This window comes from Salmo salar, chromosome ssa08 (genome assembly GCF_905237065.1).
Source record: "Salmo salar chromosome ssa08, Ssal_v3.1, whole genome shotgun sequence".
In the NCBI taxonomy this organism is placed as follows: domain Eukaryota; kingdom Metazoa; phylum Chordata; class Actinopteri; order Salmoniformes; family Salmonidae; genus Salmo; species Salmo salar.
In genome coordinates, this window is record NC_059449.1 from 10,061,171 (window position 1) to 10,196,583 (window position 135,413).

A 135,413-nucleotide genomic window follows, 5' to 3' on the forward strand; every position below is an offset into this window, starting at 1 on the left:
GAGGCCCTTCAAGTGCAAACTATGTTACAAGAGCTTCTCCTTCCTGAGTAGCTTTATCAGACATAGGAGTGTCCACAATGGGGATAAATCTTAGCAGTGTGGTTTGAGATGTACGCAGGGGATATCTGGGAGCCATTCTTTATCTGACATATTATGGTTATGTGAAGTGTCTTGGAGTAAGAGTTTAATTAAGAGGGTAATTAACCACAGACCCCTCATTAACCCTTTGTTAACTTGCCATTTAAAACAGTCTTGTGTAAATACCTGTTTTTAGAGAGACAGAAAATCTAGGCTAGAACAAATACAGTTTAATATTTACCTTACTGAGGTGATGTTGATGGAATAAAGTCATTCATTATTTTCTACTTTATTCTTGGCAACAATGTTCTTTAAAAATAAAGTATTCTCAGCTTGAAATATACTGATCATAGGAGATTCAGACCTGACGCTATGGTAAATCTTAGTGCTGGCGGTAAGATTGTGTATCAAAAATGTTGCTATTTTCACAACTGTAATTATGGGGGCAGTAGCTGGTGGTGGCGTGAAAGGGCTGGGTTTTGATTAATAAAGTTGTAAGTGTGTCGAGGCTTGACCCCGGTTGTCAATAGTTACCACATCCACAAAGTCCAAATTGGCCATATCGTAAACATTCATGAATCTTTTGTTTTAATTTTTGGTCTTAATTTAAGGTTAGGCATAAGGTTATCAGTGTGGTTAATGTTAGATTTTAAGAAGATAAATTGTAGAAGTGTGCAACTGCAGCCCGCAATTCGGGTCATTTCTACATGTGCTGTTTTTGATTGGCCAGGACCTGAAAAGACAGTGAATAATTCTAATCAAATTTTTATAAAACGAAACAAGAACTTGTTTTAAATACGCTGTCTAAATAGTTACAGGCACCATAATTGCTCCCCTTGGGCATATATTATTAAGATAACAAAGACTATGGAGGATGTTATGCACATGCAAACTTTCACAGGAGCTGGAAAAAGATCCCGTATAAACTTACATTTCCCTCACTAACTTTAAACATCAGCTATCTGAGCAGCTAACCGATCACTGCAGCTGTACATAGTCCATCTGTAAATAGCCCACCCAATCTACCTACCTCATCCCCATATTGTTTTTATTTACTTTGCTACTCTTTTGCACACCAGTATCACTACTTACACACCATGATCTGCTCATCTATCACTCCAGTGTTAATCTGCTAAATTGTAATTACTTTGCTACTATGGCCTATTTATTGCCATACCTCCTCATGCCATTTGTACACACTGTATATAGACTTTCTTTTTTTCCCTATTGTGTTATTGACTATACGCTTGTTTATTCTATGTAACTCTGTTGTTGTTTCTGTCGCACTGCTTTGCTTTATCTTGGCCAGGTCGCAGTTGTAAATGAGAACTTGTTCTGAAGTAGCTTACCTGGTTAAATAAAGGTGAAATAAAAAATAAATCAATAAAAAAGAGAAAGGGGGAATGTCAACTCCCCTTTATACTGCTCCCATATATATATATATATATCCTACCATTGCTGTTGATATGGACAGTAGTGACTTGCCACGTTAAAGGTAAATAAATAAACATGCTAATATAGCCTACAAGCGGATTCAGAACCACAGACAGCGATCAAAATTCCTGCGATTTAACAGTTTGGTCCAACAGGGGGAAGTGGACGATGTTTTTTTTTTGTACAAAATGATAAACAAAAAACAAGCAGTCATTTTAAATAACTTGATGTTCCTAAACAGGCTTCCTACAACCACTGACACCTTTCATGCAATGGGCATCGCACGTGTCCAAACTTTTCACAGAAGCTGGACAAAAATAATGTCCAAAATATTTAAAAGCCTTAGACTAGACGTAACATAGTAAACATAAATCCGGGACACTGAAATTATACTGAACAAAAATGTAAATGCAACAATCAACAATTTCAATGATGAGTTACAGTTCATATCAAAAAATCTGTCAATTGAAATAAATTCATTAGGACCTTTAGGACCAACTTTTTCACCCCGGAGGTTTTATCTGGACATGGTTCGTCAGGACTTCAAACAGCCGAAGCTAAGTAACATTAACATGATGCCTTCTAATTGCAGTCGTTGTACTTATAATATACAGGAGAACGATCGCCTTACGGCAAGGATAGCTGTGCTGCAAGCCCAGCTTCAGACGCAATCGTTAGGCAAGGGTAATTTCAGTGTAGGAAAGGATGAAACAGCGTCTGTGCCACCAGTAAGTACAGATAGTAACGTTAGTATAAACCCCCTTGCACGGTCCCCGCAGCCGGACAACTTTATCATGGCTTCTGGAGGGAAACGCTGTAGGAATGCTCAACCGGTGTCGCTTATTCAGCCGACAGAAACTTTCAACCGGTTCTCCCCATTAAGCGAGTCGGAGTCGGAGGCCGAGACTTCTCTGGTCTCTACTCCTCCCGTTGTGGGGTCTGAGACGCCGACGGCTCCCACCATTAGCTATGACAAATTGAAAACTCTAGTCATTGGCGACTCCATTACCCGCAGTATTAGACTTAAAACTAATCATCCAGCGATCATACACTGTTTACCAGGGGACAGGGCTACCGACGTTAAGGCTAATCTAAAGACGGTGCTGGCTAAAGCTAAAACTGGCGAGTATAGAGATATTGTTATCCACGTCGGCACCAACGATGTTAGGATGAAACAGTCAGAGGTCACCAAGCGCAACATAGCTTCAGCGTGTAAATCAGCTAGAAAGATGTGTCGGCATCGATTAATTGTCTCTGGCCCCCTCCCAGTTAGGGGGAGTGATGAGCTCTACAGCAGAGTCTCACAACTCAATCGCTGGTTGAAAACTGTTTTCTGCCCCTCCCAAAAGATAGAATTTGTAGATAACTGGCCCTCTTTCTGGGACTCACCCACAAACAGGACCAAGCCTGGCCTGTTGAGGAGTGACGGACTCCATCCTAGCTGGAGGGGTGCTCTCATATTATCTACGAACATAGACAGGGCTCTAACTCCTCTAGCTCCACAATGAAATAGGGTGCAGGCCAGGCAGCAGGCTGTTAGCCAGCCTGCCAGCTTAGTGGAGTCTGCCACTAGCACAGTCAGCGTAGTCAGCTCAGCTTTCCCCATTGAGACCGTGTCTGTGCCTCGATCTAGGTTGGGCAAAATAAAAAATGGCGGTGTTCGCTTTAGCAATCTCACTAGTATAAAGACCTCCTCCATTCCTGCCATTATTGAAAGAGATTGTGATACCTCACATCTCAAAATTGGGTTACTTAATGTTAGATCCCTCACTTCCAAGGCAGTTATAGTCAATGAACTAATCACTGATAATAATCTTGATGTGATTGGCCTGACTGAAACATGGCTTAAGCCTGATGAATTTTCTGTGTTAAATGAGGCCTCACCCCCTGGTTACACTAGTGACCATACCCCCCGTGCATCCGGCAAAGGCGGAGGTGTTGCTAACATTTACGATAGCAAATTTCAATTAAAAAAAAAAAAAAATGACGTTTTCGTCTTTTGAGCTTCTAGTCATGAAATCTATGCAGCCTACTCAGTCACTTTTTATAGCTACTGTTTACAGGCCTCCTGGGCCATATGCAGTGTTCCTCACTGAGTTCCCTGAATTCCTATCGGATCTTGTAGTCATAGCAGATAATATTCAAATTTTTGGTGACTTTAACATTCACATGGAAAAGTCCACAGACCCACTCCAAAAGGCTTTCGGAGCCATCATCGACTCAGTGGGTTTTGTCCAACATGTCTCTGGACCTACTCACTGCCACAGTCATACTCTGGACCTAGTTTTGTCCCATGGAATAAATGTTGTAGATCTTAATGTTTTTCCTCATAATCCTGGACTATCGGACCACCATTTTATTACGTTTGCAATTGCAACAAATAATCTGCTCAGACCCCAACCAAGGAGCATTAAAAGTCGTGCTATACATTCTCAGACAACCCAAAGATTCCTTGATGCCCTTCCAGACTGCCTCTGCCTACCCAAGGACGTCAGAGGACAAAAATCAGTTAACCACCTAACCGAGGAACTCAATTTAACCTTGCGCAATACCCTAGATGCAGTTTTTGAATTTTTTTTTGAAAAAGCTGTTGCACAGCAACTCACTGCCTTCCTGAAGACAAACAATGTATACGAAACGCTTCAGTCTGGTTTTAGACCCCATCATAGCACTGAGACTGCACTTGTGAAGGTGGTAAATGACCTTTTAATGACGTCAGACCGAGGCTCTGCATCTGTCCTCGTGCTCCTAGATCTTAGTGCCGCTTTTGATACCATCGATCACCACATTCTTTTGGAGAGATTGGAAACCCAAATTGGTCTACATGGACAAGTTCTGGCCTGGTTTAGATCTTATCTGTCGGAAAGATATCAGTTTGTCTCTGTGAATGGTTTGTCCTCTGACAAATCAATTGTAAATTTCGGTGTTCCTCAAGGTTCCGTTTTAGGACCACTATTGTTTTCACTATATATTTTACCTCTTGGGGATGTCATTCGAAAACATAATGTTAAATTTCACTGCTATGCGGACGACACACAGCTGTACATTTCAATGAAACATGGTGAAGCCCCAAAATTGCCCTCGCTAGAAGCCTGTGTTTCAGACATAAAGAAGTGGAGGGCTGCAAACTTTCTACTTTTAAACTCGGACAAAACAGAGATGCTTGTTCTAGGTCCCAAGAAACAAAGAGATCTTCTGTTGAATCTGACAATTAATCTGGGTGGTTGTACAGTCGTCTCAAATAAAACTGTGAAGGACCTCGGCGTTACTCTGGACCCTGATCTCTCTTTTGAAGAACATATCAAGACTGTTTCAAGGACAGCTTTTTTCCATCTACGTAACATTGCAAAAATCAGAAACTTTCTGTCCAAAAATGACGCAGAAAAATTAATCCATGCTTTTGTTACTTCTAGGCTGGACTACTGCAATGCTCTACTTTCCGGCTACCCGGATAAAGCACTAAATAAACTTCAGTTAGTGCTAAATACGGCTGCTAGAATCCTGACTAGAACCCCAAAATTTGATCATATTACTCCAGTGTTAGCCTCCCTACACTGGCTTCCTGTTAAGGCAAGGGCTGATTTCAAGGTTTTACTGCTAACCTACAAAGCATTACATGGGCTTGCTCCTACCTATCTTTCCGATTTGGTCCTGCCGTACATACCTACACGTACGCTACGGTCACAAGACGCAGGCCTCCTAATTGTCCCTAGAATTTCTAAGCAAACGGCTGGAGGTAGGGCTTTCTCCTATAGAGCTCAATTTTTATGGAATGGTCTGCCTACCAATGTGAGAGACGCAGACTCAGTCTCAACCTTTAAGTCTTTACTGAAGACTTATCTCTTCAGTAGGTCCTATGATTAAGTATAGTCTGGCCCAGGAGTGTGAAGGTGAACGGAAAGGCTGGAGCAACGAACCGCCCTTGCTGTCTCTGCCGGTTCCCCTCTTTCCACTGGGATTCTCTGCCTCTAACCCTTTTACAGGGGCTGAGTCACTGGCTTACTGGTGTTCTTCCATGCCGTCCATGGGAGGGGTGCGTCACTTGAGTGGGTTGAGTCACTGACGTGGTCTTCCTGTCTGGGTTGGCGCCCCCACTTGGGTTGTGCCATGGCGGAGATCGTTGTGGGCTATACTCGGCCTTGTCTTAGGACGGTAAGTTGGTGGTTGGAGACATCCCTCTAGTGGTGTGGGGGCTGTGCTTTGGCAAAGTGGGTGGGGTTATATCCTGCCTGTTTGGCCCTGTCCGGGGGTATCATCGGATGGGGCCACAGTGTCTTCTGATCCCTCCTGTCTCAGCCTCCAGTATTTATGCTGCAGTAGTTTATGTGTCGGGGGCTAGGGTCAGTCTGTTACATCTGGAGTATTTCTCTTGTCTTATCCGGTGTCCTGTGTGAATTTAAATATGCTCTCTCTAATTCTCTCTTTCTCTCGGAGGACCTGAGCCCTAGGACCATGCCTCAGGACTATCTGGTATGATGACTCCTTGCTGTCCCCAGTCCACCTGGCCGTGCTGCTGCTCCAGTTTCAACTGTTCTGCCTGCGGCTATGGAACCCTGACCTGTTCACCGGACGTGCTTGTTGCACCCTCGACAACTACTATGATTATTATTATTTGACCATGCTAGTCATTTATGAACATTTTAACATCTTGACCATGTTCTGTTATAATATCCACCCTGCACAGCCAGAAGAGGACTGGCCACCCCTCATAGCCTGGTTCCTCTCTAGGTTTCTTCCTAGGTTTTTGGCCTTTCTAGGGAGTTTTTCCTAGGGAGTTTTTCCTAGCCACCGTGCTTCTTTCACATGCTTTGCTTGCTGTTTGGGGTTTTAGGCTGGGTTTCTGTACAGCACTTTGAGATATCAGCTGATGTACGAAGGGCTATATAAAAATAAATTTGATTTGATTTGACCTAATCTATGGATTTCACATGACTGGGCAGGGGCACAGCCATGGGTGGGCCTAGGACAGCATAGGCCCACCCACTTGGGAGACTGGCCCACCCACTGGGGCGCAAGGCCCAGCCAATCAGAATGTGTTATCCCCACAAAAGGGCTTTATTAAAGACAGAAATACTCCTCAGTTTCATCAGGTGTCCAGGTGGTTGAACTCAAACGACACATAGGTGAATATGCCGATGTGGAGGTCCTGGGCTGGCGTGGTTGCATGTGGTCTGCAGTTGTTTGGCCAGTTGGACGTAGTGCCAAATGCTCTAAAACAACATTGGAGGAGGCTTATCGTACAGAAATGAACATTAAATTCTCTGGCAAAAGCTCTGGTGGACATTCCTGCAGTCAGCATGCCAATTGCACATTCCCTCAAAACTTGAGACATCTGTGGCATTATGTTTTGTGACAAAACTGTACATTTTAGAGTAGCCTTTTTATTGTCCCCAGAACAAGGTGCACCTGTGTAATGATCATGCTGTTTAATCAGCTTCTTGATATGCCACACCTGTTAGGTGGATGGATTATCTTGGCAAAGGAGAAATGCTCATTAACAGGGATGTAAACAAATTTGTACACAACATTTTAGAGAAAAAAGCTTTTTGTGCATATAGAACATTTCAGGGATCTTTTCTTTCAGCTCATGAAACCAACACTTCACATGTTGCGTTCATATTTTTAGTTCAATATAGTATGATATGTTAATTTGGTATGTTACATAAGACAGAAGGTTGCTTATGGCTAAAAACTAAAGATGGGTGGGAGTATAAAACAAACATTAGCAACCCAAAGGTTGGGTGTTAGAATCTCATCACGGACAACTACATACTAATTTTGAGCTACTTTGCAACTACTTAGCTAATCCTTCACCCTTTAACCCAACTCCTGACCCCTAGCCTAGCTAACATTAGCGACAACAAATTGGAATTCGCAACATATACGTTTTGCAAATTCATTACATGTACAAATAGCAATTCGTGCCGAGTTTGGGAAACCCTATGTTAACTCATACCCAAATAATGTTGTTGACTCAACCTATAGTCGTTAGAGATGGGGGTTTGAAATAATTTCACTATTCGAATAGTATGACGAATTTTGGACGGATATCCAGAAATTTTTTACTTGTGTTTTAACCCGAGTACTGCTGCATGAGGAAGAGGCGCTGGCGCTCTATTGCAGCTGCGGAGGGGCCGGTGAGATGGTAGCGAGCAGATGGAGGGAGAGAGAGATGATCAAAATCCAGAAAAGAACCATTAAATTCTACAACCACCTAAAAGGAAGTGATTCACAAACTTTGCATAACAAAGCCATCACCAACAGAGAGATGAACCTGGAGAAGAGTCCCCTAAGCAAGCTGATCCTGGGGCTCTGTTCACAAACACAAACAGACCCCACAGAGCCCCAGGATAGCAACACAATTAAACCCAACCAAATCATGAGAAAACTAAAATATACCTAAAATATACTTACTTGATACATCAGAATTATTATTTTAAAAAATTAAACAGAGCAAACTAGAATGCTATTTGGCCTTAAACAGAGAGAGTACACAGTTCCAGAATACCTGACCACTGTGACTGACCCAAACTTAAGGAAAGCTTTGACTATGTACAGACTCAGTGAGCATAGCCTTGCTATTGAGAAGGGTCGCTGTAGGCAGGCCTGGCTCTCAAGAGAAGACAGACTATGTGCACACTGCCCACAAAATGAGGTGGAAACTGAGCGGCACTTCCTAAACTCCTGCCAAATGTATGACCATATTAGAGACACATATTTCCCTCTGATTACACAGATCCACATAGAATTCAAAAACAAACCCAATTTTGATAAACTCCCATATCTTTTGGGTGAAATACCACAGTTTGCCATCACAGGAGCAAGATTTGTGACCTGTTGCCACAAAATAAGGGCAACCAGTGAAGAACAAACACCACCCATATTTGCCTGTCTTCACTGGAGTATCCTAGACAGCTTGGCATGGTAGGTTAATTGAGGCGCTCTCTACAACCCCATTCTGTAAACAACAGCCTACCTGTTGGTTGTAGCCAAGTCCTAATCGTTTCAAAAACGTTTAATTACGTAATTGTATTCCATTGTAGTGGTGAACTGTCACGTACTTGCGACACATTGAGCCTATTTGCCACTTTGATTGGCCAACATAAAACAAGCTACACGTGAAGTCTACCGGTTGGCTACTAGTCTTTACGGGGCGCAGTCATAACTACATTGAAAAGTTTGTTTTATTAAATGAATAATTTAAAATGATTGTCAGAGGGTGGGTATAATCTGTTCCAAAAACTTCGTAAACAAGGTTGCCAACAAACAACGCATACAAAGTTGTATAGCGGCTGAATACGATACCGGGTAGGGAGTGGGCTATTTAATTTTTCACTCACCATGTTTATTCCGAAAAATGTCTGTCCTATGGACAAACATTAAGAATAAGCTACGTGGTGAATTGATGCCTATTCGGCAGCTAGGTGGCGACGTGAATTGCTAATTCTACACTGTATGCGTTGTTTTTTGGCAACCTTGTACATTACGAAGTTTTTGGAACACATTCCTGTTGAAACGTTCCACAAATTATGCCCACCCATTGTCAGACGGATGTTTTAATTAATGTATTTATACTCACAACTATTCGCATACTATGGATACTCGAATAACCGTGCACATCCCTAATAATCGTATTTGTGACCAAAGCATACATTTGAGAAAACACTTAAAACCCCCACCTTAAACTTTATTCAAAGGTTTAAAAAAAGCTTGCTATTTCCTTAGAGGATGAGCTACTCGCGTAAATGTTAACGACCGGTATATGTTCACACCATTCCAACACACAAAATATGATTTTCAACATAATACTATTTTAAGCAGTACCGTATTTCAAAGAACAATACGCATATTTTTATTTATTTAACCACACCCTTTGAGCTATGACGCCACCCAATAAGATCCTTTCTCTTCAGTGTAAACGGAAGCGAACTGTAACCAAGAGCAATTTCAACGTTAGCGGTTTTATTTAGACGTTTATTAACACCCTAGAACTCAGAATATGACTAATGTAACTGCACACCATCACATACGTACCCCATGTACTGTTTAATTCGCGTTCGACTTGGTTGATATATGTTTAGGTAACGCTAGCTAGTAGCTGCTAATAATGGCTAACTGTATGGTTTTTCACACTCAAATAGCCTCCATCATGGAGGTTCTAGCGAATTCAGCCGTGGCAGAGATCTGTAAACTCGTAGACGACGACTATGCAGTGTTTCGTTTGGAAATAACTCAAAGCCAAAAAGAAAACAGGGCATTGCGGAGGAAACTACAGCTAGTGGAACTGAAGGTGGCACGAGAGCGCGTCCTCGCAAGTCGTCCCAATAGTGTCAAGATCCTCGAACGATACAAAGGAATGGCGAGAGGTACATTTTCATTTTGCAGAAGTCGGGGGCTGTTGCCATGTTGTCCTCACCACGTGTTCAGATGCGTTACCCAGAATTGGGTCTTGGTCAGTTTCTGGTCACTCCCCCTGATTACTTGGCTATCTTGCACATTTTTATTTATTTTACCAGGCAGGTCAATTAAGAACAATTTTTTTCTTGCACAAAGACACAATATAATATTCTAACAAGATTCTTGATTCACTGAATTTCCTATTGTCATACTCAAAAGAATGTGATGCATGGAACATAGTAAGTCAATCAATAAATAGTGTATTAAGAAGTTATGAGGTGTTTCCTTATATCTTTGCCAATTGTAGACTGTGTACAATATAGCGTTGAGCATTGACAGTACCTAACTTAACCACCCCTTTTTCCCCAATCACTCTCTCAGGTGAAGGACATCTCACTGGAGGCCACAGGAGCTTTGTGAAGCCAGCGTGGAGAGATGACCAACCCTTAGCTATAGATGAGGGGAGTGGAACCTCAAACCAGCATGTTATTGTGATAGAGGTTAGTATCATAGTGTGACATAAAAAATTACAGTACATTAAATGTGGCCCGTTTATTTCAGAAAGGCTTCCCTTAGCCATGGGCGCTTGACTTTTTCTGAAAGTGGCGGTGCAAAAGCATTGGCGTCTGGGGGATCACTCCCAGAAATTCATAGTATTTTTTTACACCATTTTCCTGCCATTCTACTCTGTTTCTTAACAGGTGGAATCAATATATATGAACAGAACATAACTATTTTTATTTGGTTTTCCCACAATAAATTATATTGAAAAAGTGTTTTAATTACTAGAGTACTCATCTTCTCCCTTCCCTAAAAATCCCACCACCAATAATTCATCGACAGATCTGAAACCTTAACAAGCCTGTGACTTACAAATATTATGCTCCTCCCCTGACAATCCCACCCACAGTGATCAATTGAGAGGCCAAACTGTCAAGGATAAGGAATGATAATGAAATCAAAAATGGGAGGAATGATATTGTTTTACTCAATAAGGATTTAAATGTTGTACTTGGTAGGTTAATAAAAAACATTGTCAAATTGCACATCAAGTTGTCATCTTTTTGTCACAAATAATGCAATCACAATAATGTAGTACAATTACAAATGTGAACTTTTAACAATTTTCGTCCTCAATATGGCAGTGTTATCTGGTAGGGCATTGAACAAGAACTGTCAACTTGAAAATGCAAACTAGAGTTTTGCGTTTACATTTGGTCATTAAAATGATTTTAACATAAAAAAAAAGAAAATTCCAAATGTATTCATTTATAATTATTAAATGCGATATTTTTTGTTGATCCATAAATTATAATAATATATCCATAAATTGCGGCTCTGAATCTGCAGTAGAAAGGATAAAATGTAGCTCCGGTAATATGGGTCATTTCAACAGTTTGACCTCGAGCAAGGGTCTCCAACCTTTTTCTTTCATAAACACTACTTCATACAAAAAGAAATGTACTCATATACAGCCTGTCTACTAGTAGCCTCCTACTCTAGCAACGATACAACAGCACAACAAACTAGATAAACAATTTTCTTTTGCAGATGCCTTTTCATGTTAAACACCAGTGGTGAAACTAGTGCTTTCTAACTGCACTGAACCAAAACAGTGGCACGCGGAAACGAAGCAAAACTTTACTGGTCAAAACCATTGATCTTGAGGCGATGGGTGGAGGGGGTGCAAAATGACATCTGTTAGCTATTATATCCTATATATAACATGGACATAAACTACATGGCCAAAGGTATGTGGACATTTGCTTGTCGAACATCTCATTCCAAAATCATGGGCATTAATATGGAGTTGGTCCCCCCCCCCCCTTGCTGCTTTAAAAGCCTCCACTCTTCTGGGAAGGTGTTGGAACATTGGGAAGATGTTTGAACATTGCTACAGGGACTTGCTTCCATTCAGCCATGAGCATTAGTGAGGTTGGACACTGATGTTGGGCGATTAGGCCTTGCTCGCAGTCGATGTAATTCATCCTAAATGTGTTAGATGGGGTTGAGGTCAGGGCTCTCTGCAGGCCAGTCCTACAAACCATTTCTGTATGGACCTCGCTTTGTGCATGGGGGCGTTGTCATGCTGAAACAGGAAAGGGTCTTCCCCAAACTGTTGCCACAAGGCTGGAAGCAAAGAATCATCTAGAATGTCATTGTATGCTGTAGCATTAAGATTTCCCTTCACTGGAACTAAGTGGCCTAGCCCGAACCATGAAAAACAGCCCCACACTATTATTCCTCCTCCACCAAACTTTACAGTTGGCACTATGCATTGGGGCATGTAGTGTTCTCCTGGCATCCGCCAAGCACAGATTCATCCGTCGGACTGCCAGATGGTGAAGCATGATTCATCACTCCAGAGAACGAGTTTCCACTGCTCCAGAGTCCAATGGCGGCGAGCTTTACACCACTCCAGCCGACGCTTGGCATTGTGCATGGTGATCTTAGGCTTGTGTGCGACTGCTTGGCCATGGAAACCCATTTCATTAAGCTCCGACAAACAGTTCTTATTCGGACGTTGCTTCCAGAGGCAGTTTGGAACTCGGTAGTGAGTGTTGCAACCGAGGACAGACAATTATTTTGCTCTTCAGCACTCGATGGTCCCGTTCTGTAAGCTTGTGTGGCCTACCACTTTGCAGCTGAGCCGTTGTTGCTCCTAGACATTTCCATTTCACAATAACAGGACTTACAGTTGACTGGGGCAGCAGGGCAGAAATTTGACAAACTGACTTGTTGGAAAGGTGGCATCCTATGACGGTGCCACGTTGAAAGTCACTGAGCTCTTCAGTAAGGCCATTCTACTGCCAATGTTTGTGTATGGAGATTGCATGGCGATGTGCTCGATTTGTCAGCTACGGGTGTGGCTGAACTGTCCGAATCCACTAATTTGAAGGGGTGTCCACATACTTTTGTATATATCATATAACTATTTTAATACAGACTAGCTCAAAACGTTACTAATCACTGAAAACATCAAATACATTTTCTGGTATAAAAGTGGGTGTGCAAAAACATCGGTTTGCACCCCTATTTTGAAAGTGGGGGTGCAGCTGCTCCATTGCTCAGGCGCCTATGCCGACAGCTATTAATTTGCTTACAAGCACATCCTTATTTATCTGCCATAGGGGAGCATGTGAGTAGGGCTATGGCGGTCACGAAATTTCGTCAGCCAGTGATTGTCAAGCAAATAACTGTCGGCCTCACGGTAATTGACGTTAATGAACATAAACACGTTCAGCATCTCCTGGCTTCCACACATAGCATACAAGCCACTGATGCAGACCTTTGGAACATCTACATTTTTAAAAAAGTCTAATAAATCCATGTAATATAGCCTACACCTTCACAATAAATCTATTTATTTTAGACAGGTCTAAAGAAGCATGATATGAAAAAAATGTAGTCTATTTCAGAAGAACAGAATAGCGTACTCTGAGGTGTCCTTATGTTAGGTCCTGATCTGGCTATGCCAAATGGCTGTGGGCTACACTAGTTCATTTAGCAGACAAGATTTGGTTAGAATTCCGTGGCATCATTTTATAGTATGAAGAATACAATTGAACATAGCTGAATAAAATAGAAAGGATATGCACATGCGGCTATTCTGTGTTGAGTGGTTAACAAATAAATAAGTACTCCTATATTCTTAATTTAGAGTTATTAATGTATCTTTAGTTGTTCTACAAACGTTGGGCTATATGTTTTGATTTGTAATACATTGTAAGGCTGCATGATGCGACTCTAGTGATGATTTTTTTTAAGTCGCTTGAAAGGCATGAGCTCTGTTTATTTTTTGCGCAGTACACACTTCATCAGTCTCTCATTCACAGTTTGACAAGCACTTGATAATGCCTCGAATTTCACGGCGGCATCCCCTTTGTGTGGCCATAATGCACCCTAAAAAAAATCCATGCCTTTTGAGGCCAGTGGCCGTTGTGCCCTTGGCCCGGAGTGCTGCGTTGTGCCCTTCGCCTTGAGAGCTGCGCGATCTGAAGCACCTCTCACTCACATGGCTCTCCATCACGTGATTGGGTCTTTGTCATAGACTACAATTGAAGACAGACACATCGGGGATGCAACTGCGTGCATTCTTATCCAATTCCAAGGTGCATATTAAAGATTTTGGAAGAACTGTCCACATTTACTTTGTCAGCCAACAAGATAAATAGCTCTAACGAACAGCAAAAGCACTAGCCTATGTCAATCTACTATCACCAATAGTGCAAAAGTTGACCTATTCTGTGCGAGAAATAAATATTCCAAACATAGTCTGGGACAGTTGTGGGATGCGATAGATCCCAAATGAATACAACCACTAGCATCAAAAAAACTTTTTCACACAATGTGGCTGACGCAACAGCTTTATATGTTCATACACTATTAGGCTATTTCTTCACATAAGCGCAGCAATGCGCACACTGCAGCAGGCTATAAGCGCGAATGTTCCATTAGCGGGAAAACACCATTATCAAAAGTAACCGCAAATTCAATAATGCTTATATTATAAAGGTGCATTTTTATGGTGAAAATGATCTTCCCCAAACTTGAAACTCACACGCTGCTTATGTATGCCAGTTAGTCTCTATACCCCTTGTAAAGCAGATTAATGAGCTTAATTTTAAGACGTTATTTGGCCACTTTAGTTGTGATACAAACCTTATAAAAACATATAGGCCTAGGGCCTCCCGAGTGGCGCAGTGGTCTAAGGCACTGCATCGCAGTGCCACTAGAGATCCTGGGTTCGAGTCCAGGCTCTGTCGCAGCCGGCCGCGACCGGGAGACCCATGGGGCAGCGCACAATTGGCCCAGCGTCGTCCGGTTTAGGGGAGGGTTTGGGATATCCTTGTCTCATCGCGCACTAGCGACTCCTGTGGCGGGCCGGGCGCAGTGCACGCTGACACGGTCGCCAGGTGTACGGTGTTTCCTCCAACACATTGGTGCGGCTGGCTTCTGGGTTGGATGGGGATTGTGTCAAGAAGCAGTGTGGCTTGGCTTGGCTTGGTTGGGTTGTGTTTCGGAGGACGCATGGCTCTTGACCTTCGCCTCTCCCGAGTCCGTACGGGAGTTGCAGTGATGAGACAAGACTGTAACTACTACCAATTGGATACCATGAAAAAGGGGTGAAAAAAACCAACAACAAAAAACAAACATGAGTTGTGCGACTATGATTAGAAAAAGTAGCGCAAGAAAAACATTGTTTCTTGCCTTATGCTGGGCATCATTCACAAGTGATATAAAATCAATACAAAATCCTCAGCAATCTACACACAATACCCCATAGTGACGAAGCGAAAACAGGTTTTTAGAATTTTTTTTGCCAATGTATTCAAAATAAAATAGGGATACCTAATTTACATAAGTATTCAGATCCTTTGCTATGAGACTCGAAATTGAGCTCCGCCTATCGAAAGCTGATGGGATTCTCTTTTTAATAGATGCCATCTCTCTGGGGTTTTTTCGCAATTGCATAGCCTATAGAAATGTTGCGCAACATGAGCTCATGGGCTCTCATGAAGTGTTTGATTAGATTTCCGATTACATTTGCATTAATGTCCGAGTGTTTAGAGGGACAATAGAGTGCTGAGTACCATGCAGTTAGCAAGTTTGGTATTCTACTAATGATCATCAGCAGCATCGGAGCTTGGAGAAGCCTATTTGACTGCCTTTGGGACTCGTGACCACCAGTGTGGCGGTAATACGCTCACAGCAACAGCCCTACATGTGAGACTTCCCTACTTCCCTGTTATCCAATTCAATAACCTCCTCTTTTTGTGTCAGTCTACAGATGCAGAGGCTGCAGGTCCTGGGGTGAAGCTGGAGAGGTCTGAAGGAGAGGAGGACCCACGGCACAGCAGAGACATCCAGACTGGATCGGCTGGAGCGCCCCCTATAGCCACGGAGGATACCGCAACTGCTGCCGCGCCCAATGCCAAGACTCGACGCAGCATCACGGAGGTCAGTGGAGCGCCGAACGCCGTCATCAAGTCAGAGACAGACACAGAGACTTTAACTGTAAAACACAGGCTCTTACATACAGGATCTGACTACAGATCAGACCCAGAGAGACTGATGCTGGGAAGAATGGTCTGTCCTCCTGCTCCTGGCTTGGAATACTTACCGGTATTTCACCAGAGCCAGAGGACGGTTCATTCCCGTGGGGATGGTGATGGTGACACGTTAGACACTGGCAGTGATGATCCATCTTGTTCTTACACTACAGAGATGGACCCTGGCAACATATCCTTGGGTTTAGAGACACAGACTGATCTATCTAGAGGGGACTGGAACCAGTACAGTAGTAGTGTATACTCTGAAGGGTCCCTAGATAAGAAAGGGGAGGTTATAGTGGTAGATGAGGTGACTGTGAAAGTAGAGGGTGACGCTCCTCCCACATGGAATGCAGATTGTCACCAAGGAGAAGGACACTCACAGGGCAGAGATTGCTTAGATTACAGGGGAAGCTTAGAGACAAATACAAATGTTGTGACCCACTCCCCTGTACACAGGTTCTGGGATCGCGACCCAGTGTCAACGTCGATGGCATCTTCTGATTCTCAAGGCCGTGTACTTTTTGATCAAGTATTGAATTCAAACGACAGGGCTAGAGCCCAGGCTCAGGGAGGGGGAGCCACACCAGGCAATAGTAAAGAGAAACGGTTCCTCTGCATGTTCTGTAACAAAGGCTTCAGCTGCCCCCAGAAGGTTGAGGTCCACCAGAGGGTCCACACAGGTGTGAAACCCTTCAGCTGTACCCAATGTCATATGCGCTTCGCCCAGGCTGGCAACCTGAAGAGGCACCAGAGGGTCCACACAGGGGAGAAACCCTACAGCTGCCCCCAGTGTGAGAAGAGGTTCTCCCGCCAACACCAGCTGAAGATGCACCTGAAGGTCCACACGGGAGAGAGGCTGTTTGCCTGTACTCACTGCGGGAAGAGGTTCTCAGAGAGGAGCTACCTCAGGATACACCAGCAGAAAAACCATTCCACTCCATAAAATAGAAAGTAACCATTCCACTCAATAGACGTTTAGATCAAACCCTGCATTAAAGACAAATGAATTGTCATTGTTGTCAGCAGAAAATATCCACAGATGCATTTGGAATAACGAGAGTAACAGATTTGACTTTAGAATATTCCTGGGAAGAGTATTGCATCCAGACATTGTGTGATATAAGGCATATATACTGAACAAAAATATAAACGCAACATGTAAGGTGTTGGGCCATGTTTCATGAGCTGAAATAAAAGATTCCAGAAAAGTTCCTTATGCACAAAAACATTCCTCCTTTGCCAAGATATTCCATCCACTTGGCAGGTATGGCAAGTGGTTAGAGCGTTGGGCCAGTAACCGAAAGGTTGCTGAATCGAATCCCTGAGCTGACAAGGTAAAAAAGTTGTTGTTCTGCTTCTGAACAAGGCAGTTAACCCACTGTTCCCCGGTAGGCCGTCACTACTGTTAATAAGAATTTGTTCTTAACTGACTTGCCTAATTAAATAAAGGTTAAATAAAAAAAAATCAAGAAGCTGATTAAACGGCATGATCATTACAAATGTGCACCTTGTGCTGGGGACTCTAAAATGTGCAGTTTTGTCACACAACACAATGCCACAAATGTCTCAAGTTGAGGTAGTGTGCATTTGGCATGCTGACTGCAGGAATGTCCACCAGAACTGTTGGCAGAAAATTGAATGTTAATTTCTCTACCATAAGCTGTCTCGAACGTCGTTTTAGAGAATTTGGCAGTACAACTGGCCTCACAACCACAGACCATGTGTAACCACGCCAGCCCAGGACCTCCACATCCAGCTAATTCATCTGCGGGATCGTCTGAGACCAGCCATCCGGAAAGCTGATGAAACTGAGTATTTCTGTCTGTAATAAAGCCCTTTATTTGTGAAAAACTCATTCTGACTGTCTGGGCCTGGCTCCCCTGGTGCTCCATTCATTTGAAATCCATAGATTAGGGCGTAATGCATTTATTTCAATAGGCTGATTTCCTTATGTGAACTGTAACTCAGTGAAATTGTTGAAATAGTTGCAAGGTGTGTTTTTTTTTATTTTTTTTTGTTCAGTTTATAACCATAAAACGTGTGTTACACATTGTGTTTGTACTGTGTAGCCTATAAGATGTTCACAATGCCTGTTTCATTACTACCTTTCAACTACTTAATGTTTTTTTCTTCCCCAAGACACTTTTAATTAGAAAATGTATGCAGTTTATCAAGTTCATGCAGATTTTTTTGTTGAGATGTGTATGTGTGATTTTCATATGGATGTTTAATAAACACAAAATGGGACTTTTCATTCTAAGACTTTCATTGAGACTCTTCAGTATACATCACATCTAATCTCACCCTATTCTGCATACACCCGACAGCTCAACGTCAACAGTGAAGCGGCGACTCCGGGATGCTGGCCTTCTAGGCAGAGTTGCAAAGAAAAAGCCATCTCAGACTGGCCAATAAAAATAAAAGATTAAGATGGGCAAAAGAACACAGTCACTGGACAGAGGAACTCTGCTTAGAAGGCCAGCATCCCGGAGTCGCCTCTTCACTGTTGACATTGAGACTGCTGTTTTGCGGGTACTATTTAATGAAGCTGCCAGTTGAGGACTTGTGAGGCGTCTGTTTCTCAAACTATACACTCTAATGTACTTGTCCTCTTGCTCGGTTGTTTACCGGGGCCTCCCACTTCTCTTTCTATTCTGGTTAGAGACAGTTTGCGCTGTTCTGTGTCGGGAGTAGTACACAGCGCTGTATGAGATCTTCAGTTTCTTGGCAATTATTCGCATGGAATAGCCTTCATTTGTCAGAACAAGAATAGACTGACGAGTTTCAGAAGAAAGTACTTTGTTTCTGGCCATTTTGAGCCTGTAATCGAACCCACAAATGCTGATGCTCCAGATACTCAACTAGTCTAAAGAAGGCCAGTTTTATTGCTTCTTTAATCAGAACAGTTTTCAGCTGTGCTAACATACTTGCAAAAGGGTTTTCTAATGATCAATTAGCCTTTTAAAATTATAAAATTGGATTAGCTAACACAACGTGCCATTGGAACACAGGAGTGATGGTTGCTGATAATGGGCATCTGTACACCTATGTAGATATTCCATAAAAAATCTGCCGTTTCCAGCTACAATAGTAATACTACATTAACAATGTCTACACTGTTTTTCTAATAAATGTGATGCTATTTTAATGGACAAAAAATGTGCTTTATTTTCAAAAACAAGGACATTTCTAAGTGACCCCAAACTTTTGAACGGTAGTGTATTTATGTCCACCATGATGAGTTTAACAACAATGAAGTCATTCTGTAACTACAGTATAGGACTCAAACGTAGTGGGGATGGGTAAACACTCCATGTTGAAAGTGTGTTTATTATCTGTGTGTGTGTGTGTGTGTGTGTGTGTACGTACCTGAGGGAGTCTGTGTAATCTGTGTCACCTCTCTTTTCCATGAGTAGGAGTGTCCAGAGGTGCTGCTGGTAAAGGAGGAGGGTCTGAGGAACCCTGAGGGGACCATGGTCATGGAGGACAACCAGACTACACCTCCTCCTGAACCCACAGAGGAACCAGCTGAGCAGCACAGGACCACACACAGTCTCACTGAGGTGAGCCCACTGAACTACTGTCTGAATGGTATTAGTTCAGAACCCGTATCCACAAAGCCTCTCAGAGTAGGAGTGCTGATCTAGGATCAGTTTAGCCTTTTAGATCATAATGAATAAGACTATATAGAAAGATATTCGATCGGCACGTTTGCATAGTATAAAATGTACTAACATGTTTGCATGGTACTCATAGCAGTCCCTCATTGGCCAATCAGAAGATGCTCCATAGCAGGGTGCTCATATCAGATTTCTTGATCCAACATCCTCTCACTCTGTATCTCTTACAGTCAGTAGACATGGAGGATGGGAAGCCTGATCTGCTGCTGGTCAAAGAGGAGACAATAGAAGATGAACCAGAGAGCATTGATCTGCTGAGTGGACTAAAGATGGGGGAGCAAAGTAAGGGAGAAATACATATAGCCTACATACAGTAATAGATCTTCAATGGGAATAGTAATACATATAGCCTACATACAGTAATAGATCTTCAATGGGAATAGTAATACATATAGCCTACATACAGTAATAGATCTTCAATGGGAATAGTAATACATATAGCCTACATACAGTAATAGATCTTCAATGTGAATAGTAATACATATAGCCTACATACAGTAATAGATCTTCAATGTGAATAGTAATACATATAGCCTACATACAGTAATAGATCTTCAATGGGAATAGTAATACATATAGCCTACATACAGTAATAGATCTTCAATGGGAATAGTAATACATATAGCCTACATACAGTAATAGATCTTCAATGGGAATAGTAATACATATAGCCTACATACAGTAATAGATCTTCAATGGGAATAGTAATACATATAGCCTACATACAGTAATAGATCTTCAATGGGAATAGTAATACATATAGCCTACATACAGTAATAGATCTTCAATGTGATTAGTAATACATATAGCCTACATACAGTAATAGATCTTCAATGGGAATAGTAATACATATAGCCTACATACAGTAATAGATCTTCAATGGGAATAGTAATACATATAGCCTACATACAGTAATAGATCTTCAATGTGAATAGTAATACATATAGCCTACATACAGTAATAGATCTTCAATGGGAATAGTAATACATATAGCCTACATACAGTAATAGATCTTCAATGGGAATAGTAATACATATAGCCTACATACAGTAATAGATCTTCAATGGGAATAGTAATACATATAGCCTACATACAGTAATAGATCTTCAATGGGAATAGTAATACATATAGCCTACATACAGTAATAGATCTTCAATGGGAATAGTAATACATATAGCCTACATACAGTAATAGATCTTCAATGGGAATAGTGATGCACCTGGCTATTATTATTTCTTAGTTCATAAAATGAAATAAAAACAGTTTGTTTACATACAAAAACATATATTATAATGTATGAACTTGACCAGGTAATTGACCCCCCAAAATAGTTTTCTCTGCCATGTTTGTAAAGTCTATTTTGTTTCCTCTTCCTGCAGGTGGTTGGCTGGAGGCTAACAGAGGAGACTGGGCGGCCATCTTGCATTCCCATACCCAGACTGGTGCAGCCAAGGGCCCAGGGGACAACATTACTGAGCAAGACAGGACCAGAGATGACATAGTGGAGGTCAGTGGATGGGACAGCGTCCTCAACTCTGGGCTGGGGAACAATACTGTTAACCAGAAACAGACAGTGGAACACAAAACAACAACCGAACTTAGTCTCCATGACAACAGACTGGCTGAGACCAGGGCGAGGCGTAGATTTGATCTGCATGGACGGGGTGGTGTTGGTATGAGGCGGGAGAGAACAGACACAGACTCGGCTAGCGATGCTCCGTCCTGCTCCTATAGTTGTGATTCAGAGAGACTGATGGAGCCTCAGGTTAACCCCCTGACAGGTGCTGCCTTCAGCCTGCCTTCTATAGGATCTATCAACTGGAACATGGACCCTGTGACAACACAGACACTCCCTGGCCTTCATCCTCCTCACACCCTCCTAATGTTAAACCAGACCTCAGACAATGCCAGTGCCTCAACACTAAATGGCTACACAAGCACATTGAGACATGATAGTTGTAGTAACCCTATCAGTAGATCCGGTGGTAAAGAAAAGCGCTTCCCGTGTTCATTCTGTGGGAAAGCCTTCAATTTCCCCAAACAGATGGAGATCCACCAGAGGATGCACACAGGGGAGAAACCTTTTGGCTGCCACCTGTGTGAGAAGAGGTTCTCCCACCAGCACCACCTGAAGAGGCACAAGAGGGTCCACACAGGGGAGAAACCCTACAGCTGCCCCCAGTGTGAGAAGAGGTTCTCACGCCAGGACCAGCTGAAGATGCACCTGAAGGTCCACATGGGAGAGCACCTGTAACCACTTGCAAGAAGATGTTCTCAGAGAGGACTACCTCAGGATGCACCAGCAGAAAATGCACGTGTATAGTGACATATAATGTAGTACTAGTTAGTTTGTAATTCATTCTGCTGGTTTTGGTTGTAGTAGGGAAGTGGATGAGGTGAACTGAGGAAAGAATGAGTATGGTGAGACAGTAGATGATATGCTGATGGTGTCTGTAAAAATGCTTCACTGATGAAAAGTGACAACTATGTCTTGTAGTTTGATGCTGGTGTTTTATAATGAGGAAATGATAGTGCCTTAATTCATGTTTACTTGACAGGAAGATGTGTGTAATGTTGAACCTTTTCCAAAGTATTGTAAAATACATTTTATCAAAGCGAGGGTACCAAATTTACAGAAAGGGTGTTACCATAGTGAGAAAAGTTATTGTACTTGTCACGTATAATTTTGTGCAATAAACGTACTGTACTTCACGTTATGTGAGTGTTTGTCCGTTTTATTGAAATTAAATACAAAATTGACTGTGCTGACCCCCTTGTTATTTTTGTGTCATTGCGTGGACTTCCCTTATCGCAGTCGAACCAAAATGTATTTAATTCTGGAATCAACACATATGGAAATGTTTTTATAATACTCTCCAATCGCTCTATATTGTTAGGTACTTTAATCACGTTGTTAGAGATGGGCTTGACTGTGGTTAAAACATTTTTTTTTATGTTTCTGTGTGTACAGCAAAGAGTCTTATATAAACCTTCATGCTTTTCTGTTCAATTTGTGTTTACAGTCTGCAGTCCATGAGGACCTGCTGATATCCGGTGTTGCTGGAGGGAGAGACTGGACCTCTAAATCGGCTGGTCAGAAACCCTGGTCACGGATCAGTACCCTGGATCAGGAGCCGTCGCTCTTCCTTCCCGAGTCAGAACCAGGACCAAACCACGAGGGACAGAGACACCACCACCACACAGAACACAACCAGTGGACAGGTGGACTGAACCACCTCAGCCCTGGTGGTCATCAGAGAGACAGAAGTTCCAGTCTGCAGCCCAGGCCCTTCTCTTCACAGCCTCAGTGCAGGGATGTAGAAGGTCCTGAGGCTGATAGAGATAGACCCTCCTGTTCCTATGATACAAACACCACAGTATCCATGATGAACAGAGCAGGTCACCCTGGGCTTCAGCCTTCACATAGAGTGGTGGGAGACTCACCCGGTGGTAGTCTATCAGCAAGTCTGTCTTCTCCTTCAGGGTCTCGTCTAATGCCTGGTGACTGGGTTCATAGAAGGCCTGGACCTGGGTCTAGCCTTCCTCAGTTACCTCATGGTTACCCCACCAATACAGACAGGGTCAGGATGGGCGTTCACCACGAGAGGTACCTAGCCTATAACACAGCACACAATCCCAACAACACCCAAACAATGGCTAGAGGTCAAGGAGGGAGCTCAAAGACTAACCACCTGAGGGTGGTGGATCCTGCTTCTACCTCCTCTGGTGTCATTGGGTCACAACGTGGGAGGCCGAGCATTAGGACGGATGCCAACAAGCCGTACGCCTGCCCCACCTGTGGAAAGCGCTTCGCTGAGGCAAACTATGTGAAGAGGCACCAGACCGTTCACACCAATGAGAGGCCCTTCAAGTGCAAACTATGTTACAAGAGCTTCTCCTTCCTGACTAACCTTAGCAGACATCGGAGTGTCCACAACGGGAAGAAATCGTAGCGGTGTGGCTTGAGATGTACACATGGGGTTATCTGGGAACCATTTTTTAGCTGACATACTGAATTATAATTATCATGTGAAGTGTCTTGGAATAAGAGTTTTTTAGTTTTATTACTAAGTCCCTCAGTTGAGCATCTGGGTATGCTAACATTCTCAGATGATACAGACGTGTTGTTTGGTGTGCTGGCATAGCCATTTTATTGAAGTGTAACTATATCTCCCCTCTGAATTTGTTTTTTCCTATGTTCTATACCCTCTTTTTTATAATATATTTATAACACCCCCTAATGTTATTGGGCATAATCAGGTACCTGTTCCTTTAAGTACTAAAACAACGTGATCAAGTCTGTTAATAAATTAGGAGGCATGTTGTCCTTTTGATACACTACATCACCAAAAGTATGTGGACACCTCCTCGTCCAACATCTCATTCCAAAATCATGGGCATTAATAGGGAGTTGGTTCCCCCTTTGCTGCTATAACAGCCTCCACTCTTCTGGGAAGGCTTTCCACTAGACGTTGGAACATTGCTGCGGGGACTTGCTTCCATTCAGCCACAAGAGCATTCATGAGGTCGAGCACTGATGTTGGGCGATTAGGGCTGGCTCGCAGTCGGCATTCCAATTCATCCCGAAGGTGTTTGATGAGGTTGAAATCAGGTTCTCTGTGCAGGCCAGTCAAGTTCTTCCACACCGATCTCAACAAACTGTGTTTGTACACAGGGGCATTGACATGCTGAAACAGGAAAGGGCCTTCCCCAAACTGTTGCCACAAAGTTGGAAGCACAAAATCATCTAGAATGTCATTGTATGCTGTAGCGTTAAGATTTCCCTTCACTGAAACTAAGGGGCCTACGCCAAACCATGAAAAACAGCCCTAGAAAATTATTCCTCCTCCACCAAACTTGACAGTTGGCACTATGCATTCGGGCAGGTAGCGTTCTCCTGGAATCCACCAAACCCAGATTCGTCCGTCGGACTGCCAGATGTTGAAGCGTGATTCATTACTCCAAGGAACGAGTTTCCACTGCTCTAGAGTCCTATGGCGGCGAGCCTTTTACCATTCCAGCTTGGCATTGTGCATGGTAATCTTAGGCTTCTGTGCGGCTGCTCGGTCATGGAAACTCATTTCATGAAGAAGCGGAGAAACCGGTCTTGTGCTGACGTTGCTTCCAGAGGCAGTTTGGAACTCGGTAGTGAGTGTTGCAACTGAGGACAGACAATTTTTACGCGCTTCAGCACTTAATGGTCCCTTTCTGTGAGCTTGTGTGGCCTACCACTTCGTGGCTGAGCCGCTGTTGCTCATAGACATCTCCACTTCACAATAACTTGCACTTAGAGTTGACAAACTGACATGTTGGAATGGTGGCATCCTATGACGGTGCCACGTTGAAGGTCACTGAGCTCTTCAGTAAGGCCATTCTACTGCCAATGTTTGTCTATGGCTGTGTGCTCGATTTTGTAGACCTGTCAGCAACAGGTATGGCTGAAATAGACGATAATTTGAAGGTGTGTCCACATACTTTTGTGTATATATAGTGTATTTTGACTTTTTACTTACCTGTTTGTTATATATATATAAACTGGATGGTTTGTTATATATATATATATAAACTGGATGGTTTGTTATATATATAAACTGGATGGTTCGAGCCCTGAATGCTGATTGACTGACAGCCGTGGTATATTAGATCATATACCACGGTTATTACTGCTCTAATTACGTTGGTAACCAGTTTATAATAGCAATAAGGCACCTTGGAGGTTTGTGGTATATGGCCAATATACCACGGCTAAGGACTGTATCCAGGCACTCCGCATTGTGTCGTGCACCCTTGCCTTCAGAATAGTCCCAATTTGTCAGGGCATGGAATCTACAAGGTGTAAAAAGTGTTCCACAGGGATGCTGGCCTATGTTGACTCCAACATAGGCCACCCTTTGGGTGGTGCGCTATTCTTGATATACATGGTAAACTAGCACCTACTACCGTACCCCGTTCAAAGGTACTTACATATTTTGTCTTGCCCATTCACCCTCTGAATGGCACACATACACAATCCATGTCTCAATTATCTCAAGGCTTAAAAAACCTTCTTTACCCTGTCTCCTCCCTTTCATTCATCTACACTGATTGAAGTGGATTTAAGAAGTGACATCCGCAAGGGATCATATCTTTCACCTGTATTCACCTGGTCAGTCTATGTCATATACACTCAGTCATGTCATGTACACTCAGTGTATATATGGTGCTATTTAATGGAGGACTCAGCAACACTTTCTACTCCACCCACTCCAAAGCCCCCAATACAATACACTGTAGGCCTATAAATTACATTAGTATGCCCAACGCCACTTTTACATTGGCACATAGAATCGTTTTTTTCTCTATATGTAACGACTGTCGTCGCAATGAGACCAAGGTGCAGCGGAGGATGTGTATTCATATTCAAGATTTTAATAAACCGAAAATAGAACACTATACAAATAACCAAAAAAACGACAGCCGACAGTTCTGTCAGGTGCTCACAACGAAACAGAAAGCAATCACCCACAAACCCCAAAGGAAAAACAGGTTGCCTATGTATGGCTCCCAATCAGCAACAACGAACTACAGCTGTTCCTGATTGAGAGCCACACACGGCCAAACCAAAGAAACAAACCAACATAGAAAAATCAACATAGAACGCCCACCCATGTAACACCCTGGCCTAACCAAAATAGAGAACTAAAAACCCCTCTCTATGGCCAGGGCGTTACACTATAAGCCAATATGTAATTTACAGTGTATTGCATTGGGGCTATGGAGTGGGTGGAGTAGAAAGTGTTGCTGAGTATTTAGACCAGAGTCCCCCATTAAATAACACCATATATAGATTCTACAGACCCTGCTGAGTAATCCCAACCCCACTTTTATGTCGGCACCTAGAATAGTTCTCTCTATAAGCCAATATGTATTTTACAATGTATTGTATCGGGGGAATTTATTTGACCGTGGAACATATTTTGAAACCCACATTTAATGCAAATGTCACTTAAATATGGAAAAATATAAATCATTCATGTTTAGACAATCCTGTTTCATATATCATGAATAAATAAAGGGTAATTACACACCTACTATTACGTGGGGGACTTTTATTTGACAATTTTCCGAATTTCCGTGACCCGGAAGTACTTATTTAATTATAGACGAGACACTGCTGAGCATCAAGGCAGCAACTGCAGCTTTGCATAGTGCATAACATTTTTTTATTACATGGGGGAAAATCTTAACAAAAGATATTTACTACTTTAAATAAGATAAAGATTCTTATAAGGTCAAGCACATTGAAAAATGGTTGGAGCTTAAGTAAATGAATGTGAAGAACATAATAGCCTACTGGTAAAAAATGTAAATGACAATATAGAAAAATAAATCATTCTTTTGATGGTATGATTCTTGTTAATTTACTGGTGCGATTGTTCAAGGATGCAATTTTGAAATGTAATGTTTAAAAAAAGTCTTACTGTACAAATTGCGCTGTACAAGAAAAACGATGTCCATAAAACCAGGGTCCAATCTATTCACTAGATCCTTTAACCTCTGTGACAACCGTTGATGGGCTATAGGCATAATTGGGGTTATACTAACCTATAGCAGCATCAGCTTACTAGGGTACTGCCTCAATTTTTTATTTTTATAAATGTGTTGTCTAGCCAAAACGCTTGACCTTATGCATGTTTTGACACATAAGGCTGGCCTTGGGCTGATTTAAATGTAAAGTCTGCAGCCTGGTCATCATCAATAGGATATTGTAGGTAATTTACAGGTATGCCAGTCAGTTAACACCCCATCTACTGGTCACATTGTTTCCATTGTTTATTTGAAGCAGTTAGCTTCTTACCCAATCACCTGCTTACACTAGTAGGAATTCTGCACCTAAATTATAGTGCAAGTCTGGTATGGAATGGTGTTTTATTTCACACTGGTATCAAACAAAGACTAAGCTAAATGAGTTAATTTATTGTTTTGTTATTTTGACATAGTCCTGAATTAGTCAGTCAGCAGTGTGCCAGTAGAAATGTGCAGATCTATGATTTAGACTCAACCAACATGCGTTCACTGATCTCATAGCCTATTTTGAATGTAATTTTGGCATTAATAACAGTCACATATCAGTTTGCAAACAATGTAAAAAAATATATATATAATTGAGTTAATAATCCCGCATACAAACAAGGACTCCCTTTTTTTGTTTTCTTGAGTAAGGGAACTCCAAAATGCAGGTGTTTCAGCCTAGCTCAGTGCTTTCTGTGGTGGGGCAAGCCAGCAAAAAATACGGAGCGTTGCGCCGTGATTGGCTCAGTGTTCTGTCACTCATGGGGACACTACGTCACCGCCAAGTCTAAGAGTAGAGCTCGAAAATTCAAGCCTTTTGGATGCTGCCATAGACTTACATTAGAAGTACCCATCCAAGAAGGCTCAAGGTCATTAGCCACAGATAAAATGTCAAATCACATATCTACAGTAGCTTTGATTTGACTGATCATGTCAACATCATACTTTCAAACTCTTAGCTAGCAGTCATCATCATGAATCAAGTTGATAATCTACCGGCAAATTCTTTTTAATCCTTGTTATATGAAGAGAAATTATAGATATAACATATCAGTGCTCATCGGCCATTGGACATAAACATTACACAACAAGCTGGAAATCGCAAATTCAACAATGAGTGGTTTGGAAGGAATCAGTGGCAAACTGCACGCATTGCAAAGCAATCATTAGCCTGCTTTTCAGTGGAGTGTCTGTGTGGCCCCAAGTCTAATATTAAGTGTCTTTTTTCCTAGTTTAAAATGATAAACATTCAACATTGGTCATGCTGACAATGAAGCATGATTTGTGCCGCGCTCAAAACAACTTAACTCAGAACTGCAAAATCTGACTTTAGTGAATTCAAGACAACAGGGAACAAAACGAGCTACGACTGGGAAAATAAGTTTTGAACTTTCATCCAACTCAGAATTCTAAATCGGGAACTCTGGCCTCTTTCTAGAGCTACGACCTGAAGATCACTGACGTCATCATGATTCAACCTTTTTATCGCCCCAAGTTCCCAGTTGTCTTGAAAGCACCATAAATTCAGAGAATGACAACATTTGCCCACGAAGGACTGCCACGCCAGTTTCCTGTTCAAGGTCCCGTGTGGCTCAGTTGGTAGAGCATGGTGTTTACAATGCCAGGGTTGTGGGTTCGATTCCCATGGGGGACCAGTATGGGAAAAAAAAAAAAATGTATGAAATGTATGCATTCACTACTGTAAGTTGCTCTGGATAAGAGCGTCTGCTAAATGACTAAAATGTAAATGTAAGTAAGCACAGCACCACAAGGTGAGTCCAAAAATGTATTGTATGCTGCTGCATAAATGATCTCATATGCTAGGGAGATACATTATGTAGACTGTAGCTAACAAAGTAATACTAAGTGTATGCTGTGTAGTAATTGGACCCCTCTGCTACTCGGAACCCTACTAATCCATCACGACTGGTCTATCGACGTCACCGCACGAGGAGGCTAAAACAGACTTTCCTCCGTTGCGACATCCCTCTAAGGCCCTTCTGCTAGCTTGCTAGCCCCGGCTTGCTAGCTGTCTGAATCGCCGTGTCTCCAGCCAGCCCAACCACTCACCCCTATGATCACTCGGCTACGCGTGCCTCTCCCTAATATCAATATGCCTTGTCCATTACTGTCCTGGTTAGTGATTATTGTCTTTTTTCACTGTAGAGCCTCTAGCCCTGCTCAATATGCCTTAACCAACCATTTAGTTCCACCTCCCACACGTGGTGACATCACCTAGTTTAAACGTCTCTAGAGACAATATCTCTCATCATTACTCAATGCCTAGCTTTACCTCCAATGTACTCACATCCTACCATACCTTTGTCTGTACATTATGCCTTGAATCTATTATATTGCGCCTGCTCCTTTTACTCTCTGTTCCGAACGTACTAGACGACCAGTTCTTATAGCCTTTAGCCGTACCCTTATCCTACTCCTCCTCTGTTCCTTTGGTGATGTAGAGGTTAATCCAGGCCCTGCAGTGCCTAGCTCCACTCCTATTCCCCAGGTGCTCTCATTTGTTGACTTCTGTAACCGTAAAAGCCTTGGTTTCATGCATGTTAACATTAGAAGCCTCCTCCCTAAGTTTGTTTTATTCACTGCTTTAGCACACTCTGCCAACCCTGATGTCCTAGCCGTGTCTGAATCCTGGCTTAGGAAGACCACCAAAACCCCTGAAATTTCAATCTAAGCTTGATTCCCTCAATCTCACACAAATTATCAATGAACCCACCAGGTACAACCCCAAAACCATAAACACGGGCACCCTCATAGATATCATCCTAACCAACTTGCCCTCCAAATACACATCTGCTGTTTTCAACCAAGATCTCAGTGATCACTGCCTCATTGCCTGCATCCGTAATGGGTCTGCGGTCAAACGACCACCCCTCATCACTGTCAAACGCTCCCTAAAACACTTCGGCGAGCAGGCCTTTCTAATCGACCTGGCCCGGGTATCCTGGAAGGATATTGACCTCATCCCGTCAGTAGAGGATGCCTGGTTATTCTTTAAAAGTGCCTTCCTCACCATCTTAAATAAGCATGCCCCATTCAAAAAATGTAGAACCAGGAACAGATATAGCCCTTGGTTCTCTCCAGACCTGACTGCCCTTGACCAGCACAAAAACATCCTGTGGTGTTCTGCATTAGAATCGAATAGCCCCCGTGATATGCAACCTTTCAGGGAAGTTAGGAACCAATATACACATGCAGTTAGGAAAGCTAAGGCTAGCTTTTTCAAGCAGAAATGTGCATCCTGTAGCACTAACTCAAAAAAGTTCTGGTACACTGTAAAGTCCATGGAGAATAAGAGTACCTCCTCCCAGCTGCCCACTGCACTGAGGCTAGGAAACACTGTCACCACCGATAAATCCACTATAATTGAGAATTTCAATTAGCATTTTGCTACGGCTGGCCATGCTTTCCACCTGGCTACCCCTACCCGGTCAACAGCCTTGCACCCCCCACAGCTACTCGCCCAAGCCTCCCCCATTTCTCCTTCACCCAAATCCAGATAGCTGACATTCTGAAAGAGCTGCAAAATCTGGGCCCCTACAAATCAGCCGGGCTAGACAATCTGGACCCTCTCTTTCTAAAATTATCTGCCGAAATTGTTGCAAGCCCTATTACTCGCCTGTTCAACCTCTCTTTCGTATCATCTGAGATCCCCAAAGATTGGAAAGCTGCCGCGGTCATCCCCCTCTTAAAACGGGGAGACACTCTAGACCCAAACTGCTACAGACCTATATCTATCCTACCCTGCCTTTCTAAGGTCTTCGAAAGCCAAGTTAACAAACAGATTACCGACCATTTTGAATCCCACCGTACCTTCTCCGCTATGCAATTTGGTTTCAGAGCTGGTCATGGGTGCACCTCAGCCACGATCAAGGTCCTAAACGACATCATAACCGCCATCGATAAGAGACATTACTGTGCAGCCGTATTCATCGACCTGGCCAAGGCTTTCGACTCTGTCAATCACCACATTCTTATTGGCAGACTCCACAGCCTTGGTTTCTCAAATGATTGCCTCGCCTGGTTCACCAACTACTTCTCTGATAGAGTTCAGTGTGTCAAATTGGAGGGCCTGTTGTCCGGACCTCTGGCAGTCTCTATGGTGGTGCCATAGGGTTCAATTCTCGGGCCGACTCTCTTCTCTGTATACATCGATGTTGCTCTTGCTGCTGGTGATTCTCTGATCCACCTCTACGTAGACGACACCATTCTGTATACCTCTGGCCCTTCTTTGGACACTGTGTTAACTAACCTCCAGACGAGCTTCAATGCCATACAACTCTCCTTCCGTGGCCTCCAACTGCTCTTAAATGCAAGTAAAACTAAATCCATGCTCTTCAACCGATCGTTGCCAACACCTGCCCGCCCGTCCAGCATCACTACTCTGGACGGTTCTGACTTTGAATATGTGGACAACCTCAAATACCTGGTTAGACTGTAAATTCACATTAAGCATCTCCAATCCAAAATGAAATCTTGAATCAGTTCCCTATTTCGCAACAATGCTGCCAAATATACCCTCGTAAAACTGACCATCCTACCGATCCTTGACTTCGGCGATGTCATTTACAAAATAGCCTCCAACACTCTACTCAACAAAATGTGATGCAGTCTATCACAGTGCCATCCGTTTTGTCACCAAAGCCCCATATACTCTACCCACCACTGCGACCTGTACGCTCTCGTTGGCTGGCCCTCGCTTCATACTCGTTGCCAAACCCGCTGGCTCCAGATCATCTACAAGTCTCTGCTAGGTAAAGCCCCGCCTTATCTCAGCTCACTGATCACCATAGCAGCACCCACCCGTAGCACGCGCTCCAGCAGGTATATCTCACTGGTCATCCCCCAAAGCCAATTCTTCCTTTGGCCGCCTTTCCTTCCAGTTCTCTGCTGCCAATGACTGGAACGAACTGCAAAAATCACTGAAGCTGGAGACTCATATCTCCCTCACTAGCTTTAAGCACCAGCTGTCAGAGCAGCTCTCAGATCACTGCACCTGTACATAGCCCATCTGTAAATAGCCCATCCAACTACCTCATCCCCATACTGTATTTATTTATCTTGCTCCTTTGCACCCCAGTATCTCTACTTGCATATTCATCTTCTGCACATCTACCATTCCAGTGTTTAATTGCTATATGGTAATTACTTCGCCACCATGGCCTAGTTATTGCCTTACCTCCCTTATCCTACCTCATTTGCACACACTGTATATAGACCTTTTCTACTGTATTATTGACTGTATGTTTGTTTATTCCATGTGTAACTCTGTGTTGGTGTATGTCAAATTTCAAATCAAATTTATTTATAAAGCCCTTCTTACATCAGCTGATATCTCAAAGTGCTGTACAGAAACCCAGGCTAAAACCCCAAACAGCAAGCAATGCAGGTGTAGAAGCACGGTGGCTAGATAAAACTCCCTAGAAAGGCCAGAACCTAGGAAGAAACCTAGAGAGGAACCAGGCTATGAGGGGTGGCCAGTCCTCTTCTGGCTGTGCCGGGTGGAGATTATAACAGAACATGGCCAAGATGTTCAAATGTTCATAGATGACCAGCAGGGTCAAATAATAATAATCAGAGTGGATGTTGAGGGTGCAACAGGAGTAAATGACAGTTGGCTTTTCATAGCCGATCATTCAGAGTATCTCTACTGCTCCTGCTGTCTCTAGAGAGTTGAAAACAGCAGGTCTGGGACAGGTAGCAAGTCCGGTGAACAGGTCAGGGTTCCATAGCCTCAGGCAGAACAGTTGAAACTGGAGCAGCAGCACAGCCAGGTGGACTGGGGACAGCAAGGAGTCATCAGGCCAGGTAGTCCTGAGGCATGGTCCTAGTGCTCAGGTCCTCCGGGAGAGAGAGAGAAAGAAAGAAAGAAAGAAAGAAAGAAAGAGAGAATTAGCGAGAGCATACTTAAATTCCCACAAGACACCAGATAAGACAGGAGAAATACTGACCATAGCCCCCCAACACATAAACTACTGCAGCATAAATACTGGAGGCTGAGAGAGGAAGGGTCGGGAGATACTGTTGCCTCATCCGACGATACCCCCGGACAGGGCCAAACAGGCAGGATATAACCCCACCCACTTTGCCAAAGCACAGCCCCCACACCACTAGAGGGATATCTTCAACCACCAACTTACCATCCTGAAACAAGGCTGAGTATAGCCCACAAAGATCTCCGCCACGGCACAACCCAAGGGGGTGCGCCAACCCAGACAGGAAGATCACGTCAGTGACTCAACCCACTCAAATGACGCACCCCTCCTAGGGACGGCATGGAAGAGCACCAGTAAGCCAGTGACTCAGCCCCTGTAATAGGGTTATAGGCAGAGAATCCCAGTGGAAAGAGGGGAACCGGCCAGGCAGAGACAGCAAGGGCGGTTCGTTGCTCCAGTGCCTTTCCGTTCACCTTCACACTCCTGGTCCAGACTACACTCAATCATAGGACCTACTGAAGAGATGAGTCTTCAACAAAGACTTAAAGGTTGAGACCGAGTTTGCGTCTCTCACATGGGTAGGCACACCATTCCATAAAAATTGAGCTCTATAGGAGAAAGCCTTGCCTCCAGCTGTTTGCTATGTGTCGAACTGCTTTGCTTTATCTTGGCCAGGTCGCAGTTGTAAATGAGAACTTGTTCTCAATTAGCGTACCTGGTTAAATAAAGGTGAAATATATATATATTTTTAAGTAAGCTGTTAGTAACCCATGTGCCTCACCATAATAATTTGGTCCATTTTCACCTCTTAATTTCGCCTGCTGTTCTGACTGGGTGGTGCATATGTAGCCTATAACCTGTTTTTGAGAAATGTAATCATCGAATATTGTAAGAGCTTTCATTGTCTGCTTATATGCCCCCTTTCATTTATCCTACGGTTCGTACTTGGTGTACAGGGAGAACACTGTAAGAACGGCCCATGTTCTGAATTCTGTCACTGTACATTTCAAAAGTGCTGAACAAATAGTTATATTGAGTACATCCGTCCTAGCTCGCTCATTAATGTCTTAATTGATATTACGGATTAGCCTCTTATCCGCTTGTCGTCCCCTTATGCCATAGTTTGTACATCTCAATTGTCATTAGAAACCACATTTGTTTACGCAAGTCAGCCATATCAGCTTTGTTTTTTTAAAAGGCAGTAAATGAGGCTGAATGAACTGTTTCGCTGCCAGACAAGGCTCAGTTGATAGACAGGTGTAGCAGTGGTAAGGTGTCGGGACGGCAGTTAGGACAGCTTTATGTAGTCCCTAACGGTTTGTGGGCACCGTTTGTCACCGTTATAGTGCAATTAATGTATTGTTTAGTTTTGTGTTGTGTAGTGACTTTGCTGGTATGCATCCCACATTTTTTTTTTTGCCTCACCAAGATTTACATGCTAAAATCGCCACTGGCTGTTACCAAGCCTTGCTCATCTGGCCTTGGTGGACCTCATCTGTTTACTTGAAGGAAGAGGCTTGAAGAGAGGATTGGCTATTTTGTATTCTAGAGACTCTAGTGAATAGACTGGAGCCCGGTTTTATGGGCACACTATAGATTGTTCTGCCTATACAGTGCAATATTTGATTTGATTTGATATTTGTATCGTATAGTGTCGAATGGCTCCATTTAAAGTAAATTGAAGTTATTTGTCAGGCAGGCCATATGCATTTTTTTTTGGCACAGGTCAAGGCTGGCCTTGGACTGATTTACATGTTTAAAAGGCACAAATGGCTCATGATCATTAGGTTAAACTATATAGGTCGTTTACAGCAGGATTTCCCAAACCTGGTCCCAAACTGGGTGCACGTTTTGTTTTTGCCCTAACACTTCACAGCTGATTCAAATAACCAACTCATTAGTAGTGTAGTGCTAGGGCAAAAATCTAAAATGTGCACCCAGGGTGGCTCCAGGATCGAGTTTGGGAAACTGGAAAACCCTGCCTTACAGGTATGCCAGTCCATAATTGTTTACATTGTCTCTCAAACTAATCTCACCTATTGGCCTACAGTGTATTGCACTGCAGTGAATGGAGTGGGTGGAGTAGAAAGTGTTGCTGGGTATTTACACCTCAGTCCCCATAAAATAACACCATATATAGATTCTGCAGACCATGGAGAGTTAACCCAACCCCACTTTTACTTTGGCACATAAAATAGTTATCTCTATTAGCCAATATGTAATTTATGGGCCTATAGTGTATTGCATTGGGACCAATGGAGTAGAAAGTGTTGCTGGGCATATTGAAATTACACCATATTCTACAGACAGTGGTGAGTAAACCCGACCCCACTTTTATGTCGGCACCTAGAATAGTTCTCTCTATAAACCAATATGTATTTTACAATATATTGTATCGGGGGAATTTATTTGACCATGGAACATCTTTTAAAACCCACATTTAATGCAAATGTCCCTAAATATGAAAAAATATGAATCATTATTAATGTTTAGACAATTATGTTTCATATATTGTGAATAAATACAGGTTAATTACACTTTTCTACTATTACGTGGGGAACTTTTATTTTGAAAATTTCCGTGACCCGGAAATCTTTTTATTGTTGCTGACGAAAGGCTGGTAGCACAGAAGAAGAAACTGGAGCTACAGAGCTAGCAAACTACTGATTTTAGTCCACTATTTATGTTTAATCACTTCGTCGTTGTCGATATTTGAAGTGAGCGTGATTCAATATATCAAATATACATCGTATGAGACTGTATTTATCGACTTTTAGTGCTCGCGAGCCAGTCGTCCAAAAATGTCGAGTCGCCTTGCGTTCCAGACACAGCTAGCTTCCATTATGGAGGTATTGGCCAATGCAGCCGTGGCAGAAATCTGCAAACTGGTAGACGACGATTATGCGGTTGTAAGTTTGCAAATGTCACAATGCCAAAGGGAGAACAAAGGTTTGAAGCGAAAGCTGAATCTTCTCGAGCTGAAGATGGCCCGTGGTTACGCCGAACGAAGGCTACGGGAAAGCGCAATGAACAGCCGTCCCAACAGCAGAGTTCATATCAACACCAATGAGAAATTCAGAGGGTCGTCTTCATCAACTGGTAAGAAGACTGTAGTAGCATACCATGTCTGATACTAGTTTAGTTGATTACCCTGCTCATAAAAAGAAATAAACACCACTGGAAAATGGGTCTGGGTGACATGGCAAAATATCAATATAGTATTTTATTTTTTTATTTTTGACGGTATGACGATATTTGACGGTTCTGAATAATACAAGTTCTTAATATGCTTTCTGGGTAGTGCATAAAAAGTGTTTTTAATGGACTGAGTCCATTCTGATTTCTTTATACTGTTCTTTCAAACTTCATCCCAAAATAATAGGACTACTTACAGTAAAGTAGTCATTTTTGTAGAACATGACATAGGAATCAAAATCCTATTTTGTAGCCTCACTCTGGTACTCGACCAACTGGTACCACTTGCTTAGTTATTTGTTAATTTCCAGCATTTTAATAAATTTCATGCACTAATTTATAATTGTATAGTTACATTTCGTAAAACAGAGGCATTTGTTGGCCGATTTTCGTGGGTCTATTGAAGATAAGTACTATGAATTATTTTTGCAATTTAGCTAACCCTAACCGAGGGATCTCAAACAGGTAGATGATAGATCGTAAGCTACCAATAGTAGCTCTCATCCCACCTAGAAGTAGCTCGCTAAGCAATTCTGAAAGTACATTCATATTTTTTTCATGTTTCATCGCAAACTGCCAAACATAAAACTCCTCCCTACTACTATCTAATCAAAGCTACGTTGACATTCTCACCCGTTTAGCCACTATTGGCATAAAAATCCAAACCTAACACACTATCTACCAATTAATTTCCAGAAATATTGCCCGTCTGTCTGTTTGGTGCACGCTTTTGTCTATCACTCTGTATGTAGCCAGTTAGTGATGCTAGTAATGATAACCATCTTGTGGGTAGACAGACTTTCCCCAAAAACCTTCTCGTTTAATGTTAACTGTAAAGTAGGCTTACCTGACAGAAATATATCATGGTTATTTGTATCAATCTGATGGCCGTTTTTTGCAAACTCTGCCATGACGTGCTGCTGCAGTAGGCATCTCTAGACCCACACGTTCCTCTTTGTGTAGATGTGCAATTAAAAGGGTATTGCACTCAAATTAAACGTGTTCGGGTTTTTTTCCAGACCTAGAAATTGGTCTTATGATGGGACATGGACTCAGAACATACATTTTTGTTGTTTCTCTATGAATAATTGTAATATTGAGAGTATAACCAAAACGAGAGAAAAAATAACAGAACTCAGGAAAATACAAAACATAATTTTATGGGGCCTCTTAGGCCTTATTGCTTAAATAAACAACTGACAGTCTGTGGTATATGGCCAATATACCACAGATGAGGGCTGTGCTTAAGCACGGCACGACACAACGCAATGTGCCTGGACACAGCCCTTAGCCGTGGCATATTGGTCATATTCCACAAACCCCCGAGGTGCCTTATTGGTATTATAAACTGGTTACCAACGTAATTAGAAGAGTAAAAATAAATATTTTGTCATACCCGTGGAATACGGTCTGATATACCGCAGCTTACAGCCAATCAGCATTCATGGCTTGAACCGCCCAGTTTATAATAACCATTATTTTACAAGGTATATTGACAGAACACATCTCTTGTACACCAAGGATCTGGGGTTGCAGGGTAGAGAAGTGAACAATGTGCCAATAAGTAAGCTATCAAAAAAAAATTAAGTAGCTCATGCTAAAAAAGGTTGGAGACCCCTGCCCTAACCGTTTTCCTAACCTTAACCTAATTCTCCTAACCTGCTATGTTAATTCTCCTAACCTGCTGGGTAAGTTCTCCTAAAATATGTTGACAAGCTGTATCCTTTCTAAACAAAACCCTTGACCACCCGTAGTTGTTGACTTGTGCTAGAAAGTTAGTTAGCTAGCCGTTTTCAGCTGTTATCCATTTTTATGTTAGAAAACTGCTCATTGCCATAATTTTTTTGTCATTACTGAATAATGTAATGTAACAAATCAAACATTATAAAAGTTATTCAACATTTTTACATTTTACGCCCAGCCCTACTGGAAAACCATCAACTTGTGTAATATTGACAGTTTTTTCCCCATTGGGGCCACATATACAGTCATTGGGGCCACCTACACTGAGCGTACAAAACAAGAACACCTTCCTGCAGTAAGCTGAATTCACTGTCATGTTTGTGGAACCATTCCTGGACAATCCTAGCCTTGTGGCTGGGGCATTATCCTGCTGGGAAAAAATCTATTCACAGATGGATATACTGCTGACATGAAGGGATGCACCTGATTGGCGACGATGTTCAGATATCCTGTGGCATTCAAACGTTGCTCCGCTTTTATCAAGTGCCTAAATGTGTGGCATGAAAACACACCATCACACCACCACCAGTCTGCAATGTTGACACGCGGCATGATGGATGCATGTACTCGTGGTTTTCTCCATACCCTAGTCCTCCCATCAGTGTGAAACAGCAGGAACCAGGGATTCATCAGACCAGGCAATGTTTTTCACATTCTCCAGTGTCCAGTGTTTTTGTTCCTTAGCCCACTGCAACCACAGTTTCTTTTATTTTGCTGAGAGAAGTGGAACTCTGTAAGGTCGTCAGCTGCCATACCCCATTCGTGTCACGGACCAACGAGTTGTGCGTTCTTTTATGGGTCTTTGGGCACCAATTTTGTAGTGAACTGTCAGTTGACTAACTATAGCCCGTCTATTTCTCTGCACACTTCGTGTCAGCCTCTTTTGTCCTCTTTCATCAATGACCCGTTTTTGACCACTGGCATGCTGTTGGCTGGATGTCCTTTTGGTGGTGGACCTTTCTTCATACACACAGGAAACTGTTGAGTGTGAAAAACCCAGCAGCGTTGCAGTTCTTGACACACTCAAACTGTTGCGCCTGGCACCTACTACCATACCCCGTTCAAAGGCACTTCAATATTTTGTCTTGCCATCAATCCTCTGAATGGCACAATCCATGTCTCAATTGTCTGAAGGCTTACAAAAAAATCCTCCTTTAACCTGTCTCCTTACATTCATCTACACAGATTGAAGTGGGTTTAACCTCCCTGGGCAAGGTGGGATGTTTGCGTCCCACCTAGTCAACAGCCAGTGGAATCGTGTGGCGCGAAATACAAATACCTCATAAATGCTATAACTTCAATTTCTCAAACGTATGACTATTTTACACCATTTTAAAGACAAGACTCTCGTTAATCTAACCACACTGTCCGATTTCAAAAAGGCTTTACAACGAAAGCAAAACATTAGATTATGTCAGGAGAGTACCCTGCCAAAAATAATCACACAGCCATTTTCAAAGCATGCATATATGTCACAAAAACCAAAACCACAGCTAAATGCAGCACTAACCTTTGATGATCTTCATCAGATGACACTCCTAGGACATTATGTTATACAATATATGCATGTTTTGTTCAATCAAGTTCATATTTATATCAAAAACCAGCTTTTTACATTAGCATGTGATGTTCAGAACTAGCATATCCACCGCAAACTTCCGGTGAATTTACTAAATTACTCACAATTAACGTTCACAAAATGCATAACAATTATTTTAAGAATTATAGATACAGAACTCCTTTATGCAATCGCGGTGTCAGATTTTAAAATAGCTTTTCGGCAAAAGCACATTTTGCAATATTCTGAGTAGATATCACGGCTAGCTAATTTGACACCCACCAAGTTTGGCCCTCACCAAACTCAGATTTACTATTAGAAAAATTGGATTACCTTTGCTGTTCTTTGTCAGAATGCACTCCCAGAACTTCTACTTCAACAACAAATGTTTTGGTTTGAAATAATCCAATAGTTATATTGAAATAGCTCCGTTTTGTTCGTGCGTTGAGGTCAGTATCCGAAAGGTGCCGAAATATTCCATTACCGTACTTCGAAGCATGTCAAACGCTGTTTAAAATAAATTTTTATGCGATTTTTCTCGTAAAATAGCGATAATATTCCAACCAGGCGACGTTGTATTCGTTCAAAGAGAGAGAGAAAAAAATGGAGTCCTCTCGTGCACGCGCGCTCCAGTGTCAGCGTTCCCTGCCTGACCACTCACAAACACTCCTGCTGTTTTTCGCCCAGAGACTGCAGAGCTCTCATTCCACTTTCTGGTGCCTTCTTAGAGCCAATGGAAGCCTTAAATGTCACGTTACAGCAGAGATGCTGTATTTTTGATAGAGATGCCATAGAAGGACAGCAAATTGTCAAACAGGGCACTTCCTGCATGGAATCTTCTCAGGTTTTGGCCTGCCATATGAGTTCTGTTATACTCACAGACACCATTCAAACAGTTTTAGAAACTTTTTAGAGTGTTTTCTATCCAAATCTACTAATTATATGCATATTCTCGTTTCTGGGTAAGAGTAGTAACCAGTTTAAATCGGGTACGTTTTTTATCCGGCCGTGAAAATACTGCCCCCTAGCCCCAACAGGTTAACAGGTGACATCAATAAGGGAACATAGCTTTCACCTGGTCAGCCTCATGGAAAGAGCATGTTCCTAATGTTTTGTACACTCACTGTATACAGTCATTGGGACCCACCTTTGTTTTGGTCATTCAAATCTGACAAAGCTCATCTAGGCCAATGTGACCTTGAGTCAACCTGCAATTTCTTTTACAAGTAAGTTTAAAAAAAAATGTTTTTATCGTAGGTGGTGTCTACGACATACAACTAGATCACCTGGGGATGTGGTCAGGAGGCCCTGGAGCCAGTAATGATCACAACAGTTCCCAGATGCATCCCAACCCCATCCGAGACAAGGTAAGTTCAACAAACCAAAACTGTAATACTGGTTGTCAAGGTCTCACACACTTCAAGAAAACAAATCTACTTGGTGGCTCACCGTTATATTCCATTATAGCATAGTCCTACAGTACACAATGACCCGTTTGAACCATTTTGAGCACTTGGCAGCATCAGTCACCAGTAGGTCATTATCAACCATGTTGTGGTGTATATTTATGCGGTTAATTCCCGACTTTTCTATCTTCCAGTCGCCAGATCTGCAGCTTGTGGAACCTGAGTCTCTGTTGGTCAAAGAGGAGAGGATGGAGGATCCCCTTGAAGACGCGGATGCAGACGACGTACCACTGATCGGAGAGGACGGTGAGTGTGTTAGTCCATCTCAACTTTGGTTGCTGTGATGCAGATACTGCAATTACTCACCCCATGCATTTAATCAACATCAAGACTCCATTCTCACACTACTCAACCTGGCCATACCTTTGACTTGAGTTAACCATTAACCTGCTCTCATTCCCTTCCTCTCTCCTCCAGGAGTGGTGGAGTGTGGACCTCGTGGAGGCAGCGATAGAACCGGCCCTGGGGACTCCACATCCCATCCACCCACTTCAGCCCATGGCCCAGAGCAGCTCAGCCAGCCGCAGCACCCCGAGCAGCAGCAGGGCCCCAGGAACAGGCACCGTGTGGAGGTCAGTGGCTCGGCACCTCTCCTTAAGTCTGACAGTGAACCCCAACACGCAGGACTGCTGCACCAACCCCACCCTGCTGCGTTTGATATGTACAGTGGTGATGACGACAGAGGGGACGGTCTGGGGCCGCTGGGCTCGTTCTTTAATGAGAGCAACCAGGCAGAGACGGCTGGGGCTGGGCAGCCATCTTGTTCGTACAGCACAATCGCAGAGGCCGCCGCATCGTTTCAGTCCGGGCACCGCCGTCCACTTCCTGCTTCGGTCACCGTCCACCGCCATCTCCCGGGGAACCGAGAGGAGGTTCTGAACGTCGACTCTGAGGAGGAAGGAAAGGCTCCTCTGGAGAAGTGGGGTCGCGACAGTGGAATGTCTGCAATGTTTGGGGGAGGAGGCAGGTTCCAGGGTGACCATGGCAACATGGCCACCCCATCACAATCTCGCTCCATCAATGACATTGCGATGCCGTCGACTTCCGACGCGAACGGGTGGGCACACGGCGGCGGGGGCAGAAACACTGGCGGCGGCAACACTGGCTTCCCCCTGACGAGGGACGGCAAGGTCCCCCACAGGACCAGTGCCCGGGAGAAACTGTTCATCTGCAACTTCTGCGGCAAGGCGTTCAACCGGCCCAAGAAAGTGGAGATCCACCTGAGGACCCACACAGGGGAGAGGCCGTTCAGATGCAACACCTGTGGGAAGATGTTCTCCGAGGCTGGCAACCTGAAGAAGCACCAGAGGGTCCATACAGGGGAGAAACCCTTCCACTGTGAGCTCTGTGGGAAAGGATTCGCCTGGATACGCAACCTCAAGACCCACCACGAGAGGAACCATCCAGACGTATATCCCCCGGACATGAGCCCTAGTTTTATCCCACCTGCACTACTGCCCACTCATATGGTCAAGTGCCACAAAGACGAACACAGGCAGATTACAGTTGTCCCAGAAGCGAGCACTACAGCTGGCCCTTAAATGTACGCTGAGCGCTAATATCAATAACATGCATGTCAATCTCTCCTGGCTCAATGTAGAGGAGAGGTTGACTGCATCACTACTTGTCTTTTATGATCGCTATTGACATGTTGAAAGCACCAAACTGTCCGTTCAGACAGCTGACTACATGGAACTCTCTTACACATTTGTTGTTGTATTAGATAAATCAACACAGCGCGGACTGTGAAGACACGAGCGCATATGCTAACACGCACTCTACTCACACATACATTGTAATATTGTAGTGGTGTAATAATGTGTTGTGTGATGTGTTGTTTTTTTTATATTTTGTGTTTTTAATTGTTTTAATCCTGTTTTGCCCCCCCACCCCCCCACCCCCGGGCAGCAGCTAGTGGAGATCCTAATAAATACGAATACAAATTAGCATCACCTAGGGCAGGGGCCCTAACTTACTCATTTAGTTTTCCTTACTCATTAAGCTAATCAAGTTTCCCCTGTGTTTTAGAAACTGTTTCTAGCCAGGAGGTCTCAACCTTATGCTTAAAAATGAATCAGGGGTGACCTACCATCTGGCAAACTAACAGACAAACTAAACAATGCTCTAGGGTCAGTCATCATGAATCACAACTCACTGGAGCCCCGATAGACGGCTACGCGTGGAAATGTTTTAGGGTATGGTGGGGGGTTTTGATTATGTACATAAGACATTTCATATCAGTGGACTAAGGAAGGGTGAATTTGGTCCAAAATAAGCTACCGATTTAAGGTATTCATGGTAAATGTCAACCTTAAAGTGTAAATCTGGAGAGGATGATGATGGTTCTTTGTGTACATATTTAAAGTTGTTCTGTATATCTAATGTTAAGGGGCTATTTGACATTGGACAGATTCACTAATAAGTACAATAAGTTATTTTGATGCCAGTTTATAAATGAGTGGCAGTTTGTTATAGTAAATGATCTTTCCCCTAAATAATCATGTATTACAATGCCTCTTTTGTTTTTTGACATATGGAACTATTATGAATAAAATACATTCCTTACACTGAGGTCTCTGTCATTATTGAAATGAATAGGCAATAGGGGTTTATATGGCAGACAAAGGAAAGCTGAAGGGATTCAAACAATTCGCCAATAAGAAAAGCTGTACTGGGGCTGCTTACAAGTCTGTCACACACAAATATTTCCCACCACCTGCAAGAACACTCATAAATAGTTAATATTTGTTTAATCATTATTCAGCAAGACGCACGTTTATTCATCTTCCACTAAATTCTTAGTCACTTAATCTTTGTTAAGTAATATTAAATCACTCAAACCATAAGGTCACTATAACCACTATATTTAATTGGAGAGGTCCTGTATTAAGAGGTTCTGAGTAACAGACATCCATTCACCAGTCAAATGATGCAACAAGATGCATATAACATATCAGTAAACATCTATAGCTACATAAAATACTTGTTGCATGTAAGATGAACACAATTTGTAATCGTTGGTCCATATATTTATTTCGGTCACAGTTCTAGTGTGCGATTTAGAAATGAATACGATTCATTGCATAATAGTAATTGTGATATCTAATTCCTGGTCCGTCCCTGTGTTTCCAGTCTGCAGCGGTGGAGGACAGAGACCCTGACATCCTGCTGATCAAGGTGGAGGATCTGGACCCACGGGGTGGAGGACTCAGCATCCAGGAGGGTGAGTGGAGACTACAGGGGGTGGAGGGCTGTGTGTGTGGGTTAAAGTGGGTAGTGGCGCTAACAGCAGGGCTTGATAATCAAGGGGTTAGACCTATGACACAAGGTTAGTTAGATCCCATGTAAAGACTACACTGTTGCATCCATCCCTGCCTGTTCCAGAGCATAAAGCTTTGAAAACATGTTCTAATGACATTGACCTTCCCCAAGTTTAGCTCCATGGTGAGATCTCCCATTGATTTCAACAACGGCCAGTGGTGTGATTGTGACGCTGTGTTCTCTTCTCAAGGGCCGGAGGAGTCCAGCAGAGACGACTACAGAGGAGGAGCATTACCCCTGGAGGCCACCCACCACACCTCACCCCCAGACCACACCCACCACCACCCCGGGCCGACCAGGCACCACACCACGGAGGTCAGCTATGGCCGTGTGCCGTACGAGAGCCACCCCCTTCCGCTGTGGACCAATGGGGGCAGTGGTGGTTGTGGTGACGCTAGCGTCCCAGGGCCGTCCTCCCTCAACCTGTCCTACCCAGCAGGCCCAGGCATGCTGATCATGGGAGGGAGGATGGGGCCTGCTGGCTCTGAGATGGGTCAGCACAGGGGTTTCACTGTAGAAGGCTCCGGAAGCTTCTCAGGTTCTATGGGTTCTAGAGAGGGGTCAGAGATGGCTGGTTATGATGTCGGAATGGGGGGGTCTGATGAGGCACAGGGGGGTCAGGAGACGTACAAATGCGGGAGGAAGAAAGTGGTAAGGAAGAAAGCATATCTCTGCAAGTTCTGCGGTAAAGGATTCTCCTCCCCGGCGAATCTAGAACCGCACCTTAGAACCCACACGGGCGAGCGGCCGTTTGGGTGCACGGTGTGCGGGAAGCACTTCTCTCAGTACTGGAACCTTAAGATCCACAAGAACGTTCACACGGGGGAGAGGCCGTACGCCTGCCCGCTCTGTGGGGAACGCTTTGCCGACCCTAGCAACCTAAAGAAACACCAGAAACGACATCATCCTCAGCCGTAGTACTACGACATCATCCTCAGCCGTAGTACTACGACATCATCCTCAGCCGTAGTACTACGACATCATCCTCAGCCGTAGTACTACGACATCATCCTCAGCCGTAGTACTACGACATCATCCTCAGCCGTAGTACTACGACATCATCCTCAGCCGTAGTACTACGACATCATCCTCAGCAGTAGTACTACGACATCATCCTCAGCAGTAGTACTACGACATCATCCTCAGCAGTAGTACTACGACATCATCCTCAGCAGTAGTAGTACGACATCATCCTCAGCAGTAGTAGTACGACATCATCCTCAGCAGTAGTACTACGACATCATCCTCAGCAGTAGTAGTACTAGATTGGACCAGGATATTATATCAACCATCTATTTCAATATGAGAAGGGACAGTTTTTTTTTCTCCTGAAAACAGATGGTTATAGAATTTAACTAGGGCCAGGAGTTGTCCCTAATCACATGACCTGACCAGAAACAACTGATAGTTATAGGATAAAAATAGGACCCAGAGTTTTTCCTCTGGTCAGGTCACATGATCAGGAATTACTCTTGGTCTTTAATATAGACACTATATCGATATTAGTAAAGGGGTTTAGGGAAGGGTTGTTAGTGAAATCTCTCGCGGACAGATGCACAAGCAATATTTTAATTCTGAGTGTCCGAGATTAGTGTAGTCTGGGTAATTTTGTCTTTGTCTTTTCTTATCTGATCAAGACAGTCCTTTTAGTAACTCGATTTTGTTCCAGGAGTCCTAAAGCTGGTGATGGTAAAAGCATATTTATTTGTTTTCTACTCATAAAGCTGTATGAAAATTCTAATATGTAGTGAGAATAGTGCATGTTTGATTCCCCTTGTAACACCAAGGTATAGAGGTTCAACATACACCAAAAACCAGTAAATGGGTTGAAGTAACCATATTTGTTAGCAGTAAAGGTGTAAATATCTTGTTAGGTGATGGTACTATTTTTTATTTTGAGTCCAAAATGCTCTACGTTTATAGGGATAAGTCTATTGTGTCACAATTCTGTGAAACTTTGAACGATGTCCTTATCTTGTAATGTTAAAAGAAGATTAAAATGTTTCTTTGCAAAAACGATGAATGAATTAATGTGGTTATTAACATTACATTACTCCATCACAGGACATTCAATTTCCTCAACTGTGACACAATATCAATATCTTAAAGAGCATTCATCACATTCACAATATATGCCTAAAGTGGAAGTCGAATAATTATCACTTAAAATATATTTTCTGGTACCTTTGTATACTTTTTAGCCAGTAGTTCTGAAAGTAGCACCCACGAGCCAAAAGTGGTCCCGGAAAATTGCTTTCTACATCACAAATGTGCAGATGTGTGCACCACGTCATTGCTCTCTCTCGCTTTACTTTGTGTGTGTCTTGCTAGCTGTCACTCAAATGGCGAGGGGCTGAAGCTTATTGGTTGAAACTCGAATTGCTAGGGGGCTGGCCCGCGTGGGGGTAAATGTAGGGAAAATGGCGCCACACAGCTTCCAGAAAACTAAGGATTTTGTGGATATTTGAGGTAAGAAAGTAATTCTGCTCATAGATTATGCGTGTATGAACTACACATTGACACATCCAGCCCAAAGCGGAAGGTTTAAAAATGACTTACTATATACTCGCCAGTACCGGAACATGTCTTTAACAAATGTACTCATTTTAATGAATTATTATTTAGACTTTTGGATTTACAGTACACTGAGTATACAATCAGGCGCATCCCTTCATGGCAACAATGTATCAATCTGCAAATGGCCACAAGACTAGGATTGTCCAGGAATGGTTCCACAAACATGACAGGGAATTCAGCTTACTGCAGTGGCCTGCCCAGTCACCAGATCACAATCCAAGTGAAGATCTGTGGGATGAGATGGAACGAGCTATTCAGAGTAGAGATCAACTTCCAGCCAACTTGACACAACTGTGGGAAGCATTGGAGTCAACATGGGCCAGCATCCTTGTGGAATGCTTTCCACACCTTGTAGAGTCCATGCCCCGATGAATTGAGGCTGTTCTGAGGGCAAAAGGGGGTGCAACAGAATATTACAGTAACACCTCTAAATGAAATCAAATTTTATTGGTCGCGTACACATATTTAGCAGATGTTATCGCGGATGTAGCGACATGCTTATGTTTCTAGCTCCAACGGTACAGTAATACCTAACAATACAAAGAAAAACATGTACAATTCCCCAAAAGAAAAAGAAAGGGATTAAGAAATATAGAAATATTAGAACGCGCAATGTCAGAGTCCGGAATATAAATATCTATGTATATGATGGTGTGTATAGACATTATGAATAGCAAAGGTCTGTACAGCAATAATTATATAGGATGAGCCTTGACTAGAATACAGTATATACATATGAAGTGAGTAAAACAGTATGTAAACATTATTAAAGAGACCAGTGTTCAATGACTATGTACATAGGGCAGCAGTCTCTAAGGTACAGGGTAGAGTACCGGGTGGTAGCCGGCTAGTAACAGTGACTAAGGTTCAGGGCAGGGTAGAGTACCGGGTGGTAGCCAGCTAGTAACAGTGACTAAGGTTCAGGGCAGGGTACTGGGCGAAGGCTGGTTAGTGGGGACCGTTTAACAGTCTGATGGCCTGGAGATAGAAGCTGTTTTTCAGTCTCTCAGTCCCAGCTTTGATGCACATGTACTGTCTCCGCCTTCTAGATGGTAGCGGGATGAACAGGCCGTGGCTCGGGTGGCTGAGGTCCTTGATGATCTTCTAGATGGTAGCGGGATGAACAGGCCGTGGCTCGGGTGGCTGAGGTCCTTGATGATCTTCTAGATGGTAGCGGGATGAACAGGCCGTGGCTCGGGTGGCTGAGGTCCTTGATGATCTTCTTGGCCTTCCTGTGACACCGTGTGCTGTAGATGTCCTGGAGGGCAGGCAGCGATGCGTTTTGCTGATCGCTATCTATCTAGTGTTTAGTTTATCTCATAGGCTATTTCTCCTCTCTTCTTCCTAGCCTGCAGCTCCTGAATCAACTCCATCAACACTAAGTCTGGGACAGAACCTGGGAAGTATCACAGCAACAGGAGGACCTGACCTGACAGCAGAGTGTAAGTGGAGAATGAAAATAAACCAGGAATGCATGACAACCGTGTCGGCGCCCACCAGACAGTGTCACTGACCTCCTCACTTATAATAGTTTACTAAAAGCTATTTTCTTAATGAGGGAAACGAGGCCAGTTCAGCCCCCCTTTAAGTTGAATTATTATGACTATTTGAATCAGTGCTAGGGCAAAAACCAAAACGTGCACCCAGGGGGACCCCAGGACCGAGTTTGGGAAACCATTACTAAAGTGTACATGTAAAAGCCCTCTCTAGCTTATCATCCTTTACCATGTCTTTTAACTCAGAATGAGCATCTCAACTAGTATTTACAATAAACATGCACCTTTTCTATGATCTTTATCCAGGTACTGGGGAGTCCTCCTCACAAAAAGGTATTGGAACCACCAGTCCCACAGCGAGCCTAGGTAATAAAGCCAATATGCCCAAGGGAGCGCCAGACAACACAACTCCAACCCAGACCACACAGCAGCTCAGCAAGCAGAGAGCAGCCAACACGCTAGGCTCTGAGTACTCACTGTTTGAGCTGGAGACCTTCTTCACGCGCTGGGCCCCAGACACATCGGCATCAACATCGCCCTCCGGTGGTCCCTCGTGCTCCTACACCGACGACACTACGGACACTGACCCAGACTGCCTCATAGTCGACCCAGAGCCTCAGCCTCAGCTCCCCTCAGCGACTATCAGGCCCACAGGGGAGGGTGTGCCTTTCTCTGGGCATCAGGGAGTACAAACAGCCACTCTGGGTGTGGGTGGGGGCATCCAGGGGCATCCCACATGGAGCAGGGCAGCCATTTTGAGAGCGTCTCAACAAGCACATCAGCGGCAGCTTCAACGACGCCTCAGAGCACAGCAGCTACAACAGACTCACCCAGAAAACCCAACTACCTCCACCACCAACACTACTAGTACCGGTATGTCTTCCCAATCCCTTCACTCCCTGGTAGGGCTACCACCAGGAAGAGGGGCCACGGCCAAAGGCTTTGCCCACATCGAGGTGACCCTGGCTGGGCAGCAGGCAGCCCAGCTGGCCCAGCAGCACTGCGATGCGGCCGGGAGGAGAAAGAGCTACGTGTGCCGAGCCTGCGGTAAGGCCTTCACCGGTCAGTCCAACCTGGAGGCTCACCAGAGGGTACACACAGGGGAGAAGCCGTTCAGGTGTGCCACCTGTGGGAAGATGTTCTCAGAGGCTGGCAACCTGAAGAAGCACCAGAGGGTCCATACAGGGGAGAAACCCTTTGCCTGTAGCCACTGTGGAAAGCGCTTCGCCTGGATATGCAACCTCAAGACACACCAGCAGTCAGTCTGTGGAGATGGGGGAGAAGGGGTGTGAGGCATAAAATTAGAATCAGTAGACTGGATGGACATGGTTCTAAAATCTACGATAGAATATTGCTGACACAGACATCAACGGGAATTCATTCTAATCGTAATGATGTGAGACCAACAACCCCCCAAACCTCCAAAACAAACACTACAATATAAAGGAAATGTAAAAGGGATTAGCAGAAAGTTGACTTTACAGGTGACAGTTTTTTGTTATGTTCAACTCCAGACCATTGTTACAGTAGTTAAAGTAAGGGGCTTGTAATTTTATGGCCGACACTACCTTAAGCAATTATTAGATAAAGTATCTCTATTTGAAACTGAAATGTGGAATTAATATTGAATATCATGTGCATATTATATGAACAAATGTGTTCCAAGACATGTATTTTTTTTATATTATCAGGGTAACCTTTTTTGTTGTTGTTGCAAGATTTGACATGTACTGAATAATTGTCAATCTGTGTCAGTCATGCAATAGAAAGTAATGTGGCCACAGACTGTGACATCAAAATAAACATATTTTCTTAACACAATAAGGTAGTATTTGGTACTAAATATTCGCATCGATTATGAACTATTCTGTTCTTTTGAGAGACCAGCAGGTTGGTTTGAAAATCAGCTTTTGTTATTGGGGCCTAGTCATTGTGTAATACTAAATGCAACCGCATTGTGGCAACACTTCACAACTGATATATTTAATTTTCATACTTTCCCGCCATACTTTCAAAATCATCTGCAAATACAGGTACTGATAGGCCCGGCTAGCTCAGTCGGTAGAGCATGAGACTCTTAATCTCAGGGTCGTGGGTTCGAGCCCCACGTTGGGCGCAGTTTTTTCTTTAAACTTTTGAAACAAAAAAATCATACATTTGGCACTTACGGGTGGAAGTGTGTTGCTTAACGACACATTTTATATGTAATCCCGCTACTATTGCGATCGCTTCATACTCCATACGTTCATCGTGGAAAATAAATGCTAGTGGGCGTGGCGTTTGGCAAGAGCGATGTGAATAGGTAGCAAGTCAGGTAGCTAGGTTCAATACAGGCATTTTTCTATCGCTTCTCTTAAAAATATTATTAATATAACATTGATGTATAAATATACCACAATACATGATGGTGAAAAAAAATTAGCAGAGGATGGTTTCGATCCATCGACCTCTGGGTTATGGGCCCAGCACGCTTCCGCTGCGCCACTCTGCTCCGGAGTTTTACAACAAATAATTGAGTTAATAAACCGAAAGAGAGGCAAACGTAACTTTATTACCAACTGCAGTATTTCTTTGCGAATCTTTTCTTTTTTTCTATATTATTTGTTTATATTTATTTCTGTGCCCATCATTTGTCATCATTACAGTTCAATACACTCCTACACTTCCCTTTCATTAACCTTTTCAGGAGGTAAACATGAAACAATACTCTTGTTTCGGATATACAATGTGCATAAAATATATTGCATATGTATTTTATACGGGCTTTACGTGGTCTAATCATGCGTCCGAACATTACTAATAAAGATTTTTATAACTAACCTGTTGTTCAAGCTGTGTTACAAATACACGACTGAGAATTAAGAAAATATGTTGTTCCCTGACCGGGAATCGAACCCGGGCCGCGGCGGTGAGAGCGCCGAATCCTAACCACTAGACCACCAGGGAAGGCTATAAAGCTACGTACAGTTTGACTATTGATCTCTGTTACTCTCCGAATCCTGTCTTTCCAACTACTTGATCGTAGATGATGTTCTCACAGTGAAAACAATCTTTACTTGAACTTGATTGATCAACTCGCCCAGCTCTCCTGCATTAATTTACATCATTTGTATCATTTTGGGTTACTGCAGTTTAGTTTTGTGGCACTCTAACTTTGCCCATTCAGAGGGCTGTGAGATAACGTTGGTTTTCTGATGTAACCTCGGTTCTCTAAGTAGAGTAACTGGTCGCCAAACGACTGATAGTAATTCCTTCCCCTTCACGCGATGTGATAGAAAGCTTAATATCTAAGACTTTTACAGTCATGCCACATCCTTACTGTACCCGCGTGACCTGTCATTGTAAAAGGCTGATATACTTAAGCAACAAGGTCCGAGGGGGTGTGGTATATGGCCAATATACCAAGGCTAAGGGGTATTATAAATTAGTTACCAACCTAATTAAAGCAGTAAATATAAATACACCTCATGTAGCCTAGTCCATAGGCCTATATGTTTTGATAAGGTTTGTATCACAACTAAAGTGGCCAAATAACTTCTTAAAATTAAGCACATTAATCCGCTTTAAAAAGGGTGAAAAGACTAACTGGCATACATAAGCAGCGTGTGAGTTTCAAGTTTGGGGAAACTCGTTTTCACCATAAAAATGCACCTTTATAATAAAAGCATAATCGCATTTTTGGTCACTTTTGATAATGGTGTTTTCCGCTAATGGAACATTCGTGCTTATAGCCTGCTGCAGTGTGCGCATTGCTGCGCTTATAATGTGAAGAAATACCCTATAGTTTATCAGCATTTTAAGCTAATCGTTCTGATCTGTTGTGTCAGCCTCATTGCGTAAAATAGTTTTTTTGATGCTAGTGGTTGTATTAATTTGTCCCAGACCATGTTTTAAATATTTATTTCTCGCACAGAATAGAATAGGTCAACTTTTGTACTATGGGTGATAGTAGATTCCAATATCTTCAATATGTACCTTGGAATTGGATAAGGATGCACGCAGTTGCGTCCCCAATGTGTCTGTCTTCACTTGTAGCCTGTGAGAAAGACCCGATCATGTGATGGAGAGCCATGAGAGTAAGAGGTGCTTCGTAGCAATCAGGGAGAAGGGAATTATAATTATTATATTTAGCCCAAGGGCACAACGGCCACTGGCCGCAAAAGGCATGAATTTTTTTAAGGTGCATAATGGCCACACAAAAAAGGATGCTGCCGGGAAACTCAAGGCATTATCAAGTGCTTGTCAAATTGTGAATGAGAGACTGATGAAATGTGTACAGCCTGCACAAAAAACAAAGCAGAGCGCATGCCTTTTTCAAATCATCATTAGAGGCGCATCATGCAACCTTACAATGTATTAAAAATCACATCAAACTAAATGGGGTGTCTCGGTTTTACAAACAGAATAGTACAAAATGCTCTGAGACCAGGTTGAGAAAGCGCATGTGATTCTCCAACACACTTGGGTGAAACAATAGCCAATAGAAAGGCAATCTTGACTGAGAGCTCACATAGTTCAATTGAAGACGGGCTCAAATGGTGGGCTCATAAATGATCGTAGGACAACATCTAACTCCCATGAGGGTACTGAAGGAGCCCTGGGGGGGCAGTAGCTTGCTGGCACCTTTCATGAATTGCGATACTAAAGGATGTGCCTGAGCTGAAGACGTCTATATCGGTAAACAAATACAGGACTAGCAAAGGACCACTTTTGTGATTTTTTAAAAACAAAAGGTATTGCAATGTTTACCAGCATTTGTAACTTCAGTCTGAAAATGATATGTACAAAACAGTTAATCTGATAATACTTGTGGAATATAAAAAACCTGCTTGATATGCCTATATGTTTTACAGTTTCTTGAAATACTTTGCAAATGCAACTTATTTCTAATGTGAAAACTAAAATGGTCTATTCATTATTTTTAGTAGATGCTCTTATCCAGAGCAAGTAGCAAGTCCATACATTTACATACTAGGTGCCCCATGGTAATCAAACCCACATCCCTAGTAAGTGGTTGTTTTCCATGTTATTTGATCAAGAAAAATATTTAATTTGATGTGGATGTTTGTGTCTTCGGACATAACTTTGCACCTTTTGATGTAGATGTTTGAGGACAGGGTTTTGTTCTTTCTGGATCCAATTAGAATGACAATTGCAGAGAAAGGGACAGGGCAACAACTCTTACAATTCCAGCTATTGAGTCCTGCAAGATACTGTTCTTAATTAGGCAACTACCTTTTTGCCAGAGCAGAGATGCTGAAAAAATGTTTGCTTTCACTACAGATGCCTATGTCGGTCTGCTAATACTAGTGAAGGTCCAGTGCACTACTTTTGTGAACAAATATATTTTATTCATCTTTTTTTTGTATTCTGATTTTGCAGGTGGTGCTGCAGCACCCTCAGCACCCCTAATTCCCGTGGCTATGCCTGGAATAGCTCAAGAAGGAGGCTAGACTGTTCTGGAGTGGCCAGCCTTCGCTGGCAGATCTGAATCACATCCCTAACCAGGGGCGGAAATCCCGGGGGGGACAGGGGGGGACACGACCCCCCCATCCTGGGAAAAATATGATTTGTCCCCCCCAATATATCACTGAAACATAACTATGTAATTTAAATAATATTAATAATACGCAATGAAAGCAATTGTGCTGATTATAGACACTTAATAGCGCGTTTTTAAGTTTCAAAAGATTGCGACCCCCCCCACCCTTTGCCTCACAATGGTTTGATCCACTGCCAGTTCCTTAGCTTGCTAGGTAACAGAGAGGTCGTATCTACTGTCTACCCTCTATAGTTAATAGCAACAATGAATTGCTTTCAGATATGAGTTAGTGCTTCAAAGTCCCTGTGATAAGGTTAGCGATAAACTGAAATCCAAACTGAACAGAACTACACTCTCTTCTACCATTGTCTTAAATATATTTAATGGTCTCGTTGCAAAAGCTAAATTGTCGCAAGGGAACTTATATTTATTTATTTTATTTCACCTTTATTTAACCCGGGTAGCAAAGATTATAGCAAACACCACTGAAACTGAATTGGTGCTCGCTAGCTTTGCAAATTCAGCTATTGTTGGAAGCCAGCCAATATGAAACAAACTATTCAAATTACAAAAGGTTGCAGCATATGTTGTGTAAATGGTGAACTCATACAGCTGTCAACTCTTGTCATTTTAATCCGTTTCACATTTGCTAGCTACCTTTTAGATCGAAGCCCAAATAGAATGATTAGATAGATGATAGAAGCCCATCTCCTACTGTAAATAACCTACACACTGTGTGTGTGTGTAGTCAGCCAGCCAGCCAGGTAGAAAAATGGCAGAAAAATGCAAGACGGACATCAGAGTATTTTTCAGTACACCAAAACGCAAAGTAAGAACCCTAGTAGCCTAATATCTCAAAGACAAGTTGATAAAATGTTCATAAGAAAGAAATGAAATTCTAATGGAAATGTTTCACAATGATGTCATTAGGCAGAGCAGGCAACAGATGGCACACAGACAGCAGAGTTGGGGACAGATATGCAGGGACAGACTGGCAGAGACAGGGAGTCTCAGGTAAGTTTGTTGAGTCTTTGTTTGGCAACATTATGAAAGGTTCTCCATTTTTTTGACTTGTAAAATAGGAACATAATTGGAAAATGCCATGGATACCCCCACTCTCAACTTAAACTGGTGACTGAACTAAGATTTGTTAAAGGCAATGGTATTGCTGTTGTGATTAGTTGTGTAGTTTTGGGTACCGGTAGTTAGGAGTACGGCAAACACCTTATTTCTTTGGTTCCTCAATATACATTTACCATATTACAATGTAGGCTATGTGTTACAGCACTACTTTTGGTGTCCCCCTCAGGAATTGCTCTTGAGAAAATTTCATGTAATTGTCCCCTCCAAAGTTGATATCAGATTTTCGCCCCTGTCCCTAACCTACAGCGAGCACTGAAAACAACAGTTGGTGGAGGGCACCCCTAAAACATTGAAGAATTAGAGCAGTTTGCTGCTGAAAACTGGGCCAAATTGCCAGGTAGAAAGATGCAGCTGTTAGGGGTGTGTACGGGAGGCAAAGTCAGGTGCAGGAAAGCAGAGTGTAGTAAACAGGCACACTTTAATTCCGTTCCAAAAATGACAGCACATAAGAACAATAACGTGCCAAAAACACGGAACATAGCAAAACAATATCCACATAACAATAAACAATTACACACAAAGACATGGAGGGGAACAGAGGACTAAATACATGCAGTGATTACGGAATGAAAACCAGGTGTAATGGAACAAGACAAAACAAATGGATATATGAGAAATGGAGCGGCGATGGCTAGAAAGCCGGTGACGTCGATCGCCGAACGCCGCCCGAACAAGGAGAGGAGCCAACTTCGGTGGAAGTCGTGACAGCAGCAAGTTCACTAATGTCTACAAGAAGTATTTGTCGGGAGTTATCTGGGTCAAAGGCTGTGCAACAAAGTACTAGCTCCTGGGTGCCAATCATTTTGACAATGCCATGTCTTTATTTTCTAAATTAAAATTGTAAACTTAAGTTTACAAAAAAATATATATATTTGGCCGCAACTGTATGATTGAAATGTTGACAACACACTATATTATGCAACATAAATGGGTTAAACCCCATTTCATGCCCCATGGGGTCAATAATCAATATTCAGACTAAAGGTTGCCTATACAATAATGTCTGTAATAGTAATAAAAACTGCACTTGGTGATTTATTATCTCAAAATGTGTTTGGAACATGTGGGAAACATAATGGAAAAACCTAGATCATTTGAAATTCAAGAAAAACATTTTGGGGGATATTGCACACTACACAACACCTGAAAATGCATTAATTTCAATGTAATTGAAAATGCATATTTGGACACACAAAATGACCATCGTTTTCTCAAATTCAACATCAGTCCTCATTTAACAATGCTTACCTACCTATGAAAACCACTGAAGCAGACCTAAAGTAATTTATGTAATATATTTTTTAACAAGCAAAAATGTTATGCAAATTGCAATTCTAATATGGCATTGCTAATATGAACCTCTTGACTTCTCAACCGCCTGGTAGAGCCCTGTAATTTCCAAATTAAACATAAAGTTGAAAAAAAATGTATATTGGTAGTTCTTATTAGAGTTTACAGTGAAATCATTTGTTCAACATGTTTTTCTAGAAGTGACAGTTTAAGGGTTAAGATGTGGTTTTGTTTTTGTGCAAAAGCACAGGTGGATTGCTACTCTAACAGCTGTGTACGGGCTAAAAAAAAACAAGATCAAAACATCTCTGCCCTCCTTTCAACCCTGCCAGCTGTCTTTCTGGTAAACATCTTCAATGTCTTGCAATTTCCAAGACACTGGAGAGTGTAACCTACAGCTATCTAGTGTAACAGCTAGCTAGCTAGCTCCAGTTCTAAGTTTTGGGATGGATCTGTTGGAGCCCCTCACGCCGATGAATGATCATGCTGCTTCTCCTCCTTCAGAGCCCAAAGCCAAGAACTGCGATCTGTCCCCCGCTATGAGAGCCAAGATCGAACGGAACAGACAGCGGGCTGTGATGCTGAGGCAAGCCCGACTGGCCAACAGACCATCGGCTGGAGAGGGGGTGGAACCTCGGCTAAAGTCGCCAAGACAGTCGACTCTGGTGGAGGGTTCTTCATTGAAGAAGAAGTGGAGACGCAAAGGAAAGTGGTGCATCAACCAGGTATGTGGATTTATAATCAATGAAACATTGCCGGGGGCTTCATGTCATACCACATGTCAGTTGCTGAGTGGAGTCAGTTTCTTTCAGTCGTTTCTAACTACCTACTACTGTAAATAATGGCCATAATAAATGATTTACGCACAGGTGACAACCAACCACTATCTGAATGACGTGTGTTTGACGACTATAGCACCTCTCCTCCTAGCACTCTTTCCAAACTAATTATAAGTTATATATACTGTGTGTGTATACTGCTCAAAAAAATAAAGGGAACACTTAAACAACACATCCTAGATCTGAATGAAAGAAATCATCTTATTAAATACTTTTTTCTTTACATAGTTGAATGTGCTGACAACAAAATCACACAAAAATAATCAATGGAAATCCAATTTATCAACGCATGGAGGTCTGGATTTGGAGTCACACTCAAAATTAAAGTGGAAAACCACACTACAGGCTGATCCAACTTTGATGTAATGTCCTTAAAACAAGTCAAAATGAGGCTCAGTAGTGTGTGTGGCCTCCACGTGCCTGTATGACCTCCCTACAACGCCTGGGCATGCTCCTGATGAGGTGGCGGATGGTCTCCTGAGGGATCTCCTCCCAGACCTGGACTAAAGCATCCGCCAACTCCTGGACAGTCTGTGGTGCAACGTGGCGTTGGTGGATGGAGCGAGACATGATGTCCCAGATGTGCTCATTTGGATATAGGTCTGGGGAGCGGGCGGGCCAGTCCATAGCATCAATGCCTTCCTCTTGCAGGAACTGCTGACACACTCCAGCCACGTGAGGTCTAGCATTGTCTTGCATTAGGAGGAACCCAGGGCCAACCGCACCAGCATATGGTCTCACAAGGGGTCTGAGGATCTCATCTCGGTACCTAATGGCAGTCAGGCTACCTCTGGCGAGCACATGGAGGGCTGTGCGGCCCCCCAAAGAAATGCCACCCCACACCATGACTGACCCACCGCCAAACCGGTCATGTTGGAGGATGTTGCAGGCAGCAGAACGTTCTCCATGGCATCTCCAGACTCTGTCACGTCTGTCACGTGCTCAGTGTGAACCTGCTTTCATCTGTGAAGAGCACAGGGCGCCAGTGGCGAATTTGCCAATCTTGGTGTTCTCTGGCAAATCCCAAACGTCATGCACTGTGTTGGGCTGTAAGCACAACCCCCACCTGTGGACGTCGGGCCCTCATACCACCCTCATGGAGTTTCTGACCGTTTGAGCAGACACATGCACATTTGTGGCCTGCTGGAGGTCATTTTGCAGGGATCTGGCAGTGCTCCTCCTTGCACAAAGGCGGAGGTAGCGGTCCTGCTGTTGGGTTGTTGCCCTCCTATGGCCTCCTCCACGTCTCCTGATGTACTGGCCTGTCTCCTGGTAGCGCCTCCATGCTCTGGACACTACGCTGACAGACACAGCAAACCTTCTTGCCACAGCTCGCATTGATGTGCCATCCTGGATGAGCTGCACTACCTGAGCCACTTGTGTGGGTTGTAGACTCCGTCTCATGCTACCACTAGAGTGAAAGCACCGCCAGCATTCAAAAGTGACCAAAACATCAGCCAGAAAGCATAGGAACTGAGAAGTGGTCTGTGGTCCCCACCTGCAGAACCACTCCTTTATTGGGGGTGTCTTGCTAATTGCCTATAATTTCCACCTGTTGTCTATTCCATTTGCACAACAGCATGTGAAATGTATTGTCAATCAGTGTTGCTTCCTAAGTGGACAGTTTGATTTCACAGAAGTGTGATTGACTTGGAGTTACATTGTGTTGTTTAAGTGTTCCCTTTATTTTTTTGAGCAGTGTATATATATATTTACATATTACCGTTCAAAAGTTTGGGGTCACTTAGAAATGTCCTTGTTTTCCATGAAAACATACATGAAATGAGTAGCAAAATGAGTAGGAAATATAGTCAAGACGTTGACAAGGTTATAAATAATGATTTTTAACTGAAAAAATAATTGTGTCCTTCAAACTGTTCTTTTCAAAGAATCCTCCTTTTGCAGCAATTACAGCCTTGCAGACCTTTGGCATTCTAGTTGTAAAATTGTTGAGGTAATCTGAAGAGATTTCACCCTATGCTTTCTGAAGCACCTCCCACAAGTTGGATTGGCTTGATGGCCACTTCTTACATACTGTACCATAAGGTCAAGCTGCTCCCACAACAGCTCAATAGGGTTGAGATCCGGTGACTGTGCTGGCCACTCCATTATAGACAGAATACCAGTTGACTGCTTCTTCCCTAAATAGTTATTGCATCGTTTGGAGCTGTGCTTTGCGTCATTGTCCTGTTGTAGGAGGAAACTCCAATTAAGCGCCGTCCACTGGGTATGGCATGGCGATGTAAAATGGAGTCATAGCCTTCCTTTTCAAGATCCCTTTTACTCTGTACAAACCTCCCATTTTACCACCACTAAAGCACACCCAGACCATCACATTGCCTCCACCATGCTTGACAGATGGCGTCAAGCACTCCTCCAGCATCTTAGAATTTTTTTCTGCATCTCACAAATGTTCTTCTTTGTGATCCGAAGACCTCAAACTTAGATTTGTCTGTCCATAACACTTTTTTCCAATCGTCCTCTGTCCAATGTCTGTGTTCTTTTGCCCATCTTAATCTTTCATTTTATTGGCCAGTCTGAGATAGGGCTTTTTCTTTGCAACTCTGCCTAGAAGGCCAGCATCCCGGAGTCGCCTCTTCACTGTTGACGTTGCGACTGGTGTTTTGCGGGTACTATTTAATGAAGCTGCCAGTTGAGGACTTGTGAGGTGTCTGTTTCTCAAACTAGACACTCTAATGTACTTGTCTTCTTGTTCAGTTGTGGACCGGGGCCTCCCACTTTCTATTCTGGTTAGAGACAGTTTGCTCTGTTCTGTGAAGGGAGTAGTACACAGCGTTGTACGAGATCTTCAGTTTCGTGGCAATTTCTCACATGGAATAGCCCTCATTTCTCAGAACAAGAATAGACAGATGAGTTTCAGAAGAAAGTCCTTTGTTTCTAGCCATTTTGAGCCTGTAATCAAACCCACAAATGCTGATGCTCCAGATACTCAACTAGTCTAAAGAAGGCCAGTTTAATTGCTTCTTTAATCAGAACAACAGTTTTCAGCTGTGCTAACATAATGGCAAAATGGTTTTCTACTGATCAATTAGCCTTTTAAAATGATAAACTTGGATTAGCTAACACAACTTGCCATTGGAACACAGGAGTGATGGTTGCTGATAATGGGCCTCTGTACACCTATGTAGATATTCCATAATAAATCTGCCGTTTCCAGCTACAATAGTCATTTACAACATTAACAATGTCTACACTGTATTTCTGATCAATTTGATGTTATTTTAATGGACCAAAAAAATGCTTTTCTTTCAAAAACAAGGATATTTCTAAGTGACCCCGAACTTTTGAATGGTAGTGTATATTTGAGAGTTGAGATTCTTCAAAGTAGCTACTCTTTACCTTGATTACAGCTTTGCACAGTCTTGGAATTCTCTCAACCAGCTTCATGAGGTAGTCACCTGGAATGCATTTCAATTAACAGGTGTGCCTTGTTAAAAGTTAAGTTGTGTAATTGCTTTCCTTCTTAATGCATTTGAGCCAATCAGTTGTGTTGTGACAAGGTAGGTGTGATATACAGAAGATAGCCATATTTGGTAAAAGACCAAGTCCATATTATGGCAAGAACAGCTCAAATAAGCAAAGAGACCACCGTGTCTTTGTGATAACCAGAATAGTTCAACGGATGATCTCCGCATGTGTGGTTCCCACTGTGAAGCATGGAGGAGGAGGTATGACGGTGTGGGGGTGCTTTCAGTGGTGACACTGTCTGTGATTTATTTAGAATTCAAGGCACACTTAACCAGCATGGCTACCATAGCATTCTGCAGAGGTACACAATCCCATCTGGTTTGCACTTTGTGGGACTATAATTTGTTTTTCAACAAGACAATGACCCAAAACACCTCCAGGCTGTGTAAGGGCTCTTTGACCAAGAAGGAGAGTGATGGAGTGCTGCATCAGATGACCCGGCCTCCAAAATCACCCGATCTCAACCCAGTTGAGATGTTTTGGGATGAGTTGGACTGCAGAGTGAAGGAAAAGCAGCCAACAAGTGCTCAGCATATGTGGGAACTCCTTCAAGACTGTTGGAAAAGCATTCCTCACAAAGCTGGTTGAGAGAATGCCAAGAGTGTGCAAAGCTTTCATCAAGGAAAAGGGTGTCTACTTTGAATAATATAAAATATATTTTGATTTGTTTAACACTTTCTTTGGTTAATACATGATTCCATATAAGTTATTTCATAGTTTTGATGTCTTCCCTATTATTCTACATTTATAAAATAGTAAAATAAAGAATAATCATTCAATGAGTAGTTGTGTCCAGACTTTTTTTACTTTTTATCTGTCTGTCTCTCTCTCTCTCTCTCTCTCTCTCTCTCTCTCTCTCGCTATATATATCAATTGAAGTCAGAAGTTTACATACACTTAGTTGGAGTTTGGAGTCATTAAAACTCATTTTCAACCACTCCACAAATTTCTTGTTAACAAACTATAGTTTTGGCAAGTCGGTTAGGACATCTACTTTGTGCATGACACAAGTAATTTTTCCAACAATTGTTTACAGACAGATTATTACACTTATAATTCACTGTATCATAATTCCAATGGGTCAGAAGTTTACATACACTACGTTGACTGTGCCTTTAAACAGCTTGGAAAATTCCAGAAAATGATGTCATGGCTTTAGAAGCTTCTGATAGGCTAATTGACATCATTTGAGTCAATTGGAGGTGTACCTGTGGATGTATTTCAAGGCCTACCTTCAAACTCACTGCCTCTTTGCTTGACATCATGGGAGAGTCAAAAGAAATCAGCCAAGACCTCAGAAAAAGATTGTAGACCTCCACACGTCTGGTTCATCCTTGGGAGTAATTTCCAAATGCCTGAAGGCACCACGTTCATCTGTACAAACAATAGTACGCAAGTATAACACCATGGGACCACGCATCCGTCATACCGCTCAGAAAGGAGACGCGTTCTGTCTCCTAGAGATGAACGTACTTTGGTGCAAAAAGTGCAAATCAATCCCAGAACAACAGCAATGGACCTTGTGAAGATGCTGGAGGAAACAGGTACAAAAGTATCTATATCCACAGCTTTGCTGCAGGAGGGACTGATGCACCTCACAAAATAGATGGCATCATGAGGATGGGAAATTATGTGGATATATTGAAGCAACATCTCAAGACATCAGTCCGGAAGTTAAAGCTTGGTCGCAAATGGGTCTTCCAAATGGATAATGACCCCAAGCATACTTCCAAAGTTGTGGAAAAATGGCTTAAGGACAACAAAGTCAAGGTATTGGAGTGGCCATCACGAAGCCCTGACCTCAATCCAATAGAAAATGTGTGGGCAGAACTGAAAAAGCGTGTGCGAGCAAGGAGGCCTACAATCCTGACTCAGTTACACCAGCTCTGTCAGGAAGAATGGTCCAAAATTCACCCAACTTATTGAGGGAAGCTTGATGAAGGCCACCTGAAGCTTTGACCCAAGTTAAACAATTTTAAAGGCAATGCTGCCAAATACTAATTGAGTGTTTGTAAACTTCTGACACACTGGGAATGTGATGAAAGAAATAAAAGCTGAAATAAATCATTCTCTCTGCTATTATTCTGACATTTCACATTCTTAAAATAAAGTGGTGATCCTAACTGACCTAAGACAGGGAATTTTTACTAGGATTAAATGTCAGGTGTTGTGAAAAACTGAGTTTAAATGTATTTGGCTAAGGTGTATGTAAACTTCCGACTTCAACTGTGTTTATATATAAATACGAGCGTCTGCCAGCCTGCTGTATGTGATGTAGACAGTGTTGAGCTTTACTGCTCTCTCTGACTGTCCTCCTAGCCCCTGTGATAAAGGCAGACTATCTGGTGTGTGATCACTGTGACAAGTCGTTTATGGATTCCTACCTTAGCAACGGCTTCGATCTGGCAGTCTGTGACAACTGCAGGTAAAACCAGTGCTCTTCCTTCTTGTGTCAATGACATCAGAATATGCAACTATACAGATATTGTGTTACTTATATTAGCCTTGTATTTAAACTTGAAGGATATAAGAATAATAGCCTGGTCCAGATTAGTTTGTGCTGTCTTGCCAACTGGCCATTGTCACGCACACCACTATTACCATAGGAGTTGGTAAGACAGCACAAACTGATCTGGGACCAGGTTATAAGAGTAGAGGCTGCAAATGAGCTAGTATTCGATATTATCTCTTTCCGCTATGAATGCTCCCCACCAGAGACTACGAGGTTAAACACAAGCTGATATCCCGTACGGAGGCTAAGCAGCTCTACCTACTGAAGGACTGTGACCTGGACCAGAGGGAGCCAGTGCTGAGGTTTGTCCTGAGGAAGAACCCACTCAACCCTCACTGGGGAGACATCAAACTCTACCTCAGGCTGCAGGTAGGATGAGTTCACAGCCATTATTACTGCTTTTAACTCGCTGCTTTTCCTCATCTTGGCTGTGTCTGATGCCTCTTCCAACGTGCTTAGAGAGGAAGGTGAGGAAGCAAGTCTTTGGTGGCTAGTGATGTTTTCAGACACAGCCCTTGTCTTCACTTGCCACTGTACTAGTGTTCCCTTACTATTGTTTACAGCCACCCCATAATGGGTTAGTGGGCCATGTTTATTAGGCACCAAACAGAAGAAAGCATGCTGAGATAGGGGAAGGAATACCTAAACTTGTCTATAAGACATTTTTATTATCGTTTTCCGTTTCAAAACTTTTTCCGTTGCGTGCCCTAATGAACATGACCCAGGTGTATTTAGGTTAGATCAGTAAACATGATGTTGTGCTGTGTTCCCAGGTGGAGAAGCGCTCCTTAGAGGTGTGGGGCTCTGAGGAGGCCCTGGAGGAGGCCAAGGAAGCAAGAGAGGAGAACAGGGAGGTGCAGAAGCAGAAGCGCTTCAACAAAATAGTCAAAGGTCAGTAACACTAATTGTTTTATTTATTAAACATGAATTAAATAGTGGGATTGAGACAGACAATAGGCTTTACAGACAACGGAACGACTGTGTTCTGATCCTCACTCGGACACAATGCCATTGAATCACGAAGTCATCTTTTTCTCTTAAAAAAACTCTCAGAAAGACGCACCCCCAGTAGATTGTAGAAATCAGGTGATTCAGTTTTATTTCTTTATTATTGACTTAAAGGAAAAACCTGCACACTGAGCTTGCCAGTATCACTTGAGATTATTCAGTTTATGTATTTTAAGTCAATAATACTGAAACAAACTATATTAAATAAATACAAATTAACCAAATAATTCCCACAAACCTGCAACAAGTAACCTCAAATGTGCGACTGCTTTTCTTATTTATGTATTTACAATTTGTTGTATTACAATTGTCGCCGTGGTGGCCAGAGCTGCGTTGTGCGGTGAGGAGAAGCATGTGGACCAAGGGAACCAGTGCTCACCAGCACGAGTACGGCCCTGAGGAACTAGTGGATGAAGAGGAGGATCTCTACAGGAAGGTCTGTAACACCTGTGGACACGAACTGACCTATGAGAAGATGTAGCCTAGTGTCCTTTAAACCTTATCCCGGGGGCCCACAAGGGGGTTATTTTTTAGTGGACCGCTGGTAGACGCCAGACGCGTAAACTGACATTCAAATGACTGTTACCTTGTACTTGACACATGCCTTGAAGCAAGGAGGCCTACCTGAAATCTTGTCTCAGCACATGCCATACACAATGCAGACATACATCAATATTTATCTCTTACAATATGTTGTGCTCAGAAGCTGACGATAGCTGTTATACGATAAAATATGAACTGTTAAGCATATTAACTTCCCTTTTCTATAGACCATTTGTAAAATCATGTAATATGTCAAAGGATTTGCATGTCTGAAATTACTTTTGAAATTGTAATAAAATGCATATTTTTCCATAACGTGATCACTTTTTTTGCAATAACTTGAACATTTAGTTGGATTACTGTGGATGGATAAAGCCAGGATTCAATCTGGACCGCAGAAGATCCGCGTTGTAGCGGTAAATTAAATTGCCTCATTATTCTGAGGTTGGTGGTTCAATCCCCATTTAATATTTTTCACAATTTATAAATATTTAAAGAGAACATTTAAATGTCAGATACATTTGAGGGGCAGATAAGATCTGTGTTCTGTAAATCTGGGCCCAGTCTTTCAAAAGTTCAAAAAGGCGGCATGTGTGAACACAAATGTGTGACGTCATCTACATCTCGATCGATTAGGCTGATAAATTGAGCAAATTGAGCAAAATAATGCAGAGTTCTAAGTGTCATAATTTCTATGTAGTCTACACTTTCCCGTTCTGAACTTTTAAAATCGAGTGGGACGGTTTTGGCTTCGTGACAATGACTACACGAGCAGCTGCTCACCCATTCGACAGCTCCAACGCAGTTACACCTCCGACATATCGCGTCAATAAGTAATACGATCTGCTATGCAGGTTATCCCGGAATTGATTGACTCGAGCCCATAGTTGTCAACCAGCTTCAGTTCGAGGTTGGATACATGGCCTCTCTAGCCTAGTCGTATGGGCCAGACTGCTCTCCCTCAGACACTGGGCAGAATCAAATCAGAATGCAAAACACAGCCAAACTCTGGACAGGTCAACTAGACAAAAAGGCCACACTTCTGAACTTACTTTACCACACCTCACATTTAGCTTCCATCTAAATTGTGCAGAGGGATATTAATGTCCTAAACTTCTAAAATCGTCACGAATAAGACATGATCAAACACAATCCTCAATATCAATTCATTTTATCAAAACGATTTACACAGTAAACATGTGTTTTGTTCGTTTTTAATACAAGAAAGAAAAGCCTTCTACATAATACGACCAGCTGAGGAATTCAGCAGAGGTTGTCCTACAATGACTGTACTAGTACTGCCATTGAAGAACACATTCACAGCAATCTGATAAATAAACCAGAAAAACATTTACACATAATTCCTTCTGAAGGAATTTTAGAAATTACCTTATCAAAAAAGCATCAAGGAAATATGTGTTAAATTCAAAACGCAAGTTAAAACCATTGAAACATTTGCAGTTTAAGGACACGGGTGACCATACAGGTAAGATGGATCAACTGTTAGTCGATTACACATTCCTATCCCGCAGACACTGAACATTTTAAGAGTTCTTGAGTCATTAAATCTTTTACATATCAATCATTGTAATATTGACAATTCCACATCAACCCTACCAAATTAAGGACAGACCACCTATGCTTGTCCCAGATCCCTGATGACATCACTTGGCTTTCTTCTGGCATCATGGAAAGCTGCCAATGACTTCCTGCCCATCTTCAACATCTATCTTCTCTTGGTCCCTCCAAAGCCTGACAAAAAGGAATCAGAAAGCCATCCTAAGAAAAACTCCCATAGAGGCAGGACGTGGGACAGAGTAACTGTGTGGAACTGAAAATAACTTCATGAAGGAGTCATACGAAACACATTTTATACTGTATCCACACAAACGTTTATATTTTAGACGTCTATGATTTTACAGTAATACACAATTTAGCAAGATCACTTGACTAATTTTACTAAATTGGACAATTTATAAACACACACACCAGTAAGTACATATATGCTCTGGCTACATTAGTTGTAGTAGTTGGGCAGCAGTACCTGAAGCAGAGCGTGTCCCGGTGCTGGGGGCTGGGGTCGGTGGTGTTCTGGGTGCAGAGTAGTTTGAGTGGGTGTTTGTGTACGGCGTCTGGCTTCTACAATAAACAGGGACATGAAAAAACACAACCAACAACTTTAGCTGTAAATCTGAGTAAAAATGTTGAAAAAATGTCAAGTCTAGTGATCGTCATGTTGGGCTCCCGAGTGGCACAGCGGTCTAAGGCACTGCATCTCAGTGCAGGGGGCGTCACTGCAGTCCCTGGTTCGAATCCAGGCTCCATCACATCCGGCTGTGATTGGGAGTCCCATAGGGCGGCGCACAATTGGCCCAGCATCGTCCGGGTTTTTTCCGGGGTAGGCCGTCAATGTAAATAAGAATTTGTTCTTAACCGACTTGCCTAGTTAAATAAATGTAATGTCCTACCCTTTCTCTAAGCCCACACTACCTGCCCATCCCTGTATGACCGATCCTTCCCAAAGATGGGTCAAAGACACCGTATCATGCCAAACCAAAAGATATGCACACACCAGTGTTTCCCAACTCCAGTCCTCGAGTGCCCCCAACAGTACACATTTTTGTAGCCCCGGGCAAGCACACCTGATTCAACTTGTCAACTAATCATCAAGCCCCCAATGAGCTGCGTCTGTCCAGGGCTACCACATAAATGTATGCTGTTGGGAGGACTGGAGTTCAGAAATACTGGATTACAACACTGACCTTTGGCTCCCAAACAGATAACCGAGGACTCCTCCAGTCCCCATCCCAGTCCAGAAACTATTCCCAGTTCCTCCAGCAGCACGGGCCCCTGCAAAGGGCTGCTGCTGCCGTCCGCTGTAGTCACTGCGGAATCCGTACCCAGGGTTGGCACCGTAGCCAGCAGAACCAGCATATCCTCCGGCAGAACCGGGGAACCCGGCAGAACCTGGGTAACCTGAAGAGGAACCTAGGATAGAGAAAGATACCATTTACGATCAGTGACAACCTGGTCCCAGATCAGTTTGTGCCATCTTGCCATCTCCTATGGTCATGCCAATTGGCAATACACCACAAACTGATCAAGTACCAGGCTACATACCTGAACCATAAATATAAGCATAGGTGTGTAAGCAGACGGCGTAGGTGTATAAAGTTTAGTCTACCTGTGAAGTCTGGCTTGAATCCAGGAGGTGGTGGCCCATGGGGATTGTGGGTATTGGAGCCGTTATCAGGGAACTGCCCGTCTTGTCCTAGATTTGTCGGTCCACTCAGGAAAAGCTTGTACACACCATAGGCCAGAAACAAGAGCAGAGCGACTACCACTAACCCACTGGAATTTCCTTCCCCTGTAGAACCCTGTTGTCTGTTGTTGCTATGGTGATGCTGGTTGTTGTTGTCTGAGGAACCCTTGAAGAAGCTGGAAGCGAAGTCACTGAAGCCACCTGAGAAATCATGGTTTTGTTCAATGGTATCAAACGGAAGAAAACGTACAGAAACAGGGAGGGAACTTATCCGATAAGACAATCGTTATTGGTTTCCGTCCCATAACGTTGTGAAACATTTCACAACGCTGGGTACTATGACCCACCTGTTGAGCCGTGTGAGCCCCCCTTGTGCCTCCTCTTGCCTTCCTCAGTCAGCTCCAGTGAGTACTCCAGTCCACAGGAGCCCTTCAGGATGTAGGAGTCATCTGGATGGTTGAATCCCTCACAGCTGACCTCTATCCGTCCAAATTTGTAGGCGTTGTCCATGTCTGTTTTGCACTCCCACTGAAAGTGAAACAAGGATCTGTGCCATCTTGCCAACGGTCATTGTGCTAGATCTGGGAGCAGGCCTAATGTAGCGCTACACCCTTTTCCTCTATCTGCAAGTGTTCAGTCTTACCTGCGCGTCGACTCCGTCCCAGCCTTTGTTTTTGCATTGAACCACTTCAGGAATGAAGGATCCACAGCCGGCTGAGCCTCCAACACACTGCAGCTGAGGTACAGCACTACTGCGTCTGGCAGTGGTGTACTTGCCCTTGTACAGGGTGAGTACCTGCACGTCTCGGAGCAAAACACTACCTGGAGCTGTATAGAGAGGAATAATTATTCTCCATTCCAGGCATTAAGGCTGAGCAAGTAGGCTGATGAAAAACGTATGGCAAATTGGCAATCTTCAACAACTTAGTTATGTGTAGAATATGTTCATAATATAATGTTGCCTGAGCCTCCCTTGTATGCATTATGGATCTTTGATCTTTACGGCACAAAAGCAAAAGGCCCGCAGCTATTCTTTATCATGAAAACTAATATCCACCTGCTTAGTTAGCCATTTCTAAAATTGGTACAACGAACAAGAACCATAGATATTTTAGATATAATTTTGTAGCCTAAACGTTTTGCAAGAAAGAGAACTAGATTCCAGAAAGCTAATAGATATTATGCGGAAATAAACACTGGCCTTCATTCCAACTTCTGATGTGAGCTACAGAGAGGAAAAGCAAAACGATTTGAAGCAATCCCTTCATCGTTGGTATTCTTCCACCAAATCCTTCAGACGTCGTGGTGTGTAGTCAGTTATAAATGCTAATTTGAACAATATCCTGGGCAGGAAAAATAGATAAGTTTACTCGACTGATTAAACGTCAACTTCCGGGTGTAACGTCATCTGTTTTGAGCAGGAATGAGCCAATCACGAGCAAGCACGACAGTGCTGTTACGTTCATCGCTCCGTGGCGCCCTCTAGCGTACATATCTAGGTGGCTAATGATAGAAGAGAGGATTATAGTCATGTGATGTACTTTTAGGCCAGGCTAATGGAGATGGTGTTTATCCAGATTACTTTCCTTTTTTGTCCATATAGTCTTGCTCTATGGGTTCTTCAAAGTTGGAATGTAATATAAGCCCAATGTTCATATGATTGGAATTAATACCAATACTGTACTTGATAAATGTGAAATCAAAAATACTCTGACAAGGTTGTTTGTTTTAGTTATATATATGTAATCAATAATGTGTTAATTGGATTTGCCCCAAACGTAACACTTTGTATTCATGACAAAATGTAATACATATATATTCATTACATTTTGTCATGAATACAAAGTGTTAGGTTTGGGGCAAATCCAATTAACACATTATTAAGTACCACACTCCATATTTTTGAGCCTAGTGGTGGCTGCATCATGTTATGGGTATGCTTGTAATCGTTAAGGACTGGGGAGTTTTTCAGGATAAAACATTTAACAGAATTGAGCTAAGCACAGGCAAAATATAGGAAAAACTGGTTCAGTCTGCTTTCCACCAGACACTGGGAGATGTGTTTTAGGTAATACTTTAGTGCCCTGTTAGAAACAGGCTGCATGTTTTGGAATATTTTTATTCTGTACAGCAGTGGAGGCTGCTGAGGGGAGGGAGGATGGCTCATAATAATGGCTGGAATGGCATCAATGGAATGCTATCAAACACATCAGATATTTGGTTTCCATGTGGTTGATACCGCTCCATTCGAGCTATTATTATGAGCCCTCCTCCCCGCTGTACAGGCTTCCTTCTTTTCACTATGTCAATTAGGTTAGTATTGTGGAGTAACTACAATGTTGTTGATCCATCCTCAGTTTTCTCCTATCACATCCATTAAACTCTGTAACTGTTTTAAAGTCACCAATGGCCTCATGGTGAAATCCTTGAGCAGTTTCCTTCCTCTCCGGCAACCAAGTTAGGAAAGACGCCTGTTTCTTTGTAGTGACTGGGTGTATTGATATACCATCCAAAGTGTAATTAATAACTTCACCAAGCTCAAAGGGATATTCAGTGTCTGCTTTTTGTTGTTGTAACCATCTACCAATAGGTGTCCTTCTTTGCGAGGCATTGGAAAACCTCCCAGGTCTTTGTGGTTGAATCTGTGTTTGAAAATCACTGCTCGACTGAGGGACCTTACAGATAATTGTATGTGTGGGGTACAGAGATGAGGTGGTCATTCAGAAATCATGTTAAACACTATTATTGCAAACAGTGAGTCCATGCAACTTGTGATTTATTAAGCACATACTCCTGAACTTATTTAGACTTGCCATAACAAATACTTATTGACTCAAGACATTTCAGCTTTTCATTTTTAATTAATTTGTAAAAAATAAAATTGAAAAACATAATTCCACTTTGATATTATGGGGTATCGTGTGTAGGCCAGTGACACAAAATCTCAATTTAACCCATTTTAAATTCAGGCTGTAACACAACAAAACGTGGAAAAAGTCAAGGGGTGTGAATACTTTCTGAAGGCACTGTGGGTCAGTTGTATAAAACATATTTGATATCAGTGTGTGTCTTTAAACTAGCTGATCATCAGCGGGGAAACAGTGAGTTAACATTTGAACCATCCATACGTTGCTAATTAAAAAGGTCCGGAGGGGGCATGTCTTTACAGAACCAAAACATAAATAATATAAACACAAAAAATAAATACACTTTTCCGCCTACCCACAATACAAATCCATGTTTATCTTCCTGGTCGATATTGTGAGGCAACGTTGTATTGGTAAACTAAACGGATGTGAACACATTTGATTGGAAGTGCTATATATATCTTGAGTCCAGGGGTAGCTATGCAAACTAAGTACAATACCACAGATACTGTTTATGCTCACAGTTCAATCAGATGTTGGCTCCTATTCAAGCGTTTCAGAGTAAGAGTGCTGATCTGGAATCAGGTCCCCCTTCTTATTCACTATGAATTAAAAGTTAAAACTGATCCTAGATCAGCACGCCTACTCTGAGAAGCGCTTTGAATACCAGCCTTGTTGTTCCTTAGCTATTAGCTGTTAAAAAGGCAAAGTAAAAACAATACTGTTTGTTCTCTGGTTTACAGACACACAAACAAAACATTAGATACAAAATAAAGAGAAGAAATCACAAAGGTCAATCGTTGTCCTATTATTCCGAAAAATAAAGCAGGAGACTCCTTGGAGAAATAAATATAATGAATTACTGGAGTACAACAACACATTATTATACAAAGAAACTGATGTATACTGAATATTGTAGCTTTCATGTCTATGATAAAAAAACAAAAAAGTCTTGATTTGACTTTGTCTGAGTCCGAAAAGCCGCCCTGTTTTCTATATAGCCCACTGCTTTTGACCAGGGCCCATAGGGCTCTGTGCTTTTGACCAAGGCCCATAGGGCTCTGTGCTTTTGACCAAGGCCCAAAGGGCTCTGTGCTTTTGACCAAGGCCCATAGGGCTCTGCTTTTGACCAGGGCCCATAGGGCTCTGTGCTTTTGACCAAGGCCCATAGGGCTCTGCTTTTGACCAGGGCCCATAGGGCTCTGTGCTTTTGACCAAGGCCCATAGGGCTCTGCTTTTGACCAGGGCCCATAGGGCTCTGTGCTTTTGACCAGGGCCCATAGGGCTCTGTGCTTTTGACCAGGGCCCATAGGGCTCTGTGCTTTTGACCAAGGCCTATAGGGCTCTGCTTTTGACCAGGGCCCATAGGGCTCTGGTCAAAAGTAGTGGACTACATAGAGAATAGAATGCTATTTCAGACCCTTAAAAACACTGGAAGGCTGGAAATGACATGATTTGGGTCCAGTATGTTTCCTGCATTGTCTTAGGTTCTCTGGACTAGATCAGTCTGTAACAAAAGGCATTAACACAGAGGTTTTTATGTTCATCTTTTGAATAAATACTTCAATTGTTGGGAAACAGGTGGGAAAGGAAAACCAATCTTACAAATGAAGTTGCAGAGTGAATTACAAAATAGCCTGGTCCCAGATCAGTTTGTGCAAAAACATATCCTGGACCAGGCTAATAACTGACAAAACATTTAACTATAAAATTGAGACTAGAGCCCAGCGAACACAGTAATAATTAGCGTTGCGGCATGTAGGTGTGAAAAAGCATGAAGCCATAGAACAGTATCAGTGCAGTATCGCAGAGATAGATAGAAGTGGAAAAGCGGTTACATTACATTCACAAGGTTTATGTTTGTTTTGTTCTGAATGAGAGAGAGAAAATAGCAGAGCACCAGCTTTGGACAGAAGACATTATATATGATATACTGTAGTAGGTCGCCTTCTCTCTCACACATACGCACACTTAGCTAACACTGATGCCCAATACCAAGTCAACCCCTAGCCCCTACCCACTATACACTTCTGGAGATCAGAGAGGATTGGATACATGGAAGAAATACAGTGAACATTCCATCAGGACTAGCAGAGGCTAAGTGTCGTTATTACCATATAACTTACACCTTTCCAATCCTGTTAGATCTCCATAAGTGCGTAGGGGGTAGGGGTTGATTTGGGACTGGGACTGAGACTCACTCAATCTACCCTGCACCCTGCCCTGTGGTGCAGTTCCACCACAGGACACCAGAGGGCGACAAACACACTCTTTCCCCCCCCCCCCACACACACACCACTCTCCAACACACCTTATAAAACTGTACAGAAAAATCACGAGCAGAATACAAGTACCAAAACAACTCTATCTTGGGTTTTCTCCTGATACAAGAAAGCCATTATTTAGTTTCTTTTTCTTTTCTTTACAAGATATTATTCAATTACAACTTATTATACAAATGCATAAACTATAGTGTACAAACTATTTGATTGTTTTCATTCAAAGTAACTACACTATTAAAATACTCTGCTATAAAAAGTTTGAAAAATACTTCATTGTTTCACTATGTAATCATACATCATCAGCCGGTAGGGATGGTATATTGATCTTAGCTCGTGTGAAGTAGGCCATCTTCTCCCTGCAAAGAGAGAACAAATGGCTATCAATCAAGCAAATGTATTTATAAAACCCTTTTTACACCAGCAGTTGTTCACAAAGTGCTTTTACAGTAACCTGACCATCAAGGCTTATCAGGATGGAGCATAAGTTCAGAGACTATAGCCTGTTTATACCTGGTTCTAACATGATCATGTTCACATTCTGATTGTGCTCACATTTTTTTGACAGGTGTAGACGATTAAAAGACGTACTGGGATCTGATTGTGATCAGATCTTAGAAGTGTAAACAGATGAGATCAGGTCACGATCGGGAGAAGATCAGGACGAAGGACGCATGTTAACGGCAGGTATAAAACAGGGCTTATATGACCAGTAGGGTTAGTTACCCAAGATGGCGAGACAAGATACAAAACAGTTCAAACCCTATGGTCAAATAGTTGTCCATAAAGGCATAGGGGCTGGACGGAGGGATGTCTGTCTCACCTGAAAGACTGGACCTGCAGGGGGACCATCTGGCTCTGCTCTCTTAACCGACACACGTCTTTGGAGGCCCTCCTCATCAGCTTCTCAGCCCGCTGCTCCTGACGCTGCTGCTCCTTCGACTGCTCCGCCTGGGACGGAGGGAAAGAGGGAGACAGAGAAAGTGTTCATTGAATGAGAGAGACTGATAAGATTCGAGAGAGAATTCCATAAAAGTGAGAGCAAGAAAGTATTTCACTTCAGTTGCTCTGAAATGCAGGATACATTTGTCTTCCGACTGATGTGGACTCTGCAAATGAATGGTTTCATTCTTTATACAAAATCTTACTATTCAAGTTGCGACCTGGGTAACGCTTTATTTATTTTAAAAGGGTCACTTCAGGTGGAAGCGAACGGCACCAGATTATACAGCCATTAAGTCTCTTCAGTGCCTAATCAAGCTTGAGAGAAAACCTGGGGCCAGAGGCCTGGCATTAACTGCCGTTAGCTGCTATTAGTGAGAGTGGCTGATGGCATGGTAGAGTGCCTGGAGGGGCATAAGGGGTACAGGGTATCCTTACACAAGCAATCAGATCCCGAGTGCCATTCAAACCATTCCAAAACATTGTGATGTCGAGTGGCCTTGGCCTAGTCATATCACAGCTGGAAATTAGCTGTGTGCATGCATGTGCATACTGTATCTATCACACGTCTATCCGGCCACGTGCCTGTCTCTCGGCCTGCTCCAGCAGCCTGTGAAACCTGTGGTCGTGCAGCACGGACCCAGGCAGCTCCGTCTCTCCCCGGGCCTTCAGGGCCTCCAGGTGGGCCCTCAGGTCCCTCAGGGCCTGGAGCTCGTCGTTCAGACGGCTCTGACGCGTTCGCGAAGCCTGGAGGGCCAGCTCCAAGTCCAGGGAGGTCCGGGAGTTTGTCTGCCCGGCTCCACCACGCCTCCGCACCACCACCGGCTGGCACAGGGTCTGAAGGAGGGAGAGAGAATGAAAGAGAAATGCATAAATATTTGGTTCCTTATACTGCATTGTTTTTTGTTTTTTATAATACTTTTATTATTTTCCAATAAAAAAAATAAGACAAAGATACAATGAATGTCAATGTATTTAGAGGACATAACAAAACTTAACTCATAAATACAAAAAATGAAAAATCCTACTAGGTGGTACGTACTATAAGAAGACAGCATATAGTCATTACAAGCAGTGTAGTTAAACCCCAAATAAGTATTGAGTGGAGTACAGCACAGAGTAGCAGCAGATCATCAACCCAGTTATGAAGGGGGACTAGACCATTTATCCAGTATCGGCTGCCATATTTAGTAAAACATTGGACTTCTATTGGAGGTATTGTATGGAATATATTGCACATTGTTGAAGAACATTCTCAACATTGCTCTTCAGATTATGATGACTTTCATGGTATTTATTGCAACGATCTGGTGCTCCTTTGCCTGATGAAATGTCCCCCTTCATTGGCCAAATCACTCCCATTAAGTCAACTGAAACCGAATGCAATAAAGACATAACAAATGTTACACTCACCCTCTTAACCCTGAGGCTGCGTCTCTCAGAGGTGTTCCGGACAAACGGGCACTTTTTGGATAATGTGGAGCTGTCGCTATCGCTCCGGTTCAACTGTAAGAAGGAGAGAGGGAAGAGAGAGGGAAGAGAGAGGGAAGAGTGGAGAACAGGAACGATCCACTGGTGTTAGTCTGGGATTGGGGTGTGTGAGCGTGTATCTAAAAAAATGAAAACATTTCAGTGTGTGTGTATGTATACAACCCACTCACCCTGCAGATGTACTGGTTGCGCTCCCCAGGGGAGAAGGTTTGAGACCTCATGATCATACTGTTCCGTACGAAGCCTCTCTGAGCGCTGCGTGGTCCTGGTCCCAGGCTGGGTCTGTCTTTAGGCCTCACCGCCACACCACTCATCTCTGTGTTCGTCTCCGCATCCACCTGGAGAAGGGTAGAGTATATTACAGCTACAGAGATGTGGGTCCACTAAATAAAAGTGGACTTTTTGAAGTGTGTGTGTGTGTGTCTAGATCTAAGGGCTATGGGTTCCACATTAAACACACCTCTCGAGGCCAGATTTCTCCATTCAGCCGGGTGTGTGTGTGTGTGTGTGTCAGAGCTCACATGGCTTACCAGTGTTGGTCCTTCATTTGCCTGAGGGAGTCTCTCTTTACATCTCCTCTCCTCCTCTTCCTCTCTGGCTGGCTCTTCTCGACACCCCTCCTCCCGCTCTTCCCCTCTGTACACCTGCCCAGGGCCAGCAAACTTCGTCTCTGCCTTGACAGAATCTTTCCTCTCCTCCTCCCCCTCTTCTTCCTCCTCCAGTCCGAGGACCAGTTGAGCGCCGTCTTCTCCCAGCATGCTCAGCCTGTCATGAGAGGATTGGTCAGGGTCAGCCATATTGTTACATGCAATGCAACCTGTCCATTCAAAATGTTACGGTGTGTATGCTCACAGCGAGAACATTTTTATGTTTGAGTAAAATGTTGATGTAGCCATGTTGTACGTCTTGAAAGCAAGAGTGACCCGTCGTTTTGCGAGAGGAAAATGTCCCCCGAAGGTGTTTATTTTTTTTATTTTCTTTCATTTTAAATGTTTAATTGAATATCAAAACATACAATCTACCACCTGCAGTGAAGCCACTCAATTCAGTCATCTAACCATCTCCCATCCAGAGCGGCCCACAGCATCAACCAGGGCCAAGCGCCCTGCCCAAGGTCACGTCGACAGATCTCACACCAAGTCAAAAGGTGTTTGTAATGGTCATCTGTGAGGGACGTGTCAGTACCATTGGTCTCTGTCCACGCCCAGTTGGCTCTGCCTCGCCACCTGTGATGTGTGTGTGTGTATTGAAAGTAATGGTGTTTGTAATGGTAGTAAAGAGTAGGCTGTGAGGGACAGTGGGTCAGTACCATTGATGTCCGTCCATGCCCAGCTGGCTCGCTCTCTCCTTCTCCTCCAAGGCCAGCTCCTGTTCCACAGCCTCCAACTCGCTGGAGGTCCTCTGCAGCAGGGCCGACACTGCATCCTGACAACACACACACACACACACACACACACACACATTGGAACGAGGCACCACTACAGCCTGGGGTGTGATCCCAGGCTGTGTTACAGCCGGCCGTGACCAGGAGCCCATTATGGCGGCGCACAATTTGCCCAGCGTCGTGCGGGTTAGGGGCGGGTTTGGCCCGGGGGGGCTTTCCTTGGCTCGTCGCACTTTAGCGACTCCTTGAGCCGGGCCGGGCGCCTTGCAAGCTGACTTCAGTCGTCAGTTGAACCGTGTTTCCTCCAACACACTGGTGCGGCTGTGTTAAGCGAGCAGTGTGTTGAGAAGCAGCGTGGTTTGTCGGGTCCTGTTTCTGGGGACCCATGACTCGACCTTCGCCTCTCCCGAGCCCATTGGGGAGTTGCAGCGATGAGACCAGATCGTAACTACCAATTGAATATCACGAAATTAGGGAGAAAAAAAGGGGGTAAAATTACAACAACAACTTTCCATTTGACTTTCGTGTGCTACCATCTGCGGTCGATACAGCTATTGGTGCCTGCGGAGATTGTTGCTAATATAACCTGCATGCAGCAGTGAATTTGAACTGATCTCCAATCAAAGTGAAGTGGGCATATCCAGAAACATGTAGACTGAGGCAGGCAGAGTCAAGTGGTCTGAAGTGGTGGAGGAGGACTCACCATGTCCACGGGCCCCGCAGGGTGCTGCTCTGGCCCAGGGCCGGGTCTCTCCTGGCTGGCCTCCCCTGTCTCTCTGGTCCTCTCACTGGTCAACAGGTTGTACCACACACTGGTCATATCCCCACTCACTGGAAGCTCTCCCAGACTCACATGGGCTCCAGCCTAGCGAGAGAGAGCGGAAGAGAGAGAGAGGGTGACACGAGAAAGATAATGACAAAAAGTGACAGTGTGTGCGAGAAAGTGTCTGTCAGTTCGTCCGCCCATCGTCGGCCACATTCTATACCCTGTCCCAGTAGTAATGGTTGACGTTGTTATATGTTGTTGTGCGGTAACATTCTATACCCTGTCCCAGTAGTAATGGTTGACGTTGTTATATGTTATTGTGCGGTAACATTCTATACCCTGTCCCAGTAGTAATGGTTGACGTTGTTATATGTTGTTGTGCGGTAACATTCTATACCCTGTCTCAGTAGTAATGGTTGACGTTGTTATATGTTGTTGTGCGGTAACATTCTATACCCTGTCCCAGTAGTAATGGTTGACGTTGTTATATGTTGTTGTGCGGTAACATTCTATACCCTGCCCCAGTAGTAATGGTTGACGTTGTTATTGTGCGCTAACATTCTATACCCTGTCCCAGTAGTAATGGTTGACGTTGTTATATGTTGTTGTGCGATAAATCTACAGTGGAGGTCCAGTATCAGCTATGTATTTAGTTAACTGAGTGTTGGTAGGTGCTCAAAGCGTGTGTTTGTGCTGTGCATTGTGTATGTACCAGGCAGTCCTCGGTGCGTCCGGGACCCACGGTGCAGGCGTCGACGCGGAGCGTCTTGTGCCGGAGGACGGCGTGCGGCGCGGCCGCCCTGAACACCTCGTTGAACGTCACGCTGTCGGGCAGCGCCACGGGCACCACGCGGGTCCTGAACAGACTGCTGATGTCACTGGAAGACGGGAGGAGCGCCACCCGGATGTATCTGTTGGGGGGGGGGGGGAGCGGGAGGGAGAGAGAAAAGAGAGTTATATAAAAAAATAATATTTCAATGACATTTCAATGTTGTTGAGGTCATGTCGTCCAATAACAACATAATACTCCTAAACTCAGAGTTAATGTGGAGACCGAGGCAGTAGGTTGGAAAAGTGAACGTGGCCTGGGGAGTGTTGGGATAAAGGCTGGTTACCTCTGGTGTGTTGTGTTATTGAGATGTGTGCTCTTCTCTTTCTGCCTGCTGTTCTGTAGCTTCCGGCCAGAGGCCTCAAGCATCTTTGAGGATTTCTCTCACTGCTCCAGCTAACATTGACTCAAACACTTCCTGGAAAAAAAACCTCTCTGCAAGACTCCTCTCCTCTCACCCGCAAATGAACCCCCACACAGCAGACTCATCTGCATATGCATATTTCAAATACTACAAAGGAGCCCAAATTTTCACTCAAATGAGTTGAATGATAATAAGATGAAGGAAGTTTGGTTGAAGAAAGAATAAAACATTTTTTTTAAATGCATAGCTACCCCCTGCTAAGTTGCATCATATTTTCGGGGAGATATTTCAGCTGAATGTTGTGCGAGGGATTCAAAGGCGTTTCCCCGCTGTTCGATTGGACACAAATGTCTTTTCAAGCCTGGGAACATGAGAGAATGGATTAACTTTTTAATTTTTGTCGGCCATAAAAGAAACAGGAAAAGGGGCTGCTGGCGGGAGAGAAAGCTGCGAGGGGTCTCAATAAATAATAAAATGACAGAGCCCACTCACCCCTGCAGAGAGTAGGCAAGACACACCTGTGTGATGTAAGGCCAAGTGTGTGTGTGGGTGTGGATGTGTGTATGGATGTGTGGGTGTGTATGTCTGTATGAATGTGTGTGTGGATGTCTGTGTGGATGTTTTATTTTTAATTCCACCTTTATTTAACCAGGTAGGCAAGTTGAGAACAAGTTCTCATTTACAATTGCGACCTGGCCAAGATAAAGCAAAGCAGTTCGACAACATACAACAACACAGAGTTACACATGGAGTAAAACAAACATACAGTCAATAATACAGTAGAAAAATAAGTCTATATACAATGTGAGCAAATTAGGTGAGATAAGGGAGGTAAAGGCAAAAAAGGCCATGGTGGCAAAGTAAATACAATATCGCAAGTAAAACACTGGAATGGTAGATTTGTAGTGGAAGAAAGTGCAAAGGAGCAAAATAAATAAATAAACACAGTCGGGGAAGAGGTAGTTGTATGGGCTAAATTATAGATGGGCTATGTACAGGTGCAGTAATCTGTGAGCTGCTCTGACAGCTGGTGCTTAAAGCTAGTGAGGGAGATAAGTGTTTCCAGTTTCAGAGATTTTTGTAGTTCGTTCCAGTCATTGGCAGCAGAGAACTGGAAGGAGAGACGGCCAAAGGAGGAATGGCCTTGGGGGTGACCAGAGAGATATACCTGCTGGAGCGCGTGCTACAGGTGGGTGCTGCTATGGTGACCAGTGAGCGGAGATAAGGGGGGACTTTACCTAGCAGGGTCTTGTAGATGACCTGGAGCCAGTGGGTTTGGCGACGAGTATGAAGTGAGGGCCAGCCAACGAGAGTGTACAGATCGCAGTGGTGGGTAGTATATGGGGCTTTGGTGACAAAACGGATGGCACTGTGATAGACTGCATCCAGTTTATTGAGTAGGGTATTGGAGGCTATTTTGTAAATGACATCGCCGAAGTCGAGGATCGGTAGGATGGTCAGTTTTACGAGGGTATGTTTGGCAGCATGAGTGAAGGATGCTTTGTTGCGAAATAGGAAGCCAATTCTAGATTTAACTTTGGATTGGATGTTTGATGTGAGTCTGGAAGGAGAGCTTACAGTCTAACCAGACACCTAGGTATTTGTAGTTGTCCACATATTCTAAGTCAGAACCGTCCAGAGTAGTGATGCTGGACGGGCGGACAGGTGCGGGCAGCGATCGGTTGAAGAGCATGCATTTAGTTTTACTTGTATTTAAGAGCAGTTGGAGGCCACGGAAGGAGAGATGTATGGCATTGAAGCTCGTTTGGAGGGTTGTTAACAGTGTCCAAAGAAGGGCCAGAAGTATACAGAATGGTGTCGTCTGCGTAGAGGTGGATCAGAGACTCACCAGCAGCAAGAGCGACATCATTGATGTATACAGAGAAAAGAGTTGGCCCAAGAATTGAACCCTGTGGCACCCCCATAGAGACTAACAGGCCATCCGATTTGACACATTGAACTCTATCAGAGAAGTAGTTGGTGAACCAGGCGAGGCAATCATTTGAGAAACCAAGTCTATTGAGTCTGCCGATGAGGATGTGGTGATTGACAGAGTCGAAAGCCTTGGCCAGGTCAATGAATACGGCAGCACAGTATTGTTTCTTATCGATGGCGGTTACGATATCGTTTAGGACCTTGAGCGTTGCTGAGGTGCACCCATGACCAGCTCTGAAACCAGATTGCATAGCGGAGAAGGTGCGGTGGGATTCGAAATGGTCAGTAATCTGTTTGTTGACTTGGCTTTCGAAGACCTTAGAAAGGCAGGGTAGGATAGATATAGGTCTGTAGCAATTTGGGTCAAGAGTGTCCCCTCCTTTAAAGAGGGGGATGACAGCAGCTGCTTTCCAATCTTTTGGAATCTCAGATGACACGAAAGAGAGGTTGAACAGGCTAGTAATAGGGGTTGCAACAATTTCGGCAGATCATTTTACAAAGAAAGGGTCCAGATTGTCTAGCCCGACTGATTTGTAGGGGTCCAGATTTTGCAGCTCTTTCAGAACATCAGCTGACTGGATTTAGGAGAAGGAGAAATGGGGAAGGCTTGGGCGAGTAGCTGTGGGGGGTGCAGTGCTGTTGACCGGGGTAGGGGTAGCCAGGTGGAAAGCATGGCCAGCCGTAGAAAAATGGTTATTGAAATTCTCAATTATAGTGGATTTATCAGAGGTGACAGAGTTTCCTATCCTCAGTGCAGTGGGCAGCTGGGAGGAGGTGTTCTTATTCTCCATGGACTTTACAGTGTCCCAGAACCTTTTTGAGTTTGTGTTGCAGGAAGCAAATTTCTGCTTCAAAAAGCTAGCCCTGGCTTTTCTAACTGCCTGTGTATATTGGTTATTGGATGTGTGCTAAGGTGTGACGAATCAGAGCAGGTGGTCAGTCCAGTTCAAGTGTTCAGCAGTCTGACGGCTTGTAGATAGAAACTGTCTCTGAGCCTGTTGGTATCAGACCACATGCTCCGATACTGTCTGACGGCTTGTAGATAGAAACTGTCTCTGAGCCTGTTGGTATCAGACCTCATGCTCCGATACGGTCTGCCCGACAGTAAGGGTGTGAACAGCTCGTGGCCGAGGTGGGTGGGGTCCTTGATGATGCTGCGGGCCTTCCTCAGGCACCGTTTCCAGTAGATGTCCTGGATGGGTGGGAGCACGGTCCCAGTGATGTACCGGGCCGCCTGCACCCACCTGGTCAGGACGCTCTCAACAGTGGTAGTATTTGGACGCAGCGTGTGTGTAAGAGAGAGAGAGGTGTGTGTGTGTGTGTGAGAGAGAGTTTGTGTTTCACAGAGAGATGTGTGTGAGAGAGAGTTTGTGTTTCAGAGGTGTGTGTGAGAGAGAGTTTGTGTTTCACAGAGAGATGTGTGTGAGAGAGTTTGTGTTTCAGAGGTGTGTGTGAGAGAGAGAGTTTGTGTTTCAGAGGTGTGTGTGTGAGGCTGTCCCTCCTATCCTCCTCTGTCAGTCTCATACTTCTCTCTGAGAGAGAGACAGAGACAGAGAGAGAGAGAGAGAGAGAGAGAAAGAGAAAGTGACAGAGAGAGAGACAGAGAGTGTGTGTGTGTGTGAGAGGACATCACACCAGTTATGTAATGTTGTGTTGTCGTGATGTGTGTTTTGTCCTATATTTTTATTTAATTCATTTTTATTTTTAATCCCAGGCCCCCGTCCCCGCAGGAGGCCTTTTGGTAGGCTGTCATTGTAAATAAGAACTTGTTCCTAAGTGACTTACCTAGTGAAATAAAGGTTCAATAAAATAAAGAAATAAAGCCCAGTATTGAGCCGTCTAGATTCAACATTGACACACGTCCCCAGAGCAGCCCTAACACCTCCAGGTGCCAAGTCAACTCAACACTGACAGGCTGAGCACAGTGGCACTCTCAAAGTCAACATGGTCTGTAACACGCTGCGATGCTGTCTGTGTAAACGCAACACTGACAGAGTCTAGTCAGTACACATGGATATACGAATGAATGAAAGATGGAATGAATGAAAGATTGAATAAATGAATGAATGAGTGAATGAATGGGTGAAAACTCACACTCTGGTAGTGGAGGGGACTGACAGGGCAGCAGGGTTTTGCAGCTGCATGATCACCATGACAAAACTGGAGTTGGCAGCATCATATCTGTAAACAACAACACTATTTTTCATTTGTCCGACAACAGGGCAGGATGGAGTAATAGACATTGCGTACCTTAATGTGTGTGTGTGTGTGTGTGTACTCTTACTTCAGGCCTATCTGGACCTGGGCAGACTCAGGAAGGACAGGCTCATCCTCCAGGTACACCACCGGTTCATCAGACTCCATTGACCTACTAACACACAGCAGGTTTTTCATTATTACCAATCAAAAAGAAAGTCTGGAATATAAAACAGAGAACAGAGGTGGAGCAGAGGAAGGAGAGACGGGAGGGAGGCAGAGGAGAGAGACGGGAGGGGGGCAGAGGAAAGAGACGGGAGGGGGGCAGAGGAGAGAGACGGGAGGGGGGCAGAGGAGAGAGACAGGAGGGGGGCAGAGGAGAGAGACGGGAGGGGGGCAGAGGAGAGAGACGAGAGGGGGGCAGAGGAGAGAGACGGGAGGGGGGCAGAGGAGAGAGACGGGAGGGGGGCAGAGGAGAGAGACGGGAGGGGGGCAGAGGAGAGAGACGGGAGGGAGGCAGAGGAGAGAGACGGGAGGGAGGCAGAGGAGAGAGACGGGAGGGAGCAGAGGAGACAGGAGGGAGCAGAGGAGAGAGACGGGAGGGAGGCAGAGGAGAGAGACGGGAGGGGGGCAGAGGAGAGAGACGGGAGGGGGGCAGAGGAGAACGGGAGGGGGGCAGAGGAGAGAGACGGGAGGGAGGCAGAGGAGAGAGACGGGAGGGAGGCAGAGGAGAGAGACGGGAGGGAGCAGAGGAGAGAGACATTTCAGAGTGAGAGCGAGAAAGGGTGTCCATGGCTCATCGTCTAATTTAAATCAAATCAAGAGGAGAGCAAGGGAGGACAGGAGAAGAGGGTATGAAAGAGAGAGAGAAAAAAAGAGAGCAAGCAGAGAGAGAGAGCAAGTGACAGAGAGGAAGAAAGAAAGAGAAAAAGGGAGCGAGGGAAGGAGGGAGAAAGCTCGCTGAGAGAGACAGAGTCCACACCACACTGGTTGAAGGGATCAGCATCAACCCCCCCTTTAGGGGGCAAGAGATGAAAGAGTTTGACCATAGGAGCAGTTTTAGTGGGAAAAACAGACATCAATGAGGCCAGTCTAATCACGAAAAGCCAAACTGGGCAACAGAGCCCATGGACTAATTAGGAAGACACAACTGGGCAACAGACCTCTGCGTGTCTGCATCTCAAACATCTCTTTCGTTTGACAAACAGACAGGGCTTCTTCCATTCAGTCATTAAAGAGCAGATGTAGCTCTGTCTCCGACTGTGTGATACACATGAGACAAAGCTAATTGTGTGTGTGTGTGTGTGTGTGTGTGTGGGTGTGTGAGTTGAGGAGCCTTCAGTTTGGTGTTTTAATTGAGGTCTTGTGGTTTTCTCATCACAGCTTGCGCCAAACATCGCAGGCGTTGGGTTAAATGGAAGAAGGGGAGAGGAAGAGGAGGTTAAAAGACCCATCGTGACCCTTCGAGTGGACCAACACTATTGGGAACAGCAGTACCTCAAGATAAATGAGAGGGATGGAGAGAGGGAAGAGGTTGAGAACGAGGGGGGCAGAGGTTGAAAATGAAAGGCAGGGGAAGGGAGGGATGGAGAGTGCTGAAGAGCGAGAGAGAGTGTGCAATCGATCGATCAAAATAATGAAAAGAGCGGGAAGTGAGTGTGACCCACCGTTTGACATTAGAGGCCTCGTACACCCCACTGTCCCCGGCCACGGACTCGTCTGACACGGCTGCTGACACACAGGTGGGCCTGTCCTCCCCCGGCCTCTGGAGGTCCACGTCTGACAACAACACAGACGAAGACATGAAGTACAACTGAGATAAGACACCAGAGTTGATATGCGCGGGGGGGGGGGGGCTGCTGCTTGCAAAGTACTGGAGAAAAGTTCATTAATCCAAAAAAGTGTTTTCGTATATCTACGAGACACATCCAAAGATGCGATGGGAGCCTCCAGTACCTCCAGCAGTACCTCCAGCAGTACACATTTTAGCTGTAACCCTGGAGAAGCACACCTGATTCAACTTGTCAACTAATCATCAAGCCCTTGAGTTGAATGCAGAATATTGGTTCGGGGTTACAATACAAATGTGTGCTGTTCGGGGGAACTGGAGGACTGGAGATGGGGAACACTCTTAGTTTATGTAGTGGTGCTGTTTCAGTGCAGCTCCATTTTGAGCTGCTAGGTGGCAGTGTTGCGCCATGCAGCGCAAGGCATTTCTAATCAGTGGTAAATTCCAATGAAGGGAGGAAGGAAGGAAGGAAGGAAGAATTTCCCGTATGAATAAAGCCAGTCCTAGCTCTCTGGAAACACGGAACGTAGAGCCTCAGAAATCTCTAAACTGTTGGATATGGTGTAGGTGTGTGATGTCAAATGTTTACTTGACGGTGTTGTATCAGCAAATTACTTTGCGAATATTCTAGTACAGGTTGTTTATTTTAATTTGATTCAAATAAATCTATATATTTTTATATATATTATGGGTTGTCCAAGGTTGGGGATAGGGTGGGGCCGCCAGGGGTATGCTTGGAATTGTGTGAGTACATTGTTTACAAAAAAAATACAAATTGAACAGAGCAAACGTCTCACCTGTAATACTCTCTCTGAGGGTAGACAGTGCCCCTCTCCCTTCCCTCCCCCCCTCCCCACCTCTGTCCCTCTCCCCCGTCTCCGGCTCAAACATCCCCATCCCCTGACCGTCGTAGAATCCCAGGCTGAGACCGCCAAAGTCCGACACCACCAGACCGACGTCCCCGTCCCCAAAGTCCTGTGGGCCCGCCGACGGGAACGCACCGACCCCCTCCAGCACCAGCGGCGAGCCCGGCGGCGAGAGAGAAGACAACGACGACCTCGAGGAAAGCGACGTCACCGACTTGGACGGCTCGGCCGGCTTCGAGGACACCGCAACCAGCGGCGCTAATGGGACCAGGTCGGTGGTACCGGTTCCGACGGCGTGTGTGTGAAGCGACGTGTTGTGTGGGTGTGGGTTCTCCACCTCGTGTTCGTGGATGGTGGTGATAGTTCCTGGGGGGTCTCCCCGCCTGTAGGTTATCCCAGAGGGGGTCAGGGGCTCCTGGAGGAGCAGGTCCAGTTTACACTGGTAGTCCAGGTCTAGGGGGGAGGGGGGTTCTGCAGGGGTGTAGTAGAGGTCTCCGGAGGAGAGGGAGTTGAGGGAGCCGCGGGAGGAGGATGCGTTGAGGGAGCCGCGGGAGGAGGCCAGAGAACCCAGGCTGCTGCCTGATGAGACGGACAGGGTACTGGCCGACAAACTGTAAGGGAGAGAACACACATTAAACACACAGCCACATGCACCACGAACAAGCACCTCAACCAGCAACGTTTTACTTACTGTAGCTGTATGTATGTGTATTGGAGGAACACGTTGGCTGAGTTTAGACAGGCAGCCCAATTCTCATCTTTTTTCCCACTAAATGGTCTTTGGACCAATCACATCAGATCTTTTTCAGAGCTGATATGATTGGTCAAAAGGTAAATTAGTGAAAAAAGATCAGAATTGGACTGCCTGTGTAACCACAGCCTTAGCGCAAGAGTGTATTTGTGTATAGGTATACAAGCGTGAAGTGCACGCATACACAGACACACACACACACACACACACACACACACACACACACCTCTTGAGCTGAGAGTGGAGAAGTGTAGTCAGTCTGGTTGATTCCTCCAGTCTCTGCACCAGGACTCGTCTCCTCTCCTGCACCTTCAACCTAGAGAGACAAATCCTTATGAGTACAACATATCCATGTCTGGGACAGAACACATATCCATGTCTGGGACAGAACACATGTCCATGTCTGGGACAGAACACATATGTCTGGGACAGAACACATATCCATGTCTGGACAGAAAATATCCATGTCTGGGACAGAACACATATCCATGTCTGGGACAGAACACATATCCATGTCTGGGACAGAACACATATCCATGTCTGGGACAGAACACATATCCATGTCTGGGACAGAACACATATCCATGTCTGGGACAGAACACATGTCCATGTCTGGGACAGAACACATATCCATGTCTGGGACAGAACACATATCCATGTCTGGGACAGAACACATGTCCATGTCTGGGACAGAACACATATCCATGTCTGGGACAGAACACATATCTCGGTCTCCTTTGGGAAAGTGGTCTTCTGACCTCAATGAGACTTCTTGGTCTAATAAATGCTAAATAGACAACATGCCCCCTTCCCTCTGGTAGGAATTCCCTCTCCTCTGTTCTGCTAATAAAGCTTCAGGAACACTAACCTTAATTACTGTCTTCATTGATCGAGCAATTACAGAGCCTAATTAGCTCAAGACACAATTATAGGGCTTCTTCAAATGTAGTCAGTGTGTGTGTGTGTGTGTGTGTGTGTGTGTGACAATATGTAATTACAATTACAACCCATACAAGCGCCATGTTTCCAATTACGGCTGCCGCTCTGCCGTCTAATGTGACGCGATGTTGCAGCGACACAGTCTGCCTCCAAAACAAGACAATTACCACACAGTGTGTGTGTGTGTTCAGTGTGTGGGTGAGTAACAATTGCTATGCTAATGAACGGTAATTAAAGGCACCTTACAATGTTTACCCTTCGGAACGTTTGCGTCGTTCATTAGGTAAACAAAAGGCCGTAAACCGCGTGGGCGGGCAAATCAATTTGTTTGTTATCTGCTGGACGTCAACGAGGAACACGTGGGGAACTCACACATAAACACTATATACACACAGCCTCATGTATCGCCTACGTCCAGGGGAGTTTTTAGACTTCCCTCTGTCTATACGTCTGGGACTGCACGGCTACGACTAGCTGCGAGGCAACCGCCGGGTTTTTAAAGGGAAGGTGCCGGGGATTGTGCGTCTCACCTCTGGGCCAGGGCGTGGCTGGGGGTGTTCCTGACGGCCTGCAGGTCCTGCTCCAGCTGCAGCCTCTGGGCCTCCAGACGTTGGAGGTCCTGCGGGGTGCGTCGCCGTGGCGACACGAACTGCAGCTCCTTGAGGAGCTCCTCCTTCTCCGAGACCAGGAGGAGACGTTCCCGCTCCACGTCCACCGCCCCCGGCCACGCCTCGCTCTCCAGCTTGGCCAGCTCCACCTGCACGTTGGCCATACTGGGGGGAGGAAGGAGAGAAACAGAGGGTAGGGATGCTATATACACCAAAAGTATGTGGACACGCCTTCAAATTAGTGGATTTGGCTATTTCAGCCACACCCATTGCTGACAGGTGTAGAAAATCGAGCACACAGCCATGCAATCTCCATAGACAACTTGACTGGCCTGCACAAAGCCCTGACCTCAACCCCATCGAACACCTTTGGGATGAATTGGAACGCCGACTGTGAGCCAGACCTAATCGCCCAACATCAGTGCCCGACCTCACTAACGCTTTTGTGGCTGAATGCAAGCAAGTCCCCGCAGCAATGTTCCAACATCTAGTGGAAAGCCTTCCCAGAAGAGTGGAGGCTGTTATAGCAGCAAAGGGGGGACCAACTCCATATTAATGCCCATGATTTTTCGACGAGCATGTGTCCACATACTTTTGGCCATGTAGTCTATTTTAACCCCTATATAAACACACAGGCGCTCATAAGGGAACACAGTGAAAATGCTTTCTCCTGGAACACACACTCCCAGGGGTCTAAAGCCAGCAGCAAGCCTCTCCGAAAGGAGGAGGAGGGGTAACAAGGGATTTGTCATGCTAACACACTCCACCGCCTGCTCGCTGTAGAAACACCTGTTCTATACCGGTGGATTAGAAAACGTTTCACAGCCCAAATGTCAGGGATTACCGTCCATAAGGGGAGGAGTTTACCTGCGTTTTATTCACTGAGCCTAAAACTGCCCACGGTGGTCACAGATCACATCGCTAATGTGTGAAACTGACAGCCGTCCAGGTCACAGCCTGTGACTGATAATGCATAACCATTTAATGGCCGGACATGGACCCTTAATTGCTCTGATCTGAAGTCAGATCTAAGGCCCATGCTAAAGTGATCTAAGGCCCATGCTAAAGTGATCTAAGGCCCATGCTAAAGTGATCTAAGGCCCATGCTAAAGTGATCTAAGGCCCATGCTAAAGTGATCTAAGGCCCATGCTAAAGTGATCTAAGGCCCATGCTAATGTGATCTAAGGCCCATGTTAATGTGATCTAAGGCCCATGCTAATGTGATCTAAGGCCCATGCTAATGTGATCTAAGGCCCATGTTAATGTGATCTAAGGCCCATGCTAATGTGATCTAAGGCCCATGCTAATGTGATCTAAGGCCCATGCTAATGTGATCTAAGGCCCATGCTAATGTGATCTAAGGCCCATGCTAATGTGATCTAAGGCCCATGTTAAAGTGATTTCAGGTGCGCCCTCTATCCATCTCCATTGAGTTGAGTTTACTGTTGCAGTTCTGTGGTCAGGTGATATGCATATTAACATAAGGAATGTCTGCAGTAAAAAAAACAGAGAGAGAGAGATTACCTTCTTTTGGCCTCTTCATATTGGAGACTAAGTCTAACCTTCTCAGCCAAGGATGACCTGCTCCTCAAACCAGCCTGAGAAACGGAGGGAGAACGAGCGAGAGAGAGAGAGAGAGAGAGAGAACCAAAAACATCACATGTACCTGCTTCAAGTTCAAGTGACTGGGTTTAATATCATTAGAGAGACCCCCACCTCTCCTTCCCTTCTCCCGCCCTCCCTCGTTCTGCCCTCCCTCCATTTAGCATTCCATCGGTGAAGGTCTCGCTGTGTGTGTGTGTGTGTGTGTGTGTGTGTGTGTGTGTGTGTGTGTAGGGAGGGAGGGAGAAAAGCCCCAGTGTAGTAAGCAGCTTTGCCTCTCTACCTCTAACCCTGAGCCCAGTCTGCCCGGCCGGGCCCCTGGCAGCTATCATCTGCTCCGAGGACAAGGAATCCTGTGTGTGTGTTTTTTTTTTGTGTGTGTTTGTAGCCCCATATACAGCTTTCCTCTCTACCTTAACCAGCCATCTCCGGCGGGCCCCTGGCAGCTATCATCTGCTCCGAGGAACCAGAGGAATCCTGTGTGTGTGTGTGTGTGTGTGTGTGTGTGTGTGTGTGTGTGTGTGTGTGTTCTGTCTGTGCAGAGGAATCCAGTCCCACCAGGGAAGGCCCACAGACAGGGGGCGGGGACATTCCTCTCAGCAACACACAGGCATTTTATTAAGACAAAGGAGAGACATGAGAGAGAGAGAGAGAGAGAGAGAGAGAGAGAGAGAGAGAGAGAGAGAGAGAGAGAGAGAGAGAGAGAGAGAGAGAGAGAGAGAGGAGAGAAAGCAAGAGAAGAGAGGAGAGAAAGATAGAGAGAGGGGGGGTGACAAATTGTTGAGTGAGAGTGGGAGCAAGATAGAGAGTTGGAGAGAATAGGGGGAGAGAAAGGGAGAGAGAGTGAAAGAGAGGAGAGAATGAGAGGTGGTGCTCACCTCTCCAGAGACGTCTGTCTGGGAGCCGGCTTCTAGCGTCTGTCTGGAGCCCACTGGGTTCCGGAGGTCTGGTTCAGAATGGCCCATGTTGTGTTCCGTGTGGAACCTCTCCTTTAGCTTAGCCAGAGACTATGGGAGAGAGGAGAACATGGGCTGGGTCTAGACTCTAGAGGGAAGTCCAGGGTCGAAAGACACACCGTACCAAAACAGAAAACGAAAATGAGCATTTCTAAATCGGATAGGTTCAGCCAGTCCCTTCCTGTTGGTCTGTTTCCTTCTGTTGGGTGCCTAATGAACATTACCTTGCCAGGAGCTCTCAAAAGCAGATATAGGAACCCACACACAGACCAAAATATTTCACACACACACAGTACCTGCATGAGGTCCTGTTTCTCCTTCTCTCCAGAGCTGATGGCCCTGCGGAGAGACTTGAGCTCCGTCACGATGGCCTTGGCCTCCTTCAGACGGTATCCACTCTGCTCGCCACACAGTTTTTGGTCGATCCTGCAAAAAGGGAGCGCACACACACATGTAGAAATTAAATAAAAAATAAAACACCAAAGAGAGAAAAGTTTTGTTCACAAATATCAGAATCTCCAATGATCTGGATTCTGCATAGATCTATTTGAATGTGAACACATCGATATCTATATGGGTGTTAAAGTTATACACTACCGTTCAAAAGTTGGTGTTCACTTAGAAATGTTTTTGAAAGAAAAGCACATTTTTGGTCCATTAAAATAACTTGCTGGCCTTCTAGGCAGAATTCCTCTGTCCAGTGACTGTGTTTTTTTGCCCATCTTAATCTTTTCTTTTTATTGGCCAGTCTGAGATATGGCTTTTTCTTTGCAACTCTGCCTAGAAGGACAGCATCCCGGAGTTGCCTCTTCACTGTTGACGTTGAGACTGGTGTTTTGCAGGTACTATTTAATGAAGCTGTCAGTTGAGGACTTGTGAGGCGTCTGTTTCTCAAACTACACACTCTAATGTACTTGTCCTCTTGCTCAGTTGTGCACCGGGTCCTCCCACTCCTCTTTCTATTCTGGTTAGAGCCAGTTTGCGCTGTTCTGTGAAGGGAGTAGTACACAGCGTTGTACGAGATCTTCAGTTTCTTAGAATAGACTGACAAGTTTCAGAAGAAAGTACTTTGTTTCTGGCCATTTTGAGCCTGTAATTAAACCCACAATTGGTGATGCTCCAGATACTCAACTAGTCTAAAGAAGACCAGTTTTATTGCTTCTTTAATCAGAACACGTTTTCAGCTGTGCTAACATGATTGCAAAAGGGTTTTCTAATGATCAATTAGCCTTTTAAAATTATAAAATTGGATTAGCTAACACAACGTGCCATTGGAACACAGGAGTGATAGTTGCTGATAATGGGCCTCTGTACGCCTATGTAGATATTCCATAAAAAATCTGCCGTTTCCAGCTACAATAGTCATTTACATCATTAACAATGTCTACACTGTATTTTTGATAAATTTGATGTTATTTTAAATGGACAAAAAACAAGGACATTTCTAAGTGACCCCAAACTTTTGAATGGTAGTGCTAGCTCCATTGAGTGTTTGTCTAACAGCATAGTACGACAAAATGACATAACAAGCAGCCTTTGTTTAGCTGCCATGCGTGATTTCTGACCTTCCTAACGTGCAATTTGTGTGTGTGTTCCTGCCCCCGTTTCACTCTTTTCCTTTATTGTGTGTGCCTCCTGAGCGGATGGAGTGTGTGTGGAGGGTGAACGACAATGCTTCATTGTTTCAATTATTGTAATAAAAAGTGGCTGCTTTGGACAGGACTTAATCCAGAGCCTGCCATGTGAGCAACATAACCCCTCTCTCTCTTTCTCTCTCTCCCTACATCTCTCTGTCTACTCCCAATCCCACTTTCTCCTTCTCCCTCCCACCTCTTACTTTCTGTCTCTCCTTCTATCAACCCCTCTTCCCCCTTCATTCTCTCTCTCTCTCCCCCCTCTCTCATGGTCATTCTCTCCCTCTCTCTTTACCTCCTATCTCATGGTCATTCTCTCTCTTTACCTCCTTTCTCATGGTCATTCTCTCTCTTTACCTCCTATCTCATGGTCATTCTCTCTCTTTACCTCCTATCTCATGGTCATTTCTCTCTCTTTACCTCCTATCTCATGGTCATTCTCTCTCACTCTCTCTCTTTTTACCTCCTATCTCATAGTCATTCTTTACCTCCTATCTCATGGTCATTCTCTCTCTCTCTTTACCTCATAGTCATTCTCTCCCCCTCTCTTTTCCTCCTATCTCATGGTCATTCTCTCCCCCTCTCTTTTCCTCCTATCTCATGGTCATTCTCTCCCCCTCTCTTTTCCTCCTATCTCATGGTCATTCTCTCCCCCTCTCTTTTCCTCATTCCTCATTCTCTCTCTCTCTCTACGAATGTGAATTCCTATTAGTAGATTGTAGCGGCTCTCTCGAATAATCCTATACAGCGGTTCCTACACATGCCGGATCTTAATTTGAGCCAGTTTGCTACAGCAGGAAAATAATCCTGCAGCAACAGGAATAGTGAATTATTATGTGGAATATAATTAATGGCAATTTTTGTAGTTTTAAATGTCCTGCATTGCAGGAAAGTGCTCCTGCACCAAAGTGATCAAATTAAGATCCTACATCTGTAATCAAACTGTTTTATGACCGCCCTCAGGCACTATCAAGTCCAATAGACACGTAACACTAAAGCTGTAAAATCACAACATTCACAGAGCAACATACAATACACAGGTGTCAGGTGTGTGTGTGTGTGTGTGTGTGTGTGTGTGTGTGTGTGTGTGCGTGTGCGTGCATGCGTTTAATAGGCAGGTGTGTGACAGACAGGTGTGTGATCAATATGAAAAGGGGACTTACTGCTGCAAGGTTTCAAAGCCTTGTTCTTTGTAGATGAGCTCCTGTTTCATCTGGGAGAGCTCTCTCTTCAGCTTATTCACCTACAGTAGCGGACAGAAACAGAGACCAATGTTAAAACCAGAGTACAGACACACATTAACAGAGACATAGAGGAATGTGCTTTCATTGAGAAGAGAGATGTTTTGTTTCTTGTTTTTTTCACTTGCTTTGGCAATGTAAACATATGTTTCCCATGCCAATGAAGCCCCTTTGAATTTAATTGAGAGAGAAAGAGAGCGAGAGACAGAGAGAGAGAGAGAAAGAGAGCGCGAGAGAGAACGAGAAAAAGAAAGAAGAGTGAGAACGAGATAGACAGTCAAGAAGACACTAGTTGCCCTCCCGAATGGCGCAGAGTCATCACTACAGACCCGGATTCGATCCCAGGCTGTGTCACAACCGGCTGTGATCGGGAGTCCCATAGTGCGGCGCACAAATGGCCCAGCGTCATCTGGGTTAGGGGAGGGTTTGGCCAGGGGAGGGTTTGGCCAGGGGAGGGGGGGGGGCTTTACTTGGCTCATCGTGCTCTAGTGACTCCTAGTGGCAGCCCGCGTGCCTGCAGGCTGACTTCGGTCATCAGTTGAAAGGTGTTTCCTCCGACACATTGGTGCTGCAGGCTTCCGGGTTAAGCGGGCGGGTGTTAAGAAGCGCGGTTTGGCGGGTCACGTTTCGGAGGACGCATGACTCGACCTCCACCTCCTGAGCCCGTTGGGGAGTTGCAGCGATGAGACCAGATCAAAATTGTGGAGAAAAAGGGGGTAAAATACAACAAAATAAATAAGTTGAGAAGAGGTGTGAGTGAGAGGGAGCGAGAGAGAGAGAGAGGGAGCGAGAGAGACAGAGAGAGATGCACCTTACCCTGACTTTGGTGGTGGAGATCTCAGCCTTGAGGATGTCAGGGTCATACTTAGTGCTGGACGATGACCCCGAGAACACTGGAGGTGAGAGAGTCGTCTGGCCAGTTAGTGTGTGAAGGACAGAACGCGCTTGTGTGTGACAAGTGGTTTAAAACGTGGTTCGGGTTAGGTTCACTACTCACGGCTGGTGCGTGAGCTGGACTTGTCCTTGTATGCGTCGTTGAGGCGTGTGTACTGATCCAGGGCCAAGGCCAGCCGCTGCTCTTTGACCTGGTAACGAAGATCACAATGGAAATAAGTAATGTTCGTTCGTTCATGCGGTCCTTTGTTCATCCATTCCCTCATTCTATTTGTGAATTAATTCATTCTTCCTTCCACCCACCCACCCATTCAGTCATTCTATCATTCACCTACCCCATCCATCCATATATCCTTCCATCCATCTATTCATTCATCCATCCATTTCACCTGGTACAGCTCTTTCTGTGTGACCAGTGCATCCTGGGCGACTGTCAGGTACTCCTTCAACATCCTCTCCTGCTCCTTCCTCCACTCCGCCCGGGGGTCCTCTAGCTGGGTACTCTCTAGAGAGGGTAGAATGTCATCAATGAGATCTACTCCCATAAAAAAATGATGATGATGATAATACTTTATTTGTAGCCTCTTTTTGTGTCATACAGCTACAGCACGCCAGAACACTGATTCAGATATACAGGTAACTGCCAAAGTAATGGAAACACTTGAGTAAATGAGGGATACAAAGTATATTGAAAGCAGGTAGTTCCACACAGATGTGGTTCCTGAGTTAATTAAGCAATGAATATCCCATCATGCTTAGGGTCATGTATAAAAATGCTCCGCAGGCTATTATTTTGGCCCCATAGGATGACAATGCCCTCATCCACAGGACATGAGTGGTCACTGAATGGTTGGATGAGCATAATAAATATGTAAACCCTATGCCATGGCCGTCTCAGTCACCAGATCTCAACACAATTGAACACTTATGGGAGATTCTGGAGCGGCACCTGAGACAGCGTTTTCCAGCACCGTCAACAAAACACCAAATTGTCACGACTACTGCCGAGGGCGGTTCCTCTCCCTGTTCGGGTGGCGCTCGGCGGTCGTTGTCACCGGCCTACTAGCTGCCATCGATCCCTTTTTCGTTTTTTTCTGTTAGTTATGTCTTTATGAGTTACACCTGTTTCCCATTAGTAATTAGTATTATTATTTAAGCCCGCCTCTCCACCTGTTCTGTGTGCGGGCTTGTTACGTGTCGTCACTTTGTATGTTTTGTGGTACATGTATTTTGGACTTCGGGGTTATTGTTTCGCCCTGTTGTGTTTGGACATATTTCCTCGGTTTTCAGTACTTATTAAATTACATATTGTACCAAACATTTTCCTGCTTCCTGCACCTGACTCCACACCCACGAAGCCCAAAGTGTTACAGAAGCCCGCACCATAGAAATGGAGTCAGCAGAAGCAGCCACCACCCCTCTACCATCGATGGAAGAACGGGTCCTCCATCACACCACCGTTCTCCATCGGATTAGGTCAGCCATGGACCAGATGATGGAGAGAATGGATCGATGGGAGAGGAGTGGTCTCCTCCCTTCACCTCCGGTTCACCCGACGAGCTCACCTCCTCCACTCCCTTCCCCGTCTGGATCTGGGGCACTACGTCTTACGCCTCCGAGGGAGTATGATGGAGCAGCGGCAAGGTGCCAGGGATTCCTATTACAACTTGAATTATACCTGGCGACCGTGAGGCCGACTCCCTCGGGGGAGGAGAGCGTGAGCCTCCTCATCTCCTGCTTGACGGGCCGAGCATTGGAGTGGGCCAACGCTGTGTGGAATGGACCCGATTCCGCACGAAACTACCCTGAGTTCACCCGCCGTTTCAGGGCCGTCTTCGATCATCCCCCGAAAGGAAGAGCGGCGGGTGAACGTCTGTTTCACCTTAGGCAGGAGATGAGGAGCGCGCAAGATTTTGCCCTAGAATTCCGGACTTTGGGGGCTGGAGCTGGGTGGAACGACAGGGCCCTAATAGATCACTACCGGTATAGCCTCAGGGAGGACGTCCGCAGGGAGCTAGCGTGTCGGGACACTACACTCTCCCTAGATGAACTGATCGACATGTCTATACGACTGGACAATCTGCTGGCTGCCCGCGGACGTTCAGAGAGGGTCCTGTCAGTTCCAGCTCTTAGCCTGCCTGCACCCATTCCTATGGAGCTCGGGGGAACTGCGTCAAGGGGAACCAGAGGAGGGCGCCCCTCCTGCACCAATTGTGGTCGACGAGGACACACGGCCGACCAGTGCTGGGGTGGTCCCTCTGGGAGTCGAGAGGGCAGGCAGAACACTCCTCGTTCATCCCAGGTGAGTCAGCACCACACTCACCCAGAATCCTCTGTTGGTCACGTGTTTGTTTACATTTGTTTCCCAGCATAAGGCGCTAGTCGATTCAGGCGCAGCTGGGAACTTTATGGATAGCGGACTAGCCCTTAAGTTGGGAATTCCGCTGGTACCGTTAGATTCCCCTTTCCCCGTGCACTCCTTAGATAGCCGACCATTAGGGTCAGGGCTGATCAGGGAGACCACGGTGCCACTGGACATGATAACGCAGGGGAATCATAAGGAACGAATTAGTTTCTTTATTATCGACTCACCTGCGTTTCCAGTGGTGCTGGGGGTGCCCTGGTTAGCTAGTCACAATCCTAAGATTTTGTGGAAATAGGGGATTCTCCAGGGATGGTCAGAGGAGTGTTCAGGTAGATGTCTAGATGTTTCCATCGGTGCCACGTCGGTGGAGAGTTCAGACCAGGTTTCCACTGTGCACATTCCCCCTGAGTATGCCGATTTGGCTCTCGCCTTCTGTAAAAAGAAGGCGACTAAATTACCACCTCATCGACCGGGGGATTGTGCGATAGACCTCCAGGATAACGCTGCGCTTCCTAAGAGTCATGTGTACCCATTGTCCCAGGAGGAGACGTTGGCTATGGAGACATATGTCACGGAAGCTCTGGGGCAAGGGTACATTCAGCCCTCCATTTCACCTGTCTCCTCGAGGTTTGCATCCGTGCATTGATTATAGAGGTCTCAATTCTATCACAGTGGGGTTCAGTTACCCGCTACCTCTCATTGCTACCGCAGTGGAATCATTTAACGGAGCACGTTTTTTCACGAAACTGGATCTCAGGAGCGCTTATAATCTGGTGCGTATTCGGAAGGGAGACGAGTGGAAAACCGCATTTAGTACCACATCGGGCCACTATGAGTACCTCGTCATACCGTATGGGTTGAAGAATGCTCCAGCCGTCTTTCAGTCTTTTGTGGATGAGATTTTTAGGGACCTGCACAGGCAGGGAGTGATTGTGTATATCGATGATATCCTTATTTACTCCTCCACACGCGCCGAGCATGTGTCTCTAGTGCGCAAAGTGCTTGGTAGACTGCTGAAGCATGATCTATACGTCAAGGCTGAGAAATGTGAGTTCTTCAAAAAAGCCGTTTCCTTCCTGGGTTATCGCATTTCCACCTCAGGGATGGTGATGGAGTGTGATCGTGTTAATGCCGTGCGTAATTGGCCGACTCCCACCACGGTGAAGGAGGTGCAGCGGTTTTTGGGTTTTGCCAATTACTACCGGAGGTTTATCCGGTGTTTTGGCCAAGTTGCGGCTCACGTTACCTCAATTTTGAAGGGGGGACCGGTGCGTTTGCGGTGGTCGGCTGAAGCGGACAGAGCCTTCGACCAGTTGAAGGCGCTGTTCACTGATGCGCCCGTGTTGGCGCACCCGGACCCCTCTTTGCCCAGCATCTGAGGCTGGGGTGGGTGCCGTTCTATCACAGCGCTCGAGTGCGCCACTGAAACTCCACCCCTACGCTTTCTTTTCTAAGAAGCTCAGTCCGGCAGAGCGTAACTATGATGTGGGGGACCGTGAATTGTTAGCTGTGGTTAAGGCTCTGACTGTGTGGAGACATTGGCTTGAGGGGGCTAGACACCCTTTTCTCATCTGGACTAACCACCGGAACCTGGAGTATATCCGGGCAGCCCGGAGACAGAATCCACGTCAGGCAAGGTGGGCCAAGTTTTTCACCCGATTTCAGTTCAGGATGTCATATAGACCAGGCTCTATGAACACTAAGGCTGACGCGCTGTCCCGCCTCTATGACACTGAGGATAGGCCCATCGATCCTACTCCCATCCTTCCAGACTCTAAGCTGGTAGCACCAGTAGTATGGGAGGTGGACGCGGACATTAAGCGGGCGTTGCAAATGGAGCCTGCGCCTTCAAATTGTCCTACCGGTCGTAAATACGTTCCGCTTGGTGTTCGTGATCGATTGATTCGATGGGCTCATACGCTACCTGCCTCGGGCCATCCTGGGATATTCATTTCCTCGGTTTTCAGTACTTATTAAATTACATATTGTACCAAAAATGTTCCTGCTTCCTGTGCCTGACTCCACACCCACGAAGCCCAAAGTGTTACACAAATGATGGAATTTCTCATGGAAGAATGGTGTCGCATCCCTCTAATAGAGTTCCAGACACTTGTAGAATCTAAGCCAAGGCTCATTAAAGCTGTTCTGGCGGCCCGTTGTGGCCCAACGTCCTATTAAGACACTTAATTTTGGTGTTCCTTTATTTTGGCAGTTATGTGAACATTTTCTCTTGGTTGACGTTTTCGTCAGATCAATCCTATCCAAAGAAAACACTAACAACATTGGCATTTTACTGTGTGTTTTACACAATGTTTCTATTCCTTTAATCTTCTTCTAAGCACATCAGACACCGGTCAGACTCTCTAAAATACAACACACTCAATTTGTCTCCCATTTTGATAAAAACATCGAACATAGTGCCTTCAGAAACTAAGTGAAAACATGTTTCTACAAATTTTTGCAACATTTTTTGAGAATGAAATACAGAAATATCACATTTACATAAGTATTCACACCGCTGAATCAATACATGTTAGAATCACCTTTGGCAGCGATTACAGCTGTGAGTCTTTCTGGGTACGTCTCTAAGAGCTTTGAACAACTGGATTGTACAATATTATTCGAAAAATTCTTCAAGCTCTGTCATGTTGGTTCATTGCCATTTCAAGTCTTGACATATATTTTCAAGACGATTTGTCAAAACTGTAACTAGGCCACTCAGGAACATTCAATGTCATCTTGGTAAGCAACCCTGTGTTTTAGGTTATTGCTGAAAGGTGAATTTGTCTCCCAGTGTCTGTTGGAAAGCACACTGAACCAGGTTTTCCTCTAAGATTTTGCCTGTGCTTAGCTCTATTCTATTTATTTTTATCCTAAAAAACTCCCTAATCCTTGCCGATGGCAAGCATACCCATAACATGATGCAGCCACCACCATGCTCGAAATTATGAAGAGTGGTACTCAGTGATGTGTTGGAGTTGTCCGAAACATAACGTTCTGTATAAGGTTAATATCTTTGGCACATTTTTTTTGGGCCATTTTACTTTAGTGCTTTGTTGCGAACAGGATTCATGTTTTGGAATATTTTTTCTTCTGTAGAGGCTTCTTTCTTTTCACTCTGTCATTTAGGTTAGTATTGTGGAGTAACTACAATGTTGTTGATCCATCCTCAGTTTTCTCCTATCACATCCATTAAACTCTGTAACTGTTTTAAAGTCATTATTGACCTCATCCCTGAGCGGTTTCCTTCCTCTCCAGCAACTGAGTTAGGAAGGACGCCTGTATCTTTGTAGTGACTGGGTGTATTGATACACCATCCAAAGTGTAGTTAATAACTTCACCATGCTCAAAGGGATATTCAATGTCTGCTTTCTTATTTTTTTACCCATCTACCAATAGGTGCCCATCTTTACAAGGCATTGGAAAACCACCCTGGTCTTAGTGGTTGAATCTGTCTTTGAAATTCACTGCTCGACTGAGGGACCTTACATATAATTGGAGATGGGGTAGTCATTAAAAAATTACTCCTGAACGTATTTAGGCTTCCATAACAAAGGGGTCGAATACTTATTGACTCAAGTCATTTCAGCTTCTCATTCTTAATTAATTTGTAAAAAAAATAAATAATAATAATTCCACTTTGACATTATGTGGTATTGTGTGTCGGCCAGTGACACATTTCAATTTAATCCATTTTAAATTCAGGCTGTTAACGCAACAAAACGTTAAAAAGGTCAAGGGGTGTGAATACTTTCTAAAGTCACTGTATATTGCAAACGAAGCAGGCCTACACCCACATCTACCAGTCAGTTGTTTTGAGGAAAGAGAAAGGCACAGTGGGAGAGCAGAGGAAGCCATCCATCTGAATCAATCACAACACTACCCTCTTCCTCTCTCACTCTTTCTCCCACTCTCTCTCACTCCCACTCCCTTTCACTCCTTTTCTCTCTCTCTGCACTCTTTTTTGTTTGCCTCTTACCCTCTTCTTCTGGGGTAGCCCAGAACTCTGTCCAGTGGCAGGGAAGGAAAGGGTTAAATCGTTCATTCCTTACTGTACTTTGGCTGTGCCCCAAATGCCACCCAATTCCCTATGTAGTTTAGGGCCCATAGGGCTTTGGTCAAAAGTAGTGCACTATATAGGGCATAACATGCCATTTGGGAGACACACAGCCTTTGTGTGGAAAACAACAAGTCTCTACACTGAGAGCACGCCCCCTCCGTGCCACACTAAGTATGTCAGCAATGCAGAGACTGACTGCTATGAGGAATAACCGGATTTCACTCCAGCAGGATTTGTGTGTGTGTGTACTGTGTGTGTGTGTGTGCGTGTACGTGCTTGTGACTGTGTCTGTGCCTCCACTCTCCCGCTCTCTCTGTCTCTCTCTCTCTATGGAACTCTCAGCCCTGTGTATTCTTCTGCTGAGGGTGTAGGCTACCCAGCAAACCAAAATTGGTTATGTGAAAGTTCCCAGAACATTTGTTAGCTCGCAGCATATGTTCTAATAACACAAAAACAAATATGTTATACAAACATTGTATAACCATCAGCACGACTGGATAGTATCTGTGTTATGAAAACGTTTGACGCAACCTAGCGAATGTTAAGGGAACTTCCACAGACCCAATTTCGGTTTGCTGGAAAAACATCACTAGTACATTGTGTTATTACATTACCTGTAAACCTAATGAGAACATTTGGGGAATGTGGTTGTTACAGATGTTGTGCACAACATTTTAGTAAATGTTAGGAGAACATACCAAAGATATATTTAATTTAAAACATAAGAAAATATGACAATAATTTGCTATCATCCTAATGTTATATAAAACCTTAACTAGAACTTAATGGTAATCTTTACTAATGTTCTGGGAATGTTCCCAGGTTTGCTGGGTAGGATAATCCTCGGCTAGGCCCTAAGTAATGTTTTGTTTCTGATCTGCTATATAACTTGTGGTCAATGTTGGGAGTTGCTCTTGCGCTCTGAGGTTGGTAACGGTTCCCTACAAAATCGAACGATTAGCTTGTGAATCAATGTGATGTCCTACTGAAGTCGTTGTATGATATGATAAATGATTTGAGCCTCACACACACACACACTTGTGAACACAAAGCCACATGCTGATGAGCAACCCTAAAAGGTATGAGGTAGTGACTAGAGCACAATAGACAGTGTTGACACAGTAGGTCTGTTGTTTCGTCATTGGTATCTGACAGCACACTCCTGCCTTCACGGGCAGAACACACCCACCTCAACTCTCAGGACGTGACCGAATGACCGACCAAATGACCGACCGACCCACCCACCCACACACCTGATATACAGGACACACACGCTTGTGTCCACCTATAGCCTACAATGTCATTTTATGAGAGCTTATAAGAGTGTGAGGGAGAGCATGTGTCTGTCTACCTCTATGTATAATAAACCCAAAACTTCAACAGGACCTCCACTAAGACAGGGGAACCCAAAGCAACTCCCTGAGTGGGTATGTGAAGTCAGGGGAAGTTCCCACTAGGTTAGGCAACCCTTCTTCTCTGGGCCCATCTACGCCACATAAGAGGAGGCAAATCACCACACATAACAGACCCTTATCAACCCCCGTCCCGTCCCTCCCTCCACTCCAACAATGCAGGGAGGCCACAGGGCAGCAGCAGGGTTTACATAATAAGGAAGTGAGGCCTGTCGGGCGGGGGACAGCCTGGGCAGGGAGGGAGAAGCTAGGATGGGACAGACAGGGTACAGACAGGGCAGGGAGAAGTAGGTACCCACCCAGACTAACCCCCCAGCCACCCCTGCCCTGTCTTGCCCTAACTAGGGCCAGGAGTTTTTGTTTTCCAGACCACCTGACCTGCCGAGGATAGACTCTGGGCCCTTATCAATCAGTCCACATTCTCCACTCACCTCACAGGTATCTGGGATACAGCCTAGACAGGTGAAGGGAGGTTAAGTCTGAAGAGAGTATGATGGCCTTGAGCTAGACATGAAATATGCATTGACAAACGGTCATTGGGGTGTTTGCTGAGAAAGGAAAGTGTATCACTTCCATAAGGAGGCTTTCACACCAAATTGGTTTGGAGAGGTTTTTCCAGCTCTGGTGCATTTGCCTCCTTAGTTCGGTGCTTTTTCTATACTAGAACATGAAAAACGGTTCAGTACTAGATTTTTAAAAAGCTTTCGGCACTGCTGTCAAATGTGTCTCCCGGATCAACTCTGTCAGCACAGCCAATGTCCCCCTTACAGCGCGCGAAAGTACTGTGTGTGCTCCACTTAGCCTGCTCTCAGCGTCTGGGCTGCATCATGTTAGCTCCCCACTCATGCTGCACAGAAGTGAACACACTTGAATAATGCGACACGGCATGTAGAAATGTTGAAACTGTTCATTACTGTTCGCAAAACAATGTCCATACAGGCTAGAACAATGCATGACGACACCAGTAGCTTCCAGCTTTGTAGGCTAACTTTTCTTTCTAGCTTACAGCTTTGTTTGTTTTAATATGCAAACCATAGCGCAAAATATGAAGATTTTAACGATGATTGCCACCAAAACTTTATTCATTCACTTAATTGGTCTCTCTCTCACGTCTCAACCCAAAGATGATCTACTTCCTCAGTGAACTAACTCCGGGCTGCCCCCTTCTAGCCTCGTGAATGACTTCATTACTGGTTCAAGAGACAGTGCACACTTTTAGCAAATAAGCTACTCCTATGCGAGTGTTGTTTATCAGTACAATAAAATAAAAATGGATGGGAAACAGATTGTTCTGTTCATCTGTATTCCCATGAAATCAGCCGAAACGAGCTCAATAACTCAATGCATGCACACACTCCTACTGATTATTTGCATTCATTTCAATAGGCCTAGGCTACATCTCGATTTACCCAGTTTATCAATAGAGATGTACCATTCAAATAAAGAATTACCATTATGTTGCTATGTAGTTAGATTGTAAAAACAAAGTCACATTGATTGATTCGTTAATGCATGCACGGCTGTCTCTGAAAAATGGCAAATGTAATGATATTGAACTCAAAGGATGCCCAACGATTAAACAGAGCAGTAGCTGTGTTCATCTGTCTGGATCAAGTGCCATTCTGTGGCTCAGGTTCATATGCCTTCTTTTTTTGCAGTGGTATCGTTTTGGTATTGGGTATTGTGATGGTATCGAGAATCGTGATACTTAACCTGGAATCGAAGCCCAAATTGTAATATCGTGACAACATTAATAGGCTACTGAATATAGCCTATTCACCTCGCGGTTAGAGGGGATACTGAGCTGTTTCCTCCTGCATGTTGTTGGAAGACCAAAGCGAAAGTAAAATGAAGTTTGGGACACACAGGTTATGCTTCTTCATAATCATAGATGGACTTAACATACGCATTTATCTCCAATAAACAAATGATTTGTGGTTTTGTTTGGGCATTTTAGTTCGTTTGACATTCGCCAATGTGAAACCAACCAGACCAAATAGAAAAAAAATACAATGCAACAAGCCAAACTCAAATTCAAACTATAGCTCAGAAGTGCAGCAATACACCGTATCCAACTTCCCACAGGAGGGCCAGCCTTAACACACTGAAGCTAAGCCTCGAGTCTCCACACAATCATCCACTCCTGATTGACAGCTGACTGCGTTTGTTTACCCACCGGTGTTAGACTAAACCAACAAACAATCGCAGTAGAAATGTGTTGTGAGTGCAACAGATAAATAGAATCTCTGGCCCACGCAGCAGCAGCAGCAGCTAGCTCACATCTCAACCCCGCGGGCTACAGCCAGGCAGCACAACGAAAAACATTTGGGAAATGGATTTAATCTGCATTGGGAGAAAACAAATGTCTGATTTAATTGAATGGAGTTAATATAAGTATTTTTATTTAACCACAGGTAATGTGAGTGTTTTCCTAAGGGATGAGCAGAAGACAGGCGGTCCGTGTGGAATTGAATCTGCTCATTTAGAAATGAACGTGACTAATCATAAACGTATTTCGTTTAGTGGAGATGAGCTTGAAACCTTTTCTCTCTCTCTCTCTCTCTCCGTATTCCGTTTTTCTTCAATTTGCCTATTCTGATTCCTGTAAATGATGTGGCATAATAACTTGAAAAGGTGAGGGAATACCATATCAGTATGTACAATTCAATTGAAAAATTCCTTGACAATATTAATATCAAGATCAATCTGCTGACAATATTGACAATTTGAACATAGCTTGTTGTCTTGGCCTGACACTTGTCCAAGAATGACATCTGTGAGTTTGCAAAATGTTTAGCTTACTTAATGTCACTGATAAGACTGCTGGCAGTCAACATCCTTGCCACCACACTCATACTATCTCTGGATATCATCAGATTAGGGTTATTTAGCCCATATCAGTTGAAAACAGGTTTTCAAAACTGAAAACTCTTGACAAATGAAAAGCATAAAACTCAGATAAAGACCAGCGAGCAAAGAAAGGCCAAAGTAAAGATTTTGGCCACAGTAAGGATTTTGACTCGACTTTCACTCGATCATTTGTCAAAGTTCAGTCAATACAAATAATACATTCATCATTTGATGGAGACACTTGGCGAATGATCATACGACTCATCAATATCTCATCAATATCAAACAACATGGCGCTCTGACTATAAATAATAAAATAAGTTCCAGTGGTTTTCAGTTTCTAAATAACGATACTGTAATGAACACGATGGGAGACAGAGAGCTGGTTTCAAGCACAGGACGCAGCAGGTGTTTATTGTAAAGGACCACAGGAGGAGGCAGGTAGCTGGGTCCAGGGGCAGGCAGAAGGTCATACACAGGGGGTCTAAAAAGGCAACAGTACAGGCAGGGAAAAGGCAAGTAACGTCGTCCGGGAGATCAGGCAATAGGTTGATAACAGGAAATCCGATAGGCTAAGGTACAGGCAGGGAATAGGCAAAAGGCGTCGTTAGTGAGGCAGGCAAAAACTATCCTGCACGGGAGGAGTAAATCACAGGAAAAACATAACTCTGAACAGAAGTGTGTCAAAAACAAACAATACCTCACAGAGATGGGGTGCAAAGAATCAAACTAAATAGTGTGTGATAATGACATACAGGTGTGTGAACAGGTGATCAGAATTCAAGTGATTGGGATCTGAAGAGTGAGCTGCGTTCAGGGGATCTACGTGTATGAGAGTGTGAGTTGGAAGCAGACGTTACAGACACATAATTCAGAGAAAGAAAACCCAAAAAATCTACATCATTACAGTTTCTGCCATTCTACGAATTTCTCTGTGTTGTGTTTGAGAAATTTGAAATACAGTGTCGGAATACCCCTGCCAAAACATCTGAGGCGGAATCTTGGATGAAATAGCCTGAGGTCCTTTGTTTAGAATGGACAGATCAATGATTGCCCGGGTGGATCGCCCAGATGGTTTGGGCATAGACATAATGTTATTGAGTGGGGTAACACTGAGGTAAACCTGTCAACTTACTGTTGATGTGGTCGATGTAGTAGATGCCAATCTGAGGGTCGTATGAGGCCTCCCATCCCCACGGTAACTCGTCTCCCACACAGTCCGCAAACGACAGGGGCTTCGTCAACCTGAGAGAGAGAAACATACAGTATCTGTACACAGAAACACATGAAACATAAAGCTAGTGCATATCGTAACCAATATATAAACTACATAAGGTCGTTCATTCATATAAAAAGACGAGTAAAAAGAAAAGCCATGAAGGAATCATCCATTACTACAAGGCTGGTTAGACTGTTTATAACTTGTCATAGTGACCTTAGAAACTAGAGTTCAGAAAGACAAGCCACTAAACAACAACAACAACAACAACAACACTGGAGCATCCAGCAGTAACAGTAACACATTCCTGAGGGACCAAAGTCTAAAACTGGGGTCGTGGTACCACTCACTCAGCCAAGGTCCCTTCTGTTACTGTGTGGCTGGCTGTGGGCTGGGGGAAGTCTGGCTAGACAGGGAGAGAGAAGGGACACTAAACCACTGTGCCTTCTATTTGGGATGCGTTGCCCAAGGACTGGCTGGGTGGCTGCCTGTACATTGTTCCCGCTCTCCTTTCCACTGGTAGTTTGTGTCACGTCCTGGCCAGTAAAAGGGGTTATTTGTCATTGTAGTTGGTCAGGGCGTGGCAGGGGGGGTTTGTTTTGTGTGGTTGGGTATTGTGGGTTTAGGTCCTAGTTTTCTTATTTCTATGTTTTTCTAGCTTTTCTAGTTCTATGTGAGTTTTGTCAATGACCTCCAATTGGAGGAAGCTGGTTGTTGTCTCTAATTGGAGGCCATATTTAGTTGTGTTTGTTTTCACTGGGTTTTGTGGGTGGTTGTTTCTAGTATAGTCTATGCACCTTACTGGACTGTTTTCGTTGTTTGTTTTGTATTGATTAAGTGTTTTCTTTAATAAATAAGAGGATGAGCACTTTACCCGCTGGGTTTTGTTCCCCCTTCAACGACGAGCGTTACAGTTTGGATGACTTGGCCCATGTAGACAGTAGACGAGAGACAGCCAAGTTCACTGGTAGGGTCATGACAAGATGGGGGTGGAGAACGGGTGTAGGAGTGAGAGGGAGAGAGCGGTTTTGGAAGAATGTGTTGTATCTTTGAAACTCCAAAATCTGTTTGAGAAACTGGGACAGAGTCTATATTGGATAAGTCTAAGAATGTGGGCAATGGGTATTAACTTGCAGTTTAAGCCAAGCCAGCATGCCGCCCGGCGTACTTCACTGTGTTTATTCAGTGCACTCTCACTCTAAGACACACAAACGCTAATGCTAACAAACAGGTGCACACACACAGGCCATCTCTCCAGGCCTGGGCGGCTGTCAGTCTGGTATGCACGCTCCCTCTCGGCTGAAAACGTAAAAAATTAGACAGGCGGTATTCCTGGTATGTCCCCTCGGCTGGGTCGGCCGACTATCGCACTCCGTACACCACCGACGACCTTTGAACTCAAGAAGCCAGTCTCTGGACTGGCCTGCGGTCCTCGCACTGTTCTACTATAGGTATTGGCCTACTATGACTATTATCTACAGTTATTACTATGCTACAAGTTTAGCACCAGAGTGGCTGTTTGAAAAGCTAAAAACCTCCACATTATCAGCAGACCAATCACTAACATCACACTGATCAAACCAACACTTTACTGTTTGGACACAGGCCCATCACCGAGAAATGTCCTCATACTAATCTCAGTGAGGTCAGCCGCGACACTAAGCAATGTCAAAATAGAGGCCGTACTGAAGTGACAGGATAGGCACCGCCCTCCTCCCTCTCCACTATTTAATTTATTTTATTTAACCTTTTTTTAACTAGGCAAGTCAGTTATGAACAAATTCTTATTTACAATGACAGCCTAGGAACAGTGGGTAAACTGCCTTGTTCAGGGGCAGAACGACAGATTTTTACCTTGTCAGCTCGGGGATTCGATCTAGCAACCTTTGTTACTGGCCCAACGCTCTAACCACTAGGCTACAGTTGAAGTCAGAAGTTTACATACACTTAGGTTTTTCAACCACTCCACAAATTTCTTGTTAACGAACTATAGTTTTGGCAAGTCGGTTAGGACATCTACTTTGTGCATGACATGTATTTTTTCAAACAATTGTTTACAGACAGATTATTTCACTTATAATTCACTGTATCACAAGTTCAATGGGTCAGAAGTTTACATACACTAAGTTGACTGTGCCTTTAAACAACTTTGAAAATTCCAGAAAATTATGTCATGGCTTTAGAAGCTTCTGAAAGGCTAATTGACATCATTTGAGTCAATTGGAGGTGCACCTGTGGATGTATTTCAAGGCCTACCTTCAAACCTCTTTGCTTGACATCATGGGAAAATCAAAAGAAATCAGCCAAGACCTGAGTCTGGCTCATCCTTGGGAGCAATTTCCAAACGCCTGAAGGTACCACGTTCATCTGTACAAACAATAGTATGCAAGTATAAACACCATAAGACCACGCAGCCGTCATACCGCTCAGGAAGGAGATGCGTTCTGTCTCCTAGAGATGAACGTACTTTGATGTGAAAAGTGAAAATCAATCCCAGAACAACAGCAAAGGACCTTGTGAAGATGCTGGAGGAAACAGGTGCAAAGTATCTATATCCACAGTAACAACGAGTCCTATATCGACATAACCTGAAAGGCCGCTCACCAAGGAAGAAGCCACTGCTCCAAAACCGACATAAAAAAAGCCAGATTATGGTTTGCAACTGCACATGGGGACAAAGATTGTACTTTTTGGAGAAATGTCCTCTGGTCTGATGAGACAAAAATAGAACTGTTTGGCCATAATGACCATCATTATGTTTGGAAGAAAAAGGGGGAAGCTTGCAAGCCGAAGAACACCATCCCAACCGTGAAGCACGGGGGTGGCAGCCTCATGTTGTGGGTGTGCTTTGCTGCAGGAGGGACTGGTGCACTTCACAAAATAGATGGCATCATGAGGATGGAAAATTATGTGGATATATTGAAGCAACATCTCAAGACATCGGTCAGGAAGTTAAAGCTTAGTCGCAAATGGGTCTTCCAAATGGACAATGACCCCAAGCATACTTCCAAAGTTGTGGCAAAATGGCTTAAGGACAACAAAGTCAAGGCATTGGAGTGGCCATCACGAAGCCCTGACCTCAATCCTATAGAAAACTTGTGGGCAGAACTGAAAAAGCGTGTGCGAGCAAGGAGGCCTACAAACCTGACTCAGTTACACCAGCTCTGGGCCAGAATTCACCCAACCTATTGTGGGAAGCTTGTGGAAGGCTACCCAAAACGTTTGACCCAAGTTAAACAATTTAAAGGCAATGCTACCAAAATACTAATTGAGTGTATGTAAACTTCTGACCCACTGGGAATGTGATGAGAGAAATAAAAGCTGAAATAAATAATGCTCTACTATTATTCTGACATTTCACATTCTTAAAATAAAGTGGTGATCCTAACTGACCTAAGACAGGGAATTTTTACTCGTATTAAATGTCAGGAATTGTGAAAAACTGAGTTTAAATGTATTTGGCTAAGATGTATGTAAACTTCCGACTTCAACTGTACCTGCCGCCTCAGTCACACTATGGCGTGACTATTGAGACATCTTCTGACAGGTAGTCTGCCCCTCAGTGTGTGTGTGTGTGTGTGTGTGTACCACATTCCAGAAATGGATAACTCACTCACACCTTGGCTATCCACCCCACAATGAGATATCCTCACCTCACCCAACTGCCATGTTACACATTCTGTATCACCATACACACATCGTTGTGCTCTGAACCCGCATACACACGCATACACGCACGCACACACACAATGGCTAGCCCAACACGTCCATCAGCCCCATACATCACCTCTGGGCACCTCCTTCCCCTGCACAATAACCAAGACTGCTACAAATGACATCATGTCCAAAATAAAGAAAAGTGTTCATCTGGCCCTTCACACATCAAAGGACAAACCACTGAGGTTGCCAGCCACACAGTCAGCAGTGGGACACAAAGACCTGGACTGGAGCTTGTTGCTGTGGCTGAGATAAGATGTCTGACTGACTAGCACCTTTTGATGCGTCCCGACCAACAGAAGAGGAGCTAAACATCACCACTACAGAGAGGAGTGGGTGTGCGAGTGTGTGAAGAGGAGGTATGTGAGGGAGAGATAAGAGGAAGACAACTGGAAAGGTGGGGTGGGATGATTGGATTGTACACTGTCGTCATGGTAATAATGATCCAAGGTCTCTAGGCCTAGGCCTATTTCTCACCGCAATGGTCGGCTGAGGGGACATAAAGAGACTTAAATAGACTTCCATTAGTCACTGTCTCTGACAGTATCTCCAGAACAGAACAGGCTGATTGTTGAATGGATGTGAGAAACAACCTGTAACCATCCTGACAATGGAAACCCCAAATGTGAGTTAGTGCTTCGTTTCTGGCCAAAGCTAATTTTGCACCTAAGCAATTAGCCTATCAGACCACAACAAAACAAACTAGCTGCTACGTCTCCAGACAGGAGTGAAATTCACTTTCACACTAGAATGTTGACCCCTGTGTCAAGAGATGCTCTACGGAAGAGGTCTGTAACAGGCGTGCAGGCTTTTGTTCCAGCCCAGCACTAACACCTAATTCAACTGAACGTTACAACCGTGGTTAGCTGAATACAAGTGAAAACATACAGAGGCAGGCTACTAGATAGAGACACATTGAAAGCATTCAGCCTAGCCCCTAGGAATATGTTGGCCGGCCAGTGGAGGAGCAGGAAACCGTGGCCTGTGGACGGCCATGTGTGTCGCACATTACAGGACGCGGCCATGTTTTCTGGTCTCCAAGGCTACCACACACTCTTGTTTTTGTCTCTCTACCCTCTATTCCCCCCTTGCTCTCTCTTCTCCCTCTCGTTCAGACTCAAGCACAGACGCCAGCAGCTGTGAAAAGCCACGATTTACATCACTTCCTTTATTATCGTTCTCCCCCTCCCCACCGTGCCAACAAAGTCATACAGAGCGCCAAAAAAATGAAGAAGAAAAAGGAGAGAGAGGGAAGACTTTTGTGGCAGAGGCCGTGCTTGTACAAATTCGCCCCAATTAAACGGGTCAAGCTCCAAACAGAGAGGGCCAAGAGAATTTGAGCGTGTGTGTCTGCGTGTGTACGCGCGCCTGTGTGTGCAATGGGAGGGGAGAAACTTGGGCTGGAGTCTTATCTATGCCTCCTCTTCTGGAAATAAACATTTTTGGGGCTGGAGCAGTGAGGAGGGAGGCATTTACGTTCCTCTCTTTTCTGGGGGATTTAGACAGGGAGAGAGGGAGGGCTCAGGAATGTGGTGCAGCACTCTGACACGGCCTCTTTTTCTCAGCCACTCTCTCATAAATCCGAGATCTGGATGGCTGGGCCTTTCAGACGTCAGGGGGGGGAGGAGAGAGAAAGAATGAGGGAAAAAAGATAGAGGAAGGAGGATGTCTGAGGGAGAGTTGAAAGTGAAATAGAAAAGGGGGGAGGCAGAGGGGGAAGAGTGAGAGGGGGAGTGAGAAAGAAGAGAAGGATGGACAGCGAGAGAGATTGAAATTATTTGTCAACCATATTGTAGAACTTACATTGTTTGCACAACGTTAAATCACTCCTGTCAGTTAGGCCTCGGCCAATGAAGCTCGTTTAAATGTGAATTTGAGAGGCGAGGGAAAGCAAGGGAGAAAGGTGGAAAAAAGAGAGGGATTCCTTTTTCCTGCCAAAAATGTGTATTCCTCCACTGGCCAGCCAGGGTCCCCTCTGCTTGACTGAACATAACAGGTCTAGTCCCTGGCCTGACTGTAACCATGGGGATGAGAGGGGATGACGTGCAGGTGAAGCATGAGACAGTCTTGGCGCGGCTTGGCGGAGTGCTATGCTAAACGTGGGAGGGTCCACTTGGATTCCAAGTACAACACACACACCAAAATCTTTTCAAAACGCATCCTTTTGGGATGAATCGGGGGATATTGCGTTGACAGGGTCCGTGCTCTCCAACTTTACTTCATAATACCAGAGTACAGGGGCGGATCATTTGTAAATATGAAACACCTGTTGCTATCTGGCAATGGGACTTTTCCTAATTCCCATACATGACTCCGTCTTATGATGAAAAGTTCCATCCCATGTCAATGGAGAATCATTTATGGACAAATTATACGGATGAAGTGAGTTATTCTTTGTGGCACCCTATGCATGTTTCTGTTCCATCAATCCATCACTTCATGGTTATTATGATGCACTGAACCTGTACCTCGCAACCAAACAAAACAATATGATGGCAACATTCACCAAATCATAGAACATTTCAGAAAAATGCATCAAGTCGCCTTCCTTGCGTTTCCAAGCTGTCAACAAGCGGCCGCAATTAACACCATTAAGTGCATAGGCCTACAGCAGCATTGGATTACCACCAGCCAGTAGTGGTGTGGAGGGTTGATACAGCTACACATCACAATATTCTTTTTGGATGATATTATATTATTTGACTCCAAGCCGTCTGTACCTGTAGCTTGTTTTCCATCTTCTTTTTAAATAGTGAACCGACATGTTTTCAGCACTTTTATTTCCCTGACTTATCAAAACTCATTTTCTCATGGTCTCTCTTGTCTCTCTGCAGCAGACATACAGTGAGCAATACGTTTGAAACATCAAATCAAAACTAAATCACAGAATCGAATCATAGTACATATAGAATCGCAATACATATCTTATCGACATCTAACTATCCTGATAATATCGTATCTTGAGATCCCTGGCAATTCCCAGCCCTACAAGCCAGACAGCACAATCTCTCCTGGGCCCATACTCATATAGTCTCAGAGTAGGACTACTGATCTAGGAACAGGTCCACTCTGTCCATGTAATCTTATTGATTATGATCTAAAAGGCTAAACTGATCCTAGTTCATCACTGCTACCCTGAGAAGATTTTTGAATACAGGCCCTGAACTAGCTTTGTGACAGACAGAATGCCTAGAAAGAAATGGTCTGTAGCATATCAGGCTGAAATAACGAGGGAGTAATAATAATAATAATAATAATTTATTTAAACTTGTGTACCGCTTTTCGTTAAAGTAAAGAATCTCAAAGTGCAGGCCGGATGAGCAAGCTGATCCTAGATCTGTGCCTACCGGCAACTTCTCTCCTGAACAGAACGGGGAGGTGTAGCAGAGGTGGAAAGAGCAGGGCACGCTGCCAAAGCTACGGCCACAGGTAACACAGAGGATATATTAGTCAGGCGAACCCTCTTATCACAGTACACGCTATCTTTATAACCGTTATATTCTTCACAACAATGTATCGACAGACAATACAGGGCCAGTACCAATAGTAGCCTAATAGTAGACCTACATATCCCCATGGGTCAAATCTGTTTTTACAATATATGATTTCTTCCCCTCAACATATCACGGCAAGGTCCTTAGGGCCGTTTCTGAGCCTGGGCCAAGATTGAGATTGTGAAAAGGGGTTGAGTATGATTCCCTTTCACCCTGAGACGTCATCTTAGCATTCTTGCCGATTAACACTGTTCTAGAATTAGAGGTATTAGCCTATCATTCTAGGAGGTTCATATCATTCTAGAATGTGTACAATCTAGACGCAGTTCAGGTGGAGGGAGGGAACCGTGGATCATGATGATTTGACTGGTTTCTAAGTGGGAGCAACTTGATGAATATCATTCACAATGCCTGGCGGTGTTGGTGGTGGTCTCATAGGAATGGCTGGAATGCCACCTATTATAAGCTAGCAGTTTCTAACAGTATAAGGCATTAAGACACACTATAGAAGCATTTGGCTTCAATTATACCCTTGCTCGTTTAGCTTAGGGGGGTCTGAGTGAGCGCAGACTGGAACATCCGTTTTCAGCACGGTGTCACATGGCCTTCTCTTGAGACTCTTTAGGTTTCAATCAGCAACACACATCTAACATACGTATGATGAGGCGTCAATATGACAACAATATAGGACTACTGTTGCCATTGATATGAAGCAAATTGAATTAAATAATAGAACTTAGGCTAATGACTAGAATTGTTCAGTCATTGAGCACTTTAATCAAGCGACCCATGTTCTATCTATGCATGACTCGGCACTGTAACGTACAACTAAAATAGCATTAACGAATCTCACATTTCCATAGGGCAGCTAGGCATCATCCTTCCATTACGGCCGTACTTTCTGACCAATTATCCTCATAATTAGAGCTTAATGGTTTGTCATAAGTGGCTTGTGTCGTGTGGTGAACCCAGCGTAATAAAACCCTGGTAAGAAAGACCTCAATTGAATTAAGTGTGCGTGTCAATACCGGCTAATGTACAGAATTAACCTATTATTGAAAGCAATGGGCTGTTAGGTTTCTTCCTCCCCATGAAATTAGCCTATAATAATATGCCAATCAAATATGCTACAGTTTAAGATGATTGTGTTTTGCGTGTTAAATGTTTTTTATTTCTCCAATACCAAGGCACAGCATATCAGTGAGCTAGAGCAGACCTGGTCATAGGAGGCACCGGAGGCCTTCACTTCTCCAGAGGAAATGTTTTGTTTTACTTAACCTTTATTTAACTGGGCAAGTCAGTTAAGAACGAATTCTTATTTTTCAATGACTGCCTACCCCGGCCAACGCTGGGCCAATTGTGCGCCGCACTATGGGACTCCCAATCACGGCCGGTTGTGATACAATGGAATCTAACCAGGGTCTGTAGTGACGCCTCTAGCACTGAGATACGGTGCCTTAGACCGCTGTGCCACTCGGGAGCCCATATATTTGGGGGATCTCAGATGCTCAGATTACCATATTTTTCATGACAATTTAATCAAACATTTACAAAAGCCAAAACGATAACTTAGGGAAGCTGGAGCTTGAAAAAAAAAAGTGGCATAGATTCTTATCAGGGTCCTTTCAGAGAGTGCAGGGGACTCCACTTTCTTCCCTAGCGTTTGTGCTTAGCATTTTAATTGCCTTTTCATAGATAGTAAGTACAGCCATCTGTAATGAAATAGCTTATTTTACTGTAATAACTTTAGTATTTATTTTATTTTGTACATATTTGCTTCTCTGGGAGAATGGGTGTAACGTTATAGCTTATTTTACTGTAATAACTTTAGTATTGCTTTTATTTTGTACCTATTTGCTTCTCTGATCAAATGGAATCATACGCAGTAGAAGTTCTAGAATCTCAGCAACAACAGAGCTCACGAGTTTGCTGTAGTTGCATAAAATGAGCACGTTGGTTTGATAGCTTTCTAGCTCCTAATAATGTTGCTAGCTACGTTAGCCAGCTATGACTTGTTGAATCCTAATTGAAATGATGAAACTAGCTAACGTTAGCATCGCAAGGAATTTATTCCAAACCAAGGCATGAGAAAGTTAGCTATCCAGTTAGCAATCTATAGCTAGCTGCTAGCTACATCCGGCATAGCCAGCTAAAATTCAATTTCTCTAAACTATGCAACTAGCTATCAGTTATCAGTTTTTGCAATAGCTAGATATGCTCAAATGACACGTTCTGCACGTTCTTGCAATTACATTAGCTATGCTAGCTAACTTAGCAAAGGCGTGTTGATAGTTTCACACTATAAAAATACAACTAGTTACTGTAACAGTTAACAGTTAACGTTACTGGTCAAGGCATTTGCCTGTGCGAACCCCTTTTGTGTCGTTACGTAAAAGTGTGTATAAACTGTGTATAAACTGTTTATAAACTGTTTACAAACGCTGCCCGTGTCAACTTCGCCAAATTTCGCAAACAGCCGCTCTCTTGCTTACCTGTCCCTCGGGTCTATCCAACTTGTTTGTTTAGTGTTGTGGTCGATATAAAACACTTTGCCGTCAAAGTCCCTTGCTTCTTCCCAGCCGTCGGGTAACGGCAGCTGGCCATTCCCCTTTCTAGGCATGTTCATCTTCTAAAAGTTCCGCCATAAGTACGGTAAAAAACTCCAGTGGAATACTAAAAAGCGACAAAAACTCAGTAAAGATCCATGTTTTGCCTTCCCCTGCCCTCCATCTTGGGTTCCTAGCTGAACACATAGGCCGGGACAGACCGGGACAGACAGACTTGACTCCGTTCCCAGCCAACGGAGCATTAGCATATCATTAGCATAAATCTATTTGCATGCACATTCCTGAGTGTTGCATTCCTGCGGCTTAACCCTTTCCAAGACATCACCAGTGGAAAATGTGTGTTGTCAAGACAACTTGTTACACTGGTCCCATCGAAGTATTTGGTCCCATCCCCACGGTCCCATTCCCCATTCCAGACAAGCGGGACACATTTACACCGCCGCGTTAAATAGTTTTGTTATCGGCCGCTGTCGCTCTATGCAAGAACTGGGAGAAAAATATGCACCATTGCAAAATACAAAATATAGGCAGATAGGATGATGGGACAGTGACAGGGATAAAATATGATATGTCCCCAGATAATTCAATATCTACATAAACATGGCGAAATAATTATTGAGCGTAATAATAGAGAAAGTTTAACAACACTACATAACTTTAAAGGGACAATCTGTGATTGCTGTAATTCCATTTTTTTTTTTTTATTGGTGTCTATATTGAACTGGTAAAAGGTCATTGTGATACGAATAAGGGGGGGGGAATTACTCCATTAGGGTGTGGTGCCTCAACTTTTTGTAAAGGGCAACCTATAAGCCTATAGGCCTATACACTGGGTGTACAAAACATTATGAACACCTGCTCTTTCCATGACATAAACTGACCAGGTCAATATTAGGAAGGTGTTCTTAATGTTTTGTACACTCAGTGTATATCAGTGTTATAGCATATGTTATAGAATTATATTTTCTATTTCTGACTGTTATGGGTGAATCAGTGCATATTTCAGCTTTGTAAATAGGCCTGACGGATAGGCAACACGTGATTATCTAGAGACCTGCTGATTCTCACGCATAGATCAATAATAAAAGTAATAGACTAACAGCATTGTTTTTGTGGCTAGTGAAATAATCACATTGCTCTTCTCTCCTGCGGTTAAACATCAGCTGTAATCCTGCAAGGCATTATGGAGTCACACTACAGGGTACAAGACATTACCTTGAGTGAACTCTGGGCCAGGGGAAAAAACACCAGTTTTATTCATACAATTTCAATTGCTTGTCTGTTCTCTTTGGGCTAGGATGCAATTTGACACATTTTCTGTACAAATAATTGGAAAAGGTTTATCTCCCCTTCAAAAGGAACTATAGTGAGACAATCTATTTCTAGGAATACACAGACTGTGGATGTTTTTTTTTCTCAAACTTTTCCCAACCATTCTCAACCAATTGTTACCTTTTTGTTAACTTCTGTCCATGGCAATATGAATCCTTTTTACTTTATGAGAGAACCTTTGATCCCCCTGTAGGTGGGCCTTTTCAGAATAAAATTTCATTCTCTGATCAAAGCTGGGATATGTCTTTATCTCAGAGTCCGTGTGATGTAATTTTCAGATTTTCCTTTCCTTTCCTCTCCTCATCTCATCAGCCTCGCAGGCTGCTCATTCAGACCTGCATCGCAGGCTGCTCATTCAGACCAGGGAGGAGACGGAGAGGGCAGTCAGGTCAGAAGGGCATGGCTGGAAATATTGTTTGAAATTCAAGGGAGCAATGGAGTAATACAGAGAGGTAGATAGAGAGACAGGCAGAAGGGAGGAGAATAGATGGAAGACGGGTCAGTGTAGGGCAGGGCCGGAGTTATTGTTGATATGACATTCAAGAGAGGACATGAACAATAGAGAAGTTGAGAGACAGGTAGAGACAGAGCGGGAGGAGAGGAGATGGATGAGAGGTCCCAGTGGGCACAAACTGTTTGAATCAATGTTGTTTCAACGTAATTTGTCAACGTATTGCGACTTGGAATCTATGTGGATAATACATTGGATTTGCAAAAGGTCATCAATGTTATCTGTTGTTTTGAGGGTGAAATTTCAACCACAGAATTACACCATCATGGTAATCTCAATTATAGACAAACCCTTATATAATATGTTGAATTGGTACTTTTGAAATAGTGTTAGATCTTCAATGTTATATCCACTATCATAAAAAAACAATAGGCTGGGCAGCACCTCCTACTGTAGAGTTCATCTATCTACAGCTATCAATTTGGTCTCCCATCCAGGGTCTTAACCAGTCCTGCTTAACTTTGATATTTGTCACTGACTACTACCAATGTGCAGTCATGAGAATTATAATTGAGAGAGCTCTTCATAACTAAATAGATTCACTGTTGCTATCGAAGTCATTCCAAAGGGTAGGCTTAATAGAGCAAATGAAATCTAACCATAGTCTATAAGTCATTTAGGCCTATGTAACATTTGCGAAGTCATCAACGGCTATTGTTTCAATTCAACCCAGGTTTCAACTAAAAATAGACAATACATATAGAGAGGCCTAGGGCTGCAAGCTTTGGTTGATGTCAAATGTAATCTTAACTTGCCTATTAACTTGTTAACAAATTACATGTTGGATTCACGTCTCCAACGAAACCAAAACTAAAAGTTAAAGAATAGGATTAATCCAGTGGTTCAGATGGAACTATCAAAGCATTAGATACATCTCCTTTAATGTTGATATTTGGTAGTGTTATCAACAAAACACAATTCGATAGGACTTGGAAGTACTCTTCCCTGTGGAGTACTTCCTGATGATTTCATAGTCTAAAGTTAAGGCTATCTTACAAACTAATGTAACAGTTTTTTATTAAACCTTAAAATGAGTAACTAAACCATGGCCACATTTTGAGGTTACTGTAACTATAAAAGTCTTATTATGTAATCATAGAAAGTATGTATGTTCAAGACAGCATGCAAAGGTCGCAGGTCTGTGGAGATTTTCACAATATAAATATCTGTCACAGAATCTCGAACAGCATTGATCACTTGCAAATGTACTTTCAATGTATTCTCAACTACAATCCAGGTCATTTGGTTGTGGTATTAGATGAAGCGCAGTGATAAGACATTAAGTTGTATAAATGCAAAATATCTGACATTGTTTTCCCATTTGAACTTTGTTGTGCTTTTAAAATGTTGAGAGTGCGGTGATAACACATTTAGACAACAACTAAGAAAAAAATCGGACATTGTTTTTCAATTGGAATTTGGTTGTACTTTTAGATAGTTGAAAGCATAGTGATAAGACATTGGGAATTCAACAAACTTATGGCAGTCTTTTTGAGGGGGTGAATAAAGACTCATTGATCAACGTCTCAACCAAAAATGTCCACGTTAAAATGATGTGGTGAGACCAGTGGGGTGATAAATAAGACAGGAAGTTTGATAGATGTTGAAAGCAATAAATAGATCAAGAACAGTTGGAGAAGAAAGAGGGAGGAAGAGAGAATAGCTCAGGAAAGGGTGCCATTTCTGCAGTGCTGCTGACTACGCAATATGATGAAATAAATAATTCTCACATCGCTGCGGGTAAACATCTTTGTCTTTTCTCCAAACTCAATTTGGTAGATCAGGGACATTCCTGACCTTTTGATCAGATTTTCTGAACGGGCAGGAATCAAATTAGTAGAAAACCAGAACCTTCTACTTTCCTTCCATATCGTCTATCACATTTGATGAATGCCAGTAGATGCTCCTGAGAGGATGATGGCTCATTCCAGCCATTATTATGAGCTGTCCTCCCCTCGCCAGCCTCCACTGATGGATACTTCAGGGATGGTGACTGGCTGCCATCTTACTTTTGGTTGGAATAGCAATGCCCTACAAGTAAATCAAGTAAACACTTGAGTAAATGAGGGATACAAAGTCAGTTAAAAGCAGGTGCTACCACACAGGTGTGGTTCCTGAGTTAATTAAACAATTAACATTCCGTCATGCTTAGGGTCATGTATAAAAATGCCTAGTTGCCCATTATTTTGGCTACCATGGCTGAAAGAAGATATCTCAGTGACTTTGAAAGAGGGGTCTCAAAGGAGCATAGGGGGTTTAAAGGGTGTATATGTCTTAGTCACCAGATCTCCCAATTGAACACTGCTCTTTGACCTGGTAATGAGGACCACAATGGAAATAAGTCTTGTTAATTTATTCATTCATGCGGTCCTTTGTCCATCCATTCACTCATCCTATTTGTTAATTCATCCATCCTTTCACCCACCCATCCATTCAGTCATGATTTTATTTACCCATCAATCCATCCATATATCCTTCCATGCATTCACTCATCCATCCATTTCACCTGGTACAGCTCTTTCTGGGTGACCAGGGCATCCTGGGCGACTGTCAGGTACTCCTTCAACATCCTCTCCTGCTCCTTCCTCCACTCCGCCCGGGGGTCCTCTAGCTGGGTACTCTCTAGAGAGGGTAGAATGTCATCAATGAGATCTACTCCCATAAAAAAATGATGATGATGATAATACTTTATTTGTAGCCTCTTTTTGTGTCATACAGCTACAGCACGCCAGAACACTAATTCAGATATACAGGTAACTGCCAAAGTAATGGAAACACTTGAATAAATGAGGGATACAAAGTATATTGAAAGCAGGTAGTTCCACACAGGTGTGGTTCCTGAGTTAATTAAGCAATGAATATCCCATCATGCTTATGGTCATGTATAAAAATGCTGTGCAGGCTATTATTTGGGCCATTATTTTGGCTACCATGGCTATGCCCCCATAGGATGAAATATTCCCCCATCCACAGGACATGAGTGGTCACTGAATGGTTGGATGAGCATAATAAATATGTAAACCCTATGCCATGGCCGTCTCAGTCACCAGATCTCAACACAATTGAACACTTATGGGAGATTCTGGAGCGGCACCTGAGACAGCGTTTTCCAGCACCGTCAACAAAACACCAAATGATGGAATTTCTCATGGAAGAATGGTGTCGCATCCCTCTAATAGAGTTCCAGACACTTGTAGAATCTAAGCCAAGGCCCATTAAAGCTGTTCTGGCGGCCCGTGGTGGCCCAACGTCCTATTAAGACACTTCATGTTGGTGTTTCCTTTCATTTGGCAATTACCTGTACATTCTAACGAAGCAACAGACGCTTCTTTAAAGGTCACACAAAACCCTTTCAAGAATTCCATTTTAAACCACCAAGACAGAGAGATACAGTATCTTCCATTCATTTCAATATTTCCAGGAAAATACAGATAAACACTTGTTCATCAGTTTTCTCTGAGTTCTCCATAGACTTCATTGTGTGGTGGTGGTGAAGCTTTAGCTGCTAAGCACATTTCTGGAGAGTTAGGTCAGTGGGCTCTCCGCTCTACTTGTGGTTTAACACGAGAATTCCGCAGCATTCTTGTCGTCGGTAGTCATGTGCTACATCCCAAATAGAACCCTATTCCGTACATAGTGAGATAATGTATGGGCCCCTGGTCAAAAGTAGTGCACTATATAGGGAATAGGGTGCCATTTGACATTCAGACATGGCTTTCTTCAGATGCTACCTCTGGTTCAATCCTTTACCACTATTAGCTAAGCTGCTAAAATTGCTCTAATGGTAAGTAGAGCTTTGATGTTGCTGAGAGCAGTTCCACCCGTCTTTCCCCACTTAAATCATTCCCCCCCCCCGCCTCCCCTTCAAAGCCAAAGTCATCTCAAAGTTACCTGTTTAATCCCCTAAACTCACTGTATCTGTAAAACATTCCATTGAACAATTCTACTACAGCAGAATTGGCTAGATCGTACTCAAACTGACTAGAATACAATAGCAAGTTGCATAATGATTACATCTATTTTAGCAGTAATCTGTCACACTATACATTGACATAGGATATCGCTCAAGCACTTTTACAGATACGGACACCTATGGTACAGTGCTAAGACATGACGTCAGGGGTTAAGGTATGAAATAATTGGACTGAAGTTGATACCTTTGTTACCCTTCTGGAAGTCTCGTTCCCATCCGATGCCTGTGTGTAAATCTGGCCAAGTGAAACTACCTTTTTGGACCAGTCAGTCAAACACCATTTTGGCTGTGACTCTTGAGAAGGGCACCATCGTGAGTTTGTGACATGGTCAACACGAGGAAGAAGGAAACATCTTTGGTGAAAATAGAGCCTGCATCAAAGAGAGAGAGAGAGAGGAGAGAGAGAAAAAGTTAGTTGTCAATACACTCCCTATTCAACTCAAACAAACAAACAAACTTCTGAAATACATATTTACGTAATCAACTACAGCATGACTGATGCATTCCTTAGGAAAAAGCCATTTTAATCTTAATCGGTTTAGCAACAGTGGAATTCAATGCATCTGGCCAATATCTCTTGGAGATCCATTCCTCCTGAAAGTGGCAGAAGGGGGGAGGGAGAGGGGCAGAGAGAGAGAGAGAGAGAGAGAGAGAGAGAGTGTGCGTACTACAGCAGCCAGATGTATGACCTGTTGCCACAAGAAAAGAGCAACCAGTGAAGAACAAACACCATTGTAAATACAACCCATATTTATGTTTATTTATTTTCCATTTTGTACTTTAGACATAATATGACATTTGAAATGTCTTTATTCTTTTGTAACTTCTGTGAGTGTAATGTTTACTGTTTATTTTTATTGTTTATTTCACTTTTGTTTATTATCTACTTCACTTTCTTTGGCAATGTTAACATATGTTTCCCATGCCAATAAAGCCCTTGAATTGAATTGAGAGAGAGGCCCATACCATATGCCAGACCAACTGAGCATCGGGCCTATTACCCACAATGCAGTAGGTAATTTCCATAAAAGGACCCATGAGCACCAACATGAGAAGTTCATAGGAGTGAATTTCAAGGGAAATGTTCTTGTTACTTACAACGTCATGCTAATCACATTAGCTCAACCGTCCCGCAGGGGGGTCATCGCTCCCGTAGAGGTTAAAGGTATTAGAAGTACATCAAAACACAATAATGTTGAAGTAAAGTCCACCTGCCAACTAATGTCAACCCATATTTCATTTGGGATAAATTATTTGCCGTCTGCAAGTTTAAGAAACAATGCCTTGTGCTTTGAAATTCCTTTACCAAACACCCACTTCCTGTATCTTTAAGATGTTTTCTAATTTCAAGGCACAAGGCAAAGTTCACAGAAGTAACAAGTAAAGATAGACATACCAATTAGCTAGTGTTTTTACTGATATACATTTTTGCTCATGAATTATTAAGTGATTAAAACTCGTAATTCTGTTACCAAATCTGTAACGGAATTACTGCAATTGAATTGGCTACAATGGGAAATCATAGTAGCCACAAACCATAGCTAGGTCACTTGCTACTGTCTTCCCTTCCACTGGCATACTGTTGTGTTCAGATCCAGTTAATTTGACCTCTCCTGGAACTTACCGACACCCATCCTCGCTTTCCATTTACTGTAACCAGCTTCTGCACCCACTGAGCACCGACCAACACCGGACGTCCATGGACGTTGAAAAGTAGGTGAAATTTGGTCAGTCCGCCCTGGCCTTAATTTCATCATCCACAGACATCGTTTTTTTAGTCCGGACCGGTTTATTTCAACATCCCCAGACCAAATCTGAACCAATCATAGACGTCTATGTTTCATAAGTTTGGAAAGCACAGTACAGTACAGTGAAGCACAGTAGAGTACAGTAGAGTGCAGTACAGTCAAGTAAAGAAAAGTAGAGTGTAGTTCAGTACAGTAGCACTACAGTAAAGTAGAGTTCATTACAGTACAGTAGAGCACAATAGAGTAGAGTACAGTACAGTACTATAATGTACTGTACTGAACTATACTCTACTCCAGTGGTTCCCAACCAGGGGTACCAGGACCCCTGGGGGTATTTGGCCTATCCACATGTGGTACATGAGAAGACTCATGAGACCATAAGCCTACTGGTAAAATGCACATGAGGGGGTAAATCAGGGTTACTCTGGGCAGAGCAAAATAGTTGGTGGTACAGTAACCAAAAAGGTTGGGAACCACTGCTCTACTCTACTGTCCTGTACTGAATTCTACTATACTGTACTCTCCTGTGCTGTACTGAATTCTACTATACTGTACTCTCCTGTGCTGTACTGAATTCTACTATACTGTACTCTCCTGTGCTGTACTGTGATGTCCAAACTTGTGAAACATTAGACGTCTATGATTGGTTCAGATTTGGTCTGGTCCGGACCAACCAAATCTGTAGGCCGTCATTGTAAATAAGAATTTGTTCTTAACTGACTTGCCTAGTTAAATAAAGGTTAAAAACAAAAAAACAAATGTGGTCTTGTTTGGGGGCAGAACTCATTGAATAATAGTCCGTTTGTAGAATAATAGTCATATATGCAAAGGAAGATATTGTATATTTCTCCCTTTGTGTACCTATTCAGGATACATCACCATGCAGAATGACATTCATATCTTTAATTATGAATTTCTGTGTAGTGCAGATCAGGGACCCATGATGTAATTCTGTTACCGTAATTCAGTTACCAGTGGAAATCCACTTCACTTACTGTAGTTCAATAACCAAAATATATTCTTTCAAAGTCAAGGTGTCATGTCACAGCTGACACCCCATTCTTTCTGCAGACATCTTTGAATCTTAATCCAGAGCAGATATTTAACATCGTTTTTGGAAAATTTAGCTGCATAAAAAAAATAAGGGAGATTGGACCATAATTCTATTCCCAAACTTGACATCTGCATCAAGGAAGAACAGTTACAGTAACACCTCTGGCTCTCTGTGACGACACACAAAGCCACACAGCTAACTCCTTGTTTTGTCTGTGGTTTTAATAAGACACATGACTGCCACGTAGTGGCCGGGGAGGATATATTATGTACCTCGCTTTACTGTTTTTTGGTCGTATGCAGCAATTCTGAATGAATCTTCAGTTTACAGTGGCAGAGAGCACACATTTCGCAGGTTATACATATTGTTCACGGAAGTCCACCTTGGAAGACGAAGTTTGGCATGCTCTACAGATGATGGTTCAACAAGACAACCACATGTACTTACACATTCACTTATATAGGCTGGGCGGTTGGACCTCATTACAATTTCCAGCGTGGGAGATTTTCATGCTTGTGCTGTGTCCTACGTCCGCGTCTTTCTTTTCCCCCAACGCAGTTATTAAGCCAAAACCAACGCCCCCCCCCCAATGTTTGGTAACATTTGCCCATGTATTTATTTTCAGAGTTTTAATGAGTTGTAAAGATGTCTCAGAGAACTCTGCTGAACTCACTCAATTGAAGGTCAGCAAACCTAGGCTACTTAACCTTACTAGCTCGGGAATTTGAAGCTGCTATATTATCAGTAGTAGTCTATTATCAGGTAAAATAATATGCTTATTATTCATAATTTCTCAAATGTTGATTAGCTAATCATTCAGTTGAATACACAATGCTACAGCCATTGAATCTGTCTTTGAGCGTTAATGGACGTTAAATGGCTCACTCGGTCCACGACGTTATGTTATTATATTTTCAACCTTGAAATACGGGGAAACGTTATTAATCAGTGGCTGAAATTAGGCGCTAGGTGATATTCACTTCCAGACTTGGAGAGCGCTCAACGCGTTGTAGAACAGCCCTCTGAATAACAAGGCGTGGGTTTGGTTCAACTGTGTTGGGAAAAAGAAAGGCGACCTACGCATCATCTGTACAGTATCAGCTTGGCAGCTTGCTAGCACAGAAGCAAAGATGAGCCAAGAAATTAAGAACGAGGCATCCCAACTGAATGGGTAACTTTTATGGTTTCACTTTGAAGTTAGCAGCGAATTGTCAGTTGTTTGGTTGCATGCGTTTTACAGTAGTACTAGCTAGCTAGGCTAAGTAGTAGTAGCTAGCTAGCTCCTTCAAGTTCTCTGATAGCAACACACAACTTCAATAAATAAACATAGATCGCGTTTGTTGTTAGCAGCATATTCAGAAAGTCATTAGCAATGTAGCTAGTAAGATAGATAGATAGATAGCTCGCTAGCTAAATTACAGTACAGTATATTGAAATTAGGTCACATGTAAGGTAGTGTATGCGATGTGAAATGGCTAGTAGTTAGCGGTGGTGCGCGCTAATAGCGTTTCAATCAGTGACGTCAATCGCTCTGAGACTTGAAGTAGGGTTTCCCCTTGCGTTGCAAGGGCTGCGGCTTTTGCGGCGCGATGGGTAACGATGCTTCGTGGGTGCCAGTTGTTGATGTGTGCAAGGGTCCCTAGTTCGAGCCCGGGTTGGGGCGAAGAGAGGGACGGAACCTACACTAGGCACTTAGCTATAATATACTGCTCAAAAAAATAAAGGGAACACTTAAACAACACATCCTAGATCTGAATGAAAGAAATAATCTTATTAAATACTTTTTTCTTTACATAGTTGAATGTGCTGACAACAAAATCACACAAAAATAATCAATGGAAATCCAATTTATCAACCCATGGAGGTCTGGATTTGGAGTCACACTCAGAATTAAAGTGGAAAACCACACTACAGGCTGATCCAACTTTGATGTAATGTCCTTAAAACAAGTCAAAATGAGGCTCAGTAGTGTGTGTGGCCTCCACATGCCTCCACGTGCCTGTATGACCTCCCTACAACGCCTGGGCATGCTCCTGATGAGGTGGCGGATGGTCTCCTGAGGGATCTCCTCCCAGACCTGGACTAAAGCATCCGCCAACTCCTGGACAGTCTGTGGTGCAACGTGGCGTTGGTGGATGGAGCGAGACATGATGTCCCAGATGTGCTCAATTGGATTCAGGTCTGGGGAACGGGCGGGCCAGTCCATAGCATCAATGCCTTCCTCTTGCAGGAACTGCTGACACACTCCATCCACATGAGGTCTAGTATTGTCTTGTATTAGGAGGAACCCAGGGCCAACCGCACCAGCATATGGTCTCATAAAGGGTCTGAGGATCTCATCTCGGTACCTAATGGCAGTCAGGCTACCTCTGGCGAGCACATGGAGGGCTGTGCGGCCCCCCCAAAGAAATGCCACCCCACACCATGACTGACCCACCGCCAAACCGGTCATGCTGGAGGATGTTGCAAGCAGCAGAACGTTCTCCACGGCGTCTCCAGACTCTGTCACGTCTGTCACATGTGCTCAGTGTGAACCTGCTTTCATCTGTGAAGCGCACAGGGCGCCAGTGGCGAATTTGCCAATCTTGGTGTTCTCTGGCAAATGCCAAACGTCCTGCACGGTGTTGGGCTGTAAGCACAACCCCCACCTGTGGACGTCGGGCCCTCATACCACCCTCATGGAGTCTGTTTCTGACCGTTTGAGCAGACACATGCACATTTGTGGCCTGCTGGAGGTCATTTTGCAGGGCTCTGGCAGTGCTCCTCCTTGCACAAAGGCGGAGGTAGCGGTCCTGCTGTTGGGTTGTAGCCCTCCTATGGCCTCCTCCACGTCTCCTGATGTACTGGCCTGTCTCCTGGTAGCGCCTCCATGCTCTGGACACTACGCTGACAGACACAGCAAACCTTCTTGCCACAGCTCGCATTGATGTGCCATCCTGGATGAGCTGCACTAACTGAGCCACTTGTGTGGGTTGTAGACTCCGTCTCATGCTACCACTAGAGTGAAAGCACCGCCAGCATTCAAAAGTGACCAAAACATCAGCCAGGAAGCATAGGAACTGAGAAGTGGTCTGTGGTCCCCACCTGCAGAACCACTCCTTTATTGGGGGTGTCTTGCTAATTGCCTATAATTTCCACCTGTTATCTATTCCATTTGCACAACAGCATGTGAAATGTATTGTCAATCAGTGTTGCTTCCTAAGTGGACAGTTTGATTTCACAGAAGTGTGATTGACTTGGAGTTACATTCTGTTGTTTAAGTGTTCCCTTTATTTTTTTGAGCAGTGTATATACCTACCGACAAACTAACTTCATTGGGATCAAGGCATTTAGTGAGAGTTGAGGGGAAAGTGTGTGTGGGAGGGTTGGCAGCTTCAACAGTCGTGTGTGTGTGTGGACACAGTCATAAAAATGATTTTCACATCTTAGAAACCACTGTAGCTGTCCTCATTCTCATGATAAAATATAATCTATCCTCTTCAGACATTATTTTTTTTATATTTAGCATCAGGTAATATCTTTCCTACTCCCCTTAGTTCCCGATCCCATCTTGGTGAAAGACATGGGAATGGGATGTGTAAGATGTAGAATACGGATCCTGCATAAGTCATGACACACACACACACAGAGTTTCTCTTCAGCTGAAAATAGTACAACATGAATACGTGGCCCTCAAAAAGGTGTGTGTCCCCCGTTCATCCTTATTTGAGGGTGTGCCCATGGAATGGCAGCAGTGTTGGCACAGGGCATAAGCTAACGAGCAGGAGGGCAATGAGGACAAACACACACATCCCACACACACTGCTCCCAGTCCCAACCACACTGTCACTCTGACTCTGTGTCAAATGTCAAACACGAGGAGCACTCTAGCTCAACCAGTAACATGCCCTCAACTGTCTCGCACACACCTGGAGGGGTTCCCGTCGCCCAGCAGAGTGCCAGGGGCCCAGAAAGGTTAAGGGGACCTGGGCCAATTCCTATGGCCCCTGGCCCTCTTCACCACCCCTTTTAGCTGGCTGAGGGCCCACTTTGGCTGTTTTGATCCCCCAAAATGAGCCGGTGCCTCCCAGGGCCTTTCTACAAGCTCGATAACAGTCTCTTTGCACTGTGATTTCACGCTGTTATGAAGGCTTGAGTTCCAGATGTGGTTGATTGAAATCTGGATGGCATTTTGAGACTGGTTGCATCAGGTTTAGCCTTCATCGTAGATATTTTTCAGTGTATGGCACACCGCTGCTCTGTTTATTTTTACTAGTTCAGCCTTCGAATGGATTCAACTCTCCACCCTGCTTACACTTGTATCACCTTCATTGATGTGAAGAATGCTTTGGCTGAAGGCCTATACCTTTTCCATATTAATCCTCAGCCTGAACTCTTTAGGCTGCCTTCAGAGTAACTGTTGCTTGCCATCGCGTTGACAGTTTGGTCATGTTCTTCTGACCAAGCTCTGCGTTTGCATTCTCATCATTGCTGTGAAGAATGCTGAGGCTGAAGGCTAGGCATATAGGCCGGCCTATTCCATATCAACTCTGAACTGGTTGCAACCATAAATGTCCTATTAAATTCCTAATTCTGTGGTAGCAGCCATAGGGTGCATGTATGGAGTTGACAGTTTGGTCACGTACCTCTGACCTTTCCATCCCCACGCAACATGCACGTTGGCAAACTTGGCATTCCGAGGTGCCTTCCTGCCTTCCCTAATACCACTCACTATGTCGACCGTCCCTTTCGGACAGGCTTTCTGCACTTTCACTAAACCAGGTAGCCTAATGCCTTCATTTTCAAAACTCTGTTCCCAGATAGAGCCTACGATGTAGGGCCGAGTATAGCCACGAAAGTCCTATTTTTGACGTGCTGCTTGGAAGCGCGATGATAGCCTAATCCTCCCGCTCATTAAGCCAATAAGGAATGGGCATGTTCGGGAATAATAAACCCCAGAAGGGAGAACGCCCGGGAAGCATTATCCCATGGCATGTTATCTCTTTTCCCAGCAGCTGTACGGCTGAAAATCCTGTTTAGGAAGGCTGGCCACCGTTCTGCAGAGAGTAGGACCTCTGATATGACAATCTGGTGCCTGGGAAAGCCAGTAGAGCCCAGGGGAGCGAACACACTCATCTGCATCTCATTTAAAGGACTAATGTCCTGGAGGGAAGGGTGACTGTGAGACCACAGCAACAGCTGGCATTGGAGTAGCGTAGGAGAACCGTAGAATTACAATGAATTGAACTTGAGCGGCATGGGATTCGGCACTGGAACGTCTGACTCTTCTAGTCATTGTAATTCTATGTCAGCATTTAAACATATGGCAATATGAAGATTCCAGGGTTCTGAAAGACCGCATGAACACCACCAGGTGTCAGGTCTCAGGTGGGGCGATTGTTAAGGTTCAAGGCTGGTGCGGTGATGCTTTAATGAATGATGAGAAGGAGGACCCATCTGCACAAATTGACAACAGAAGTCGTTTAAGCTGCCAAAGCTTCCCCGGAGACCAGTGCTTAATTAGATGTATCAAGGAAGAGTCAGATGCTCTCCCTAAAAAGCTGGACCAGATTGAAAGTCTGCATTGGAAGGTGGAGGCCTACTCAACTGAAAATGTGTTTCGATTCATGTTTTATGATTCATTTCATGTATTATTCCTCTCATCTTGCTTTATTAAACATTTGAACAAATCAAATCGCTACATCAACTGTGAATGATTTTACAACAGCCCCTCTTGACTAGATTCTCTCGGCCTAATTAAATACAAATGCCACATCATTTGATCAAGCTGCAATGAAAAGGCGCACACAAGTAGTTTCTTTTGCCTTCTGAGCGTTGACGGCCCCTCTGCCCTATGATGTGCGCCACTTAATGCGTCCGAACGCCTGGAAATGCCACTTTAAAGTTTGTCCCCGTTTGACAGTCTTGCTCCGCATGCTGGCAACCATTAGCCAATTTGAAACGTAGGGACAAGATATCTCCGTCTGAGCTGTGGAGGAGTTCAGTGTCAGACTCCGAACGCATCCCTCTTTCTCCCTCCATCTCTTTCTCTGATCCCTTCATTTCTTTCGAGTCCAGTCGTGTCTGCGGGGGGGTATAGGCGAAAGACGTCACCGATCTTGTCATTGTAGACAGGCAGACGTGGTGCGTTGCCGGACAGCAATGGGTCTCGATTGGCCCTATTGCCCTAGGTTGGCACTCTTTCATTTCTTTGTCGTGTGCCAGCCAGGTGGGTAGGGTTTAATTGCCAGGTCGAAACGCATGGCCGAGAGATCACACTCCAAACTGTGGAGGAGCTCAAAGTATCCCTTCCTCTTCTGCCGTCGCTGTGTCTTTGAATCCACTTTAGAGAGTGCTTTGTAGACAGGCAGACATGGTATCTAGGCCTAGATCTATGGCACGATCCGCCCTAGGTTGGCGTGACAGCCAGATGGGTAGTGTTTAATTGCTGGGTACTGCTGCTTCAGTTTCCAATGTGCTCCAGCCTGACCCAGTGGGACTTTCTGCGACTGTACCCATAATAGCTCCCGGTTCCTGTGTCTGGATCCGTAATGGCGGGTGAGTGGCCTGGAGCACAGCAGTGAAGAGAGGATATAATGGTTTTCAAAATGCGAAGAAGGTAAGCTGGGATAGTGAGGGCTCTAGACAGGGGTGTTGTAATTATAAGGAGTGGGCGTCTGTTCTCCGTGGGGTTAAGACCCAGGTTTGAAGCCCTTTGAATCGATGTGTGTGAAGTGTCTGTCTGAACTTGTCCGTGTGTGTTGGCGTTCACGCCGGCATGCGTGTTCCTTTGTAAAGCAAGAGGACGGAGACCGAGACTACATCATGCTGCCCTCAAGTGTAACACGCGACCGCTGCCCCTGACTTCTCCTTTTTGACCAACGAGCCTTTCGAAGATTTTATTTTTGTTTTACTCCATCCATCCCTCCCTACCTTGTCACTTTCCTTCTATTGTCTTCTCTTATGCCTATGACTCACCCGTTCTCCATCCCTCATCCTCCCTCCTTTTGTCTTCTCCTTCTCCCCTTCTCTCCTCTATTTCTCTTCCTCACCTTTCTTTCGACCATTTTTCTGACCTCCATTTTCTTTTGTCTCCTTGTTTTTGTCTCCCCTTCTACCCCCCCATTCTGACCTTTTCTCCGTTTTCTTTCTCTCCATCCATCTCTTTCTCCTTTCTTCCCCTCCATTAGGACCCCGGCCTCTGATTCTGCTCAGACGAAAAAGCGTGAGGACTACCTGGAGTGGCCTGACTATTTCATGGCCGTAGCCTTCCTGTCAGCTCAGAGAAGCAAGGATCCCAGCTCACAGGTAAACGCACACACACACACACACACACACACACACACACACACACACACACACACACAGCTCAAAGAAGCATTCGAGATCCTTGGTAACAACATCAGCACCCCCTACCCCACCTCTTCATTGATCCTGACCCCCACAGCCCTCCAACCCGCTTTCTCTCCCTTTCTCCCTCCACCACGGCTGTGCAAGGCGTCCACAGCCCCGCCTGTTATTAAATATTAATCCAGATGCCAGGCCCTTCGCCCTCAATAAGGCCCCCCTGCCTTTCTGATCAGGCCCTGGCACGGACGCCACTCATTGACGCTGCCGGTCAAGATGGCGGCGGGTATTTGATTGAGTTCCCAGAGTTCCCCGGCTGTGGGGCAAGCACCCGGTTTGACGGTGGGGGGTGATTCAAGCGGTCGGGGGCCTTAGCCCTTGTCTGCCTTAGTCAGGGATTGGTTGTCTGGTGTAGGCCTGTTAGATCCAAGTTGGATGTCAGTTTTGATTTGTTTCGACACCTATACCCCCTGTCTGTACTGTGCTGTCTAGTTTGATGATCGACCTAGAGCTTGTTTTGAAATGGATTTCTGACCCACAGAAGTGGATGGAGGGAGAGTGAGGGATATTGGAGAAATGGAGGGGGGAAAATGGCTACAGGGCAGAGATTTTCAATACTTTTTTTAATGGTTCCTAAAGTATTTGGTCAAAGAGAGATGTCTTGTGGGAAATCTGGACTATGCAGGGTTTATTAGGGAATTTTTAATTATTCGATACAGCTGTATGAAAGTGTATGTGCATTGTGCACGTTAGTGTGTGTGTGAGTACAAAAGTCTCTCGCCCTAGCCTCGCCCCCTGTCACTCGAGCGCATTTGTTGTTGCTCGACCACGAAACACTTGCATTCAGTAATATAAATCCACAAGCATTCTATAATTACACTATTAGTTTTTTTCTTACATCTGCAAACAGCTAGTCTGTCTTTACTTAGCAAGTTGCCACTAAATCGTGTTAACATCTAATGCTAATTGCTAGTTATAGCTAGCTAATAAATGTATTGAGTCAGTGCAAACATAGCTAGCTATACAGCCCGATACCAGTGACGGTTTAGGCCTAAATCAGCATGTTTTTTGTGCAATATGCTTCTAAACCAAAGAGTATTAGGCGAAGCATGAATATGTTAGCTACATGAAGTAGCGAAGAAAAAACAACATTTCATGTAGCCAAATTTCTCATCGAATCACAGCCTACTTTGCCGAACGGGTGAGGATTTAGCACTGTCGTTGCACCAAACCTAACCATAAACATCAAGGCCTTTCTTTAAAATCAGTACACAAGTATATATTTTTAAACCTGCATATTTAGTTAATATTGCCTGCTAACATGAAGTTCTTATAATTAGGGAAATTGTGTCACTTCTCTTGCGTTCTGTGCAAGCAGTCAGAGTATATGCAGCAGTTTGGGCCGCCTGGCTCGTTGCGAACTGTGTGAAGTCCATTTATTCCTAACAAAGACCGTAATTAATTTGCCAGAATTGTACATAATTATGACATAACATTGAAGGTTGTATAATGTAACAGCAATATTTAGACTTAGGGATACCACCCCGTTAGGTAAAATACGGAACAGTTCCGTATTTCACTGAAAGAATAAACATTTTGTTTTCGAAATGTTCGTTTCCGGATTCGACCATATTAATGACCAAAGGCTCGTATTTCTGTGTTATTATGTTATAATTAAGTCTATGATTTGATAGAGCAGTCTGACTGAGCGATGGTAGGCAGCAGCAGGCTCGTAAGCATTCATTCAAACAGCACTTTTGTGCGTTTGCCAGCAGCTCTTCGCAATGCTTCAAGCATTGAGCTGTTTATGACTTCAAGCCTATCAACTCCCGAGATTAGGCTGGTGTAACCGATGTGAAATGGCTAGCTAGTTAGCGGGGTGCGCGCTAATAGCGTTTCAAACGTCACTCGCCCTGAGACTTGGAGTAGTTGTTCCCCTTGCTCTGCAAGGGCCGCGGCTTGTGTGGAGCGATGGGTAACGATGCTTCGAGGGTGGCTGTTGTCGATGTGTTCCTGGTTCGAGCCCAGGTAGGGGGCGAGGAGAGGGACGGAAGCTATACTGTTACATTGGCAATACTAAAATGCCTATAAGAACATCCAATAGTCAACGGTATATGAAATACAAATGGTATAGAGAGAAATAGTCCTATAATAACCTCAACCTAAAACTTCTTACCTGGGAATATTGAAGACTCATGTTAAAAGGAACCACTAGCTTTCATATGTTCTCATGTTCTGAGCAAGGAACTTAAACGTTAGCTTTTTTACATGGCACATATTGCACTTTTACTTTCTTCTCCAACACTTTGTTTTTGCATTATTTAAACCAAATTGAACATGTTTCATTATTTATTTGAGGCTAAATTGATCTGATTGATGTATTATATTTAGTTAAAATAAGTGTTCATTCAGTATTGTTGTAATTGTCATTATTACAAATACAGTGGGTTTTTAAATCGGCCGATTAATCGGCATCGGCCTTTTTTGGCCCTCCAATAATCGGTATCGTATCGGCGTTGAAAAACCATAATCGGTCGACCTCTAGTCAAAACATATAGATTCAAGGGTTGTAAAGATGGGGAGAGGTTTGTCCGTGATAGATGCTCTGCTTTTTTGACACCACATTCCACAAAGCAAGTCCTGCAGGCTCTAGTTTTGTCAATCTGAATTGTTGTCCAGTTACGTGGTTGAGTGCTGCAAAGAAAGATCTAGTTAAGCTGCAGCTGGCCCAGAACAGGTCGGCACGCCTTGCTCTTCATTGTAATCAGAGGGCTGATATAAATACTATGCATGCCCTCTTGGCTAAGAATTGAGGAGACTGACTGAATCACTTCTTCTTCTTTCTATAAGAAACATTGTTGAAAATCTCAAATTGTTTGCATAGTCAACTTACGCACAGCTCTGACACACACACACACACACACACACACACACACACACACACACACACACACACACACACACCACCCCACCAGACATGCCACCAGGGGTCTTTTCAGTCTCCAAATCCAGAACAAATTCAAGAAAGTGTACAGTATTATATAGAGCCATTATTGCATGGAACTCTGATCCATCTCATATTGCTCAAATTAAGAGCAAACCTGGTTTCAAAAACAGATAAAGCAACATCTCACGGCACAACGCCTCTCCCATATTTGACCTAGATAGTTTGTGTCTGTATTAATATGTAGGCTACGTGTGCCTTTACATTTTCTTTTATGTAGTTCTCTCCTTGAGCTGTTCTTGTCTATTAATGTTCTGTGTTATGTCGTGCTTCATGTTTTGTGTGGACCCCAGGAAGAATAGCTGCTGCTTTT

At 44.0% G+C, this 135,413-nt stretch overlaps 7 protein-coding genes and 3 non-coding genes across 17 annotated transcripts in view; 7 read left to right on the forward strand and 3 right to left on the reverse strand.

Moving 5' to 3' along the window:
* Positions 1-9,416: 9,416 nt before the first annotated feature.
* LOC106610098 (zinc finger protein 235) lies at positions 9,417-19,627 on the forward strand. 3 transcript variants are annotated; one of them, XM_045723219.1, is made up of 4 exons: positions 9,417-9,878; positions 10,291-10,409; positions 15,694-15,870; positions 19,382-19,627. In XM_045723219.1, the coding sequence occupies exons 1-4, from the start codon at positions 9,620-9,622 to the stop codon at positions 19,610-19,612; spliced, it is 786 nt and encodes a 261-aa protein (XP_045579175.1). In that variant the 5' UTR covers positions 9,417-9,619; the 3' UTR covers positions 19,613-19,627. The 3 variants fall into 3 exon arrangements, with proteins under 3 accessions (XP_045579175.1, XP_014064739.1, XP_014064738.1); XM_014209264.2 differs by lacking the exon at positions 19,382-19,627 and having other exon boundaries at positions 9,417-9,964; positions 15,694-17,428; XM_014209263.2 differs by lacking the exon at positions 19,382-19,627 and having other exon boundaries at positions 15,694-17,411.
* An 88-nt stretch (positions 19,628-19,715) lies between these two features.
* On the forward strand, positions 19,716-23,988 carry LOC123744285 (zinc finger protein 25-like). 2 transcript variants are annotated; one of them, XM_045723220.1, is made up of 3 exons: positions 19,877-19,927; positions 21,025-21,152; positions 22,669-23,988. In XM_045723220.1, exons 1-3 carry the CDS (start codon positions 19,915-19,917, stop codon positions 23,596-23,598), a joined length of 1,071 nt encoding a protein of 356 aa, XP_045579176.1. In that variant the 5' UTR covers positions 19,877-19,914; the 3' UTR covers positions 23,599-23,988. The 2 variants fall into 2 exon arrangements, with proteins under 2 accessions (XP_045579177.1, XP_045579176.1); XM_045723221.1 differs by lacking the exon at positions 22,669-23,988 and having other exon boundaries at positions 19,716-19,927; positions 21,025-22,362.
* A 4,787-nt stretch (positions 23,989-28,775) lies between these two features.
* Positions 28,776-28,851, forward strand: trnav-uac (transfer RNA valine (anticodon UAC)). The gene has a single exon. It is a non-coding gene; the product is annotated as a tRNA-Val (tRNA).
* Positions 28,852-35,748: 6,897 nt separating this feature from the next.
* LOC106610071 (Krueppel-like factor luna) lies at positions 35,749-50,327 on the forward strand. Its single transcript, XM_014209207.1, has 8 exons — positions 35,749-36,249; positions 40,904-41,013; positions 41,247-41,358; positions 41,530-41,684; positions 44,245-44,335; positions 44,624-44,748; positions 48,359-48,452; positions 48,813-50,327. The coding sequence occupies exons 1-8, from the start codon at positions 35,952-35,954 to the stop codon at positions 49,796-49,798; spliced, it is 1,971 nt and encodes a 656-aa protein (XP_014064682.1). The 5' UTR covers positions 35,749-35,951; the 3' UTR covers positions 49,799-50,327.
* A 222-nt stretch (positions 50,328-50,549) lies between these two features.
* Positions 50,550-50,622, forward strand: trnak-cuu (transfer RNA lysine (anticodon CUU)). The gene has a single exon. It is a non-coding gene; the product is annotated as a tRNA-Lys (tRNA).
* Positions 50,623-51,380: 758 nt separating this feature from the next.
* trnae-cuc (transfer RNA glutamic acid (anticodon CUC)) lies at positions 51,381-51,452 on the reverse strand. Its single transcript has one exon. It is a non-coding gene; the product is annotated as a tRNA-Glu (tRNA).
* Positions 51,453-56,858: 5,406 nt separating this feature from the next.
* Positions 56,859-65,183, forward strand: LOC100196840 (xeroderma pigmentosum, complementation group A). The gene is given in 6 exon segments (NM_001141862.2): positions 56,859-57,107; positions 57,110-57,206; positions 63,129-63,234; positions 63,525-63,690; positions 64,095-64,212; positions 64,656-65,183. Coding segments are annotated over 6 exon segments (822 nt in total). The 5' UTR covers positions 56,859-56,927; the 3' UTR covers positions 64,811-65,183.
* An 887-nt stretch (positions 65,184-66,070) lies between these two features.
* On the reverse strand, positions 66,071-69,605 carry saraf (store-operated calcium entry-associated regulatory factor). Of its 2 annotated transcripts, none has more exons than XM_014209177.2 (7): positions 69,336-69,605; positions 68,778-68,962; positions 68,482-68,662; positions 68,057-68,335; positions 67,635-67,860; positions 66,917-67,011; positions 66,071-66,624 (listed from the first exon to the last, which is right to left on the reverse strand). In XM_014209177.2, the coding sequence occupies exons 1-7, from the start codon at positions 69,400-69,402 to the stop codon at positions 66,599-66,601; spliced, it is 1,059 nt and encodes a 352-aa protein (XP_014064652.2). In that variant the 5' UTR covers positions 69,403-69,605; the 3' UTR covers positions 66,071-66,598.
* Positions 69,606-71,838: 2,233 nt separating this feature from the next.
* Positions 71,839-116,381, reverse strand: LOC106610066 (protein WWC2). Of its 2 annotated transcripts, none has more exons than XM_014209198.2 (24): positions 116,078-116,381; positions 106,291-106,400; positions 94,858-94,973; positions 94,572-94,659; positions 94,391-94,467; positions 93,497-93,576; positions 90,996-91,125; positions 90,622-90,750; positions 89,666-89,739; positions 88,063-88,305; positions 86,820-86,909; positions 85,774-86,453; positions 84,855-84,966; positions 83,276-83,359; positions 83,086-83,172; positions 78,576-78,774; positions 77,801-77,962; positions 77,023-77,138; positions 76,244-76,478; positions 75,884-76,051; positions 75,636-75,728; positions 74,808-75,059; positions 74,104-74,231; positions 71,839-73,639 (listed from the first exon to the last, which is right to left on the reverse strand). In XM_014209198.2, the coding sequence occupies exons 1-24, from the start codon at positions 116,209-116,211 to the stop codon at positions 73,573-73,575; spliced, it is 3,654 nt and encodes a 1,217-aa protein (XP_014064673.2). In that variant the 5' UTR covers positions 116,212-116,381; the 3' UTR covers positions 71,839-73,572. The 2 variants fall into 2 exon arrangements, with proteins under 2 accessions (XP_014064673.2, XP_014064672.2); XM_014209197.2 differs by having other exon boundaries at positions 83,276-83,362.
* A 9,053-nt stretch (positions 116,382-125,434) lies between these two features.
* LOC106610063 (deoxycytidylate deaminase) overlaps positions 125,435-135,413 on the forward strand; it is a 48,002-nt gene continuing 38,023 nt past the window's right edge. The window contains exons 1-2 of one of the 3 annotated variants that reach the window (XM_014209194.2): positions 125,435-125,453; positions 131,940-132,057. In XM_014209194.2, the coding sequence (XP_014064669.1) occupies positions 132,007-132,057 (51 nt within the window). In that variant the 5' untranslated portion in view covers positions 125,435-125,453; positions 131,940-132,006. Of the gene's footprint in view, positions 125,533-125,637; positions 125,942-131,939; positions 132,058-135,413 lie in introns of those variants that run through there. The other 2 variants (XM_014209193.2, XM_014209192.2) reach the window with 2 other exon arrangements.

Coding starts and splice junctions, on each gene's coding strand:
- LOC106610098 (XM_014209263.2), top strand. CDS start 9,620: ATGGCTAACTGTATGGTTTTTCACACTCAAATAGCCTCCATCATGGAG. Junction 9,879..10,290: donor ATACAAAGGAATGGCGAGAG/GTACATTTTCAT, acceptor TCACTCTCTCAG/GTGAAGGACATCTCACTGGA. Junction 10,410..15,693: donor AGCATGTTATTGTGATAGAG/GTTAGTATCATA, acceptor TTTTTGTGTCAG/TCTACAGATGCAGAGGCTGC.
- LOC123744285 (XM_045723220.1), top strand. Junction 21,153..22,668: donor CCAGAGATGACATAGTGGAG/GTCAGTGGATGG, acceptor TTGTGTTTACAG/TCTGCAGTCCATGAGGACCT.
- LOC106610071 (XM_014209207.1), top strand. CDS start 35,952: ATGTCGAGTCGCCTTGCGTTCCAGACACAGCTAGCTTCCATTATGGAG. Junction 41,014..41,246: donor CCAACCCCATCCGAGACAAG/GTAAGTTCAACA, acceptor TCTATCTTCCAG/TCGCCAGATCTGCAGCTTGT. Junction 44,336..44,623: donor AGGACTCAGCATCCAGGAGG/GTGAGTGGAGAC, acceptor TCTCTTCTCAAG/GGCCGGAGGAGTCCAGCAGA.
- saraf (XM_014209177.2), bottom strand. CDS start 69,402: ATGAAGGGATTGCTTCAAATCGTTTTGCTTTTCCTCTCTGTAGCTCAC. Junction 68,663..68,777: donor GGGACGGAGTCGACGCGCAG/GTAAGACTGAAC, acceptor TTTCACTTTCAG/TGGGAGTGCAAAACAGACAT. Junction 67,861..68,056: donor ATTCAAGCCAGACTTCACAG/GTAGACTAAACT, acceptor TCTCTATCCTAG/GTTCCTCTTCAGGTTACCCA.
- LOC106610066 (XM_014209197.2), bottom strand. CDS start 116,211: ATGAACATGCCTAGAAAGGGGAATGGCCAGCTGCCGTTACCCGACGGC. Junction 75,060..75,635: donor GCAGCCTCAGGGTTAAGAGG/GTGAGTGTAACA, acceptor TCCCTCCTTCAG/ACCCTGTGCCAGCCGGTGGT. Junction 74,232..74,807: donor TGGAGCAGGCCGAGAGACAG/GCACGTGGCCGG, acceptor CCTCCGTCCCAG/GCGGAGCAGTCGAAGGAGCA.